The 144,179-nt window shown below is 42.9% G+C and overlaps 3 protein-coding genes across 5 annotated transcripts; 1 reads left to right on the top strand and 2 right to left on the bottom strand.

The window, feature by feature from the left end:
• The first annotated feature begins 25,704 nt into the window (after nucleotides 1-25,704).
• Nucleotides 25,705-39,304, top strand: ZBTB8OS (zinc finger and BTB domain containing 8 opposite strand). Of its 2 annotated transcripts, none has more exons than XM_075195234.1 (7): nucleotides 25,705-25,849; nucleotides 26,062-26,086; nucleotides 26,743-26,864; nucleotides 27,520-27,602; nucleotides 27,682-27,734; nucleotides 28,637-28,673; nucleotides 32,219-32,493. In XM_075195234.1, the coding sequence occupies exons 1-7, from the start codon at nucleotides 25,768-25,770 to the stop codon at nucleotides 32,285-32,287; spliced, it is 471 nt and encodes a 156-aa protein (XP_075051335.1). In that variant the 5' UTR covers nucleotides 25,705-25,767; the 3' UTR covers nucleotides 32,288-32,493. The 2 variants fall into 2 exon arrangements, with proteins under 2 accessions (XP_075051335.1, XP_075051334.1); XM_075195233.1 differs by lacking the exon at nucleotides 32,219-32,493 and adding an exon at nucleotides 38,942-39,304 and having other exon boundaries at nucleotides 25,706-25,849.
• A 128-nt stretch (nucleotides 39,305-39,432) lies between these two features.
• Nucleotides 39,433-54,534, bottom strand: LOC142138502 (zinc finger and BTB domain-containing protein 8A-like). The gene is made up of 4 exons (XM_075195232.1): nucleotides 54,357-54,534; nucleotides 49,071-50,031; nucleotides 41,707-41,876; nucleotides 39,433-40,219 (listed from the first exon to the last, which is right to left on the bottom strand). Exons 2-4 carry the CDS (start codon nucleotides 49,987-49,989, stop codon nucleotides 39,902-39,904), a joined length of 1,407 nt encoding a protein of 468 aa, XP_075051333.1. The 5' UTR covers nucleotides 49,990-50,031; nucleotides 54,357-54,534; the 3' UTR covers nucleotides 39,433-39,901.
• Nucleotides 54,535-54,754: 220 nt separating this feature from the next.
• LOC142138501 (zinc finger and BTB domain-containing protein 8A.2-like) lies at nucleotides 54,755-126,815 on the bottom strand. Of its 2 annotated transcripts, none has more exons than XM_075195231.1 (4): nucleotides 126,433-126,807; nucleotides 109,700-110,573; nucleotides 102,776-102,945; nucleotides 54,755-60,112 (listed from the first exon to the last, which is right to left on the bottom strand). In XM_075195231.1, exons 2-4 carry the CDS (start codon nucleotides 110,559-110,561, stop codon nucleotides 59,804-59,806), a joined length of 1,341 nt encoding a protein of 446 aa, XP_075051332.1. In that variant the 5' UTR covers nucleotides 110,562-110,573; nucleotides 126,433-126,807; the 3' UTR covers nucleotides 54,755-59,803. The 2 variants fall into 2 exon arrangements, with proteins under 2 accessions (XP_075051332.1, XP_075051331.1); XM_075195230.1 differs by lacking the exon at nucleotides 54,755-60,112 and adding an exon at nucleotides 85,175-85,944 and having other exon boundaries at nucleotides 126,433-126,815.
• Nucleotides 126,816-144,179: the final 17,364 nt, after the last annotated feature.

Below are 144,179 nucleotides of genomic sequence, written 5' to 3'. Positions count from 1 at the left end.
AGTCAATAAGTGCTTGGGACTTAAAGGATTTGGTAGCAAAAGAAACTGTAACATCAAAAGCACAAACTTTTAATTTCGTAGAACATGGAGAGGACTCCAGGGACCCTAACTTCACCTCTCCAGAACTGGTTAGGGCCTGGCATTTCCCGATTTTTTAGAGCATGAATTGAGCATATGAGTGGAATCAGCACAATAGATACAAAGTCTATTTTTTACTCTTCGGTCCCTCTCCTCTGAAGTTAATTTGGAGCGACCTATCTCCATGGGCATGGGTATCACCGGAGATGAAGCTGGGCGAAGTTGAGGACTTGAGCGAAGAGGTGCTTTAAATAAAGTTCTTTTTTCAGACTCTCTATCACGAAATCTCATGTCTACACGGTGGCAAGGAGAAATCAAATCTTCTAGAGAAGTAGGTAATTCTTGAGTAGTCAGTGCATCTTTAATTTTATCAGAAAGCCCCTGCCAGAAGGCGGCAATTAACGCTTCAGTGTTCCACTGAAGTTCAGAGGCTAATATCCGAAATTGAATGACGTACTGGCCTACTGTACGAGAACCCTGACGTAGACGGAGGATGCTGGATGCAGCGGAAATAACACGACCAGGTTCATCAAATACACTTCGAAACGTGGAAATAAATTTGGCACTATCTTGTAATAATGGATCATTTCTTTCCCACAGAGGGGAAGCCCATGCGAGAGCTTGTCCGGAAAACAAGGAAATGAGATAGGCCACTCTGGAACGATGAGTAGAGAAATTGTGAGGTTGGAGCTCAAAATGAACTGAGCATTGATTTAGAAAACCCCTGCATGTTTTGGGGTCTCCATCATATTTTGACGGAGTAGGCAGGTGAAGCGTGGAAGCAGTAGACACCTGGGATGGCACTGGGGAAACGGAGGAAGGCACAGGAGCATCAACAGTAGCTGTGATATTTTGCACAGATGTTCTTTGGTAGGCTAACGCCTGGTAATATTGCAGCAAAAGTTGTTGGCGAACATCCTGTTGTTCCACACGGGTAACCAGATGCTGCAGCATCTCTTTAGCTGTAGGTTCCGTACCTGGGTCTGTCATGGCCTGATCTTACTGTCACGGGCACTAGGAGTCTTTGCCCAGGATATCACCAGATGATGGACTTACCAGAGTAATATAGTTGGTACTATGGTTCTCTGGTAGCAGGGTGACAACGGAACAGGAGAAACAGCAGATGGTCAGAGAATGCTCGAGGAAAGTCTATGACTAGCAGCAACTGGTAATGAGTAGATGAATGTACACGAGGAACCAGATGGACAAGGGAATGTGAGGAAAGTCAGTGGTCTGCGTATAGCAAGTTGTACCACTGCTATAGTGAGGAGGAATGTCCAGGAGTAGCGAGGAGGTAGTGAGAGTCAGCGGTCTGCGTATAGCAAGTTGTACCGCTGTCTAGGTGAAGGAATGGAATCCAGATGAAGGTAGGTAACAGGGAAGTCAGTGGTCTGCGTATAGCAAGTTGTACCACTGCTTATGTGAGAGGATACTTGAAACTGGTGTCACAGGGAACAGGAGTCAGTGGTCTGCGTCAGCAAGTTGTACCACTGCTATATATATGTGAGGAGGGGCAAGTAGTAAGTGGAACTGGAAACATGAAGAACACGGGAGAGTTGAGGCTGTCTGGTATCCAGTAGTAGAGGTGGAGGCAGCGGAGCGCTGACACGATAAACCCAGGAGAGTTGAGACGATCAGGAACTCTGTAGTAGTAACGGAGGCAGCGGATAGGAATCAGCTGAGTGCAGGCACGATGAACACAGGAGAGTTGAAGTGAGCAGGAACTCTGTAGTAGTAACGGAGGCAGCGGATAGGAATCAGCTGAGTGCAGACACGATGAACACAGGAGAGTTGAAGTGAGCAGGAACCCTGTAGTAGTAACGGAGGCAGCGGATAGGAATCAGCTGAGTGCAGACATGATGAACACAGGAGAGTTGAAGTGGACTTGAAACCACAATCGTAGTAAACAGGAATCAGCAGGAGCTGAATACACGAGGAACACAGGAACACCTTCAGAGGCTCATGGGGAATGAGACTCCAAGATCAGGCAACCAGGTAATGATCACAGGTGGTTTAAATAGGGAGGGTTGCCTGATCATCCAATCAATTAAAAGCAACAGGTACTGAAGGTTTGATAAGGGCTGCACATGCGCAGACCCTCAGGATGGCGGACGGCCACGGTTCCTGAATACACGGGAAGTGGCACTCACAGTCCGGTGAGTGACACTGCCAACCCTAAGATCTGGTCTCCAGAAGCTATTTCTGCCTTCGCTACTCTAAATAAAGCCTTTTCTTTGGCTTCTGTTCTCTCCCAGTCGGATCAGCAGCGACCTTTCTTTGTTGAAGTAGACGCCTCGTCAGTAGGCATCGGAGCTGTATTATTCCAAAAGACACCATCTGGTACCCACTCTCCATGCGGATTCGTTTGCAGACGATTCCTCCCTAATGAGATCAACTATGGGATTGGAGATAAAGAACTCCTCGCTGTTAAGGCAGCTCTTGAAGAGTGGTGACACTTACTGGAGGGTGCCTTATACCCTGTTACCATATTCACGGACCATCGGAATTTGACATTCATTCGTGAAGCTCGTTGTCTGAATCCTAGACAGGCCCGCTGGGCGTCTTTCTTCGCTCGCTTCAATATGACCCTTACATTCTGTTCAGGTGCAAAAAATGAGCGGGCGGACGCCTTGTCTCGTTCCTTTGACGACATGGATCGTCAGAATCCATTGGTTCCCCAATGCATCATCGATCCCTCTAATATTGTAGCGTTTACCAATACTGAAACGTCTATTCCTCCTACGGGGCGATCATTTGTGGAACCACACTTACGATTTAAGACATTGCAATGGGCTCATTCCTCCTGTATCGCAGGCCACGCTGGGATAAAGAGGACCACATTCCCTCTCTGTCATCGGTTCTGGTGGCCCACTATACGTACTGATATACGTGATTTTATCGCAGCCTGTACCATCTGTGCCCAACACAAGACTTCCAGGAAAGTTCCTGCTGGTTTGCTTTGCCCCTTGCCCACGCCTAATGCTCCTTTGGAAAGTATAGCCATGGACTTTATTACCGATCTTCCCTGCAGTTCTGGATTCAATACCATCTGGGTTGTCATTGATCGGTTTTCCAAAATGGTGCACTTCATTCCTCTTTCAGGTCTACCTTTAGCCAGTCGCTTAGCCGACACGTTTATCAAAGAGATCTTCAGACTACATGGTTGCCCAAGAGAAATCATCTCTGACAGAGGAGTCCAATTCATCTCCCGGTTCTGAAGGGTCTTCTGTAAGAAGTTGGGTACGGAATTAAAATTCTCGTCGGGGTATCACCCCCAGACCAATCGTCAGACCGAGCGGATCAACCACGATTTGGAGGCTTTTCTTTGTTGCTTTACTGCAGATGGTCACAATTTCTTCCCTGGGCAGAGTTCTCGCATAATCATCATGTCCATGAATCCACCGTTTTTCTCCATTCTTTATTGTGACCGGGATGCATCCTATTATCCCAGACCCATTTCCAAATTCTTCCTCCTCAGTTCCAGCGGTGGACTCTATCGAGAATTCTCCCTCATTTGGGCCAAAACTAAAGCAGCCCTGCAAAAGGCCACACAGCACCACAAGACCTTTGCAGACCGCCACCGAAGAGCTACTTCTCTATTGAAGGTAAGGGATCAAGTATGGCTCTCCACTAAAGATTTAAAACTAAAGGTAGCATCTATGAAAATGGCTCCACGTTTCAACGGTCCCTACACTATTTCACATGTTATCAATCCTGTGTGTGTCAAGTTAAAGTTACCTTCTTCGTTACAATGTCATAATACTTTTCATGTGTCTTTACTTCGACCATTGGTGCTTAACAAATTCTTTATACCTCCAACTCGACCTCCTCCATTCCAAACCTCCTCAGGAACAGAGTTCGAGATCAGCCGAATCCTGGATGTCCGTATCCGCTATGGTCGACAACAGTTCCTGTTGCACTGGTAGGGGATTTGGTCCAGAAGAGAGATCTTGGGTGGATAAACCTGACCTTCATGCTCCTCTGTTACTCAAGAGATTCCTCCAATCGAGGGGAGGAGGAGGATGGCATACTGTCAGGCGCTGCTCGGTGGCCGCCTGTACTTCCGCATAGGCAACCAGATGCGTCACTTCCACCCCCGCTCGTCCGACAGCTACAAGTATCTAGCGTTCCCGTTGCTAGGCAATGGGACGCTATTCCTGGTAAGCGCTACGGCGCTAACATATGACAGGGCAGGTGGTGCTGAATCATCATTGGCCAGCAGTAGTATTTAAACCCCTCCTGGTACCATCAACAGTGCCAGAGTTACAGGTCCATTTCCTGTCTCCAGCATCTTCCCTCAGTGTCCCTGTTGCTGCCTGTCTCCTGAATTATTGCCTGTCCCTTGATCATTGCCTGTCTGCCTGTGACCCTTGTGACCCAGATTGCCTTGACTACCCCTGTGGATCTCCCTTTTGTACCGCGCTGCAAGAACGCTACCGACCCGGCTTGACTCGCCATCCCTTCGGATTCTCCTAGTGTACCTAACTTGCCCGCACCATTACCGAACCGGCCTGTCTGACAATTCTTCTCATGCTTCGCTGTCTGACTCGTGGAAGGACCGCGACCTGCGTGTTTCCTGCAGCTGAGTCCAAACTTCCTTGCGGGGGTCCCTGGTGAATACCAGGGGCACGTTAGATTCCGCACCTTCCTTCGAGTTGTGCCAACGATAGCAGGTACGATATTCTCAGTCATGACAGTACCATTAGTGATAGGGAATGAAGATGATAAGAAGCCGTTGCTAAATACTTTTGCGGAAGGACCTTGATATAGAGCTAGTTGTCACGATCTGCCTGCCGCTTGCTGCTTTGTATTGGCAGCTCCTGCCTCCAGGACTATTAGACTTTATTATTTGTGTTTCTTTTTATGTGTTGCAGCAGTACCTCTATTCACCAGAGGTGCTGCTATTGTGCCTGCTTCTAGTCCCTTAGGAGTTAACCCTGCTGCACTAATTATCCCTGGCACCTGGTTGTTCCCTATGTATATGTAACAGATACTGGATTACTATTCCTAATCTTGATTAGCGCTGGCTTACCTGAGGTGCGGAGTCTAATGATCTCCCCGGTGTTCACCAAGCCCGGGGTGGGCTTCGCTGCCAGGAGTCGCAGGTCGCAATCCTCAGGTTCGCCCCAAGATGTAGTGCAGCGGAGTGGAGCGGAAGATGTAGAGTCAATCAAGCCGGGTCGGTACACAGGAATGGAGGCAGGCAGAATCAGGAGGCAACTCGGAGTCAAACAAGCCGGGGTCGGTACACGGGTCACAAGAGTAGAGGGATAGTCAGCAAGCCGGGTCGGTACACAGGGGTTGGAGAGCCAGGATAGTCTAACAAGCAGAGATCAGAACACATGAAGACACAGAAGACTGGAAGACTCAGCAATCCACAAAGCACAGGAGCCAGGAACAGGTATGAGGTAACTTGTTGCGCTGACAAGTCTGCAGTGTCCAGGTGAGCTTAATATAGTCTGTGATAGCAAAAGCCGCCTCCCAGCCACGATCATGTGACCACCCAAACCAGGAAGTGCTGCTGTACACAGAGACAGGAAAATCAGCATCATGAAAGCAAGTAAGTTTGTGACAGTACCCCCTCCCTTAAGGGTGGACTCCGGACACCTAACAGGGTTTTAGGGGAAATTTTTTATGGAACAGTTTGAGTAGACGGGGAGCGTGCAGATCAGTGGCTTTTACCCAGGAGCGCTCCTCAAGGCAGACTCAATCTGAAAGCTACCGGATTAATGACCTCAGAAATGGCGAACGGGCCAATGAACTTGGGAGCAAATTTCTTACTGAGAACCTTTAAACGAATGTTTTGAATGGATAGCCATACCCTGTCACCGATAGAAAAGCTTGGGCTTACTCTCCTCCTCTTATCATAAGATTTCTTGGAACGAATGGTTGCGCTCTTTAAATTCCTCTTGGTTTGTTCCCAAATAGAAGAGCAGTTACAAAACAATGAGTCCACTGCCGGAACTTCGGAAGGTGTAATTTGAGAGAAGGTGGGTAGTCTAGGATGGCAGCCATAAAGAACAAAAAAGGGGGAGTTAGAGATGGCCTCATGAAAATGATTGTTATGGGCGAACTCAGCCCAAGGGAGAAGATCCACCCAGTTATCTTGATTACTTGAGATAAATATTCTTAAGAATTTTTCTAATTCTTGGTTGGTTCTCTCCGTAGACCCATTGGACTAGGGATGATATGCGGAGGAAAAATCAAGCTTAATTCCGGACTTACTGCAGAAGGACCTCCAAAATTTTGATATGAACTGTGATCCACGATCGGAAACAATATGTTGAGGACAGCCATGGAGGCGAAATATTTCTTTAATAAAAATATCGGCTAAGGAGGAGGAGGATGGAAGACCTTTAAGAGCAATAAAGTGGGCTGTTTTAGAGAAGCGATCCGTGACCACTAGCACTACAGTAAAAGATTTGGAAGGTGGAAGGTCTGTGATAAAGTCCATCGAGATCTCTGACCACGGGTATTCAGGAATGGGTAATGGGAGCAAACATCCATAAGGTCTTTTCCTAGAGGTCTTGTGTTGAGCACATTTGGAACAAGCAGAAACAAATCTCTTCACATCTTCCAGTAAAGAAGGCCACCAGTAACTTCGGGACAACAAGTCCCAGGTTTTGCGGATGCCGGCGTGCCCAGCGAAGAGAGAGTGATGAGCCCAGCTGAGGAGTTGAGTGCGTAGACGTGGCAAGATGAATGTTTTCCCAGGAGGGCAACCCTTGTTAAGTTGTGTAGTTGCCAAAACTCGACAGGGGTCTACAATGAATTTATTGTCCTCCAAAGGTTCCATATCAGCTGGATCAAAAGAGCGAGATAGGGCGTCCGCCTTCATGTTCTTGGATCCGGAGTGAAAGGTGATGTTAAAATCAAAACGTGAGAAGAATAAGTACCACCTTGCTTGTCGAGGGTTTAGACAACGGGCAGTACGTAAGTATAGTAAATTCTTGTGATCGGTATATATGGTGATTGGAAATCGTGCCCCTTCTAGTAGATGTCTCCATTCGGAGAGAGCCAACTGTGTCTGTGATAGCAAAAGCCGCCTCCCAGCCACGATCATGTGACCACCCAAACCAGGAAGTGCTGCTGTACACAGAGACAGGAAAATCAGCAGCATGAAAGCAAGAAAGTTTGTGACAGTATACCTGTCTCTCCCAGCATTCATTGCTGGTTATTGATGTTACACTCTGTGGTCACATCCTGTTATTCATTGTTATTATCTCCTCCTGCTGTGCTCCTGAGTTTACGCTGCTTGGATCTCTACATACATTCTGCTTACCTGTATCATCTGTGAACCTGGTATTTACCTCTGCATTTCCCTGCACTGCTGCCTGGAATCTTTCCATACCTCCTGTTTACCTGCAACTGCCGTATACCTGGTGATTACTGCAAAGTTCATTATTACATCTTCTGTTCATACTCTTCAGCAAATAAACATTGAATGTTTTTCACCATATTCTTGGCTCCTTTGCTGTATTCCTGCATTGATTCGTGACACTAGTATGGAATGTAAAACCCTTCCCTGTAGAGCAAACTTGAGCAATATCTCCTTCATGTACTTCCAATGGAGTCTATCAAAAGTCTTCTCTGCATCTAGGGAAAGCAGGATAACTTCCTCTTGGAGCCCAGACAGGAGATCAACAACATTTAATATGTGCAGCGTATTACCAGAAGTCTGACGGCCTACTACAAAGCCTACCTGGTCCGAATGGATCAACTGTGGTAGAAGGGGATTCAAACGATCAGCAAGCAATCTGGCATAAATATTCAAGTCAGTGTTAAGCAACGCTATAGGTCTGTAATTTTTACAGACAGAGTGATCCTTATCAGGTTTTGGTATAGTTATAATCTGTGCTTCCAACATTTCTGATGGAAAATCCCCGCCCCCGAAACGTTATTATACAAGTTAGTGAGAAGAGGGGAAACCTCCGACTCTAACACAGTGTAGAATAAGTTAATAAAACCATCCAGGCCAGGAGCCTTATCCTTTGGGAGGCGTTTAATAACATCTTCAACCTCCCTCTGATTCCAAGGAAGATTAGGTGACTCTAAGCTATCAGCATCTAGCAAGGGAAGATTTAAATGGTGTAGGAATGCAGAGATAGAAACATCAGATGGTTTAAAGGTATCACTATCATTCTGAAGGTTATAGAGTTTAGTGTAGAAGTTGGTAAAATGATTAGCTATGGCCGCCGGGTTGTATATCTTATTACCTCTGGAATCATGAAGCACTTTAATATGATTCCTGGCTTGCTTACTCCTTAATTTTTGAGCTAGGAGACGACTGGCCCTATTTCCCATTGTATAGAATTTCTGCCGCAGCTTAAATAAGGAGGATTTCATGCGAGATATGAAAATAGTGTTTAGCTGTTTTCTCACATCATTAATTTCCCTCTGGAGGGTTTTAAATGGGCGTGTTTGATTTTGAAGCTCTAACCTAGCTAAATCAGACTCAAGTGTTCGTTGGCGTAAAAGATATTAGTTCTATAAGCGAGCTCCAATTTGAATAGCTGCACCTCTAACAACCGCCTTCATGGAGCACCAATGAGTCGAAAGGGAAGTGTCAACTGGGTTATTTGTCTGTAGATATTGTGACAATGCTTCCGAGAGAGCAGCCCTAGCCTCCGGTGAAGTAAGTAGATAGGCTGGCATATGCCAGGGTCTTCGAGGAACTCTGGTGAATTGTAGATTCCAGGACCACTGTTGATAGAATCAGTATGCTGAAGTGTCCACTTGTCTAACAAAAACCATCTTCGTAGCGCACCAACAGCTTAACCGGGAAACCCCATCTGTAGGTGATGTTGTTTGCCCGCAACAATGTCTTTGGTTAATAGTGGTAAGTGAAAGATCCTGGAAGAGCTGTACATCAATGAGGGCCGTCCCGCTACTAGGATCTCGGAACGCTCTAAGGATCGTCTCTTTGACATGGTAAAAGTGGACCTTAAGCAAAGTATCTCTTGGAACATTCCCTGGAGCAGAGCGTTGACGTGGAAGACGGTGTATACGGTCGATAAGAAAGTCTTTAACATCCATAGATGGTAGCACTCTACTGAATAAGGAAACAGCATAGTCCTGCAGGTTTGCATTTAGTACAGATTTTGGTATGCCCCTGATCTTGATGTTATTTCTACTGATCGGTCCTCCAAATCCGCAATCTTCTCTCTCAAAGACACAACTTCGCTTTGAAGAGAGTTATGTGAGGAATAAAGGTAATTGTGCGAGGAAACCAGTTCTCCCACCTTCGTCTCCAGATGGTCCATACGATCACCCAGTTCAGTCATGTCAGTTTTCAAGCCTCCAATTGCTGCCTTCACCTCCAATGTCAGATCAGCCCGTAATGCAGTCAGCATCTGATGCAAAGTGCCAGCTGTTAGGGGGGCGTCCAGAACTGTGTCTGCGCCCTGCTCAGACAACGGGGCACTTAGAGTGGAGACTGCCGGCTCCGGTGTCTGTGGCAGCAGGGACGAGCCTTTTGACGTAGAAGGCAAACTCGTTTCTGATTTCGGTTTTGGTTTAAATTTGATCGGAGAGGCCAAGGTAGTAGGTTTAAGCTTTTTGGGAGGCATGATTCCCCAAGCAGGACTCCAGGTCCCCAAGATCTGTAAATGAACTCCAAGTGGTTAGAGGTTCCGATGAGTGTCCTGCGGGTGGGAAGGCAAGTATAACACTTCAAAAGGCCTCCATTGAGCTGATCAGCCCCATCAGGGGCTCAGAAGGACTTGGCTCGTGGCAGGAACACGTTGAGTAATATGTTGTTGTACCATCTGGCCAGGGATGATCACTGCCTGCAAGTGATGGGAGTAAGCAAGCAGGGGCAACGGACTGAGGACAATCCACTCTTGCTCTGTGGCCTCTCCCCCCTGAATCTTCCCTGTTCAATGACACTCTCTGTGTATGCTCTCCTTTGGTGCTGCTGAAAAAGATTATGCACAACTTATGCAACAGAGGCAGAGACCTGTATGCTGGGGCGGTGGCCGAATCCTCCAAAGTTGCTGATGGAGTTTTCCAGCCAGAAATCAGCCCCTGCCGACTGGAAGTCAGATGAACCAGGCAGATGAGTCACTGGAGAGGGTGAAAGGAAGCCCCACACTGCAGAAACCAGACCGAAGAGTCCAGAAACTTCAGGGCCAATCTTCCGACCGCAGTCCGTCCCTGCTCCCTCCAAGGTTCCTCTAGCTGGGTGAGAGAGGTGCCCTCCAACAGCAAGTCGACTGCTGATACCGGAAGTACCAGTGTGACCAAACAGCGGGGACTTCCGCTTTAGAAGCTCCAGCAGGTAAGTGAGGCTGCAGATCAGGGAGGGTGAGGCCCGCAGGAGATACACATAGTCCCGGATAGGGTCAAACAGACAGACGGGGTTTCCTCCAAATATCCACTCTGCGCCGTAGGTGTCTATTGCAGAGTCCCTGGAAACACTAATGGCGGCAGTCAGGCAGGTGGGAGCCCCCTAAAGCTGCGGTGCAATAGGCATCCGTGGGAGTGCTAGAACACAGAGCGCGCCCGCTTGAGGCTCCACATGGGAATAGGCCCCGACAGTAGGAGAAAACCACAGCAACCAACACAGTTCAGGCAGCTAAATGCTTGGGGAGAGTCACCCCTATAACAGGCAAAACAGGGGTTGTCTAAAGGGGCAAAAGACAGTGAAAAACCTCTGAATTTGCACAGAAAAGGAAGAGCCCTGGAAGTCGCCGTCTATCCAGGATGGCAACAAACCATGTCCCCCAGTGCAGAGCTTTTTAAAAAATGACAGGGATGTGCAGGAGATGCTGTCTGTGGACCGTAAAATATCTGGACATTTCAGGCATTCGGCAACAGCGTGTAGGAGATTGCAGCAGCTACAAGAGCAAATTAATTTGCCCTGCCACCAACCAAAGCAAGAGGTGGTGACAAAGTGGAATTCCACCCTGTATATGCTTCTGCGGATGGAGGAACAGCGAAAAGCAATCCACAAGTTATGACATTAGGAAAGGAGGGGGGTTGTATTTTAGTCAAGCACAGTGGAGAATACTTTCCGTGTTGTGCAAGGTGCTGAAACCATTCGAAGTAGTCATCTGTGAAGTGAGTTCAGACACTGCTAGCTTAAGTCAAGTCATTCCCTTAATTAGACTTTTGAAAAAGCAGCTTGAGAAACTGAAGGAGGAGACTAAACAAAGCAATTACGCTAAGTATGTCGGATTTGTAGATCAAGTACTTTATTTGCTTCGCCGGGATCCAAGAGTTATCAAAATCTTGAAATCGGATCACTACATTTTGGCGACTGTGCTTAATCCTCAGTTTAAGGGCTATGTCTTCTCTTTGTTTCCAACTGAACCAGATCTGAAGAGATGCAAGGAGCTCCTGGTGAGCAAGATGACAGCTCAAGTGTTACATGCCAGGACGGCATCTCCTCCTTCAGTTTCTCACTCAACTGCTGCTAGGAAAAAACTGACCCAGGGATGATGCAGATGACTCAGCAGCAAATTTTGACATCTGGTCTGGTCTAGAAGAATTGACCAAAAAACGTGACACCTCTGACGTAACTCCACCTGATCCTACTATCAGCATCCAAAGAATGGTGGAGGATTATTTTCACGACAGCATAGAAATAGACACATCAGATAGTCCCTTTGCATACTGGGAGGAAAAAAAAGGAATTTCTAAAACCATATACCAACTGTCACGGGCACTAGGAGTCTTGCCAGGATTTCACCAGATGACTGGGTTTACCAGAGTAGTGAAGCTCACACAACGGTCCTCTGGTAGCGGGGTGACTAGCGGAACAAATATCACAGCAGATGGAGAGAGAATGCCAATGAATAATAGGAAAGTCAGTGACTTGCAGCAATCTTTGGTCAAAGAATCAGCGACTAGCTGTTATAATGGAAAGGCAGATTTGAACACGGAGATCAGGATGGACGTGAGTAGATGCAGGGAGGTAGCAGGGAAGTCAGTGGTCTGCGTACAGCAAGTTGTACCTCTTTTATGGTGAAGAGACTTGTCCAGGTGCAGGTAGGTAGCGGGGAAGTCAGTGGTCTGCGTATAGCAAGTTGTACCACTGCTTATGGTGAGAAGACTTGTCCAGGTGCAGGTAGGTAGCGGGGAAGTCAGTGGTCTGCGTATAGCAAGTTGTACCACTGCTTATGGTGAGAAGACTTGTCCAGGTGCAGGTAGGTAGCGGGGAAGTCAGTGGTCTGCGTATAGCAAGTTGTACCACTGCTTAATAGGTGAGGATGTGTACAAGTGTTGATGAGTGGAAGCATACAAAGATAATAGGATGCAGACACTGAGAGCACAGAGGAACTTGATCCCAATAAGTATGCAGCGTATCCAACAAAGTCTATATAACGGTATATGTGGCGCTGCTTGGTAGAGACTTGCTCAGCACAGATATGCAGGCCAATAATGGATAGTCAATCACAGTTATGCATATAACGACTGAGGAGAACGGTTAATTCCAAACATTTATGCAGCATAACAATAACAGTCTATAGCGGGTATGGATACCGCTGCTGAGCGTGGAAACTTGTCCTAGCGGATATGCAGAGTAAACGTAGAAAGTCAATAACAGATAGGCATACCGCTATTCAGTAGAACAGTCTGTCCACAGGGAGATGCAGGAACTGCAGAGACGCTGGACGGCAGAGACAAGAGTAGGAACCACAGGTGAGTAGATCCGGTAATCAGAGTCCAGCTGAGGACACAAGCAGGAAACAGGAGACTGTAGCAGGTATGGAAACCAGCGATGAGTAGCACAGGGAATCCGCAGGAACTGAAGACACTAGTAGTACACAGGAGAGAGTAGCTGGTATGGAAACCAGCGATGAGTAGATCAGGAATCAGCAGGAAACTGAAGACACTAGTAGAACACAGGGAACACCTTCAGAGACTCACAGGGAATGAGACTCCAAGATCAGGCAATGAGGTAATGCACACAGGTGCCTTAAATAGGGAGTTGCCTGATCAACCAATTTGGATTAAAAGCAACAGTCACAAGAGTTCTTGGGAGCTGCGCATGCACAGACCATCAGGATGGCGGACGGCCGCGGTTCAGGATAGGTGCCGGCAGGAAGGCTAGTGAGCCACGCACCAGCGCAGAGGCACTCACGGTCCGGTGAGTGACACCAACTCACTTTGCACTGCCTAAGCTGCCCACCCTCCAGTGTGTACTCGGAAATAGTTTTCAGCACAGCCGGGAACCTTGTCAGCGATCGGCATAGGAGGCTACTTCCTCAAAATGTAGAAAAGATGATGTTCATAAAAATGAACTTCAAGTTCCACGAGGATTACATCAAAATACTGAGACTTCTGTAATGGTGGATTTCAGCGGTGATGAATTAATAATGTGTGAGGATGATCCTGAGGATGATGACAACATCTTGCCACAGTTGAGTTCATTAACAGCACTGTTACCTTAGGTGCCTTAAGCCCAGTGTTACCTTGTTTTGTGGGGGCCCAAACAAACCAAACACTTCAGCCACAAGGAGTCCACATTTAAACCATTTGGTGATAGGGTTTTCAAGCTAAAGATCCACTTTGTTTTCTCCTGGGATATCAACCGTATATAGTACCCTCCCCGCCATAGTTTATGTATGCTGAATGAATTTTAACTTAGAGGGGTCATGGTCGTGGAAATGAAGGAAGTGGTCAGGAATGCTGTGTGTTGTCATTTTATTCCTTATGTTCCTTTGGTGTTCATGAATCTTAATACTTAGTTTTCTGATTGTTCTAGCGACATATTGCTTTCCGCAGGGACACTCCAGTAAATCGATTATCCCTGTTGTGTAACAATCTGTCCTTTTATAGTGTGTTTTCTTAGTGACATTGGATCAGAATGTTTTAGTGGGTTTGGTGTCCCTATAGCTGTTTGTTTTACACGCTGCGCAGTGATTACAGTGGAAAAAGCTATTTGCTTTTTCCACTGTGCAACGGCAGTCTCAAATCATACTACAAGGAAATATCTAGTCCCAGCAATGATTTTAAAGCATATCAACCAAAAGGAACCTCTGCACCTGTACAAGATTCCTGACTTGTCTGGTCTGTCACTGCTGTAGACATCTTTGAATGGAGAGGAACATCTAGTTTTTGTGGACTCTTATTCAGGGTGGTGTGAAATCGACTACCTACCCAATCTTACAAGTGCCACTGTTATTGCCAATCTCAAGAGACTTTGTGCTACACATGGCATCCTACAACAACTCATCAGTAACAATGCCATGCAATTCATGAGTAGAGTGGTCAAAGAGTTACACTACCAGCAGCTGCCACTATCCTTAATCTAATGGGTTAGTAGAAAGAGCATCTGCTCAGCTAAACATCTGTTGGAAAGATGTACAGGTAATAACATCGATATCTTTGCAGCATTGCTTAACTTAAGAAACAAACCACAGGAAGGTTTACAATCATCTGCCCAGTAGTAATTGGCAAGCCGCACAAGGAATTTCATCCCTGTTACTAAGCAACAATTGTAACAGCAAATACAAACAATACTTACCCACAAGCGGCTGTCCAATAAAATCAGTTATAAACAGCACATTGTTTTTCACATCTTGTTATTGGTCAAACTGTCCGAATGGAAACTCCTTGTGCTTATGATAAACCTGCCAAAGTTTTCCGAGAATCTGCTCTTCCTAACTTTTACATGATACAAGCTAGGGTTCTACCTATGAGCATAACCGTTACCACTTGCTGAGTGTGCCTTATGAAGTTCCTCCAGCAACTAATCCAGCTTTGGTTGATCCTGAGCTCATTCAAATTTCACAGGAGTCAAGGTCTGATGGGCCTATGAGCTGATAAAGCAAAAAGTATTTTCAAAGTCTTCTGAAGTAAGTATGAAATCTTTATTGCATTCACATCAGATGTGGACACCTCTCAAGCAGAGAGAAGTGTCCTTGTGCATATAAGTACAAGCTTTGTCCTGGTGGTAGCAGCAGCGAAGTCCGAAAGCAGGCCAAGGTCAAAAGGGATACAGCAGGCAGCGGAAGTGAGGTCCAGGCAGAGGTCTGGGCTGGCAGCAAAACAGCGTATCCAGGTAACGGGCAGAAATCAGGGTCACAAGCAATCCAACAGAGTCCAGTAAGCAAGCCAGGAGTCATACACAGAAGAATCAATCCAAATAGCTAAGAGCAGAGGAGCAGAGAAAGGGAGCAGGTAAGTACACTGAAGCAGGGAACTATAACTGGCAGGGAGGCTAAACCCTTCCTGCCTAATATAATAGGAAGGACCAATAGAATAGAGGGGCATAGATGATAATCATTCCCCACCTGGGAATGAATTAGCTTCTGATATTTGCACACGCGCCTGGCAGGCCAACTAGCTGGGTCGCGACGGTGATAAGAGGGGCGTCCTGACTGTCGCCATGATGACGGCCGGGACACGTCTGTGGGGCCAGAGTGAGTAGCGGCAGTGCCGAGCCGGGGCGACCCGTAGCAGTTCTCAAGAACAGCACTCATCTGAGCCTGTGTGACTGGTGTGTGACAAAGGGTTAATCAAAAATAACCACCTGGTCTGTCTAAAATGATTAAATTCTTCTCTATCTATGCCCCACACTAGCTTTGCCGTACCAACCGTGCCACCATCAAGGGTTTTTTATAAAGAGCTGACACTCTTATTTAGGAAGCCTTTCCGTTCTCCCTTAGAACTAATCTATCACAATTTACTTTAATGAGAGTTAACATTGACCACAGTGTTCTCCCTGGTTTTCAATTATGTAGCGTTTTGACTAAACTGTTGCGTGAATTCGTAAGAACACAGAGACTTGAACATATTAAGTGTAATTTATTATGGAAAATACATCCACAATGCTTAAGATAAAACAGTTAGTAAAATGACATACAAATATAATGCAAATGTTTCTTATAAAATAAAAAAGGATAAAACACAGAATTGATAACTCATATAATCAAATTTCTGGTGCTGGGAGAAGCAGAAAATGGGACACTCTTCAATATCAGATTGACTCCCAAAAGTGAATAAAAACTTTGAGTCACAGTGCAGTTTTAAAACCAAGCAGCAGGGCCCACAACCCCCCTTCCTGTGATTTCCGAACTGAAAGGTCTGTGTTAATGCAAATTAAGGTTTTATTACTCTGTTGGAGTCATAACACCTTCTAAGTCAGGTTTTTGATACCCTGTCTTAACTCTTCACCAGTATGGTGTACAAACATGATTTTACCTTCACACAATATGTCATAAGTTAATCATCATCATCACCATCGCTATTTATATAGCGCCACTAATTCCAGAGCGCTGTACAGAGAACTCATTGAAATCATAAGTCCTCATCAGCATCATTTATTTATATAGCGCCACTAATTCAGCAGCGCTGTACAGAGAACTCATTCACCTCATCTGCATACCACACAAGTAAGTATGGTATGATATTGGAGAAAATGATATGATAATTTCCTGTTACCCTATTCAGCTTGAATTTATCATTTACATATAACCCTGTCTTTGAAGTCGGCTTGTCTGAGGCTTCCCAGAGGTGTGTTAGATATCACTGTCCTGAAAAAGATACTTTCAAAGGCTTTCACTTTTGCCACCTGCCATAAACGATACAAGGTGTTACAATGGATTTGGGCTCTTATCTACCAGCACCCTCTGGGGAGTTTAACATAATCAAACACGTTGATTTAAACAGCTCTTCTGAGCCATGTCCCACTATTTCTAGGAATTACTTCACAAACACATATTTGCAGATTTATATATATATATATATATATATATATATATATATATATATATGACAAATGTGATGATCTATGCTCTTATTTACAGTTTCCTAATATGGTAAAAAAAAGTTTCTAATAAACATTGGCTACCTTGAGATAAAGAAACCACATACACCAACATTGTTATAACTGTTGGCATCATAAATCTCACTTCACTTTATTTAGTTTAACCTTTCTCATTGTCTTTTAAATCTAAAGGTAAATAAGTTTGTCCTTCTGCACTAAGAATACATCTGTTCAGACCATGTCCACCTTTGCCCCTTTCCTGCTACATTTTGAAGAGAACAGAATTGGACACATAAAATATAACAATATTGTATTGCTTAATTGATACAATATAAACCATAAACTGTCAATATTGTGGCAATCAGGTTGGCTTCCACAACAGAGCATACCTTCATACTCAACACTATCACTTGCCCTGTCTAAATGCTCAGGTATGCTTTTGGGCAGTCATCAACCAGTGACATTCCCATCATTATGAGGTCTAGTCAGACATCCAAGCCTAACCTGAAACTCTAGGACAAGTCGCGCACCCAGGGGGGGTTTCATAGTCCCCAAAAACCCTTGTCCTCCCTGGGGTGCCGGATGCTTGTAGTGACTGGACCCTGGATCGCTTCCCTTGCTGTGTGTATACAGCACTCTCTCACCTGCTGTCTGGCCCCAAAATAGAGGTGTGTTTATGAGAGATATGTCACTTTTTTTGACATTTCTCCATTGACATGGCGTATAAAACAGTTCTCATTCCATAGTAAGCTGTGATCCCACATTATGACACTTGTGTAGTGAGATACAGGTATAGGGCAGGGGCGCACGCAGGGGGGGTTTATGAGTCTCCAGAAACCCCCCCTCCCCGGATCGTTCGGTCAAAGGCATGTTTTTAAACATGCCAAATATTTTTTCTTTTACAGTACCGCCGCGACGCTTCTGTCACAGCGCCGCGGCTGCTGTATATTATTATCGTTTATTTGTTAGGCGCCACAAGGTATCCGCAGCGCCGTACATGGTACAAACAGTAGACTATACAGGGTAAAACAATACAGAACAATAAACACAAAGTACCAGAACTTCAGAAACTCCAGGGAGGCAAATACTGTAAAGACGGAGCAGAAGAACAGGTCTGGAGACAGGAGGGGAGAGGGGCCCTGCTCATACGAGCTTACATCCTAAGGGAGGGTAGACAAAATCAGGCACAAGAGGGAGCCAGTGAAGCAAAGAGGAGAGAAAAAGGAGCCAGTGAGAAACAGAAGAGGTGAGAGGTTAAGTGGATGGTTGGTAGGCCTTAAGGAACAGGTGAGTTTTAAGTGCCCGCTTGAAGGAGCACAGATTGGGTGATAGACAGATGGAGCGAGGGAGGTCATTCCAGTGAAGATGGGCAGCTCGGGAGAAGTCTTGTATTCTAGAGTGGGAAGAAGTAATCAGAGTGGAGGAGAGGCGGCGATCATTGGCTGAGCGCAGGGAGCGGGCGGGAGTGTGGATGGAGAGGAGGTTAGAGATATAAGGGGCAGTAGACTGGGAGAGAGCCTTGTAGGTGGTGGTGAGGAGTTTGAAAAGGATTCTGTAGGGGAAGGGGAGCCAGTGTAAGGCAAGACAGAGAGGGGAGGCAGAGGAGGAGCGGCGTGTGAGGAAGATGAGTCTCGCAGCCCCATTAAGTATAGAGCGGAGGGGGGCGAGGTGGGAGCAGGGGAGGCCAGTAAGGAGGAGATTGCAGTAGTCGAGGCGGGAGATGATGAGTGCATGGATGACAGTTTTGGTGGCATCTTGAGAGAGGAAAGGACGGATGCGGGCAATGTTACGGAGTTGGAAGCGACAGGCTTGGGCAAGGGATTGAATGTGGGGGGCAAAAGAGAGAGAGGAGTCAAGAGTGACTCCTAGGCAGCGGAGTTGGGTGACAGAGGAGATAGTGGAGTTGTTAACAGTTATAGAGAGGTCATAGTGGGAAGGGCGTCTGGGTGGGGGAAAGACAATGAGTTCAGTTTTGGAGATGTTAATTTTAAGAAAGCGTGAAGACATCCAGGAGGAGATGGCTGAGAGGCAGTCAGTTACACGAGAGAGGAGGGAGGAGGAAAGATCAGGAGAAGAGAAGTAGAGTTGAATATCGTCAGCATATAGGTGATACTGAAGACCGAACGAAGAGATGAGAGCTCCAAGGGAGGAAGTATAGAGCGAAAAGAGTAAAGGGCCAAGAACAGAGCCCTGAGGGACTCCAACAGGGAGAGGGGAGGGGGTGGAGGAAGAACCAGACGTGGATACAGAGAAGGAGCGGTTAGCAAGGTATGAGGTGAACCAGGCATGAACAGAGCCAGAGAGGCCGAGAGAGAGAAGAGTATGCAGCAGGAGGGGGTGGTCCACGGTGTCGAAGGCCGCGGAGAGGTCGAGGAGGATGAGTATGGAGTAGTGACCCTTTGATTTGGCTGATAGGAGATCATTAGTAACTTTAGCCAGGGCTGTTTCGGTGGAGTGGAGGGGGCGGTAGCCGGATTGGAGAGGGTCAAGGAGGGAGTTGTCAGAGAGGTGTCTGGTGAGGCGGCTGCAGACAATCCGCTCAAGTAATTTGGAGGCATAAGGGAGAAGAGAGATAGGGCGGTAGTTAGGAAGAGAGGTGGGGTCAAGATTGGGTTTCTTGAGGATAGGGGAGATAAGAGCGTGTTTGAATGAGGATGGGACAACGCCAGAGGAGAGTGAGAGGCTGAAGAGGTGAGCGAGGTAAGAGCAGACAGTCGGAGAGAGAGAGCGAAGGAGGTGGGAGGGGATGGGATCCAGAGGACAGGTAGAGGGTGGAGAGGAAAGAATAAGGGAGCGAACTTCTTCACCTGAAGTGGGGATGAAGGATGACCACAGCTGGTTAATGGCGGGAGGTGACGTGGTGAGGGGGGCGGGAGGGCAGTGGGAGGAGGAGATGTTCCGTCTGATGGCTTCAATTTTGGAAGAGAAAAAGGAGGCAAAGTCAGAGGCAGAGAGGGAGGGTGGGACAGTGGGAGGGGGGGGGAGAGGAGTGAGTTGAATGTGGCAAAGAGGACTGAGAAGAGATAAGGGACTTAAAGAAGGATTGTTTAGCGAGGGACAGGGCAGAGCAGAAAGAGGAGAGGATGAATTTGAAGTGAAGGAAGTCAGCCAGGGAGCGAGATTTTGTCCAGAGGCGTTCAGCTGTGCGGGAGCACTTTTGGAGGGAGCGGGTGAGTTTGGAGTGCCATGGTTGGGGAATAAGGCGACGACGGCGGATAGAAGAGGCCGGGGCAACGGTGTCCAGGGCAGTAGCGAGAGATAGGTTGTAGAGAGAGGACGCCTGATCAGGGCAGGCCAGAGAAAGAAGGGGTGATAGGAGAGTATCCAGAGAGGAGGAGAAGGAGATGGGGTCGATGGCGTCAAGGTTGCGCCTGGTGAGGGTGGCTATAGGCGGGGTGGGAGCAGGGGCGGAGGATAGAGTGAAGGAGAGGAGATGGTGGTCAGAGAGTGGGAAGGGAGAGTTGGAGAAGTCAGAGAGATCACAGAGGTGAGAGAAGACGAGGTCGAGGGAGTGACCAAGACAGTGGGTGGGGGAGGAGGTCCACTGAGTGAGGCCAAGGGAGGAGGAAAGAGTGAGAAGTTTGATGGTGGCGGGGTCAGAACGGTTGTCAATAGGGATGTTAAAGTCACCCAGTATGATGGAGGGCAGGTCAGAGGAAAGATAGTGGAGGAGCCAGGCAGCGAAGTTGTCAAGAAAAAGAGAGGTAGGGCCAGGGGGACGGTAGATGACGGAGATGCGGAGGTGGATGGGGGAGAAGAGCCGAATGGAGTGGACTTCAAAGGAGGAGAAGGAGAGGGAAGGTAAAGTGGGTATGACCCGAAAGGTGCAGTTAGGAGATAGGAGGAGGCCCACTCCCCCACCTGGCCGTTCGTCTGGCCTGGTGGAGTGGGTGAAAGAGAGGCCGCCATAGGAGAGAGCGGCAGGGGAGGCAGTGTCAGAAGAAGTGAGCCAGGTTTCGGTTAAGGTAAGAAGATTAAGAGAGTTAGAGATGAAGAGGTCATGAATGGAGGACAGTTTGTTACGGACAGACCTGGAGTTCCAGAGGGCATACGAAAAAGGGAGAGATGGAGAAGGGGAGATATGGAACAGATTGTCAGGGTTGGCGGAGCGAGGGGGGGTGAGAGATGGTACTGAGAGATTTGGGCCCTTGGTGGAGGCAGGGGGAGAGGATGGGTATAGGAAAGGAGCGAGGCGGCATGATGAGAGGTAGGAGAGTAAGAGAACGGCAGGGGAGGTGGGAAGGAGGAGCACAGCCGGGAGGGCGGTGGGAGGGAGCCGAGGTGGAACAGAGCAAATTAGAGGCAGGGACAAAGCAGTGTAACCAATGTAGACAATGTAAATGGAGAGCAGTGGCAAAGCAATAAAACAATGTAAAGTGGAGGAGAATGAAATCACGATCACGAGCAATGTAGACAATGTACAGTGGGGAACAATACAATAAAGGTGGAGTAAATAAAATAAATAGATTAAATTAAACAGTATGGTGGTATGGTGAAATGAATGAAGTCACGATCTAAGCAATGAAGACCGTGTGCAGTGGGGAACAATAAAATAAAATAAGAGGTGGAATAAATAAGATAAATAGATTATAAATAAAATAAATAAATAAATAAAATAAATAGATAAATTAAATAAATGGATAGATGGTATGGTGGAATGGAATACAAGAAAAGGCAGTGAGGGCTGCAGATACCGGGAGAGTTCAGGAGAGTTCCAGGTATTCACAGGAGCAGTTCAAGGGGACCAGCGTTCAGGAGCAGGAGGGTCCAGGAGTAGTTCGTGAAAGACCAGCGTTCAGGAGCAGGAGGGTCCAGGAGTAGTTCGTGAAAGACCAGCGTTCAGGAGCCGGAGGGTCCAGGCAAAACGGATCGGAGATCAGTCCACAGGAGCAGCGGTGGGTGAATGGACGGGTCAGGGGTGCACCAAGCAGAAAGGAGAGATCCAAGTCAGGGAGGAGCGCGTGGAGGACGGTCAGCGACAGGCAGGCCAAGCGGGGTCTGGACAAGGAGAGCAGGCCAGGCGGTAACAGGAGGCTGAGGTGGTAGCAGCGGGGAAGCGTCAAGCAGGAGACTGCGGGCACCAGGGATGCATCAGGAGCCAGGGGCAGGCGGCAGGAAGCTTGATCGGAGCTTGGTCGGAGATAGCAGGAAACAGGAAGCAGCTGAGAGGTAGGCCCAAGCCGCGGCCTAGAGTGGGTGGAAGTGGTGGTGGCGGCCGGGAGTCAGGACGAGAGGCAAGGCAGCAAAACTCAAGATCCAGGAAAGAGCGGTGGAAGCAGCTGGGCTGGAGCCGGACGGTGAGCCAGGTAGGAGCAGCGGGCCGGAGCCGGGGGCTCGATTTGGAGGCACCGCGGGAGGCAGCCGTTCTGAGGATCGCCAACCGGGCTGGAGCAGGCTGGAGGCAGGAGTGAGTGGAGGTAAGTGAGGCGGGTGAAGGAGGGAATGACAACGGAGAGGCTCCGGGCGGTCGCGGGATTAAGGAGCCAGGTGTAAGACCCCAGGGAGAGCTCGCGCGGCACGTCCGTCCTCCTCCACGTCCATCCTCCTCCACAGCCGGATGTTATTGTATATAAATATTGTATTATAGGATTAAAAAAGTAGAGGATTCCTCTACTTTTTTAATCCTATAATACAATATTTATATATAATCACACAGCTCTGCATACCCTGCAGGCTGCCCAGAAATGGAGTCTTTGGTTTATTAATAAAAAAACTACATTAGATTGATTGTGGCCAGTATTTTATCTCACCCTGTAACCCAACAACAAATCTATATATATATATATATATATATATATATATATATATATATATATATAAAAATAAATATTTATTCATATATATATATATATATATATATATATATATATATATATAGTCCAAACTTGTGTCATGTTATAAATGTTTTTTGTTTGTTTTTGTTGCTCGTTTTTTTCATGTACATTAGCAATGTTAGTTTTAATGTGTGTTATCAATGCTATTTTGATATGCAGTATCCGTGTTAGTTTTAGTGTAGAGTATCATTGCTAGTTTTAATGTGTGTTATCAATGCTATTTTGATGTGCAGTATCAGTTTTAATGTGTGTTATCAATGCTATTTTGATGTGCGGTATCAGTGTTAGTTTTAATGTAGAGTATCATTGCTAGTTTTAATGTGTGTTATCAATGCTCTTTTGATGTGCGGTATCAGTGTTAGTTTTAATGTGGAGTATCATTGCTAGTTTTAATGTGTGTTATCAATGCTATTTTGATGTGCGGTATCATTGCTAGTTTTAATATGGAGTTTCAATACTCATTTTAATGAAGGGTTTAGATTGTTTTAATCTACAGTATTTTAGTGTGTGGTAGGAATGATTTTTTTATGCTTTATTTTGCTTTGTTCCGAATTCAACTATTTGGAAACGCCCCCTTAAAAATCCTGCGTTTGCCCCTGTAGGGAGCACATATGCAAAGGATTTAGTGTATGAGGTTATGGGATCTGGGAGAAATAGGATTGAATTTATGAGAGAACTGCAACTTTTTTTAAACATTTCTGCATTCATGCCATGTGGTGCATAAAACAGCTGTAATTCTATAGTAATCAGCCATCATTCCACATTATGCTACTTTTGTAGTGGCGTACAGGTATGGGGGAATGAATATGCAAAGGATTTAAAGCATGGGAATAGGAGATCTGGGAGTAATAGGAGTGGTTTTATCAGAGAAATTCAACTTTTTTTTACATTTCTGCATTGACATGGCATGTAAAACTTCATTTTTACCTTTACCCTTATAGGTGGAACCTAAGCTACAGGACGTACTAAAAGGAATGACAGCTGCAGTCTGCTAAAAGGAATGCCAATAGACTTCTATGATAGAAAAATGTAATTTTATGTATATTTTAAAAAAACTCTTATACTTTTCAAATATATCTTTCACCCACTTATTGCTAAGGTACTTGGTCATGTTTTACATGTGGAATGACGTGGAATGACGGACGATTACTGTGGAATGACAGCTGTTTTATACGCCATGTCAATGAAGAAATATCAGTAAAAACTTGCATTTCTCCCAATAAAACACCCCTATTTCTCCCATATCCCCAAGTTCCACACACTAATCCCTTTGCATATGCGCTCCCCCACACCTGTACCCCACCAAACAAGTCTCATAACGTGGAATGACGGACGATTACTGTGGAATGACAGCTGTTTTATACGCCATGTCAATGAAGAAATATCAGTAAAAACTTGAATTTTACTTTATGAGACGTGTGGTGGGGTACAGGTGTGGGGGAATGCATATGCAAAGGGATTACTGTGTGGAATTAGGGGATGTGGGAGAAATAGGGGTGCTTTTGTTCTGAGAAATGCAAGTTTTTACTGATATTTCTGCATTGACATGGCGTATAAAACAGCTTTCATTCCACATTTATCATTCGTCATTCCACTTTATGAGACTTGTGTGGTGGGGCAAAGCTGTCGGGGAGCGCCTATACAAAGGGATTATTGTGTGGGATTAGGGGATGTGGGAGAAATAGGGGTGTATTTTTGTGAAAATTGCAAGCTTTTACTGATATTTCTGCATTGACATGGCGTATAAAACAGCTTTCATTCCACATTTATCATTCGTCATTCCACGTTATGAGACATGTGTGGTGGGGTACAGGTGGGGGGAAACGCATATACAAAGGGATTAGTGTGTGGGATTAGGGGATGTGGGAGAAATAGGGGTGTTTTTCATGACCTCAATGCAAATGTAATTACATTTCTGCATTGACATGGCGTATAAAACAACTGTCATTCCACAGTAATCGTCCGTCATTCCACGTTATGAGACTTGTTTGGTGGGGTACAGGTGTGGGGGAGCGCATGTACAAAGGGATTAGTGTGTGGGATTAGGGGATATGGGAGAAATATGGGTGTTTTTTGAGAAGAAATGCAAGTTTTTACTCATATTTCTGCATTGACATGGCGTATAAAACAACTGTCATTCCACAGTAATCGTCCGTCATTCTACGTTATGAGACTTGTTTGGTGGGGTACAGGTGTGGGGGGGGGGGGGGGCGCATGGGCAAAGGGATTAGTGTGTGGGATTAGGGGATATGGGAGAAATAGAGGTGTTTTTTTGGGAGAAATGCAAGTTTTTACTCATATTTCTGGATTGACATAACGTATAAAAACAGCTGTCATTCCACAGTAATCGTCCGTCATTCCACGTCATTCCACTTGTAAAACATGACCAAGCACCTTAGCAATAAGTGTTTAAAAGATATATTTAAAAAGTATAAGAGTTTTTAAAATATACATAAAAATACATTTTTCTATCATAGAGGTCTATTGGCATTCCTTTTAGCAGACTGAAGCTGTCATTCCTTTTAGTACGTCCCCTAAGCTACATATATAAGGTGTGCCTCCATCAGTTAGTATTTCTTTCTCCCCTTTTTTGTGCAAAACAGCTGTGATTCCATAGTACTCAGCCATCTTTTCACATTATGTCACTTGTGTAGTGGGGAACGGGTATGGGGGAGGTCATATGCAAAGGATTTAGTGTGTGGGAATAGGGGATTTGGGAGAAATAGGTGTTTTGCAGGAAGCACCAGCAGTTTTATTGACATTTCTTCATTCAGGTGGTGTATAAAACATTCTATAGTAATCAGCTGTTATTCCATGTCATTCTATGTGTAATACATGACAAAGTGTCTTAGCAACAACTGTGTGGAAGACAGTGAAAGATTTTTTAAAAAAAATTAACATAAAAATTCACTTTGTTATCATTATAGTCAGTTGGCATTCATTTTAGCAGACTGGAGAAGTCATTATTTTAACCAAATCATCAAGTGGGTGGAGAATGACAAAACAGACACACCTTTTAGAGGGACTATAGAGCAGTATGGCGCAGGAGAGAGGAGGGGGCAGAGGGCCACCCGGAAGTCCGGTCACATGCCATGACAGCGGCATCCCGGAAGACAGTGTGGTCAGGGTTTCTAAGCAATGGATGAGCGTTATTATACGATCACTGAAGAACAGGCCGCTGTTAAAGCCAAGTACCCGGCTGTTATTAAGAAGTATGAGTGTACGTACCGGGCCAGGGACGCCCATGTTTGGTCTGAGTGGTGACGCCTTAGAATCTTGTATATGGTGTTAGTGTATAGTTAGTAGTCTGTGTGCGAGCTGGTCTTCCCTCATTACACTGGGGATCAGAGAGCCTCTGTGTCCGCAGTGTACATAGTGTGTGATGTCTGCTTCTGTCTGTCTTGTTCCATAATGAAACTTTTTCTCTTTCAGATCTGGATCACACTGCGGATGTTCAGTATGTACTTTTCAATGTTCAACTTTACTGTTGTTTGTGATTAAGGTCTCCACTACACAAGTATCTGCATGCTAAATGTGAACTAAACCCTAAAAATATCAGTATTTAGTTCAGATTGAACTGTAGTCTGTTGCTTTTTCTTGAATGATAAAGCAGTTAACTCAAAGCAGACTGTCATTTAGGACTGCTGCCATTTATTTCGGTGAAAGCCCATACTACACCCCTAATCTGCAATGTTTGCTACAGCAGTCCATTGGACTAAATACAAGTTGGCTTATATGAACATGTATTATTAATGGTTTTGCAAATTTTCAGAAACATGATAAAAGCATGCAGTAAACTATTTTCTGTTTGCATATTCTATATACTTTCTCTAAATTTATGGCTAGTTTTGCAGAGGTTTGTATACCTGCACTTTTTAGCCCAATGTATTTAGTGTTTGTGCACATGACTCAGAATTCCTGTCACTTGAGTGGCAGCTGTAACCCAATTCTTATCATGCAGTTGGATATTTTGAATACAATTGTATTTAAGGCACTACTAGTTTAGCTAAAGGAAGTCTGGTAATTATAGGTGTCCTTTTATAGCATAATAATGTGTGGCCAGGGAAGTTTTTAAAAGATTAGTAGAAGGCTTCTTATTTATTTCTTATGCAGGCTACATGCTTGGGGTGACACTTTGGAAGAAGCTTTTGAGCAATGTGTCATGGCAATGTTTGGTTACATGACTGATATAGAGACTGTTGAACCAATAGATACAGTGGAGGTGACATCTGAAGGTGAGCATAACTGAACACTATAACATCATAAAAAAATATAACTACTGGTTTGTAGAACATGTCTGAGTTGGTGTATTAAAAATGCAGTATGAGAAATCAAAATAATTTAGTTTGAATCCTGCTTAGAAAAGGGAAATGTTAGTTTTTGTTTTTAAAATAAGGAATGACCCAAAATAAATTGCTTGGGGCAAACAATACATATAATTTGTTAGAACATTTTAAAGCTCTTGGTAGAAAGTGAAAGGCCAAAATAGTTTGTAAATTTGTACCACAGTTGAACAAATACCAGGGATCAGGAACCCAGTTATTGAAGGCAATGAATACACCTATTTCTGAGCTTCCTAACCCCTTCACTGTAGTAATGTAATTTCTATGTCATGGCTTATGTCACCGAACATCTACTCTCATATTGTTTTCAACTGTTGCTGTTAGTCACAGCTTTGAATGTTTGTGAGCTTGAAAGATTGCTAATTAGACTCCTAGAGAAAGCAATCTCAGATAGTGCTATCCCCATATGTCATAAATTTGCCACTGAAGACATCTAAGGGGTTAGAAGTTTTATTTGGCTCCTTGATTTGACTGACTGGATACATTTTTCATCAGTTTAACAATACCAATGCCTGATTTTCAGTGCCTGATGACTCTTGTTTCTTAGGTCATGATATGCTTTCCCTCCTCTATAATTTCCTGGATGACTGGCTATATAAGTTTAGTGCTGACCAGTACTTCGTACCCCGGGTGAGTGTTTTTTAATACTCTAATTGTCCTTCTACTGTGTGGATCATCCTGGAGTGTAACCACCTTTGCCTTTACACAGGAGGTGAAAGTTCTGCAAATAGATCGAATGAGGTTCAACATCCGTTCTATAGGGTAAGAGCTGCCAACTTAAGTTGCTAACTGAGAACCATAACCTGCATTCTGTTGCATAGCAAATTTAAAACCGTTAAATTTTTTGTAAACTTTACAAAATGTATGTTTAGTAAACTTGTAGTTTAGATTAATACCGCTTTCATAGTGCCGCCCCGGCAATGTCCCGGGTTCCATATCCCGGATATATGAACCTGTGATATTGCCGGGGGACATGGCTCCCAGAGAGGCAAATTCCTGGGTCTGACAATAAAAAAAAGGATAAACTTAAAAAAAAAAAAAAAAAAAAAAAAAAGTCCTCTTAATTCCTTAGTATTTCTTCGACGCTGACTGTCCGGCAGGTTACATAAAGAAATTACATAATTCCTATTGGCCAGGGAGACAATTATGCATTTAAAGCGGCAATAGCGGTCCCTAAGCCTGTATAATGTAATCGAGGTGTAGGGTCCGCTATTGCTGCTAGAAATTGGAATTATTTTTTGTTTTTAAAATAAGGAATGATCCAAAATAAATTGCTTGGGGCAAACAACACATATAATTTGTTAGAACATTTTAAAGCTCTTGGTATACTTAATTTTCTCCCTGGCCAATAGGAATGACGTAATTTCTTCATGTAACCTGCCGGACAGTCAGCGTGGAGGAAATACTAATGAATTAAGAGGACTTTTATATTCATAATATATATATATATATATATATACCCATATCCTGGATTCAGAAACCCGGGTCTCACCATTCATAGTGCGGGCGACCCAGGTCGGACCTGAGAATTACCCCACCAAAAGACTTGGGTCTAATTTGACCCAGTAATTAATTGTGTTGGCTCTTTACTACAATTTATCTCTTTTATTATAGAATGACTATTAAATATTGAAGTGAGTTTAAATTTTTAATTGTGTTTGCAGATGGGGAGAAGAATTTAATTTACCCAAACACCCCCAGGTAAGTTCTCAATAAACCCATTCTCCAGTGATCTGAATTAGAGGTTGGTTAAACATACTGATTTATTACTACTTTGGTGCTCTGTACAGATAACATTACATAATTGTTCTATGTACATTAGCAACCCAGCCTCTTTGTATAGGAGATATTGGTGCAACTTTAAGCAAGTACGAGTAGACCCTGTTAGGGAACGCATACCAGGCATTGGCACTTAAAAAGTAAAATTGATCTTCATATAAAATCACATTATGGTAATTAACAGCCTATGTTGTGGAAACACCTGACTGTATCTTTCTTTATGGTTGGTTATAGGACTAAGTGTTGTACTCCCATTGACATTAGGGATAAGGTAGCAGCCATCTGGAATGGGGACATGGCTAGACTAATAAGTATTTAGAAGGGGGGGCTTCAACACAGAATAATAGCTTACAGAAAATGTTTTAAGTAAAATGACATACACATTCCTATCACTTAATCTTTTGAAGCAATGGATGTATTCCTTAAAGTGGACCAATATTAAAAACTTCTTTGCAAAATTATGTTGGGGAAAAGGTACCTCCTCTTATAATGTTATGAACTAATTGTTTGGGTAAGTAAAATACTAAAGCATTTCTTGTAAGATATTATACACAAAGTATCTTGTTTAATTTCCAGTTCTGCATTTAATGGTTTAGACATTACTTCTCTCCCATTTCTTTAAATACAAACAAGCCAATAAAGCAATGTTTTAGGTCAGAAAAGCAGGTATTTGAATTAAAAGACCAGTAAGCAATGTGTAATACATTATTTATTTTTATTAAAAAGCTACAAAAATTCATTCACAATGTGTAAATATTTTAGCAGCTGATCAAAACTACAGATGGCCCAAATAAGGACTTGATCACATTGAAGGCTTTTATATAGCTATACTTTGTGTACCATCTGAGATATGTTGCCACAACAAATATATTCCATTTCATAGATGCTGGGTAATTCAAACTGGTGGGTTCTCTGTGTGCAAGGCTGCAAAGACTTCTTTTGCAAGAAGTTCAAGATATTTTTGTGCAGTGTATTTTTCTGTACATTTGATACAAGATCCCAAAGCTGGGCCCTATTAGTGTGTTAACACATCTTAAAACATAGGCAATATTTTGATTGACATTGATTGGGTTATTATTGGACAAAGCAGCCTTTTTTTTTTTTTTTTTTTTTGTGATCTTGCAGCATGTCTTGAGCTTTAGAAACTGGGTATTCCTAGGAATAGAATTCTTCATCATGAACAACTGCTTTAAATAGAAATGATCAGTTTTTATCCTGATTCAGAAAGGTGGGTGGACGTTCTACGTTTGGGACAGTTGTTGGTAATACAACTTTCCTTACCCAAAGGAATGCTGTAGCAGAAATAGTATGTTGACAGCACAGAGTGACCATGGTGAGGCAAAACATGGTCAGGAGCGGGCACAGGATTGAAGTCACAAAACTAAGCCAATTAGGAGCACTGATTCAAATCCAATATAATCCCTACAAGACCCCTTATTCCAAGTAGCTTAGATTCTACTTAGTGGGATATTATGGGTTTATTTATCAAAATGAATAAAGCTCCATCTCCCATCATAATGTGTGTTTTCACTGGAGATGTGACTTCCCCCTATCCATTAAGAGGTTAATAACGGTGATAGCACTGCTGCTATTGCTGGAGCTAACAACCTCCGGCGCTAAGATTTGTCAGCCTTTTCCGTTCCACTGCTCGTGCGTGGGCCAGCTAGCTGGTTCACTTCTAGGCATGTGACTGGCCTAGTGAAGCAGTAAGTTAAATCTTACTCCCAGCGATACTGGATATTGGTGGTATCTATTAGCTGTGCAGTGATATTTTATTAGTAAATTATGGTAGGAGGTAATCTATCGGCCTTTTTTTTTTTAATACTCTGCCCCGTTAATGTTACAAGTGAAAATTGCAACAAATTCTACAGGTCAACTTTTACTTTTTCCTCTATTATTCTGCACTCTGGAATGTAAGTTATGCCCCTGCAGTTCAAAATGTTAACAGTATTTCAGCTGCCTGGAAGTTGTAGCCTGGGTGGAAACCCGGCATGAAGGCGATATCAACTGGCAAACAGCAAAATTGCTTAAACAATAGGGATTATCTTTCATTAGTTGTAAAAATATTTTCTCAGTTGGAGCTGCTTATTATGCAGGCAGATAATGGGGTGGAAAAAAAGTTACAGGATAAACAGACCGAGTGCAGAGTTGTGGTATAAAGGGGCTTAAGAAAAAGATTGCCCCTTAGTTTGTGTAGCCAATAACAAACTTGCTATCTGAAGCAGAGGTGCAATTGTCAGGTCGAAGCAGTTCTAGATAAGCAGTGGAGATGAAAAAGTTTAAAAAGGTAGACTGGTGGCGTTAATAGGCTGAATAAGGTAAAATATCTCCTTGGTGCTAGGGTTTACCATGTGGAGTCCAGACTATCGAGAGGAACTGGACATGACTCGGCTGTCTTGGTTCACATTTGTACAAAATAACAATAAATGGAAGATTAAGGATCTTAAAGACTCTGAATGATCTCTCCTTCAGTTTACAGCCTAGTTTCTTAAACAATGTTGTAGTGCTACGCTTAATGCAGGAAATACAGTATGAGCTTAGTGAGCGAAATGCTTAGCTAATGTCTTGGTGCAAATAAAAAAATAATAATAATAAAAAAAAAAGATTAGTAACCGGAGATCTTTTGTCCAGATTTACTTAAAATTGATGGGTCCACAAAAGTTGTTTTTTGGGTCGTGTTTTTTTTTTTTTTTTGTCCTAAATTTTTGTTATCATTGACCTTCAATATCTAACAGTACAAAAGAGAAAACAATGTGAGGATGTTTGCACTATCCAGAGCGATAACTTTTATCCTTGGAGGAGCAGCTGACATCGGTTTCTGAACATTTTAACAAGTATTGCTATGTATAGTGTAAAATACTGGCCACACATGTCAAAATGATTGACATGCCTGAGACTGGTCAGCAGCTGACCACTATGACTTGTGTTTGTTTATGTGGTAATTTGTCATTTGAAATGACAGGATCTGATGTTAACCATTTGTTCTTCCTGAGCCTGAATGGCCTGATCTGTTCAGCTTGCTCACCTAGACAAAGTGGTGGCATCTACCTGTGTGGCCAGTTCAAGTTGTTACTGATTGCACTGTCACAATGTGACTAGAGCAAGTTATAACCTCCACTAGTATAAAACTGCATTACAGATCATTGTTGTGCAGCATGCTTATATACTGTCATCATGGTGAGCTCAGCCTAGATGACTGATATATTCAACAAGATGGCCAAGTGCATAGTGAAGGGTAATTTGGAAACACAGTTGCGATGTGTTTTTGTGTTAAGCAATCAGGAGGTAAATTTGACTTTGAGCAGTGTGAATAATTGTTATTAGGCAAGACCATAGTATAGTGTATGCTCAAAGTTGCACCAAATAAAAACTGAAAGGTATCGCAATAAAGATGTAATTGTGCTAAACTGTATTCTCTTTCTTTAAATCACACACATTAATATATCTTGCCTATAATTTCCCCTTAGAGTCTGAGCACCCATGGTGTAGCTATGTTGGTGTGTCAGTGCCAACCAAGCGGCTCAGGAAGTGGATAGGAACCGATTGATTAAGTTCCTGCCCTATTGTTTGCCTGAACAGGGAGATAAATGTGAGTGCTGTGTTCGCTTCCACATTCAGTGAAGGTCTCGGGCAGTTTACATTTAGCGCAGGGAGGTTGACTCAGTGGCATTATTTCCTTTTATTTCTTTTCATGTCATTTGTTTGCATCATGTAATGTGTTCACACTTTAAAAATAAAATAATTCCTTCAGATGTAGGAGAGGTTCAGATTCTCAGATTCTCTCCCCTGACAAAAGTACTATCATCTAGAGTTAATTTACATCCTTAATGATAGTTGGTATTAGTCATACATATTAGTAGCAGCAAGCCTTTGAAGGAAAAAATACGGAAGAAATGTGGGCTGTCTTTAAAATGTTGTTGGAAACATACACGTATAAGTTCATTCCTATGGGAAATAAATGTAAAAGAATTAAGTCGAAACCAATGTGGCTAAATAAAAAGATAAGGGAAGAAATGCAAAGGAAGAAGCGGGCATTTAAATTGTTTAAGTCTGAAGGGTCAGAGGAGTCCTTCCGTAGGTACAAGGAATGTAATAAAACATGCAAAAAGGAAATTAGATTGGCTAAATTAGAAAATGAAAGGCACGTTGCAAAAGAAAGTAAGACAAACCCCAAAAAGTTTTTTAAGTATATAAATGGCAAAAGGATTAAAAAAGATAATATAGAACCCCTAAGAAGTGAGATGGGTGAATTGATAAATGATACTAAGGAAAAAGCAGAGGTATTAAACACGTTCGTTTCTTCAGTATTTACCAGAGAGGAACAAATGTCAGGAGTAATACATAAAAATGGAAATGAAACCATGCCATTAATACTTGGTTGTCAGAGGAAGAAGTCCAAAGGCGACTGAAGAATATTAAGATAAATAAAGCTCCAGGTCCAGATGGCATACACCCAAGGGTTCTTTTGGAGTTAAACTCGGAAATAGCTAGACCGCTATTCTTAATTTTCAGAGATTCAATCTCATCAGGCTCCGTACCAAGGGATTGGCGAATAGCAGATGTGGTGCCGTTGTTTAAAAAGGGGACGAGATCACAACCAGAGAATTATAGACCTGTAAGACTGACATCAATAGTTGGGAAACTACTGGAAGGTATTTTAAGGGACAGTATTCAGGATTACTTTGTACGCAATAAAATTATTAGTGGGAATCAACATGGATTTGTGAGGGATAGGTCATGTCAAACTAATCTAATTAGTTTCTACGAGGAAGTTAGTGGGAACTTAGACCAGGGCAGGACAGTAGATGTGGTCTACTTAGATTTTGCAAAGGCCTTTGATACAGTGCCACACAAGAGGTTGGCTTACAAAATAAGGGAACTGGGTCTAGGAATCAAAATTTGTACTTGGATCGAAAACTGGTTAGAGAATAGGGAACAGAGTTGTGATAAATGGAACATTTTCTAATTGGTCAAAAGTACCTCAAGGTTTCGTGCTGGGACCACTCCTTTTTAATATATTTATTAATGACCTTGGTGATGGTTTAGAGAGTAAAGTTTCTATTTTTGCAGATGACACTAAACTCTGTAAGGTAATAAAATCAGAGCAAGATGTAGCTTCTCTACAGAGGGACTTAAATAAACTGGAGGAATGGGCGGCCAAATGGAATATGAGGTTTAACACAGATAAATGTAAGGTTATGCATTCGGGGATCAAAAACAAGAACGCAATATATAAATTAAATGGAATTAATTTCTGAGAATCTATAATGGAAAAGGATTTGGGAGTGCTCGTAGACAGTAGACTTAGCAATAGTGCTCAATGTCAAGCAGCAGCTGCAAGGGCAAACAAAGTATTGGCATGCATAAAAAGGGGCATAGATGCAAGGGAAGACAGTGTAATTTTGCCACTGTATAAATCATTGGTAAGACCTCATCTTGAATATGCAGTACAGTTCTGGGCACCACTCTATAAAAAAGATAATTTGGAACTAGAAAGGGTTCAGAGAAGGGCGACAAAATTGATAAAGGATATGGAGTCATTAAGTTATGAGGAAAGGTTAGCCAGTTTAGGCATGTTTACTTTAGAAAAGAGGCGTCTAAGGGGAGATATGATTACTATGTACAAATACATTAGGGGTCAATACAGAGAGCTTTCATGGGAACTTTTTACCCCAAGGACCATACACAGGACACGTGGTCATCCCCTAAGGTTAGAGGAGAGGAAATTTCACAACCAGCAAAGGAAGGGGTTCTTTACAATAAGGGCAGTCAAGATATGGAATTCATTGCCAGGGAAGGTTGTGATGGCAGATTCAATAGATATGTTTAAGAAAGGGTTAGACAAATTTTTAGCGGAAAGGTGTATCCAGGGATACGACCGTTAATTTAAAATGAAGGATAGTAGTGGATATAGGGTAAAAATAGGACTGCAATATTGAGTCTGGGGGGATTTTCAAAATTGAAACAGATTGGCGGTTGCTTACTCTGGATTAATTTCAAATATAAGTGCAGGATCGCAGGAGATCCAAAATAGGTTGAACTTGATGGACTGGTGTCTTTTTCTTTTCAACCTCATCAACTATGTTACTATGTAATGTGTAGGGGAGAAAAACAAAATTAGTAACCTCTCCAAAATGTTGTTTACAAACTGCTTATAATCCAATATTGGTATTTTGGAACAATCTGGCTACTTGGCCTGAGCTTCAAGCAGCAGTGTCAATTACTGATTTGGTCCAGAAGAACCAGCACCATTCATGGTCAGATGCATCTGTCTTTGTTAGGATTAAGATTGGAATCTGTTTGTGCTTGTACACAGTTTAATCAAGGACTGGGTCTAATATTTGTAAATATAAAGGGATGCCACTATTACAAAACTAGTTGTTATAATTGTGCTAGTAAATCTGCTTACAGAGCTCTTGATTTAGTACAGTTCCATTATTTACTCTCTCTTTGCACTGATTCCTTTGCCTCCTTCCAGAGATTTCCTGTCAATCTAATTGAGGTGTGATAATTCTGTCCTGGTTACATTAGGTCATGGGCCAAAATTGTTCAATTGATGTCTGTGCCATTCTTAAAGGTGAACCCTGAGATGTTTGAGTATGTAAGTAGGTCCATAAAGGTCTGAAAATGACAGCTTCTACCCTGCACAGAACATTTGAATGTACTGTTTATTTAATAGTGGTTGTGACTGATTGCCAAATACTATGTGAATAGATAAGGTCGGAGGTCTTAGAAAAACCGCAGTAAGGCTGGGTACACACTACAACACTAAAAGAAAATTAGAAAAAAAGATACAATAGTTTTGGTCTAGCATGCCTAATATATTTGGTGATGTCAGCAATTGCAGGCACACAATGACAGCCATAACCTCTGAGTGCTCACTTTCAAGCACAGTACCAGTGTCAGTGGTCGATTTCTAAAGTATAATCGATATATTCTCAACTGTGTTGTTGCTAGCTTCCCAACAGAGTAGAAATTATATATGCAGTGGTCACGCATGACTAGGAGGATGATCAAAGTGCATTGCAAAATGGCGTCCTCACAATCTTTGACTCTTCGCCCAATCCCTCTCGTATTATCTGCATTCCCTGCCCCTTTCCGCTAGCTCATTGGTGCATTTGTTTTTACCACGGGTCTGGATGCGTCTGAACAGAGTTATAGCTGAGGCGCTGCAAGAACAGGACAAAGACAGTCGTGATGTGATTGAATACACACTGCAGAATTGGAACGACCTTGTTCCATTGTTGAACAAGATTTTTAGTTCAGTTTAATAATGACGTTCAATGATGCAATGGGCTTTGGAACAGTAATTGTTCATCATTCCAAGGTACACACTACTGTGATATCGGGATATCTGGTTGTTTATCAGCTGATTGGTCCGATAGGCTGGATACACACAACTGTGTTTTCAGCTGAATACATGGCTGAAGATCACAAGTAAGTGATTGAAAGCAAGTTTAAATTAGACCCGTCACCTACACAGAATGAAGGCATCCCTTCTGTGGGAAGAAATCAAATTCATGACAGTGTAGCCTATCAATTTGCTAAGAATTAGTACCGCTTGAATGTTAGCAGCCAGAACCTCAGTGCTCATCGGTAACCTGGTATAAATTGAATACTGGTTCAGAATGAATGTCTTTGCTGTTTGTAGGTAAAAGATCCTCCTTTAAAGGGTTTTGTTTTTATATCTTCTGGTAACTTCATGGTTTTTTTTTTTTTGCCTTGCACATGTCCTCCTGCAACTTTTATTAAATTTGTTGTTTTCTCTTTTTGGCTTCCTTTTGTGATGTTTCTTGATAAGGCAGAGTTGAATTTTTTTGCCCTGGGTGAAGATACAAATCTGCTTTCTGGATAGTGTTGAATACAACACAGTTCTACTGAAGTCTCTCCACTTAATACAGGGACAACATATAAAACACTGCTTTATTTTATAAATACATAACTAAAAAGTACATAAGCAGCAGCTACAAAGACGATTTAACGCATTAAGTAAAGGGCTAGCCTATAAATTTAAAGTTTTTTGATGGTATAAAATCATGTGGGCTGGCCTTGGGGGAAATCAGGCGTGGGCTGGCAAGTGTAAGCCTGGGGGGCGCACAAGCGGCCGTGTCATGTGATGCAGCCGCCTGTGCGCTGACGCGGCCGCATGTCATGTGATGCGGCCGAAGGTAATAGGTAATTTTGCATCCGGGGGGTGGCGGCCTGCCCTAACAGCGGTTGACTGAGCGGTCCGGCCCAGCCCCCCCCTGGTAGAAATGATACATCCTCTGTGTTGGGGGCACGGCTATTACAGTTACTATAATCCTGTGGTGATCGGAAGAATTCAAACACACTGCTGGCATTAAGTCATGCTGCTTATGACGTCCCATGTGTCACTGCCATGTTATGTCTCAAGTTAGAAGATGACTTGCACCTTATATACAGTTCTGCTCCTTTGTTTAAATTTGTTCATATATAGTACTATCTACACCAGAAATTTTAACCAGCAGTAATTGGAAATATCCAGTGCAAGGTTTACCACCTACTTGTAGAAAACCACCACAGTAGAACGTTTCTAATGATTTACTAGAAAAATGTCTCTCTGCTCACAGTAAATTTTAAAGTGAAAACAGGGAAAATACCCTAGGGCAGTGGTTTCGAAACTGTGCGCCTGGGGTGCCTTTGCCAGGGTCAGTTCTAAGCAAGGTAGGGGACAGCTTGGTAATTTTGGCTTAGGGGTGCCTTGAAAAAAATATGGATACCCTAAGGCAGGCCTGTCCAACCTGTGGCCCTCCAGATGTTGTGAAACTACAAGTCCCAGCATGCCCTTCCAGCTATCAACTGGTTGTCTACTGGCAAAGCATGCTGGGGCTTGTATTTTCACAACACCTGGAGGGCCGCAGGTTGGACAGGCCTGCCCTAAGGGTTCCTTCAACTGAAAAAGTTTGGGATCCACTGCCCATCTACAGTCACAGTCTGGTGGACAGAGACATGGGAAGTCTGAGGGTTATATTTACTGAACTGTGGGTTTGAAGTGGAGATGTTGCCTATAGCAACCAGATTTTGGCTGTCATCTTGTATAATTCACTAAATGAAAGCTAGAATCTGGTTGCTATAAGCAACATCTCCATATTTTTAAACCTGCAGTTTACTGAATATACACTTGAATCTTTAATATTAGCATAGCAGATTCTGCCTGCTGCTCATACAGAATATATCATTTGAACTGTTGCTTGAAGTTTTGGAAGTAAACAAACTTGCCTCTCAAGCAGATGTGGGCCCTAAAAAAAAATCCTATATATCTTTTAATTGTATAGTTTTGCATTTATATATGTATTATAACTAATAGTAGTGACTTTATTTTAAGGATCACCAATTCTATGACCAAAGGAAAGCAAAAGTGTGCCGAGAAGGAGTTTTGAGGTCTCTAGGTGACTTGCATTCTTAGACTGCACTGTAGGAATATTGTTTTTTGTTTACACTGTATTATAAGGAATACAGAGACTAAGATAGTGAGTGACATTCCATACTTGGGCAGCTATCCCTGCCCTCCATTTACCGCCACCTGTTTGTCGCCAGTCACAGCTGTACAGGAGCCCAGGGCAATAAACCTTCACTTATACCATAAATAGGATGTTATACTATTGAGAAGGCCAGCTCCCTGGACCTCTGTGGAGGTGTAATCTGCATCACAGCAGTGAGTAATGTTAAGAGGAGAAGGAGGTAGTACTGTCTATATGTACAGCCTGCAGCATAACATAGTAATCTTTGGCACATATTGTGGTCGGGTAACTCTCATAACTATTACTACACTTGTTCTACTCTCTCATATTACTTATTGTCAGCACTAACATAAGAAAGCTTATAATAGATTGTAAGCTTGCGAGCAGGGCCTTCTCACCTCTTTCTGCTTTACCCAGTTTGTTTATTCGTTAACTGTGTTTGTTCCCAATTGTAAAGCGCTACGGAATATGTTGGCGCTATATAAATAAATGCTGATGATAATGTATTACTCTAGCTTATCATTTGTGGGATTGTTTTTGTTTCAGTATAACTGTTTTAAACTAGAGATTGATTTCTACTGCATTGCTATGCCTTTGATACCTTTTGGGCTGTGCCTGTTACAAACTAACAATGAATTGCTTACCAGACTTCTCTTTGTATCCAGCAAAGCATGTGCCCTAATTGTATGTGTGGTGCTCTTTTGGCAGGGTACAGAGGTGAAAGCCATTACTTACTCCGCTATGCAGATCTGTGAGGACGAGAAGCCTGAAGTTTTCGTCATCATTGATATTTAAATTGTTAATACCTGAATAAACACGAGTGACTTTCCCATAATCTGAGAAACATCTGATTTCAGAAGGACGATCATTCAGCAAAAGACTGTGCCTTATTTTGTAGCACTTATTTAAACTAGTGAAACATACACTAGAAAATGGAGTATGGTGGATTATGCAATTCTACAAACTTGTTTTAACAACAACTTTCCTTGTGGCAATTATTGACTCATTGGTTGCTAGCACTGAAATAGTTAAAATATGTAAATTTGTAATTAAAAATATTTTTGGACACTGTTTTGGTGTGTTTTTGTTTCCAAAAGTGAGTATAGTTTTCACATTCACAATAATGATGACAGGGCCCACACTTTCAAAATGATGGATGGAAGATGTTTTGTTGCAATCAGAAATTACAACACAGGGAATATATGTAGAAGTTATTACTCTTCTTTACAGTGAACTGTTCAGGAATATTTAACATCTCCCATAACACACAGTGGCAGATGCATTTTCCATTACATTGGGTACTGTCACCTGGAAGTTTATTTGTTTTGGGTGGGTTTTTTTTTTTTGGTCTTTTTTTCTGCATGACAAAGTGGCTGTGTCTTTACAGATGAGGTGCTAGAATAGGCATTGTACCAGCAAGCTGTAGCAGCCAAAAAGGGTAAGAACAAGGATCCAGCCATAATAATGAAGTGTCATTCCTTACACTTGGCCATGAATGCATTTAAAAGGGAGCAATGGTACACAATGAATCAGTCTAATAATAAAAACAAGCATGTACATAAATAAAATTATTGTGCTAAACATGAGACATCACATTAGGTCCCAATGTGGTTGAAAAAAAAAATTCTACTGGCTGTATGGTTGGGAGGGGAGTGTTTGCCCAATAATTCATTTTATTTGTGATTTAGAGTCTTCCTCTTCACTATCTTCTACTTCTTGAATAACAAGGTCTGATTCTGGGCGCTCTCTGCCATATTCTTCTCTTGCATCATCCTTGAAGTGCCAGCCCTGCTCCCGCTCATTTTCGGGTGGTAGCACTAGGGGCTGATCATCACCAAAATCAAAGCTGACATTATCCAAACCAGCTTCTGATAGACACGGATGACAGAGACGGTATCGTCTTGTTCCATCTTGAATAACGCGACCTGTCACCTCTGTGACTGGTAACTTGCACCGTCTGCAGATGAGTTTGCCAGCTTCATGTATCTAGTGTTTAAAGATAAAAGGTAAACATACAAACAGCTTAGTTAATAATCACAGCTTCACAAAGGCTAAGAAGAAGCTAATACAGTGTTTACTAACCTGTCACACTCCAGGTGTTGTGAAACTATAAGTCCCAGCATACCATTCCAGAAATAAGTTTGCTATACATTGACAAAGCATGCTGGGACTTGTAGTTTCACAACACATGGAGTATCACCAACACTGATCTAATATACATATATACATACATACATACATACATACATACGAGCACTCAGTAAGACGTGAATGACAGAAGTATATGTCCCAGGCTTCCTTTCTTGTATGCTCTAAAACCCCAGGGAGATTATCTTGTATGAGAAGGAGTTTCCCAAAGAGTATTTAGCTTTTTTTTAAAAAAAAATATTGCTTGTAAGGGTATCTGGGGTTATGTATGGAGAGAGAAGGGTGGGGTTTGTACATAAGGCCCAGTCCAGGTCTTCTGATCTCCCAGCAGACTAATCAGAAGTTGCACCTGCAAGCTGTTGCCAAAAAGCTGTCTCTTATAGGCTGCGAAGGAGGTTGGATGCCTCCTGAGAGACACACTGCAAACAGTGACTAGTAAGTCTTGTATTTTGTATGTGTGTGGGATACAAGGTCCCTCACTTAAGAGACGGTGATCCTATATGTTTAGTTAGTGCTGGATAGGCAAGGATTTTGGCTCTGTTTATTTTTAGGACTGAAAAATAAAACTAGCTGTTTTTGTCAAACAAAAACACATGACTAGTGTGAAATCCTTGGCTGGTCTGTCTGAAGTGCAGCCACCTCCTATCCCAGAATATTTTAACCCTGGTCTGCTTAGCTCATATATAATGCACACACATATTCTTTATTTTGTCTGGTTTATAAAAAAAAAAACAATGGTAAAAATTAGCATATAACAGACTGTAGCTAGGAAAAACAGGCTTAACATAGTACAACTAAGACTTTTTTTTTTTTAATATATAAAACGATTATGGTTAGAGGGAGGGGTGGATGGGGAGGGTAACTACAGGGTTTCTTTATGTTTTATGAAGAAATTAGTGTATGTATAAAAGAGTTAGTACAGCAGTCTAATTGGCTGGGTGAAAAGGAAGGTTCTGAAGTCTGGGGTAGAGATATATACTTAAATGGTAACCCATCTTACTTACAGAGCTTCAGGGACATTCGGTCACTATTACAGGGAGAGGGTTTGGTTCCAGCTCTCTGTAAAGATAAACGGGGTCCAAACCTATTCATATACATGCCCCCATCATGGAAGTAAAATGCAGTGATATGCCATATGCACTTTATAAGTTTGAATGTTGTAAGGGGAGAGAGTTCTTCTAGATCATCACAAAGAGACACTTTACAGCTGCAAGTATATTCTACTTAAAATATTTAAACTATGCAAGTTCCTCCTCTGTTAAGTAATCAATTAGAGCAGTGGTGCTCAATTAAATTGAATAACGGAGTCATTGCCAAGTACATACGGTTTGGAAATGGTTGCGGAGATGTTCCAACCGTGTGAATCTCTTTCCACATGCTTCGCAGGGGTATGGTCGCTCTCCTGTGTGGCAGCGCAGATGACGTTTAAGATCTGCTTTGCGTTTGACAGTATGTGTGCAAAAGGGACATTTAAACCGCACAGCACTTAGGTCATCTAGAAACAGAAATTATAATATTTGATTATTGAGTATGCATAGAAACAAAGACAAGGTACAATTCTAGCTTCAGAACAACAATATAAAAACACATTTAATGTAATGTGCCAAATATAATATATATATATATATATATATATCATGGGGCAACAGTACAAGGTAACAACAACAAAGTGCCAAGTACAAAAAGTACCAGTAAGGTGTTGAAGTATAAAAAAAAGTATAAGAGAGGAGGTACACAGGTAAAGAGGTAAAGAGGTAAAAGTGGCTACTTATGTATAGATAGAGTGAAGAAAGGAGATTGAACCTGTGTGTGGGCACCACTTACAGGATCATGGCAATGAGGGATATAAAAGGCAAAGAAAAAGAAGAGAGACAGCGGCAGGAGCAAAGTGACGAAAAAGGTAGGGGGGGGGGGGGGGCAGGGGCCAAAGGTAAACTAGGAAGAGGGCACAAGGATAGAGGACCCTGCTCAAGGGAGCTTACAATCTAAGGGAGAAGGGGAGACCGACCAGAGACACAGGGAGGGGGAGAGAGAATGAATATGAGTAAGCAGAGGAAAAAGGAAGGGGGAGTTAGAGTATGGGGAGTGTAGCGGGATGGTGAAGAGGGTTACAGGAGGGCAGGGTTAAATAGAGGAAGGATAGTCTAATCTGAACAGATCCGTTTTTAGGGAGCGTTTGCAGTTAGGCAGGGTGGGGGAAAGCCTGATGGAAAGGGGGAGATAGTTCCAGAGAAGGGGAGCAGCACAGGAGAAATCTTGAATGCGGAAGTGAGAGATGGTGACCAGTTGGGAGGTGAGCCTGAGGTTGTTGGAAGACCGTAGAAGGCAAGAAGGAGTATGAGTGGAGATGAGGTTGGAGAGATAAGGAGCAGTGGAGTTAGAGAGGACTTTGTAGGTGAGTGAGGAGTTTAAAAAAGATTCTGAAGTGGAGGGGGGGGGGGGGCCAGTGAAGAGCTTGACAGAGGGGAGGCAAGACAGGAGAGGAAGCTAAATCGGGCTGCAGCATTCAGTACAGATTGAAGAGGAGCGAGAAGGGTGGGAGGGAGTCCACTAAGAAGGGTGTTGCCGTAATCCAGGAGGGAGGTGATGAGAGTTTTGGTGGCATCAGTGGAGATGAAGGGTCTGATCCAGGCTATATTGCAAAGATGCAAGTTGCAGGATTGGGCAAGGGATTGTATGTGAGGGATAAGGGAGAGGAAGGAGTCAAGAGTGACCCATAGGCAACGAACTTGGGAAGAGGAGGATATGATGGTAGAACAATCGGTGATGAAGAGGTGCAGGAGGGGAGGAGTCTCCTGTGGGGGTAGGTGGGATGATGAGTTCAGATTTGGCAATATTGAGTTTGAGGAAATGTTGGGACATCCAAGAAGAAATGACAGAGAGGCAGCAGAACACCTTATTGAGGATGGAAGAAGAGGGGTAGATTTGGGTGGCATCAGTGTAGAAGTGTTCCTGGAGGCCGAAGGAGCTGATAAGCTCACCCAGTGAAGAAGTGTACAGAGAAAAGAGCAGAGGACCAAAGATGGAGCTCTGAGGGACTCCTAGGGGAAGGGGCGGAAGAGACAGAGAATGAGCGGTTAAAGAAATAGGAAGTGAACCAGGAGAGGGCAGTGTCAGAAAGGCTAAAAGGAGCAAAGGGTGTCAGGCAGCAGAGGATGATCGACAGTGTCAAAGGCTGCAGAAAGATCCAAGAGGCTGAGAAGGGAGTAGTGGCATTTAGATTTGGTAGATAAAAGGTCATTAGTGACTTTAGCTAGGGCAGTTTCTGTGAAGTGGAGGGGCCGGAATCCATATTGGAAAGGATCGAGGAGGGAGTTGTCGGAGAGGTGGTTAATGAGACGTGTCTAGACTAGCCGTTCAAGTAGTTTAGAGGCGAAGGAGGAGAGAGATAGGGCGGTAATTAGACAGGGTGGTGGGATCAAGATTAGGGGTTTTTTTTAGAATAAAAGGAGACTATAGTGTCTTTGAAGGATGAGGGGAAAATTCCAGATGAGAGAGTAAATTGAATAGGTGGGACCATGCAGTGGGCGAGAGAAATCTGAGGAGGAAGGAGGGGATGGGAACAGGTGGAAGGGGGAAATGATAGAAGTAAGGAGTGGACTTCCTCACTTGAAGTAGGGTAGAAGGCGAACAAAGGATGAAGGTGGAAAGGCAACTGAGGTGGTGAGGCGGGGGGAGATGAGAATTGTGGGAGGATGAAATTTCTATTCTGATGCAATCGATTTTGGCAGAGAAGAATGTAGCGAAATCGGAGGCAGAAATGGAGGATATGAGTAGGAGAGGAAAGTAAAGAATTGAAAGTAACGGAGTGGCGGCTGGGGTTGGATGACTGGGAAATAACAAGAGATTTATAGTAGGCTTGTTTTGCTAAGGAGATGGCAGAGTTGTAGGAGGAGAGGATGAACTTAAAGTGGAGAAAAATCAGCAAGGGAGCGGGAATTTCTACAGTTGCGTTCAGCCGATCGTAAACATAGTTTGAGGAAACGTGTGACTGTAGAGTGCCATGGTTGGGGTTTGGATCGAAGGAGAAAGATAGCAGAGGCGGGGCAGGCAGAAGAGAGGTTGTGGCTGTAGAGGGAGGTCGCCAGGTTGGGACAGGTCTGAATGTCTAAGGGTGTGTGCGTGTGTGTTTGTGTGTCATCAGAAGTGCAATTTTGACCACGTACATTCCTCACTATATTTCTTATTGCAATTGTTAGGACACCAGTTATAAAGAAACCATAGCAATTCCATATTTTCTAAAGAACAGGCAGTGTGGAAACCGAGAGTTATGTTGTATTACATAAAGCAATCATGTATTTTTGTTGGATTTTGTACAGCTTTTAATCACCAATGTTAATTACAGTGCCAGAGCAATTCATTTATTTGTCTACAAAATGGGATATATCAGTTATGAATAATTGAGAACATCTATTTTCAAACTGTGTAGTATGGTGCAATGATGATTGAATTTTTTATTATTTCTTTTACACATTTCTTGCATTTTTGTGTACTTGTTTGCAGAAATAGCTTATAGGTTAGACTAATAAAGCTCTAAAATTGGAACTTGGGCTGTGCCATATGTCAAAACCTGTAAGAGGAGTGACGCTATAGATACAATTACTGGTGCTTGAGCTACATAGTGTATTGAATCTCTCTATCCCAACAGCCTCTCTAGCATTATGCATTTAGCATTATATAATATTTATTTAGTTATTTTGAAATATAGTTTATTCAGATTTTTGTCAAAAATAAACGGTACAGCATTTGTTATGGCAAACAATTCATAACAATATTAACAACAAGAGTTTGCAACACAGGTGAGGCATAGAACTCAGAGCCACCACAAACGTAGTGGTCCGCAGGATTAGTAATATGCAGGTAAACGAGAGTCAAAAGAGATATGGTTATGAAATATCCGGGGTACCATGAGGGGAAACTAGAGAGGGGGAAAGGGAGAGGAAATAGTGGAAGTGGAAAATAGAGGGGAGGCAGTTTGGAGAGGGGGGGGGGGGGGAAGGGAATGTTAGTAAGGGGAAGAGCAAAGAAGAAGGGGGAAGGGGAAGCAGAACCAACAATTACTAAGGTACGTTGTTTTCATTCTTTAAGAAGGGGAATGTGTAGCAGAGAAGTAATCTTGCCACCTGTGCCATGTGGAGAGAAATTTGTAAGGGCGATCATTAACTACACTAGTCATGTGCTCTAGGTTGTGTATTTGCCAAACACTTTGAATTAGTTCCGAAACAGAAGGGCACTCTGATTGTTTCCATTTCTTGGCTATTAAGCATCTGGCTGCGGTTAGGATATGGCCCGGGAGTAACCACATAATTTTATGGGTGTCAGGGGGTAGTCGAGGGAGGAGAAAGTATGAAAGATGGAATGGAGCTCTTAGATTAGACACTTTATAAATAAGGTCGGCTACCTCCTTCCAGAAGGGGATGATGTTCGGGCAGCTCCACCAGATGTGGGACAGGGAGCCACGCTGGCCACAGTTGCGCCAGCAGAGGTCCGAAGATGCCGGATAGATTGTTTTCAGTCTGGATGGGACTAAATACCACCGGAACAATTAGTTTGTAGGAGTTTTCTTTTATATTTGTACAGATGGAGGATTTGGCGACTGCCTCGCGTATCTCAGTCCATTCCTCAGGATCCAGAGACTCGGCCATCTCCTCCTCCCAGCGGAGCTCATGAGTCTCCTTGTCAAGCAAATTATGATTCAATAGTAGAAAATAAAAAGTAGATATCAAGCCTTTAGAAGACGTTTTGTTTTTACAGAAGGTTTCTAGGGGGGAGCGATTGTGAGGAGCACGAGGGTCTATTAAGGAGGAGAAAATTTGACGAATTTGAAGATATTGGTAAAACACGGAGGACGAGAGATGGAAACGCTTACGAAGATCAGCAAAGGTCGGAAAAAAACCCATTGGTACAATATCGGAAAGAAACAAAATATTCCGTTTTGTCCATTGGGAGAAAGATTTCGGGTTGACCCCTGGAGGGAAAGAGGGGTTATGCCATAGAGAAACATCCGCTTGGGGTTAGACAAGAGTTTAAAAGTGCGGGTGCTATATCTCCATATTTCAATAGAGAAACGAACTGTAGGGGGGAGGGAGAACAGGGGAGAAAGGTCCTTAGGGTCTAGCCAGAACAAAATACTGGGAGATAGCATCTGGAGGAGGTCAGCCTCTGTGTCGACCCAAAGCCTAGTTTGGGAGGGAGAATGAGAAAGAACGGCTTGGATGAGGTGTGACGCCAGGTAGTATTTATGGAGGCACGGTAGCCCCAAACCACCATTCCGGGCGTGACGAAAGAGAACTTTGAGACAAACTCTAGGACGACGGCCGGACCATATAAATTGTCAGATGCTTGCCTGGAGATCTTTCAGAAAGAGTGATGGGACGCATACAGGGAGAGTCTGGAAAAGGTAAAGAATCCTTGGTAGAATATTCATCTTAACGGAAGCCACTCTACCAATCCAAGAAATATACCTTGGGGACCAGGACTTAAGATCACGCTTCAGGGCGGCTACTAGTGGGGGAAAGTTGGCCAAAAATAGACGATCATATGTTTTGGTGAGATTGACACCTAGGTATTTAATGTGATGGGGTTGCCAGTGAAATTTGAAGGTGTCTTGCAAGTGAGATTGGGTGTTCGGATGGAGATTAAGGGCTAGGGCTTCAGTCTTATCGGAGCTGATTTTAAAGTTTGAAAGGAGACCGTACTCGTTCGTTTCAGCAAAAACAGACGGGACAGAGACATGAGAGTTTGTAAGGGTTAGAAGGACGTCGTCTGCGTACAGGGCTAGTTTCGCCGATCTTAAACCTGTGGAAATACCAGATATATTAGGGTTGAGGCGAATCCTGGAGCATTATATAATATTTTATGCTAGGAAAATTGACATTTAAAAAGAAGCAGAAGGAGGACAGAGAAAAAGATGAAAGAATGTAGTGAATTGTAACGTATAAGATCAATGATTAATTGGTCAATTGGCATGTAGGTACTACACTATGTAACATCCTCCCTTCAAAGCCTCCTCAAATGCCGTTTGCTGTGCAGTAAAATCTATCACTCCTGATTTGTACTCCATGGCCCAGGCAAGGTATAGACTGTGTTATATAAGGGTTTATTTTTGTTTTCCCAAAACCTGTTAGATTTTAAGATCCTTGGGGAAGAAACCTATTTATATTTATTTTATGCCTACCAATACACTTCTATTTCCCTATTTTTATTCCTGTAACACTATATAAACAAACATATGTACAGACGCAAGGTATACATAGTTACATTTTCTAAATTAAACCCATCTTTTCCCAGCACAATCATGTACAGAGGAATTAATCTTCTACTTCCCTATAAGGCCAGAGACAAATGGGGCCACTTCTGTAACAAGTAAATGGACAAAACATTTTCTTCTTCTAATGGCTGCTGTTAAACTTTAAGTTTTTCTTTACAATATTACTTTACATATATCTCTGTTTCTCTAAATAACGGTTATCCCAAAGCTAGTTTTTTCAGTAAGAAGCAACCACAATCAATCATAAGTGTTGCTTGTACTTCCTGCATTCCCCTGGATAATTAACTGGCAGTAGCAAGCCTGAATATACTGGATGGGAATGTTTTAAATATACAAATTGGACCCGTTTGTAAGAGCCTTGGAAGCAATCTTTAATCTTGAAGTCAAGATTTCTCCTGTGCTTGGCTATTAAGCATCTGGAATGATCCCCCTAGAATGACCCCCCTAATTCTACCAGACTACCACCTAGCTTCAAATGTTCCCTAAAGCCTTACATTCCACCACTCCCCTGTATGTGCCTTTTCACAAAGAAGTATACCTCACTTCATTCACCCTTCCCTCTTCGTGCCATCTAATCGATTCAGCCCAACCCATCTAATTTCTAGTTTCTGTTTCACAGACTCCCCCCGGTGGGCCCTCCTGTCCTCCTCCTTTCGTTACCTATGCCTTCTGTACACCAGCTTTATTTTGCACCTCCTCCCTGGGCTCTCTGCCCTTGATCTCTACACCTCAAGCAGTGTCTCTGATCCTGTCAGATACTCCAATAATCCTGGGTGCAGGTTCATCTTATGCTGCTCCATTCCCCCACCTCTCCTCCATCCTTCTAGTTATAGTGTATATCCCTTTGTACCTCATTGTGCTGTAAGGCTAATTGCAGCTATGTTCTCAATTGTACGGTCCTGTAATGCTATGTACAGTTTTGTTGGATGCTGTGTACGGTGATGCAGATCCTTTGTGACACCCTATAAAGGATAATAATAATGCCTAGTTATAGCTTGAGGAATATTCTATACATTAGGAGTTAACTGGTATAATTTTAGTTTGTAGCAACATGTTTTATTAGATTTCATTTGTGGCCAATGGATTTCAGAAGTTTGGAAAATGTGTACGGGTAATAAAAGTCATTATAGTTGTTCTTTTCCAAACAATTTTCTGCTTAATTGTGGCTGCTGGAGCCAGCAGTTGATAATAAATATAATTTTTAATTTAAGTGGAGTTATGGGTTACACTTTAGTTTTAAATATTCCTTGCTCTTAGGCCCTTCTACATATCATCCATAATGAAAAAGAATATAAAATTCTGAGAGTGAGTACTCTGCATATTACAATTATTTTGTAAATCCACTACATTCTAAATGATTGTTATATCATTAATACCATTTCCATTAGATTATTACCATTAGATTTATTTTTCTCTCACCTTCACTCCAACTGGACATAACGCCTAAGATGGTTGGCATTGCTTTGTACAGCTCTTCTGCCTTCGAAATACGTGGAGTGATGTCCTGCTCCCCAGAGTCTGCATGCTGCGGTGACTCTGGCCAGCTTTGAGCAGTATCCCCTTCTTCCTCTTCTTCAGCCTTTGGACACACCAAGTCTTCGTGTGGTTGTGGTTCTTCCTGTAGTGCACTGTCTTCCTCATGGACCATGCATTCAACAGAACCACCCACAAGATCACCTAGTGGTACAGGTGTGATACATGCAGGGGTTAGAGGCTCAGGCATTAAGCGCCTCCGGTGCTTCCGGACGTGCTCTGGTTTGCGAGGATGTTTAGAAAAGGGTCGCTGCAAACGTGAAGTGATAGGAGGGGGGTAATTGTATCCAGCAATAAAGCCACCATGCTCTGCTGTTTCACGGGTGTGTGTTGGGCTACTCTCTGTCCTCCACCCTGCTGCGTAAAGTCCAGTGCCGTTACTGCCATTGTCTTTGTCGGACAAGCTAAAGAAGCCGTCCCTGTCCTTTTCATTGATGTCCAGTGACGATTTGATAAACATCTTACATACGCTGATCACATCAGTCATCTGCAGATAACTAGCTGCTGACATGACTTCAATGACATTCTGCCCAGACAGGGGTAATTTGCCAGAGTACACAAAATCTAGGATGGCAGTGAATGTGTCAGCAGAAAAAACATCAAATGTCGCTGTTGTAGGCTGGCTTGCATCCTTGCAACTTTGGGACAGTAGCATTTTGAAATACCCACTGCTGGCAAATAAGATATTTCTGTGTGCCTTGAACATCTGCCCTTCCACCATTATGTGACAGTCACAAAACAGATCCTTCCTTCTCTGTTCATCCAACTGCTGCAGAAGACGAATATGATGAGAGGAGAAATCCATCCTTTAAATGACACCGTATGGCAGAAGTAGGAGGTTCGTGAGCTAGAATTAAATCATGGAGGAAATAATAATTTAACTTTCAATATTTATAATATTTGGGAAATGCGTGAAGATCACTGACTGTTTATAGTAGTCCAAGGAGATGTAAATGGAATTCCACAAGCTAAGAAAATATAATAACATACAATAACCATCACTAAGTGCTGGCCACACACTGCAACATACATGTGCGATGATAACCCAATCACAGACAGATTATCTGGCAAGTTGGTAAAGGTGGTCTGTTGTGGCAGGATCGGTCAATGTGTGGCCACCTTAAAACTTCAGTTATTGCTCTTTTGGGGAAATTTGTTCTCTTGTCCTCCCAAAAACACAAGAGCAGTAGGATTGTAAGAATGTAAAGCAGACCACAAACATGGACATACTACTACAGAATTTGTTTGTTTTACCAAATTGGTCCGAAATGTTGCCTACTGGTTCTTCATTTTTCAATTGTAAAAAAATGTTAGTATGCATGGCTACCACATGCTCTTAATGTGTCATTTATGGGTATAATTAAGTGAGACACTTTATAAAATTTAAATAAAACACTGGACTTAAGTGAAGTTGTTGCAAATATGCAATATACATGTATGGCTAAATGTGATTAATCATATTTCCCTTTAAAAGTAAAATACTGTATTTTTGGATATGTATGGAATCAGTAAATACAAGAACACAGAAATAATGGAAAATGTGTATCTGCCTAGTTTGTAACTGAACCCATTAATAAGCATAACAATACAGATAGGGATCTATTATTTGGAATTCTTCAGATTCTTAATGAAAAAAAAAGTTTTTTTGTCTGCTATTGAACCATGCAAGTGAACCATGCATAATATATTAATATATAGTAAAAGAAAAAGAAAATAGAAAGAAAAATATCCAGGTCTTTCCTAGCACTGCTGCTGACTTTACCATCCTCACCAAATGATCCTCATAGTAACTAAGACTTGATTAAGTTTGTGTGCATGATATCACCAAGCGATGGCAATTATTATTTTTTCTCCCATTGCATGAATGTGCATGCACGGATTTTGTAGACTTGGTTATCCTGGACTAAGTACTTTGGTCCTTGAGATCCCACTCTCTTAGCCCCTTCATCCTTGTACTAACATTCCATAATACCCCCGTTTTCCCTTTCCTCTTCGGACCACTACCTGTTTTAGAACTTCATTGCGCTAACTCATCAACAGTTTTGTATTAACTCTTGCAACAAACTACACTTTTGATGTTTTCTGCAAGTATGATCAATTGTAGCTTGACTCTGATTATCTCCCACTGTCCCTATAGTACTAGACAGATAAGGGGAGACTGGATGCATTATAACAGAGGTAAGGGGGAATGTGTTACGACAGAGGTACTTTTTAACAATGTTGAGAGGTTTGGCATAGCAGTCTCTTTTCATGTAGTACATTCTACATATTTTGCATATTTAACCAAGTTAAATTTTATTGCAGCTAAGCTAGGGAAACAAATTAGCTCTGACAAATATTATACTAATCACGTATACATATTTTTTTTATATGGAAGATGATTGTCAATGGGTGATCCATTCATGCAGAATGGTCCTGTAATTTATAGTAGGTTGGAATACCCAGGAGACATTTAAGGGACGAGTGTAACTGGCACTCCTATAAGTTGAACAATAACATCTTACACCAGGCGTGGTCTAGTGTGTTCTTTTCCATTCAAAAATGTTGATTGTTCACTGCCCCTGCCCCCCCCCCCTCCCTCCCTCCCTCCCCTCGGTGTAGCAATTTGGAAGATTATTTTATAATCCATGCTCGGAGGACTGCCACCACCCATTGTGTATGGTCAAGTGGTGTGTGAATGTAGCATCTGGTTCGAGGAGTAGGAGGTTCTATTGTAAATATTAGTGGAGAGTAGGAGTTTTTTTTATTGTAAATATTAGTGGAAGGTTTTTTAGTGTAAATATTAGTGGAGAGTAGGAAGTTCATTTTTAAATTGTAGTAGAGAGCAGGAAATTTTGTTGTTTGTAATGGTTACTTGAATTTAATGCATTGTTATTTGTGAGTTTTTTATTGTATGTTATGAAAGTTATTAAATAAACATTTTTTATACCTTAAAAAAAATAATCTGGTTCATTGTCTAATCACGATAGCACAAAAATTATAGAAACTTTTCAATGCTGTAGATTTGACCAGAACATTTTCTTTGGATCAGTGCTGGATGCTCTCTTCTCTGACTGCTGGCAAATAGTGGGGAAAGAAGTATTACTGAAGGAATCAACACCAAATAGGTTATGGGGAACCTACTAATAATCGGGTCTGATGTGCCAAAGTGGATAAAACCCTTAAGGAAGGAGCAGTAACAAAAAAAAAAAAAAAAAACCTCTTTATACTAGCTTTATGACATGACTAACAAGTCATTCTGTCCCAAGTGCTAACAATCCAGACAATAATATGTTGCTCAAGCAGTACTGCAAATTAAATAATTTTCATTTTACCTTTATGAATGTGGCCTGTTGTAGTTGGGAGGCATTAAGGGTATGTCAAAATGGACAATGTTTTCTCTATTTAAAAAAAAAAAAATCCATATGTCATTTTCAGTTTTCTTTTAGTCCTGTGCCACATCTAAGGGAATAGAAAACTGAGGGAATCCTTGTATTAATCACTTGTACCTGCCTCATATGCATTTATAGGCTTTTTTCCCCTTTCAAGTAAATTAAGGAGCATTTTATAATCATATATGAAACATCAAAGCACTTCAAATATACTTTAAAACACATCCTTCTAGATGTATCCCAAGACTATCTTGGACAAGAGATGTGATACTTTTGCTTCATCAGCAAACTGCCAGTCCTTAACACCCATCTATATCTGCCTTACACCAAAGTGATAATTGGCATTTCCTACAGTTTAAGGACAGACAATACTCCTAGAGTAACCACCCTCTTAACCTCAGTACACTACCCTATTACTACCTCTTATACAACTACCCCTTGATCACCATTGTTGTGTGACAGGATCATTTAGCTTATGAGTCACTTTTACCTTTGCAGTCTGGCTGGGCCGACTGCAAATGTAGACTTAACCTCATGTGTCAAACTCCCGTTGTCCAATAGATTGTAAGCTTGCCAGCAGGGGCTTCCCACCGTTTTACCCAGTTTGTTTATTAGTTTACTATGTTTGTCCCCAATTGTAAAGCGCTACGGAATATGTTGGTGCTATATAAATAAATAATGATGATGATGATTGAGCAGGGATAACCAGCAGTTGGCCCTTCAAGGCTTATTGGGTCTTGTTTTCCATAAACTATTTAAAAAATATGTAATATAATAATGTTAAGCCTGTGGACATGCAACAACAAATAATTGACGTTTATGTAATTTAACAGCACTGGATCTAGAGCATAAAGGAAATTGAGACTTTCAGAGACTACAAGGGCATTCTAGTCAGGCTACAAAAATGGGGAAGGGAGGGGGGGAGGTTATAACTTGGTCTAACTGACACATAACTGAATACTCTCAATTATAAATAGTGAAAAGTAGCCATATATATATATATATATATATATATATATATATATATATATATATATATATATATATATATAAAATAATTTGGAAGTAAAGATGTTTGTAAGATTTACCCTTTAATAGTTACTTCAACATAAGCTATAAAAAGTTACCATGGCTTTAAAGGGCTAAACAGTGCACTCTGTCTGACAATCAAGTATTATTATATACACATTTCTGGAAAAGTACTAAATTAACTACATATAATTTTCCTCCACCGTTGATAGTACATAATTGCTGTCAATCCAAGCATATGCGCTCTTCAGGGATAGCCGTTTGATTGGTTAGGAGGAATAGCAATCTAAGCATCACCAAGCTAACAACGCCCTTTCCTATTGGATCTTGTCCTCGCCGGTAAAGGTTGGACCATGTCGGAGCACGGCGATTCGTTCCGCTGCCTGTCACTCATGAGAGGCGGGATATTCGCCACCGTAGACCTGTAATTGGTAGCCACCGATGCCCATCATACTCCACACCCGTACCGGGAGATTCGGCACCGCTCCACCTGACCTTTATTACACATAGAGCCGGCGCCGGAGGCCCGCGCACCCTGCCCATCAACTCCCTTACATAAGTCCGTCCGTAACCCGAATAGTCGGTGACCCGGGAACTAACGGCATCCGTCTATACGGTCTGTAGCTCTCTTTAACTGCAAGGCAGCCATCGTGACCCCTGCAAAAGCTCAACTTCGGGTTTTCCACACACCCCGCCCGATCCCGGGTCACCTTTCCGTTGGTGCACTGCTCTGTCGGTTGCATTATTTGCTAAAGCACAGAGATATACTCACCAAATAGGCCACCCTCTTTCGGGTGTTCATCCGTTTCTGCTTTACTTCTCACCCGCTTTTGATTTCTCCGGTGTTGCTTCCGCCACCCGAATGTCCGGACAAAGGCCCGTCACGTGACGACGCCCGAGGGCTGAGACTCTCTTAAAGGGGCCGCGCCTTGGGGGGTGTAAAACACCCGGAGGAGTGGCAGGAATTTGCTGAATGTATATGGATTGACCCGAATTACCGAATAGGATACTACTGGAATACCTATATAAATAAATATACCACCGGAATATTCATCCGATTAAGATTTAATATACTAATTTAATAATAGTGTGGAAATGGATGCGTGTATATAATTCGAACAAAGTTGCATCTAAAATAACATGTCAACGCAATAAAACATAACAGACAGATTGTATATACAGAAACATAATAAATTTATTAAACATCCAATGTAGAATCACATTTACACAAAGTTATAAAAATATCTTCAAAGTCCATTCGTTTACAATAGTACATTCAGTCTTATACATTGGAGCCTACACTTAATATGTTCCATGTTTGTGGAATGCTAGTCATACATGCATGCACAAATTAAAATCCTTGAGATATTGCTAGTGTGGTTCATCATGCATATATTTAAATTTCATTTCTATACAGATAAGCAATTCATTACAGACATCTTGCAATCAGTTGACATTCTTAAAATTTAATCCATTAGACACTACCTCTATTATAGTTAGTCGCGTAGGCTTAATTTATATAGAACAGATATTTTAATATTCTTTGTGAACAATCAGATCTACACATTCTTGCCATCTAAAGATGTGTAGATAAATCGGCCACACTAGAACAACCAATACTGGTTTACAGTCATTAGTAAATAAGAGATACTGATACACTTCATATTCTTTAACTTGCAATTTATCATATGCCTATGATCTAGTGCTTATCTTAGTGTTTATTGTGCGTTGAACAAGGCTTGATCTAGTGTAAAAATAGGGAACATTATGTCCTATGCTGAAGCATTGTCAATGCCCACTGTCATTTATCATAAAAGAGGATTGGTCACACAGCGTTCATTGTTTGTCATCCATTTGAAAAAAATACCATGGGTATTGATAATATGCTTATAGAGCATGCCCATCTTTGTGAATCTATTTTATCAATACACTTCCCTATACAACTTGTTTACACAACAGCATGCATCTAATGGTACCTGAAAATGCAGGAATTGCCTTATCTCTTAAGAAGGCAGACACAGTATGCCATCCTAGTTACATGTCCTTCCTCATTCCCACTCCACCTACCTGATAGCAGTTTTGAAAACTCCAGTCATAAAAACATGTGTTAGCGTTATCCAATTTCAGAAACGCTCATGCCTAATTTGTAGAGCAATTTTTATCACAATTGGAAAAATGCAGCACTATTACACCTCACAACTTGTACTCATCATCAGCTATTTATATAGCGGCACTAATTCCGCAGTGCTGTACGGAGAACGTACTCACATCGGTTCCTGTGCCAATGGAGCTTACAGTCTAGTTCCCTAACATACACACACAAACCGAGAGAGACTAAGGTAAATTTTAATAGCAGCCAATTAACCTACTAGTATGTTTTTGGAGTGTGGGAGGAAACCGGAGCACCTGGAGGAAATCCACGCAAACATGGGGAGAACACACAAACTTCACACATATAAGGCCATGGTCGGGAATCAACTTCATGATCCCAGTGCTTGAGTTGTCTGTACAACGCTGTGGAATTGTCGCTATATAAATAGATGATGATGAACTAAAATATACATAAATGCTAGAAAGCCCAACAAGACAAATGTTGCCTAACAGTGGTGTCACACACGGTGGACACCCATCCCATGGCTGCTGGTGAGGAATCGAGGGAACTTCTTAAGGAGGTCACCCATCTAAAACCACACAGCCCTCACCTGCATCACCCTTTTAAGAGGGGACCTACAGCTCCAGGGCCTGGCGGGCCTCTCCCATGGGGGTCTCTCCTTCTCCCACACTCCCCGTCCTGGGGACCGCCAAGGAGGTGGTGTAGGTATCCTGTCGCCTGGCTACACCTTTCGTGTTATTCCCCCTGAACCCTGCCTTTCCTTCTCCTTCGAAGTCCACTCCAACTGCCTCTTCTCCCCTTTCCACCCATCCTCCGGCCCTTCCTCCTAATTTCTTGATAACTTTGCCGCCTGGCTTTCCCATTTTCTTTCTACTTATCTTCCCACTATTATCATTGGGAATTTTAATATACCTAGCGACTCTCCTATTAATACTGCCGCCTCTCAACTCCTAACTCTCACTTCCTCCCATGGCCTCTCCCAATGGACAACTTCCACCACCCACCGTAATGGTCACTCCCTGGACCTAATGTTCTCCCATCTCTGTGACATCTCCAATTTTTCCAATTCTGTCTTCCCCCTGTCTGACCACAATCCCTTTCCTTTTCCCCTTACACCCCATCCCACCCAAAGTCGCTTGCACACTGCATCCCATCATCAGCACTGACCCCATCATCGTATCCTCCCTTGAACCTTTGCTTGCTCCCATTTCTTCCCTATCATGCACCAACACCGCTTTCTCTTTACAACACCAGACTCTCTGTTGCCCTTGATACTGCAGTTGCAGCCACCCCCCTTTGTCCCTGCCAATCTAAACCCCAACTGTGGCACTCGTCTATTACTTGTCTCCAAAAGTGCTCCTGCTACTCAGAATGCAAATGGAGGAAATCCCGCTAAATTGTTGACTTCATCCACTTTAAATTCATCATTTTTTTCTACTACTCTGCTCTTTCTCTTGCCAAACAAACCTATTTCACATCACTCATCTCCTCCCTGTCCAATAAACCCCATACTCCCCTTTGCTACCATTAATTCTCTACTGTGTCCTCAACCACCTCCTCCCCCTCGTCTATCACCACTCTTGACTTTGCCAACTACTTCAAAAATAAAATTGACTCTATCCACAATGACATCTATTCTCGTCAGACTTGCCTCCCCCCACCTGTCCTCTCTACCACTCACTCTGCCACCCTTGGCTTCTATCATCCTGTAACTGTGCCTGAGATTCTTTTCCTCTCTCCTCCTCTTCTACTTCAACCAGTCACCTCGATCCAGTCCCCTCCAAATTCCTCTGATCCCTCTCTTCCAATGCCTGTTGTGACCTTGCTCACTTCTTTAACCTCTATATCTCCACCAATATCTTCCCCTCAGCCTTCAAGCATGGTCTCATCTCCCCTATTCTCAAGAAACTCCCTTGACCCATCCTCTCTCTGCAACTATTGCCCCGTATCTCTGCTTCCCTTTGCTTCTAAAACTCTCAAGTAACTTGTCTTAAAACGTCTGTCCCACATTCTCTCTTCCCACTCTTTTTGACCCTCTCCAATCTTGCTTCCGTCCCCTTCACTCAACTGAATCTGCCCTCACTAAAGTAACAAATTACTTACTCTCAGCTAAGTCAAAAGGTCACTTCTCCCTTCTCGTACTCCTCGACCTCTCTGCTGCTTTTGACACCTTTGATCATTCTCTTCTCCTTACCACCCTTGACTGCCTAAGTCTTTCGTGAAACAGCTTTCTCCTGATTTGCCTCATACCTCTTTGGCTGCTCTTTTAGCGTGTCTGCTTCCTACTCCTCCTCCTCCCCTTTCTATTGGAGTCTCACAAGGCTCTGTCCTGGGTCCTCTGCTCTCTATACCACCTCTCTGAGTAAACTCAATCATTTGGCCTCCAATACCACTTCTATGCTGATGACATGCAAATATATCTTTCCGCCTCTGACCTCTCTCCCGCCTTCCTTATCCAGATATCTAACTGTCTCTCTGCTGTAGCTACCTTAATGTCAAAGCGCTTCCTGAAATTCAACATCTCCAAATCCGAGCTCATCATCTTTTCTTCTGCCAATGCTGCTATCCCTACAAATATCTTCTCTTGGTTGACAGCATCACTCTTTCTCCTGTTGTCCAAGCCTACTGCCTTTGATTCACCCTTGACTCAGCACTCAGCTATACTGCTCATATCCAGTCCCTCACCAAATCCTGTCACTTCCTCCTCTGTAACATCATGAAAGTCCATTCCTTCCTCTCTCAGGAAGCAACCAAAATCCTGGTCCATTCACTCATCATTTCTCATCCTGACTATTGCAATCTCCTTCTCACTGGCCTTCCTGACTCTCACATTTCTGACCTTCAAACCATACAGAATGTTGCAGCTAGGCTCATCTTCCCCTCCCACCACACCTCTTCTGCTTCCCTTCTGTGTAAATCCTTTCATTGGCACACTATCGGTTTCAGAATTCAGTTCAAGCTCCTTATCCTCATCTACAAAGCCCTTACCAACACTCTCCTAACATTTCTGACCTTGTCTTACGGTATATACGTACACAGCCATTCCGCTCTGCCTCTTACCTTTGCCTCTATTCACCTCTCATTACCTACTCCCATGCTCACCTCCAAGATTTCTGTCATGCTGCCCCTAATCTTTGGAACTCCCTACCCCATCTTACTTGACTTTCCACCAACCTTCAGTCCTTCAAGTGCTCACTCAAAACTCACCTTTTCAAGCTCACCTATCCCACCACCTCCTAACCATTCTATCCATCACCACCTCTTCCTCAGCTGCCATCTCCTCCCAGTTGGCCCAACTGTTTCTCACCACCCCTCCCTCTAGAATCTAAGCTCTCATGGGCAGGGTCCCTACCTATTGTCCCATGTCTGTCTACTGTCTGACTCACTCGTTCATCCTGTCACGTCTTTTGCTGCACTCTGTGTGAGTCCCCATAGCATTACTCACACTCATCTGGCTACTTATATGTATTACCTCACCTACTTGCTTCTGTATCCGGTACTACGGAATCTGCGGTGCCTTATAAATAAATAATAATAATAAATAGTTGTTCATGGGAATGTCAAAACCTCTGACTTCTGCAGGTGAGATGGCTGTGAATGAAGACGTAATCGAAAGTGCATAATCTGCCCATCTGACAGAAGGCTTAATTTCTGCATATTCGTGTACTGTTAGATATGCTTTGCTTGAACCAATGATGCAAGTGACTTCTATGGAAAAAGAAATAGCCAAACAGTAGACATATCCTTTAATATATGAACAAAGGTCCCTTTTTTGAAATTAGTTTTAAATTACAAAGCATGACACTACAGGTACACGGCTTAAGTCCAGGTATCCTAACTAATAAAATGTACGTGAGAAAAAAAAAGATACAGACTATAGAAATAACCAATATTTTACACTACCAACATATTTTCCAAATGTTAAAAAATATACAGAGCAGACAATTCAAAACCAAAATTATTTATACAGGTCAAAATGTTTTATAAATATATTTGCTAATAAAAATACAAATAAAAAAAAGGTTGTTGTTATCTGTCCACGCCAATGATGGGGATACTTAAATGTGTTTGGCCTGAGGAAGTCTTAATTTCTACAAAATAATCAATTATATATCCTCATCACTATCTACCACTTCATGTATGACCATGTCAGAAGAGGTGTCTTCTATAATCTGTGGTTCAGATGTCTGCATTCCACCATTGAAGTTCCAAGGTGGCTCTTTGCCCTCATCGCCAGACAAGATTATAGGGGTGTCATCATCATCTAACTCAATGGAAAAATTGCTGACTCCAACCTCAACCACACATTCATTACAAAGCCGAAATCGCTTAGTCCCCTCCTGGACAACCTGGCCTGAATCATCTGTCACATGTCGTTTGCACCTCCTGCAGATAGGCTTCCCAGCTTCATGGATCTGGAAAAAATTAATATATTTAAAAAAAACCTTTAAAACATTAAACTTTTCTAATTACGTCAGTGTCCTTTTGTTTCTATTACTAAGTGGGTAAGCACCAAATCCAGGAAAACAGTAAGGATTTTTAGCAAAATACAGGGTTGGCTACAAAGGGTACAGTTATCTTCCACCTTCTGGAAGACGAGTTATAAGCCTGAAACTGGGCACAGCAAACAGAGGAAACACCATGCACAATGCTAATACGGAGTCTGCTCCTTACAATTGGAGCCTTGGTGAAGACCTGAAGAGAGGCGCAAAACTGCAGCCGCAAAATACTCACTGTTCATCTGGTCCAGAATAGGGTTATAAAAAGACACACCAGGTGACAGCTCACATTAGGAAAAGCAACCAGCTATCAATCAAATTGGTGAGCAGGGACCCACTCCCCAAAGTAACACAAATCTGCAATAAATCAAACAATGAGTCTGATTCATTATGGAATGCAATTTACGTTTTTTTAAAATGAGAAATTGCACACAAGTACACCAATATTCAAATACAAGCGGATCTCATGTAATGTTTCTAGTTGAATACAGGTATAAGTAAGCTCTGCCTATACGACAGTTGCCATATGCAGACAGACACAACACACTGCAGAATGTGCACAATGCATATGTATATATAAAGTCCCATCAGAACACACAGATAAAAAAAGATTATTAAATACATTAACACCTGTTAATAATATAATCATGAATAAAAATACATTTTATAAACTATTTTTTTCAGGATGTTGTTAATGCCTACTGTACATAAAAAGCATGTTTACAGTTGCTCTTCATTGTACCTTCATCTGGCTTGCAAATGCGATCATCATCACTATTATTCGGCACTTACACCTGCCCTGTAGCTGGTACAAGTGATATGGCTAAAAATCACGCACCTGAGAGATGCTCAAAGCTTGAATCGGACAGATGTGCATGCATTCAACTTTGACAAGACCTTACTGAACATTGCCTTCATGCATACACCCCTTTACTCCCCCTTTCTGCCCTTTAAATCGTAGGCAGTCGTAAGTGTCATTTGCGTTCAAAGATGAATTGGATGCACTCGCTCGCGTTCACTGGTATATAGTTCATTTCTGAGCATGCACAGACCAATTTTAGGAAAACTACAACAAGTATTGGGATTTACATTCTTTAATAAACCCTTAGAGTCCAATACCAAGCATATAACGGTGCTCGAGCAAAGAATGAGCGACAATGAGGACACCATAATAACACTGCATAGCACTATTGACATGCACCCAAAGGATTTAGTGTGTGCCAAGCATGTTCATTTTAAAAGAAACTTCTTTGCATTTTGTAATTGAAAATGTATTTTGATTTGGCTTGAATAATGGACCTTTAGGATAGGACTGTAGATAGGGACAGAATGAGTGATGGGAGAGTTTAGAGGGCGAGGGGGTGTGACACCACCGCCAAATAAAACCAGTAATTAAGCTGTATCTGCGACTGTGTCCGAGACTGAATCCGTGTGCAATTTCTCGAACATGCCCTTACTGTATTTTGCCTATGTTAAAACACCCCTTCCCTCCAGTGTAACACCTCTTCAGGTGCAAGGAGTCATAAGTCGCAGGTCTGAACAGCCATACGTTTATTTTCTGAGCATGGCAGCATGTAAAAATGATAAGATACGCTACGCTACGCCAACGGGCGTACTAATAACCAAAATCAAACATTCACCTACAGGCAACCCAACGTGAAACACACTATGCCAGACTCTACAGCCCCCACAGAGAATGTGTCTCTAGCGCATTCTTTGCTGTCAGTGGCAAACCTCACAAAACTCACCCCTCAATAGAGGGAACAACTAAACAAAGAGATAACGGAACAAAAAGTGAAGCAAGCTATAAAATAATTACAACTTTATAAATTCCCAGGCCTAGACGGGTTTAACGGAAATTATTAAAACTGCTAAAAACAGATCTGGTACAGGCACTAACTAACCTGTTTAGAAAAATATGTAAAGAACATTTCCTATAGCTGATATTTAATGAAGCACTTACAATACTTGTCCCCAAGCCCAATAAAAAATGTAATTAATAAGACCCATCTCACTTCTGAACTAAGACTAAGCTACCAGTTGAATTACTAGACACCAGGCTGCAAACTTTGATACTAATCCTCCTCACCCCACATCAAAAAGGTTTCATGTGTGGGAGATACTCAGTAAGGGGAATTAGGGCAACACTGGTGGTGATAATAATATTTTTAAATGACAAAAATATGCTGCTCAGCTTAGTTGCTGAGAAAACATTCAACAAAGTGTCCTAGACACATCAACAGTAAACTGGTGAAAAATGGGAGTTTGGGTCATCATCATCATCATCATCATTTATTTATATAGCGCCACTGATTCTGCAGCGCTGAGAACTCAGGTGTCAATTTTGATAGCAGCCAATTAACCTACTAACCAATTAACCTACTATTATGTTTTTGGAGTGTGGGAGGAAACCGGGGCACCCGGAGGAAACCCACGCATACACGGGGATAATATACAAACTCCACACAGATAAGGCCATGGTTGGGAATTGAACTCATGACCCCAGTGCTGAGAGGCAGAAGTGCTAACCACTTCGCCACCGTGCTGCCATTTACTCCTATCTCATAAAATCATAAATGAGATAAGGGGGAGTCTATGTGGATGACCAGTGTTTCCGGTGAGAGCTGCCAAATTTCCCCACTTTTATTCAACTTAGTGCTAGACTCATTAATCAGAATCCTCAGGCATGGGACTTATTTCAGGGGATACAGATAGGAGAAGCTGAGATAAAACTAATTACATATGCAGACAACCTGTTTTTTATATTGAAAACCCACAATACAGCTTAAAACTCATAATCAAAAAAATAAAACATTAAACGGAAATTTTGTGTTTCACAATAAACAAAGTGACATCTACAGCCTTGAACATAGGTAAAATCAGAAAACGCAGATGTTGTGAACCCTTTGACCTGCAGTGGGCTAAACACAACATGCAATAACTAGGGGTAAAACATCCCCAAAATATACACAACCTATATCACATAAACTTGTCTGCAATGCTAGAAAAATGCATGACAGAATTAAAAAAAAATTGCACCACCTTCATCTGTCATACATAGGTAGATTTCCTAAAATTCTTTACCCAATACAAGCACTTCCAATCACGCTATTAAACCGTCCCTTGATCCCGCCTTTCTCTCTAATTACCTGCCTGTTTTGCCTACAAACTCCTTGAACGGGTTGTCTGCAACGTCTCACCTCCTTTCTCTCTTCTCACTCACTCCTTGACCCGCTCCAATCCGGTTTTCGCCCCCACTACTCCACTGAAACTGCCCTCACTAAGGTCACTAATGACCTCCCCCTCGCTAAATCCAAAAGACACTATTCCCTTCTTATCCTACTTGACCTCTCTGCTGCCTTCGATACCGTTGACCATGCACTCCTTTTGCAAACTCTCAATTCTATAGGCCTCTGTAACACTGTTGTCGAAGTCAGCAAATTGGATAAAGTCATTTCAATTAAAGTCTAGCAAACTTGGTTGTCTTTGTCTGAAAAGATGCGTACAGTATGCATCGACGTACAAGGGCACGCTACGGCGTGAAAGGGCGTACGCATCCACTACACGTGGCAGCAACAGTAATTGGTCTTTTACCATACATTCGCACAAACACGCATACTTATAAAATAGTACACATTAATGGTAGTTGCAACACATAGTCAGTTATGTCGAAATATAGTAGTATTTATATGTTATATCAGAGTTACATGCATATTAGTGAAATACACGGAACGGGTTGAAGGAATAACATCATGAGTGGTATCATAATGAATCTTGTTACATATCCTACTGTTTGGTTCACTCTGCGAGGGAATCGCAGAGTGCATACACAAGTTATGAATGATAGGGAATTATGAACTACTTAAGACTAAGGAATATTGGCGGGAAGAGCAGAGCATACCCCCTGCAGAGATGACCCCCTCCTTTGGATTCCTTAGGATGAACCAGCCAATGATTGACAGCCCCTTGGACATTCCTGAGACCTGGACCAATAGATGCAAGCTATACCATCTTCATTGTATTACTGTATTTGATTGTGTATATAAGCAGCAGCTTGTGATCCAGAGTGCAGACATCTTGTCCCCAGACTTCAGGATTGAATGACTGCACTGGATCCAGAGCGCCTGCGATAAGTAACGGCTGTATTTACTATTACTTCGCTTGAGCATTTTTATTCTACTTATTGCAAATAAATCTTTGTGCTTTGGAAACACAAATCGAGGTTCGACAATCGTTATTGGTTAGCGACAATACGCACATAACAATTTGGGAGCTCGTGAGCTTTGGAGGTTTCGTTGCCGATGATACGCAAGACCAACGGATTTCGGTTCCGCAACAAAGGGTGGAGACACGTCATAAACGGGTAAGAACGCATGGTGTTCAAAACCTGAATTTTACTCTGTGTTGTGAAACCGGATGTCCGTTTTGCATTATCTAGGGCACGCTAACTAGAACCTAGGGACAAAAGAGAAAACTGTTTCTTTTTTCTGTCATTGTGCGTTTTAACTGTATTGCATTGCTTAGCGTATGTGTATTTCCTGCTGTGCGTACGCGAACTTCCGGTAGATTTTCCACGTGGTTAAACAATCGTTTTGATAGTTATTATACATGCATAGTATAATTACTTGTGAAAGCCTCTGAGATATTATTACTGTTGTTGGGAACTTTTGATTTTCTGCGCAGAAAAGGTGTATAGTGTGTGATGTTGTAACGTAGATACACTGTTCATTATTCATTGTGCTCAGTTGCTGTCTGACGAGGCGGATTGCCCAACTGAAGGACGGTATACAGGGCAGGTATACCGAATGCGAAAACCGGGTTTTCGCAAAGTGCTACCAATAGATCGCAAGGTTTGCTAATAATTAGTATTGGTAGGCAGTGCGATCTAACCGCACCGTTAGTGCGAATTGGTGAAGCAGCTAGGAGGAATTATATTGGAAAGGCTGGTTGATTGTATCGACTTTGTTCTCCCAGTTATAATAAACTCAACAGATTTTTGTGGTTGAGCCAGGGTATCGAGGAGCTGATAGCCCTTGGGGCCCACAGTGATATATCTGTATTAGGGATCCTCGCCGGGTGCGAGAAAAGCGAGTGAATGCGGCTAAAGGAAATACGTTCACCGAGCATTAAAGATCTCTAGCTGTGATTGTAGCAACAGAGTTGGAATTGTTAGCCGGAAGGAACAGAGCACTGCGGTGTGTCTGTGTTCCGGGTAGAAGGTATATTGATCAACATGGGTGCTAAGCATACGCTAGAGATGGTCAGTGTACTGCCTAAGGAAGGCCCTATTGGTTTAGCGAGGTTTCTCATGTGTAAGAAATATGGTGCATACGCAACTGTGTATTGTGACACGTGGGTCAAGATGACCAAAGCTTGTGATAGGCCTTTCCCAACAATAGGAAGTTTTAATGCAGAGGTACTAAATACTGTAAAAGATAAAGTATGGTTGATTACCTCAACGAAAGTGAGGTATAAACATAATGATTGTTTAAAATTGTGGCAAATGGAAGGTAACACGTGGCAGAGCAGCGAATGCAAACTGGAAGTAGGCGTGGCGAAAAGCGCGCGCAAGGCGGATGTAACCGTTGAGAAGGGTGGCGAACTCAGCGCAAGCGCGCCCCCGCCACCTTAGCTGTAGGAGTACTGATGGATGGCCTTAGAGAAATCTTAAAGACGAGAGTACAAACCACATTACCTAATTGGAGAGGTGTCACGGTAGACTCTCTTAGGGAGTCTGCTGTGGAGCATGACAAAAACCTTTTTAAAAAAAGGGAAGAGAAAAGTGATAGGTTAATGACGGTAAGTATACAGGCTCTAGAAGGGGTGCATACACGACCACCAGCATACAACCCATATAACAAGAAACCTAAAGTGATCAGGTGTTTCAACTGTAACGAGGAAGGATATTACATAAGAGATTGTAAAAAGGAAACACTCAATACACAGAGGGGTGGGTCACATAGATATCCTCCAAGGAGGGATTCACATAGACTAGAAGACTCACATCTAACTGCGCATATTACAGCAGCAAATGCTGCGCGGGAAATCAATAGTCAGCGCTAGGGGTCAGGTCATACCTGTAGTCTACAGCCAGTGAGGTTAACTGAGAGTCAGAGTGAAGAACCAAAAATGATAGTTGACATAGCTGGTAGGAAACAAACTTTTCTTGTAGATACAGGGGCGGCCCGATCTGTGATAACCTCTCATTTCAATCTACAGGTGACCAGTAAAACCATTCCAGCTATGGGGGTAACGGGAAAAGTGTTACATTATCCTCTAACTAAACCCGCTGAAGTTACTATCGGGCCTCTGCATACTAAGCATTCGTTTCTCTTGGCTGCAGCGGCTCCTACTAACTTGCTAGGGAGAGACTTGTTATGTAAAATGGGATGTGTCATATACTGTACTTCTGATGGTGTGTTCTTAGATATACCGGAGAAGGTCGCACATGAGGTACAGGACATATTGGACACCCCTCAAAGGTTAATGTTACACTCTCCTGTTGTAGAACAAAGTCCATCTCAAGTAAAGGGGATGTTGCTGGAAATACCAGGTTCCCTATGGACCAGAGATGGACAGGACACTGGACTGATGGCAAACGTAGCCCCTGTCATGGTCAATCTAAAAAGTGGTAGGATAGCTCCAAAAATCCCACAGTATCCATTAAAACAGGAGGTGGAACTAGGGGTATAACCTGTTATTGAGAGGCTGTTACAACAAGGGATTTTAATTCGTACAGCCAGTACAGCAAATAGTCCCATTTTCCCTGTGAAGAAGAGTGGGGGGAGGGGCTATAGATTAGTCCAGGACTTAAGGGGAATTAATAAAGTTGTTGAGAGCCAATTCCCCGTAGTGCCAAATCCAGCTGTCATCCTCATGCAGATTCCACTGTCTGCTAGTCATTTTACTGTAATTGATCTATGTTCTGCCTTCTTCTCAGTCCCTCTTCACTCTGACTGCCAATACCTTTTTGCATTCTCCTACCGGGGAGTGCAATACACATGGACCAGACTACCCCAGGGGTTCATTGCCAGTCCCAGTATTTTCTCCCAAGCCTGACATGACTGTTTGCAATCCTTTCAACTCCACAATTGGTCTGTTCTAATTCAATATGTGGACGATTTGTTGCTGTGCTCTGACTCTTTTATGTCATGTTTACATGATACTAAATTGTTGTTGCTCCATCTCTCACAAACAGGGCACAAGGTGGCAAAGGACAAATTACAGCCATGTCAGACTAAGGTGAAATACTTAGGACACTGCCTCACTAAGGGGCTAAGACACCTGACAACCGACAGAATTGAGGCCATACAACACATGACTCTGCCGCAGAGCCAGAAGCAGATTCGTACTTTCTTAGGGATGTGTGGATACTGTAGATCCTGGATCCCAGGTTTTTCTATTCTGGCATTACCATTGCAGGAGCTAGTCTCTTCCTCAAAACCAGAACGTGTTGTACACACAGAAGAGTGAGAGCAAGCGTTCTTTAATCTTAAAGATAGTCTGACTAGAACACCTGCATTGGGAATACCTGATTATGAAAAGCCTTTTGAGCTATTTTGTACAGAAGCTGATGGCTGTGCAGCAGGTGTCCTCGCACAGAAACATGGTGACGCTAGCAGACCGGTAGCATACTACAGTGCACAATTAGACAATGTGGCAAGATCACTCCCATTATGTCTCAGAAGTGTAGTAGCAACGGCTCTTCTGGTGAGTAAGAGAGAGGACGTAGTATTAGGACATAATTCAACTATCTACACACTATGCTGTATCAGCTCTGTAAAATTCAGCCCAAACCAGACATGTTTCTTCAGCTAGATTCACAAAGTGGGAACTAGCCCTGATGGCACCTTAAAACATCACCATCAAACGATGTAGCACCTTAAATCCAGCTACATACCTTCCATATGTGTCTCTAGAGACACAAAGGGTGGGAGGTGAGGAGACCCTGGTTGATGATGAGTTAGGCAAGAAAACTGACACGCATGACTGTATGGAACACCTGAATCAGACCTTTACTGCAAGGCCCGACATACGTGACACCCCCTTAGAAAATGTAGATTTTACGTTTTATACAGACGGAAGTTGCCATAGACAGACAGAGACAGGAGAGCTATGTACTGGTTACGCTGTTGTAGACGATCAGGATGTGGTAGAAGCTGAACCCCTTGGTCCACCTCACTCAGCCCAGGTGGCGGAACTAGTAGCACTAAGGAGAGCGTGTGAATTGGCAGAGGGTAAATCAGCCAATATATATACTGACTCTAGGTACGCCTTCGGGGTAGTGCACAATTTTGGGGCCCTTTGGCGTCTTAGAAATTTTACGACAGCAGCAGGTACACCAGTGGCACACTCACAACACATAAAAGGACTTCTGACAGCGATACAGTTACCCAGAACAGTAGCCGTCATAAAGTGCAAAGCCCATACCTTTGAAGAAGACCCAGTGTCATTGGGCAACAACAGGGCAGACGAAGCTGCTAAATGGGCAGCAGGACAACCTATGACTGTATCGACCGAGACTATGATGGTTTTTCAGACATTAGACATGCAGAAATTAATTGAAATGCAAGATTTGTGTTCCCTGCAGTAAAGGGCGGTCTGGAAGGCGAAGGGATGTGGTCAAGAGTCCTCAGGACTCTGGAGGGATGGACAAGGTAAGCCTGTAGCTCCCCGAACATAATATCCAAGCCTGGCTGAAGCAGCACACGGCCTGACTCACCTGGGTAAAGAAGGTATGTGCAAACTGGTGAGAGCATACTAGTGTGCTCCAGGATTTTCCTCTCAGGCTGGTAAGAAAGCAATGTCATGTCTTACTTGTTTGAGGAAAAATGTTGGGAAAACTATTCCAACTGAGCCATCCCACATCCCTCCTACAGACGGACCTTTTCAGGTAATACAAATTGACTATATCCAATTACCACCGTGCAGGAATTTAAAGTATGTGTTAGTGTGTATTGATGTGTTTTCCGGTTGGGTAGAAGCATATCCGGCAGCCACTAATACTGCTGTGTTCACTGCAAAGAAAATTGTACAATACTTTGTGTGTAGGTTCGGTATCCCTAGAATCGAAAGTGATAGGGGTACCCATTTTACTGGTGATATCTTCCAAAATATGTGTAAACTCATGGGAATCAGTAGCAGACTTCACACCCCTTACCGACCACAAGCCAGTGGTAAGGTGGAGAGAGTAAACGGTACTATAAAGAACAAGCTGGGTAAGATAATGGCTGAAACTGGGTTGGCATGGCCTGAGGCTTTGCCGTTGGTCCTCCATAGCATTCGAACCACTCCTAGACCTCCTCTTAATCTGTCCCCCTTTGAGATACTGTTCGGACGACAACCTCATTTGATCGTGAGTCCACAAGACGACTTGAAGTGTAATAATGAAGTGACTGTACAATATCTTATAAGAATGAGTGGACAGCTAAAACAACAACAAAAACTCAAAATGCTGTCACCTGGTATGCCAGAAACGAACTGTCATGATGTTGAACCTGGAGACTATGTTATGATCCGCAATTTCTTACGTTCAGGTTGTTTAACACACCGTTGGGAAGGCCCGTTCCAAGTGCTGCTGACCAGTACTACATCACTGAAGGTTGCAGAGAGAGACACTTGGGTCCATTCCACCCACTGCAGGAGAGTCCATAATCCAGAAAAAGTGCAAGATAAAACTAAGACCGACGACACAGAGCTGTCACTTGTGAGCCTGTTCCGGGAGACCTAAAGCCTGCAGTCGAGACACCTGAAAAGGAGACGTTGCCTCAGAATTATCTTTCCAGCGATGGAGTGGCGGTTTTTGTTTTTCTTTTGTTCCAGGATTTTCCTTGTTTTTACTCTTTTTAGGACATTCTATTTTTGTGAAGGAGGATGGAGGACGGAGGAGAGTTCTGGGAGTGATACGGATGAAATGGAGGCCGAAGAAAAGTTAATAGGATACTCAGAGAAGCCCATTATCAAACTTGGTCCAGGGGTTATGAAAAAGTCTGCTAGCTCAGGAACTCGGAGGCAGTGTGAGGGGCTATTGTCTGATGAGTATTGTATCTGCAAGTTCTGCGACTCCCTAGTTGAAGAGAGATGCATCCAACGATGCCAGTCCCCCAGTACTCTGAATATAGGCGGGCATCCTTTGGAGGATTATCACTCCCTGGTGGGTAAGGTGCTAAACCAAACCGAGTGTTGGGTGTGCTCTCACGTGCCTCAAGGGCAGCATAATATAGGACTAGTGCCATTACCTCTAAACATATCTGAAGTACTCAAATTGAGGGGTGGGAGGCCCATAGACGGGAGGTACAATAACACTAGGTCCCCTAGTCTGACGCTTCGACAATACTCCATAGGCAGATCTTTGCTGTGCCTAAACATATCTCATGCAAAGCGCCTGGAGAATTGGGAGGCTGACCTATCAGATCAGACAATGGCTCACCACACTCATTTTAGAGGGAGACTCACAAGGTCACTGCTAGGCAGGAATGTTGATGGAGGTCACAAATTAGGGCGTATAACCAAACATAAGAAGATATCCATTGGAAAAGTCATTAATGCCGACACGTGTCTAGAACAAATAGAGACACTGGGCATGGGTAGTTTTATCAAAATTCTGTGTGATATAATTCATGGGCATACTGCTCCTTATGTTCTCCCTGATGATGTGTATTTTGTTTGTGGGAGGAAAGCTTATTCCTGGGTGACTCCGAGTTCCAAGGGCTTGTGTTTCTTAGCTAAACTGGTTCCTGAAATCATGACTATTACTCATAAAGAAATGGTTGGTATTCACAAGACTACATCACCACCATAGATACACACACAGTATGAACACCGTGGCAAGAGAAATATGATTCCTGGTGAGGAACCCATAGCTACAAAATTGATTAGTGAAACTGCTGGTTTCCAAATTATGGTTGCTCTAGATCTCACCAGGACCACTCGGGGAACATTAAACTTTAAATATATCCAAGACCTAGTCAAATTAATAGATAATATCACGTAGATGTATGATGACACTTTCAGGTATACTGGAAGGGAGCTACAAGCGTACAAGAAGGAGTTGGTGCAACATAGACTGGTACTAAATTATCTCACCTCTATTACTGGTGGATACTGTGTGACACAGGCCACCCAGTTCGGTGTCAAATGTTGCACGTACATTACTAATAATACGGATGACCCTAAAGAGGTTATAGACCGGAAGATGGATGAAATTTTACAGCTGAAATGGGAATTTCGAAAGAGCCATAATTCTTTGTTATATGAGGTCGGGGAAAAGGTGGCGGGTTGGTTCTCGTGGTTGAACCCTGTGAAATGGTTCTTCGGTCTGGGGGAGTGGGTACAGGAAATGGTTGCTAGTGTAGGTAAGCTCCTTCTCCTTATACTGGGTGTCATCTTAGCAATAGGTTTAGTTGTCAAATGTGTTCCTACTGTGTTAGAAGTGTGGAAAACGGTCTCATAGGAGTAACACTGAGAAAGAGACTGAAAGGGTGGTACCAGATACCGAGATCATGGTCTGTGAAGAAGTATTGTATAATCCTGAACTTGAAACGGTGATTGGGTGATAGTTTATTACACTATCAAAGGGTGGAGCTGTCGAAGTCAGCAAATTGGATAAAGTCATTTCAATTAAAGTCTAGCAAACTTGGTTGTCTTTGTCTGAAAAGATGCGTACGGTACGCATCGACGTACAAGGGCACGCTACGGCGTGAAAGGGCGTACGCCCACTACACGTGGCAGCAACAGTAATTGGTCTTTTACCATACATTCGCACAAACACGCATACTTATAAAATAGTACACATTAATGGTAGTTGCAACACATAGTCAGTTATGTCGAAATATAGTAGTATTTATATGTTATATCAGAGTTACATGCATATTAGTGAAATACACGGAACGGGTTGAAGGAATAACATCATGAGTGGTATCATAATGAATCTTGTTACATATCCTACTGTTTGGTTCACTCTGCGAGGGAATCGCAGAGTGCATACACAAGTTATGAATGATAGGGAATTATGAACTACTTAAGACTAAGGAATATTGGCGGGAAGAGCAGAGCATACCCCCTGCAGAGATGACCCCCTCCTTTGGATTCCTTAGGATGAACCAGCCAATGATTGACAGCCCCTTGGACATTCCTGAGACCTGGACCAATAGATGCAAGCTATACCATCTTCATTGTATTACTGTATTTGATTGTGTATATAAGCAGCAGCTTGTGATCCAGAGTGCAGACATCTTGTCCCCAGACTTCAGGATTGAATGACTGCACTGGATCCAGAGAGCCTGCGATAAGTAACGGCTGTATTTACTATTACTTCGCTTGAGCATTTTTATTCTACTTATTGCGAATAAATCTTTGTGCTTTGGAAACACAAATCGAGGTTCGACAATCGTTATTGGTTAGCGACAATACGCACATAACACTGTCCTCTCCTGGTTTTCCTCTTACCTCACCAACCGCTCCTTCTCAGTCTCTACACATGACTCCACATCCCCCCCCCTCTTTCCTTACCTGTTGGCGTTCCTCAAGGTTCCATTCTTGGCCCCCTGCTTTATTCCCTCTACACCTCCTCCCTAGGTGTCCTCATCCGCTCCTTTGGCCTCCAGTACCACCTCTATGCTGATGATACCCAAATCTATCTTTCATCCCCTGACCTCTCCCCTTCCCTTCTGTCTCGTGCCTCCTGCTGTCTCTCAGCCATCTCATCTTGGATGTCCCAACGCTTCCTTAAACTCAATATTTCCAAGACTGAACTTATCGTCTTCCCCCCTTCCAGGACTCTCCCACCTCCCCCCCTTTCTATTTCTGTTAATAACACTACCCTTGTTTCTGTCCCTCAAGTCCAATGCCTTGGGATCATCCTTGATTCCTCCCTCTCCTTCTAGCCTCACATTATGTCCCTCTCAAAATCCTGCTACTTCCACCTTCAGAATATATCCAAAATTCACCCCTTTCTCAGCTACGAAAACCCTTGTTCACTCGCCTTGACTACTGTAATCTCCTTCTCTGTGGCCTACCTGATTCTCGCCTTGATCCTCTTAAGTCTATCCTCAATGCTGCTGCCCACCTCATTTTTCTCTCCCGCCGCTCTATCTCTGCTGTCTCCCTCCAACAGTCACTACATTGGCTACCCATGGCCTACAGAATTAAATTTAAACTTCTCACCCTCACCTTTAAAGCTCTTAATCAATCCTCCCCTCCCTACATCTCCAATCTCATCTCTACCTACTCTCCTAGCCGCCCCCTCCGCTCTGCCTCTGACCGCCGCCTCACTGCTTCACTGTTCACCTCTTCTCACTCCCGTCTCCAGGAATTTATCCGGTCTGCTTCCCAGCTGTGGAACGATCTTCCACGTTCCATCAGGTTAGCATCTTCTCTCAAAGGCTTCAAGCGTGCCATTAAGACACATTTCTTTATTCAAGTCTATCAGTCCTCCTCCTAACTCTCTCCCCTAGTTAGTACCTATTTGTACCCCACTATTTGTGTCTGCCATTTCCTTTAGGATGTAAGCTCTCAGGAGCAGGGCCCTCTTTCCTTGTGTGCTCTTTTTACTATTCCAACACCCTCTGTACCTCTTGGCCTGCTTCCCTAGCCCTATTTTCTTAAGCTTCGGCCTACTTCTCGATGATTTCTACCATCACTTTCACTCATTGTCCCAGTAATAATTTGATTTGCATTACCATGTTACCTGTGTCTGTGTATATATTTTTGTTCATTTTTGTTCTTTCTGTATCATGTTGTGTCATGGCTCACTGTTTTTGGTATGTTATGTATGGCGCTGCGGACCCTTTGTGGCGCCTTATAAATTAAAGATAATAATAATATAATATAATAATAATATAATATCCCCATCTTCCCTCCCTGGTCTGCCCTGACCAAGCAACCTCTCTCTATAACCACTCTCTCAGCACTGCTTTGGATGCCGTCGCCCCTGCCACCTCTTTCTGCCGCCGCCCCTTAACTCCGCAACCCTGGCACTCCAATTTCACCCGCTTCCTTCAGAAGTGCACTCGTGTGGCTGAACGCCTCTGGAGGAAATCTCGCTCCCTGCCTGACTTCCTTCAGTTCAAGTTTATTCTCTCCTCCTACTGCTCCGCCCACTCCCTTGCCAAACAATCCTTCTTTAAGTCCCTCATTTCTTCTCAGTCCTCTAATCCCCGCCGTCTCTTTGCCACATTAACCTCTCTCCTCACCCCTCCGCCTCCTCCTATCCCACTCTCCCTCTCTGCTTCTGATTTTGCATCCTTTTTCTCCTCCAAAATTGAGGCCATCAGACTTGATATCTCCTCCTCCCCTCCCTCTCCTGCTTCTCTTTTTGCTCCGCCCTCTTCCCACATTCCACCTTGGTGCTGCTTTCGCCCCACTACGGGCGATGAAGTCAACTCCCTCATTCATTCCTCTCCCCCGTCCACCTGCCACCTTGATCCCATCCCCTCTCACCTTCTCCGCTCCCTCTCCCCCACTGTCTGTGCTTATTTAGCTTCAACCTGTCTCTCTCCTCTGGCACTGTCCCCTCCTCCTTCAAACATGCCCTTATCACGCCTATTCTAAAAAAAACAATCTTGATCCCACCTCACTTGCCAACTACTGCCCCATTTCACTTCTCCCCTATGCCTCTAAACTTCTCGAGCGAATTGTCTGCAACCGCCTCACCTGTCACCTCTCAGAAAATTCCCTCCTTGACCCTCTCCAGTCTGGTTTCCGCTCCCTCCACTCCACTGAAACCGCCTTCACCAATGTAACTAATGATCTCCTCTCTGCTAAATCCAGGGGTCACTTCTCCATCCTCATCCTCCTTGACCTATCCGCAGCCTTTGACACCGTAGACCACCCCCTCCTCCTGCAGACCCTTCGCTCTCTCGGTCTCTCTGGCTCTGTCCTCACCTGGTTCACCTCTTACCTCGCCAACCGCTCTTTCTCTGTTTCCATATCCGGCTCATCCTCCCCACCCTCCGCCCTTCCTGTAGGAGTCCCTCAGGGCTCTGTTCTTGGCCCTCTACTCTTCTCACTCTACACGATCTCCCTCGGTGCTCTCATCACTTCATTCGGTCTTCAGTATCACCTATACGCCGATGATATTCAACTTTACATCTCTTCTCCCGATCTCTCCCCCCCCCCTCCTCTCTCGTGTTTCTGACTGCCTCTCAGCCATCTCCTCTTGGATGTCCTCACGTTTTCTCAAAATTAACATTGCTAAAACCGAACTCATTGTTTTCCCTCCGTCTCATTCCCCTTCTCACCTGGATCTCTCCATCACTGTCAACAACTCCACTATCTCTTCTGTCCCCCAACTCCGCTGCCTGGGAGTCACCCTCGACTCCTCTCTCTCTTTTGTCCCACACATTCAATCCCTTGCCCAATCCTGTCGCTTCCAACTTCGCAACATCGCCCGCATCCGGCCCTTCCTATCACGGGAAGCATCCAAAACTATTATCCACGCGCTTATCATTTCCCAGCTGGACTACTGCAACCTTCTCCTCACCGGCCTCCCCCGCTCTCGCCTCGCCCCCCTTCGTTCTATACTCAACGCAGCTGCGAGGCTTATCTTCCTTTCTCATCGCTCCTCTTCTGCCTCCCCTCTCTGCCTTGCCCTACACTGGCTCCCCTTCCCTTACAGAATCCTTTTTAAACTTCTCACCCTCATCTACAAGGCTCTCTCCCACTCCACTGCCCCTTATATCTCCAATCTCCTCTCCATCCACACTCCCGCCCGGTCCCTGCGTTCAGCCAATGACCGTCGCCTCTCCTCCACTCTGATCACCTCATCCCACTCCAGAATTCAAGACTTCTCCCGAGCTGCCCCCTGCATTGGAATGACCTCCCACGCTCCATCCGTTTGTCCCCCAACCTGTGCTCCTTCAAACGGGCACTCAAAACTCATCTCTTTCGCATAGCCTACCAGCTTTCCACCTAACCCTCTTTCCATGGTCTCTCTCCTCTTTTCGCTTCTCCTCAGTAGCGGGGAGCGCTTGCTACCCTCCTCCGACACCCTCTGTGCCTGTCGTCTGTCTCCCCTCCCCTTAGGATGTAAGCTCGTATGAGCAGGGCCCTTCTCCCTCCTGTCTCACTACCTTCTCTTCTGCTCCAACCTCCATATATTTGCCTTGCCTGGAGCCTTTGAAGTCTTGGTACTACTCGTTTATTGTTCCGTACTGTTATTCCCTGTACTGTCCATTGTTTGTATTGTGTACGGCGCTGCGGAAACCTTGTAGCGCCTTATAAATAAATGATAATAATAATAATATTAATAATAATAATAATAATAAAATAGAGCTGAAAAAACTTTAATGTTGCATTCAGACAATATATTTGGAGTGGCAAAAAAACAAATACAAATTAGTTTTAGAATTCTACAAAAAAGACAAGGGAAAGGGTTTAAACTTCTATAATCAACTGTATGCTGCTACATTAAGCATTGGATTAATAGACAAGACTTATATGTTAATTTGGAAAGTCGAACCTTATCTCTGTGTTGCAATGAATGCACTGTATGTCACCTCTTTTCTGTAAAACACTTATAACGGGAAGAAGATTTTTGAAGATTTTTTTGACAGAGGATAAAATATGGGATAATGAAGAAATAAAGATTCTATCGCTGGAACTTCAGAGGATGGAAGTTTGAAGTCGGGTAGAATGAGGTGACATCCATACATGATGGAAAATGGAGAAAAAGAGGCTTTGTGATAGTGATTGTCATTGTGGGAGTACTCAGCCCAAGGTAAGAGTTCTCTTAAACTCTTTTGGATTGCCAATTAGTTTGTGCATGACAGGAGAGGACCCAGACACTTAAGCAGCTCCAAAATTTTGAGACAAATTATATGTCTTTCCTATGAACAGCTATGCATTTAGAACACCTCATTAACAAAAATTTCAACTAGAGTAGGAGCGTTAGGAAGTCCAGGTAATGAAATAAAGTGGCAGCCTTAGAAAACCGATCCACCTCCACCCAGATGGTTTCTTCCACAAATTAGAAGGCACAAGATTTTATCAGAGGTGGCAATTTGCAGAGATTGAAGACTTAAAATGGGCTGATTGTTAAAAGAATGCTCAGAATCCAAAATCTCAAAAGAACAGGAGAGAGCATCAGCTTTCTTATTCTTGTCTCCTGGCCAAAAAAGTGATTTGGAGATAGAATTAGGTAAACAATAAAAAAAAACATGTATTCTAACACGGCTTTAAACATTGAGCATTCAGCAGATATGACACATTTTTGTTGTCAGTGTAAACAGTTTCTGGGAACTGAGAACCCTCCAGTAGATGTCTCCATTCCTCTAATGACAATTTCATTGCCAGCAATTCCTTGTCAACAATGATATAATTTTCTTCTCACAGGAAGAAATCTCAGAGAATGAAAAACCACAAGGATGGAGCTTACCAGAGGGTAAACAATAGGGGCCTGATTCATCAAGGTAAGCATTCTGAGCGCAATGTGCATTTGTTCAAATACATACATGCACTGATGAATTCGGGTGTAGGTCTGCTCTGCTCTACTATGCAAGACACTGCAGGATACATCCAAAACCTATGTAAATAATATAACAAATTTATTGCAAATAATATATAAAAAAAATTTGGTGCACAAATAGTAGGTATAAAGCATCAAATCTCAACATATAAAACCAAAATGATAAGCATATCTGCTGGGATTGCAACCTGCAGTATAGCACGTTGTAAAAATTCCATATGTATACTAAAACCACATTAAATAATGCAATGATATCATAGAGAACAGTGTGTCCATAAATCTCAAAATCATCAATTAAACACTCATCAGATTTTCACACAGTAACGAGATGTTACTCCAGAATAACGTGTAAAAACGGGATGTTGATCCAGATTAGAAAGCCAAAGATCTCAGATAGGAACTTTAGGGTTTTTACCCAGTATAATAATGTCCATAGACCGCTTGTGATATCAAAATAGGAACAAATATCAACAGTAATAAACCGCTGGAGAGATAACTCACGGACTTCCCCGCTGGATGAGACATTGATGGAACTCCCAGTAACATGCGGTGACGTGATTTAGTGGGTGCGCACCCTCTTCATGTTCATCCGGATACAAACAGCGGTATGATAGTTCCTAGGTAAAGAGCGGTACACAGTCCCGATAGACAATCGCTGTAAGATCCTTTTAGGTCTTAAGTAAATGGATGATCGGACACACTGCAATATCAGCTGCGGTTTATTACTGTTGATATTTGTTCCTATTTTGATATCACAAGTGGTCTATGGACATTATTATATTGGGTAAAGACCCTAAAGTTCCTATGCTTTATACCTACTATTGGCGCACCAATTTTTTTTTATATATTATTTATATTATTTGCAATAAATTTGTTTGTTATATTATTTACATGCCGGTTTGATATTTGAGACATTACACTATTTGAAACGTATCTCTGGGGGTTATATTGCGCTGGTTGCTTTTCTTGTTCTATATTTATTTTGGGCTTGACCTTGCCCATTTTCCAGCTGCATCTGACCCTGCCAGATATTGATAGAAATCATTTTTTAAGCGCCTGAGAATATAGATTATCAATACCTATGTGGAATATAAATTTGCAAGAGAACACACAGAAAAAAAAAATATTAAATGAATGTTACCTGTTAATAATATAGGCATTAGTGATGAAACAGTAAAAGAAAAGAAAAAAAAAGTTTTTTTTTTAATATTGTATCCCCCCATGAAATACATTTATTAGGATGTTCTTAATGTCTAATGAACATAAAATACCTTTTTACAGTTGCTCCTGATTGCAAACACATATTATAGCACACATACACGACTGTCATGACTAGAGCTGTAGCTGGAGACTACTTAGACTAGAGCTGTAGCTGGAGATACAGAAAGCAGAACAGAAAATCAAATAACTTTGAGATGCCCAGAGTTTGATTCGGATGTGGCTGCGTGCGCTTGTGGTTGTCATGCCCTCACTGTACATTGACTACAGCAAAACGCCCCTTCCCCGCCCTTTCACTCACTCAAATTGTAAGCTGTAGTAAGTATCCTTTGCATTCGAAGACGGAGCCGTCAGGGCTTTGTTTGCTGGTGTATGTCCCGGTTTGAGTGATTTAGCGTATAATGCACTCAAAATTGATGAATCAGGCCCTAGGAAAGAATAGCACCTACTCCTATTGAAGAAGTGTCAACCTTGATGAAAAAAGGTTGTGAAAGATTAGGTTGCCTCAGAAAAAGAGCAGAAATGAAAGCTAGTTTTAAAAGCTCAGATAGCCTCAGACAACCACTTCAAGATATTGGCATTTTCGTGCTAAGAGCCATGATAGGGGCCACAAGAGTAGAATACCCTCAGATAAACTGGTGATAGTAATTGGCGAACCCTAATAATCGCTGGATAGCTTTTAGACCAGATAACTACAGCCTATTGATAACAGCCTGAATTTTCTCTGGGTCCATCTGTAAACCTTAACCTGAAGCAATGTACCTTAAAAAGACACACTCCCTTGTTTGGAAATGTATTTCTCGAGTTTGCAAAACAACTGATGTTTCTGAATACGGGTGAGTCTTGGAGACTACTATGAGAATGTATGTCTCTAGAGAATATTAGAATATCATTGAGATACACAGATGCAGATTAAATTGCAAGCCTAGGAATGGTCTAGTATAGAAAAATGCTGGCTCCTTTAATGCGGTGAAACAATTCTATGATGAGGGGAAGAGGAGCTCTGAGGTCCATGGATGGGTGTCAGAGGATTTCCTAGAAGGGAATACTTTTTTTTTAGACAAGTAACTTTGTAATCAGAACCCCACAAAAGAATTTGTGCAGACCGCCAGTCTAAGATGGGTGAATGAAGCCGGAGCCAGAGCAAATCTTCATACATAGGTAGAGCCAATTTGTTACAGTTATCGGCTATTGTCATAAGCTTGCAGAACTAGTGATAGAGGTCTTCGCCTATAGCAGCCGCCTTTCCCATATAGCTTGTCGCGCTCACAGGTACTTAGATGTAGCTTATTTGCAATACTGCAGCAGGGGAATTGGAGGCGGTAGACTGGAAGGTAGCGGACAGTCAGAAGCAGACCGAGGTCAGAGGCCTGGAGCAGATAGAGAAATTAAAAACAGACAGGGTCAGGGCTGGCAGCGAGCAGGAAAATCCAAAAGACAAGTCAGAGGTCAGGGCAATCAGCATATAATCTAAGTCCAGATCAAGCCAAAGGTCAGTAACAGGAAATCAATCAGGAGTCAGCAGACAAAACAGAAGCAGGACAGCAATCCACAGAAATGAACACTATAATCGACAGGGAGACTAAGCCCTCCCTGCCTTAATTACCTAAGTAAACCAATAAGAAAAGAAGGGACCCAAGATGAGTAATCAGCCTCAGTAGGCTGTTGACTGACAGGTGAAATGTATGCACGCCCGGCTACCTCTCAATGCTGGGACACAGCACTAACTAGCAGAGCGTCCCGACCTTTGCCTAGGTGACAGCTGGGACAAAGCAGAAGTGTCATTGATGAATCACCATAGTGATGGCCGGAACGTGGCCACAGAGTAAACAATGAGCTACAGCAGTTTTCCAGGGAATTGAAGAACTCCTTGAGGTATCCAAGAACATTCTTCCAGGCCATAACCCTTCCAGTGTACCAGGAAGTGGACATGTCCTTGAACTTTTTTGGAGTCAAAAATTTTCTTCACAACAAATTCCTGGCGACCAATAACTTTGACAGCACGGGGTCTGTGAGCCTGATGAGGCCTGAACTTACGAGACAGAGTAATTGGTTTGAGAAGTGAACAATGAAAGATGTTCGGAATTCTGAGAGAATGAGGGATATTCAGTCTGAAGGTTACAGGATTGATTTGCTTGACAATAACGAATGGTCCAATGAACTTGGGACTGGGTTTCTTGCAAAGTTGTCGAAGATTAATATTTTGTGTAGAGAGCCAAACTCTATCGCCAACTTTAAAAGAGCATTGTCTCCGATGCAAATCGGCAAAGAGTTTAGATCTGAAAGAGGCTTGCTTGAGGGCCGCATGCACCAGCTGAATGGCAGTACTGCGAACATCTGATGAACCTGAGGGAACTATAGAGGCCAAGAAGTTAACCCGAGGATGGAAGCCGAAGTTGCAGATAAAAGGAGACACCTGTGTAGAGGAGTGGCAAGTATTAATGTAGTGTGTGTGTGTATAACTATGTTATGTTATTAACTAGAAAGTAACTAAGTGAACTCCAATCAGTTATTGAAAGAAATCTCATGTAATATGTTAAGTGAACTCTATTAAAAATTTATGAAATGTGTTCATGAAAACCAGACCTTGTTTTAATAAGTTATTGATAGCAGTATCGCGGCTAGACAATTAACATTGTCTATTTTATCAGTTTATTTTTAATTCATGTGTAATCCATTATGCACTTTTTATATTTCGCTACTAGTAAGTTTTAATGATAAATCAATAAAGATATATTTAACAGAATTTGGTTATCAAATTTAGCAATACACTGGTCCAATTGAGTGCCCCAAAGATCATTCTTTCCCCTCTTTCTTAATGTGAAGCTGGTGTTTACCTGAGACTACCGCAAGGAGGTATGGGCTTCACGATATACGCCACTCAGGGAGCGGCCACCGCCGTGGAGGAGTAACCCAATGGCGCCTTGAGAATGGTACCGAGAGCCACCTCGATGGAGGTGAAGCTTCATATCCATTCACAAAATGGAAAAAAGAAGGGGTTACTTCAGTCAGAATGCTGACTGACCCTAGCTTAAAAAAACAACATTATTTTACACCCATGCAGTCTCTAAGTGAAACTGGGTATACACTACAAGTTTTTCACCTGATTATTATGCCAAATCACACGATAAACGACTGTTGGGTCCGATATTGCATTAATGTATACGTTCCCACAATCGTGTTTTATTGTAGAGTTTACAGAGTCACAATTTTTTCAGCAGATGGTGATGACAGATGAACTATTGTACATTACCTTATGAATTCTTATATTTGCAAGAGAATACAGAACCAGGATTGGCAAGTACAATTCCCTCAACTCCAACATAGCACAATTCTAGCTAACTTGTCACAATTAATTAATCTACACAACATATAGGGAGATTTTGTATATAATATTTTATAGATGATACCTCTCCCCATCTAGGTGTAAAATCATTTATACAGCAGTTACTGCAAAAGGTACAAAAAGCACCAACATGCCAGCCTCTCTATATCACTGTCTATGGTGCTGTCCTGCGATTAAAAAATCCTGGCTTCAAGAGGTTATATCAATTTAAAATTGTCACCTGTGGGCAATCTTAGGTATTCCTTGTTACGAGTGGCGGAGGTGCGTCAAGCCGCCACGACTCGCTTACAGACTGGCTGCATCTGAGCCATCTCCATGGTGACCGGGACGTCACTTCCGGTCTCAGCCGGGACGGTTTGCTACCAAGACGCCGCGCGCAGACATGAGGGGCAGTTGGGCGCATGCGCAAACGTCTCAAAATTAATTACAGCCTTCTGAGGCTAATTAATCCTGCTATGCCCCATGGTTTTTATTGGCCCTTCTATGTATTAAAGACAGGGAGGGCTTAGCCTCCCTGGCGGTTATAGCGTTCAGTTCCTGTTAGCTGACCTGCTCCTGTCTGTTGTGCTGATTCTTGGATTGATTACTGTGTATGATCCTTAGCTCGTTTCCTGGACTTTGATTACTTGCTGGTGGCCCGACCTTTTGCTTGTTACTCGGATACCCTTGCTTGCTGCCGGCCCTGACCTTTGCCACGCTGCCTGCTTCTGTCTTAGAACCCGGCTTATTCCTGACCATCGTTATCTCCTGTCACCGCCTCCTACTCTGTGCTACGGTGTTATTGATAAGCTTACACTTTGCTGCGTTTAAGACCTGGGAGAATCTGAGTACCTGTGAGCGTAACAAGCTCTAAGGGAAAGGTGGCTTCTATAGGTGAAGACCTCTACTCCTAGTTCTGCAAGCTTATGATAACAGCCATTAGCCGTAACATTCCTATAACAATAGCAAAATTAACAAGGGGAAGCAAAAAAGCTAAACACTATTATATCTGCAGTGGGCAAAAAAATGTCATCTTCAACAATTCAAACACATGTATTGAGACAACGCCACCTTCTATGACAGTGTTTAAGGAGAAGTTATTCTACATCTTTAAAATATACTGTCTAGAAGCAGCCTTACACAAGAAACAAAGAATTTAAAATTTTTTTTTCGGTTTGGGAAAGTTTTATTGAAACACGCTCTGAAACAATCAAGTCAGAAATTAAAACTCGTTTTCACATGACAAGTTAGTATGAAACAAGATTACTGTTTGGAGACCATCCAATTCTAATGTAAACTATATCTGGGTTAACACGAGGGGCCTTCACCCCTCTGTCACACCTTACCCCTCCTCCCCCCATATCCTTCCCTTTCCCAACATGTTTTATTGTTCATTTACCTGAAAACTAAAACTCACTAATTTCAGGTTATGTAAGTTGGATGCTGAAAACTCATTTAATAATCATACAAATTAAACTACCTACAATTAATATTTACTGTATTTCCTTGAAAGGAACTTTGTTAATATATCCTCAACTGTAACAATTATACAAGAAATACTATTTGATGTGTTATTGTGATTCAATTAAAAAAGAAAACATTTTTTTAAAAAAGACCACTGGATAATATAATTTTGATCTCACGTAATTTGAATATGCTAATTATTTTTAAGATTTAAGCTCAATATTCATCAGAATCTTTTTTTAAATGATTTGGTAGAGCTATTTGTCTGATTTGGATTTTGTGTACTGTTACTGTTAAAGGCTAATTCCACCCAAAATAAAAAAAAAATAGCTTGGGGTGGAAATAAATAAGCTAAAACACAATTTGAAATGTTACTTACCAGCACAGCCTTAATATGTAAGCTCTATAAGGTCTCAAGAAGACCTTCTTGTTAAGCCACTAAGACCAGGGCTTGACAACACTGTGTGAATAATGCATTAGGAATCCCACCATTTCAACAGAGAACAGGTAAGTAGCATTAAAAATTTTATTTGAATAAACCTTTAAAAGCCCCACTAAACCTTATATAAAAGAGCTACCAATAACATTCAAAGCTATGGGCTGATTTTGAGCGAGGAGCAAATTCTGCTACTGGGTGCAAATTCTGCACCTGATAAAAACATTTTGTGTTGCAGGGTGTGGGAGGTGTAAAATGTACAATGTTACTTAAAGTCGTGATGGGGCATGGATTAGCACAACCTCTAAAATGCAGTGTAAAAATAGAGCAGTCCAGTATATATGTGCAACATGCGAGAGTAAAGCTGGGTACACACTACAGAAATTTTGACTAACTTTTTATGCCGAGCGATTTTACATGCAATCGATAGTCCGATCGCTCGGTCCATGGACTGCATACACACTAGCCTTGTTTAGGACGAGAAAGGGAAGAGCGGACGTCCCTTTAGCGACTTTTTACAGCCATGTTGTCGTGAGCAATGATTTTAATTTCGTACACACTGCAGCGACATTTGCGGGGAAATGTGCGAGATGCCGGAGACATTAGCATAAAGGGGCGGACTCTGCACTATAGTTAACTCCCAAAACAGCTTAAAAACAGAAGGCTACACTGTCCCTTCATTCATTCCCATTTGGAAACGTACAATGGCTACAAAACAAGAACAAGCAGCTGCACTTCTCATGCTTACTGTGGCAAGAAGACTGCTGGTACGGAACCGAAGGAAAGAAGGAGAAAGAATAGATCTTGTTGGAGCAAAGAGTGGTTCAAGAGGAGAGACACGTTCTGCCATATGCCCCTGCTGCAGGAGATACGGGACAACAACCCCGATGATTTCAAGAATTTTCTTCGTAAGAATGATTCTACTTTTCAGGAACTGCTCCAACTTGTAACCCCTCTCATCCAGCGGGAGAACACCCATTTAAGGAGACCCATACCGCCAGAGCAATGACTGGTGGCAACCCTACATTTTTTGGCAACAAGGAAAACACTGGCAGATCTGAAATACAGTACGGCTATTTCACCTCAAGCTCTTGGCATGATAATACCTGACACCTGTGATGCTATAATTGAAGTTCTCAGTGACCAGTATATGAAGGTTTGTGAAAAGCAACAGTATTTATTGTAAAAATATTGTTTTACATATTAACATATTTAACGTTGTAAAAATACATTTAACTTGGAATGTGCAAATCATAAATTGTTAGGACCAGCGCAATAGTTTATAAATGTTGGTAGTGCAAAATTTCGCTTGTGTCCATACCAGGTGTGTCCCCAGCGTAATGTGGCATCCTTACTGATGGTAATAACGTGGATGTCATACAAGGTTGAGACATGCCGCTTTGTCCACCCATGGTCTGAAATGTGTATGCTTGTTGGTGTCTATGGTTAGTTGAGGAAAGACATGTGTCCAGCCACAAATCTTCAGTGGAAGCCCTACACATGACGTCGCACAGCAGCCGCTCCATTTCAGTTTGTATGCGCTTGCTACTACTTCTCATTTTGCTAGCTAATGTTGATGGGAGTAACTCAAATGTGTCCTGTTCCTTTCTTGGTGTTAGCAGAGTGTTAGCGCAATCAAGCATCCTTTCTGCCAGTGCATCACTTTCTGCTATTTCATGTATTCTGCGTCTCTTTCGCTTCTGATTTATTCTTGCTGGTGTATCATCTTGGGTCTCATCTTGCCTGTCAGCAGTTAGCTGGCTTTCACGTGGAGTGGGATAAATTGTTGTAGCATCCGGGTCTTCAACTTCCAGCAGGAGCCCATCAGACAGTAGTGCAGGCTGAAAAAGAGCAAACGAATGAGGGGATGTAATTGCATGCATGTTCAAATGTAAACTATGTACACATCATTATGTTTCAGTTCCCATCGAGCGAAGCAGACTGGAAAGTGATAGCGGAAGACTGTGAGAGACTGTGGAATTTCCCAAATTGCGGTGGTGCTATTGATGGCAAACATGTCTGAATCATGCCACCATCAAACAGTGGATCTTTCTACTACAACTACAAAGGGTTTTTCAGCATTATTTTAATGGCCATCGTTGATGCGAACTATGAATTCTTATTTGTGGACATTGGGAAAAATGGAAGAGTCTCAGATGGGGGTGCATTGGAGCACACTGCCTTCCATAAGAAACTAAAAAACAATGCCCTAAACCTTCCATTGCGGAGCAGCACAAAATATGGATTAAACTTTGTGTTTGTGGCAGATGACGCCTTTGCATTGCATGGGAATGTATTAAAACCGTACCCGCAAAGAAATATGACCCATGAAAGGCGTATATTTAATTACAGACTGTCACGTGCTCGGCGTGTTGTTGAAAATGCCTTTGGGATTCTAAGCAACAGGTTCAGAGTTTTTCAGTCGCCAATCAACCTGCGTTTGGACAAATTTGACAAAGATGTGATGGCCTGTTGTGTTCTGCGTAACTTTCTGCGGCGTAAAAGCAACAGTGGCCTTACCACCCAGGTCAATGTGGAAAGTAATGACGAGGACATGGAGGTAGAGGGCTTAACACCATTAGAGTGTGGCCACTCTAAAAACAGTTGTTTAGTGGCAAAATTAAATCGTGAGGACTACCTTTCATATTTCAACGGTGATGGTGCCGTGCCATGGCAAAATGATTGTATATGACTATTTATAAACATGTTATGCATTGTTATTGTGTTGTTGATTGTTTGAACATAAATAAATCTGTTACTGTCACTCACCGGACCGTGAGTGCCTCTTCCCGGACATTTAGGAACCGTGGCCGTCCACCATCCTGAGGGTCTGCGCATGCGCAGCCCTTTTCTATATTTCAGTGTATACTCCTTTAACTTAATTGGCAGATCAGGCAACCTCCCTATATTAAGCACCTGTGGTCAACACCACGTTGCCTGATCTTGGAGTCTCATTCCTCATGAGTCTCTGAAGGTGTTCCTGTATTACTCGTGTATTCAGCCCTGCTGATTCCTGTGGTTTCCAAACCACTTCTATCTCTGTGGTTCCATACCACTTCTACCATCAACTGTATCATCATTACTGTTTGCTCATTGCTATCCGCTGCCTCCGTGCACTCCAGCTTTTACCTCATTCACCTGCTTCTCATCAAGTCTGTTTACTGACTACTATCCGTTGCCTCTGTGCACTACAGTCTCCTGCTTGCAACTTGCCTGTGTTTAACATCGTGACTGCCAGCTGACTACTATCCGTTGCCTCTGTGCACTACAGTCTCCTGCTTGCAACTTGCCTGTGTTTAACATCGTGACTGCCAGCTGACTACTATCCGTTGCCTCTGTGCACTACAGTCTCCTGCTTGCAACTTGCCTGTGTTTAACATCGTGACTGCCAGCTGACTACTATCCGCTGCCTCTGTGCTCTACAGTCTCCTGCTTGCAACTCGCCTGTGTTCAACATCGTGACTGCCAGCTGACTACTATCCGCTGCCGCTGTGCACTACAGTCTCCTGCTTGCAACTCGCCTGTGTTCAACATCGTGACTGCCAGCTGATTGCTACCCGCTGCCTCCGTGCACTACACTCTCATCTCATCTTTGCTGTGGCTTCCTCGAGACTGCCGCTTTTCATTATCATCTGCTACACTTCGTGATCATCTGCTCCTGCCCTGCGCTGCACTCCTGTTTCCCATCGCTGTTGGTTCCTGTGGTTGCTACTGGTTACTTCCGTGTGCCGCTGAGTCCTGCCGCTGTGGTCAGCGCTATCGTCCATCTCCTGCTGATCCACTCTCCACGCCTTCACGTGTTCCACTGGTCTCTACCCTCCTGTCAGCATTGGATTTGTATCTCTTCTACTACCCTCTGCTGGATCATCTCCATTCTCCTGGGTTTCCTATAAGTCCAGTTCCACCTGTTGCTGACTCCTGTGGATTCGTGTCCCTGTCGGTCTACTCACCTGTGCGCTGCACCTGCTGACCGCTGCTTCATCTATCCAGGGACTTCCTATCCAGTCGGCCTCCAGCCGCTCAGGTACCGCTGCAATCCCATCTGACTGCTACTGCTGAACCACGGTATGCATACTTCTCATTGACTGTGCTGTGTATTGCATACCTTGCTGGACTGTGTTTGGTTCTCTCTGGAGTCTGCTATCCGCTGAGTCTATTGCCATCATTGACTGTGTTATCATTGTGCTGGACTACTTCAAGAGACTTTCTAGATTGCAGACCTGCTCAGTCATTTATATATATATATATCTATATTGTGCATATTACTGTGGATCGTGTATAAGGTGCCTGTGTATATCCTGTGTTGCAGTCTTCCCCTGTGCACCTCCTCACATATATATTCAGTGGTACAACTTGCTGATGTCAGACCACTGATCCCTGTTTCCGGTATCACCTGTTCCATCATTCTCTCACATAGCAGTGGTACAACTTGCTACCGCAGACCACTGACTACCTGGATACCTCCACTTGGATTCCATTCCTTCACTCAGACAGCGGTGCAACTTGCTACCCGCAGACCGCTGACTCTCATCACCTCCTTGTTTCTGTTGGACATTCCTCCTCACTATAGCAGTGGTACAACTTGCTATCGCAGACCACTGACTACCTTCACGTGTCCTTGTCCATACAGTTCCTTGTTTATCATTACCTCATTTCCAGTGTTGCTAGTCATAGACTTTCCTGAGCATCTCATCGGCCATCATTTCATGTTCCGTGATCACCCAGCTACCAGAGTACCCTAATACCATCTACATTGCTCTGGTAAGCCTACCATCTGGTGATCCCTGGGTAAAGACTCCTAGTGCCCGTGACAGTAAGATCAGGCCATGACAGACCCAGATGTGGAACCTACCGCCAAAGAGATGCTGCAACATCTGGTTAGCCGTGTGGAGCAACAGGATGCCCGCCAACAGCTGTTACTTCAGTGTTATCAGTCATTAACCTCCCAAGGAACATCTGGACAGACTGTGACAGCTACTACTGAAGCTCCTGTGCTTTCCTCCGTTTCCCCATTGCCATCCCAGGTGTCTATAGCTTCCACGCTTCACCTGCCTACTCCGTCAAAGTACGATGGAGACCCCAAAACTTGTAGGGGTTTCCTTAACCAATGTTCAGTCCATTTTGAGCTCCAACCTCAAAATTTTTCTACCCATCGTTCCAGAGTGGCCTATCTTATCTCTTTGTTTTCAGGACAAGCCCTGGCTTGGGCCTCCCCTCTGTGGGAGAGGAACGATCCAATATTACAAGATAGTGCCAAATTCATTTCTACATTCCGAAGTGTGTTCGATGAACCAGGTCGTGTGACCTCCGCTGCTTCCAGTATCCTCCGTCTGCGACAAGGATCTCATACTGTAGGCCAGTACGTCATTCAATTTAGGATCCTAGCCTCTGAACTTCAGTGGAACACTGAAGCCCTGGTTGCCGCCTTCTGGCAGGGGCTTTCCGATAAAATTAAAGATGCACTGACTACCCAAGAGCTTCCTTCGTCACTTGAAGATTTGATCTCTCTATGCCATCGTGTTGATATGAGATTTCGTGAAAGAGAGGCTGAGAAAACGACTTCTGCTAAAACACCTTTTCGCTCTAACCCTCAGTTTCGTCCAGTGTCACCTGCTGTGATTCCCATGGAGATAGGACGTTCCAAGTTATCTTCTGAGGAGAGGAAACGAAGAGTCAAGAATAGACTCTGTATCTATTGTGCTGATTCCACTCATGTCCTCAGCTCCTGCCCTAAGAGATCGGGAAATGCCAGGCCCTAACTAGTTCTGGAGAGGTGAAGTTAGGGTCCCTGGAGTCCTCTCCATCGTCTATGAAATCTAAAGTCTGCGCTTTTGATGTGACTATTTCCTTTGCTACCAAGACCTTTGAGTCACAGGCATTGATTGATTCCGGAGCAGCAGGAAATTTTATTTCCAAATCGTTAGTTAACCAATGGTCTCTACCAATGATTACCTTAAAAACTCCCATTACTGTGACGGCTATTGATGGATCACGTCTCATCAACGGTCTCATCACCCAGAGTACGTCTCCAGTAACCCTTCAGATTGGTGCTCTGCATCATGAAGAGATATCGTTTTTAATTCTTCCTGTTACGACAAGTCCGATTGTCTTAGGCCTTCCATGGCTTCAGTGTCACTCTCCCCAGATTGACTGGCGCACCCCTCAAGTCACGTCTTGGGGGCTTGAATGTCACCATCATTGCCTTTCCCAAGTCATTCCTCTCAAGGTACAGCAAGCTTCCATCTCAGCTATTTCACCGGGACTCCCTCCTCAATATGCTTCATTTACCGATGTTTTTGATAAAGCTCAGTCTGAACGTCTTCCTCCTCATCGTTCTTGGGATTGTCCGATTGATCTTCTTCCTGGCAAGACTCCTCCCAGGGGCCGGGTCTATCCACTCTCGTTACCTGAAACTCAAGCTACATCTGAATATATACGGGAGAACCTCCAGCGTGGGTTCATTCGACCTTCCACCTCGCCCGCTGGAGCTGGGTTCTTCTTTGTCAAAAAGAAGGATGGATCATTACGCCCTTGTATAGATTTTCGTGGACTCAATGCCATTACTATCAAGAATCGGTATCCCATTCCGTTGATCACTGAGCTATTTGACCGCATCAAGGGAGCCCGTATTTTTACTAAGTTGGATCTTCGTGGTGCCTACAATTTAATCAGAATTCGTTCCGGTGACGAATGGAAGACGGCGTTTAACACCAGAGACGGGCATTACGAATATCTGGTAATGCCTTTCGGGCTATGTAATGCCCCCGCTGTTTTTCAGGGCTTCATCAATGAGATTTTCCGGGACTTATTATATGTATGTGTCGTCGTCTATCTGGACGACATATTGATTTTTTCACAGGACCTGCCTTCTCACCACCAACATGTGGCAGAAGTCCTCTCCAGGCTACGGAAAAATTCATTGTTCTGTAAATTAGAAAAATGTTCATTCGAATTACCCCAGATTCCATTCTTGGGGTATATTGTTTCCGGAATTGGTCTGAAGATGGATCCTGACAAAGTAAATGCTGTACTACATTGGCCCCAGCCAACTACTCTTCGTGCCATCCAGCGTTTTTTAGGTTTTGCCAATTACTATAGACGCTTCATTCAAGACTTTTCTTCCATTGCATCTCCTATTGTGGCCCTGACTCGAAAAGGGGCTAATCCTAAGCAATGGTCTACTGAGGCTATTCAAGCCTTTCAAACATTAAAAGAGTCCTTCTCTTCGGCTCCAATCCTTCGTCAGCCTGATGTGACACTCCCTTTTTTTCTAGAAGTAGATGCCTCTAATGTGGGCTTAGGAGCTATTCTCTCCCAACGCTCGGAACAGCAAAAATTCCACCCTTGTGCCTTCTATTCTCGGGGTCTCCTACCCGCAGAGAAGAATTATACCATCGGAGACAAGGAATTACTGGCTATCAAAGCCGCATTAGAGGAATGGAGATACTTGTTGGAGGGAGCTCGCCATCCGGTGACGATCTTCACGGATCATAAGAACTTGTCATATCTCCAGTCTGCCCAATGCTTGAACCCTCGTCAAGCAAGATGGTCTCTTTTCTTTTCCCGTTTTGAATTAATAATTACCTTCAAACCAGCTGCCAAAAACAAAAAAGCTGATGCCTTATCTAGAGCCTTTGTTACGTCCTCTGATATAGAAGAGGTTTCCAACCATACCATTCTAGATCCCAAATGTATCTCACTGGCTGCTTCATCCACCAAAACGCTACCATTTGGGAAAACCCTCGTGCCTCCTACTCTAAGGAAGAAAATCCTTTCGTGGTTCCATGCCTCTCGTTTTTCTGGACACGCCGGTGAACATAAGACTTTTGAGATCCTCTCTCGAAGTTACTGGTGGCCTTCAATGAGGAGAGACGTCAAAGAGTTCATTGCTTCCTGTGAATTATGTTCGCAATTCAAATCCTCCCGCAGAACCCCAGCAGGGTTGCTGCGACCACTACCCATTCCGTCCAAACCATGGACCCATATTAGTATGGATTTCGTTACTGACTTACCACCTAGTAAGAACCATAACACTATTTGGGTGGTAGTGGACAGATTTTCGAAGATGGCTCATTTCATCCCTCTGTCTGGTTTGCCTTCCTCGTCTATCCTGGCTGAACATTTCATTAAAGAAATCTTCCGTATCCATGGATGTCCATCTGAGATTGTCTCTGATAGAGGAGTACAATTCGTGTCCAGATTCTGGCGAGCCCTTTGTAAAACCTTGGGCATACGATTAGCACTCTCATCTTCTTACCATCCACAATCCAATGGACAAACCGAACGTGTCAATCAAGATCTTGAGACTTTTATAAGGATATTTTCTTCAGCCAATCAAGACAACTGGGTAGAGTTACTCCCTTGGGCTGAGTTCGCCCATAACAACATGTACCATGAGTCATCATCCAAAACTCCATTCTTTGTGGTCTACGGTCACCATCCGTCTTTTCCGGAATTTCCTGCCCTCCCGCCCACCCAAGTTCCTGCGGTGGAAACGGTTTGTCAGACCTTTAAAAATATCTGGTCTCAGGTCAGAACCTGTTTAAAGAAGACATCTGTCAAATATAAATCTTTCGCTGATAAGAAGAGGCGGGCTATTCCACCACTGAAAATTGGAGATCGTGTTTGGTTATCCACAAAAAATATTCGTTTGAAGGTTCCATCCATGAAATTCGCCCCTCGTTTTATTGGTCCTTATAGGATCATTCAAGTTATCAATCCAGTATGTGTGAAACTCCTTCTTCCTAAGAGTCTTCGGATTTCTAATGCCTTCCATGTATCTTTGCTCAAACCTCTTATTATCAACCGTTTTTCAACTCCTCCCTCAGCTCCGCAGCCAGTTCAAGTTCATCAGGAGGAGGATTTTGAGATTACCGAGGTACTAGATGCAAAAATTTCGCGAGGAGTCCTCCATTTCCTCGTTCATTGGAAGGGCTTTGGTCCTGAGGAGCGCTCTTGGATCAAAGCTGAAGATCTTAATGCTCCTGCCCTTTTGAAGAAGTTTTACTCCAAAAATCCGGACAAGCCCGGTTCCAGGCGTTCTGTGCCCACCTTTAAAAGGGGGGGTACTGTCACTCACCGGACCGTGAGTGCCTCTTCCCGGACATTTAGGAACCGTGGCCGTCCACCATCCTGAGGGTCTGCGCATGCGCAGCCCTTTTCTATATTTCAGTGTATACTCCTTTAACTTAATTGGCAGATCAGGCAACCTCCCTATATTAAGCACCTGTGGTCAACACCACGTTGCCTGATCTTGGAGTCTCATTCCTCATGAGTCTCTGAAGGTGTTCCTGTATTACTCGTGTATTCAGCCCTGCTGATTCCTGTGGTTTCCAAACCACTTCTATCTCTGTGGTTCCATACCACTTCTACCATCAACTGTATCATCATTACTGTTTGCTCATTGCTATCCGCTGCCTCCGTGCACTCCAGCTTTTACCTCATTCACCTGCTTCTCATCAAGTCTGTTTACTGACTACTATCCGTTGCCTCTGTGCACTACAGTCTCCTGCTTGCAACTTGCCTGTGTTTAACATCGTGACTGCCAGCTGACTACTATCCGTTGCCTCTGTGCACTACAGTCTCCTGCTTGCAACTTGCCTGTGTTTAACATCGTGACTGCCAGCTGACTACTATCCGTTGCCTCTGTGCACTACAGTCTCCTGCTTGCAACTTGCCTGTGTTTAACATCGTGACTGCCAGCTGACTACTATCCGCTGCCTCTGTGCTCTACAGTCTCCTGCTTGCAACTCGCCTGTGTTCAACATCGTGACTGCCAGCTGACTACTATCCGCTGCCGCTGTGCACTACAGTCTCCTGCTTGCAACTCGCCTGTGTTCAACATCGTGACTGCCAGCTGATTGCTACCCGCTGCCTCCGTGCACTACACTCTCATCTCATCTTTGCTGTGGCTTCCTCGAGACTGCCGCTTTTCATTATCATCTGCTACACTTCGTGATCATCTGCTCCTGCCCTGCGCTGCACTCCTGTTTCCCATCGCTGTTGGTTCCTGTGGTTGCTACTGGTTACTTCCGTGTGCCGCTGAGTCCTGCCGCTGTGGTCAGCGCTATCGTCCATCTCCTGCTGATCCACTCTCCACGCCTTCACGTGTTCCACTGGTCTCTACCCTCCTGTCAGCATTGGATTTGTATCTCTTCTACTACCCTCTGCTGGATCATCTCCATTCTCCTGGGTTTCCTATAAGTCCAGTTCCACCTGTTGCTGACTCCTGTGGATTCGTGTCCCTGTCGGTCTACTCACCTGTGCGCTGCACCTGCTGACCGCTGCTTCATCTATCCAGGGACTTCCTATCCAGTCGGCCTCCAGCCGCTCAGGTACCGCTGCAATCCCATCTGACTGCTACTGCTGAACCACGGTATGCATACTTCTCATTGACTGTGCTGTGTATTGCATACCTTGCTGGACTGTGTTTGGTTCTCTCTGGAGTCTGCTATCCGCTGAGTCTATTGCCATCATTGACTGTGTTATCATTGTGCTGGACTACTTCAAGAGACTTTCTAGATTGCAGACCTGCTCAGTCATTTATATATATATATATCTATATTGTGCATATTACTGTGGATCGTGTATAAGGTGCCTGTGTATATCCTGTGTTGCAGTCTTCCCCTGTGCACCTCCTCACATATATATTCAGTGGTACAACTTGCTGATGTCAGACCACTGATCCCTGTTTCCGGTATCACCTGTTCCATCATTCTCTCACATAGCAGTGGTACAACTTGCTACCGCAGACCACTGACTACCTGGATACCTCCACTTGGATTCCATTCCTTCACTCAGACAGCGGTGCAACTTGCTACCCGCAGACCGCTGACTCTCATCACCTCCTTGTTTCTGTTGGACATTCCTCCTCACTATAGCAGTGGTACAACTTGCTATCGCAGACCACTGACTACCTTCACGTGTCCTTGTCCATACAGTTCCTTGTTTATCATTACCTCATTTCCAGTGTTGCTAGTCATAGACTTTCCTGAGCATCTCATCGGCCATCATTTCATGTTCCGTGATCACCCAGCTACCAGAGTACCCTAATACCATCTACATTGCTCTGGTAAGCCTACCATCTGGTGATCCCTGGGTAAAGACTCCTAGTGCCCGTGACAGTTACATTACAACATCATAATGTACTGTACTTACTGTGCCGCTTGCAGGTATATCATATGCTTGCTCTACCTCTGGGGATTGACTGCTGTCTGTGGGCATGCTGCTAATGGACGTACGTGGTGTTTCTTGGTCCTTCACAAAGTGTAACATATCAAAGTACCATAGCTTTGGCACATACACGTCTTCAGCTGCAGCTCCTGATTTTTTGGATGCTTCAACTTTATTTCATTATTTTTTATACACAGTCCTAAGGTTCTGGATCTTGCTTTTTGCTCATTCAGCAGTTGCTCCAGGGTGATATGGCAGACATGCTTTTACAAGCTCTTGCATCGCCATGTTTCGCATCATTCTGTTAGAATACTCCTTGGATTTGGCTTTCCACAAACATGGGTGAGCCCTGTAGGTCTTAATAAAATCCTTCATTAGGTCAGCATTTCTTTCATATGTCATTATGATTATCTGTTTGGGTATAATAAAAAGAAACATAAGTCCCATCCGTGCTGTAAATTTCAACAATGCAAGTACACATGTATGTATCAATCAGAAATAACTTACCGTATATGTGAACAAATGTACAGCTCCGAAGAATCGTAAAATCCCTTCGTATGTAATGGTCATTAACGGGTTACAGTTATAGAAAAAAAACACTGATACACGAGGTTATTATACACGAATAGTCTTCACCCACAATGCTCCATTCTCTAAACAAACGCCCATGTCAGAGTGTATAAAATTATAGAGGAGCCTGTCTGGCACCGAGGAACGTGAGAAGATGGAGAATAAAGAGAAGGTGTTAGTGGGGGTGGAAGCAATGGAGATGGAGACGCAGGCACAAATTGTGCCGGAAGGGCCAACAAATGTAGGAAAACTTACAGAGGGGGATGGAGATGCTCAAGAAGAATGTACCGCAGGTAAAAGAGCAAAGCCAATGAGCCCTAGAGAGATGGAGATGATGGTCAAAATACTGGACCAGTACGATTACAACTGTCAAAAGCGAAAGTACAGAAAAGTGAATAATAGAAAGGAATTGATAATGCAAAAACTACTGCGATTACTGAAGCAAAAACTTGGAAAAAAAAGAAATAAATTCCAAGTCCAGAAGAGGTGATCGGACCTTAAAAATAAAGAAGCTAGGAGACTGAAGCGAATCCGTAAAAACATAAAAAAAAGTGAGTAGCATGTGTAGTCGTGTAATGTACCTGTATGAAGGACTTTTTGTATTTCATTTTACTGTCACATGAACCAATGCAAACGTATGATTATTGTTTTGTCAGAAGCAAGAATTAACGGTGACAAGGCCACTGTAGATACCACTGATGTAATTACACCTGTGATAAAACGCGAAAAAATAAATGTGCCCGAGGGACCACAACACAAAGTGATCTCGAGCAGTGTGCAAGGTGAGCACATTTCTGGTGTTGGAATAAAACTTGTATTAACTTTAGTACAGAGATAGAAGCGAAATGGTAAAACCTTTGTATTTTCTTGCTTCATAGATACCATCGTCATATCAGACGAAAGTTCGGAAGAGGGAAAAATGTCGCCGAGCTCTACGATCATTTGAAAAAAATGAAAGCCAATATTGCGAACATTAAGAGAAAAATCAAAATCCTTGATAATACTATCGATGATATGTATATTCTGTTTGCAAGTGTTGTGCCACAAACCAGTACCACCATTTCAATATAATACTACTTTTTGTTCACTTTTCATATTGTACTAGAGGAGTTTGAAATTGCTATTTTTTTTACCAGCAATAAAAGTGTTGCGTTAACACTGTGTGGTTTATTCCGAGTATTTCAGACATATTGGGGCATATTCATTATGTAATAAAGGTTAATATGGCGGTATAACTTTAATAGTTTGGAAACTTTATAAAGGTTACATGAGAAATGAATGCCAACATACATCCAAAGGGTAATAACCCATGTGCTTTATACACGTGTAACGGTCTACAGCCAGACAGGTGCAATACGCATCTATACAAAACACAAGTCTGTGATGTGCGGATTCCGCACCCAGTGGTACTGGGATTGACATAAAAAATTTACATACACACACCCCCCAGGTCGAGGAAGTATCGGAGGATTGTCGTGGATCTGTCGGAAGTCTATACACACTACACAGCGGAAACGAGATTGGAACTAAAATATTATACGGTACGACCAACCGAATGAGGCGAGAATCGTCCATTTGGGCAGACTTTTGACCATCGTGTAACTTTACACACTGACCAGACTTTTGAACGAGTGGTCGTATGTCGGCTGTTTGAGCCAATTATTGGACGAAAACAGTGTAGTGCAGTGCTTCCCAAACTTTCTCAGCTTGAGGCACCCTTAGGGTCACCATAATTTTTCCAAGGCACCCCTAAGCAAAAATAATTACCGGGTAGTCCCGTTTTTTAAGTAGTTGGGTCAAAATGACGTAAGATGTATTTAGACCCCTTCACCATCACATTGTGCCCCTTTATGATATCAATCTGTGTCCCCCTCTTCGCCATCTCACACCCTGTGTCCCCCTCTTCGCCATCTCACTCTGACCCCTTCAGCGCCTCTCTGCCCCCTTCAGCGTCTCTCTGTCCCCTTCAGCGTCTATCTGTCCCCTTCAACGTCTCTCTGCCCCCTTCAGCGTCTCTCTGCCCCCTTTAGCGTCTATCTGCCCCCTTCAGCGTCTATCTGCCCCCTTCAGCGTCTCTCTGCCCCCTTCAGCGTCTATCTGTCCCCTTCAGCGTCTATCTGCCCCCTTCAGCGTCTCTCTGTCCCCTTCAGCGTCTATCTGTCCCCTTCAGCGTCTCTCTGTCCCCTTCAGCGTCTATCTGTCCCCTTCAGCGTCTCTCTGTCCCCTTCAGCGTCTATCTGTCCCCTTCAGCGTGTCTCTGTCCCCTTCAGCGTGTCTCTGTCCCCTTCAGCGTCTCTCTGTCCCCTTCAGCGTCTCTGTCCCCTTCAGCGTCTATCTGTCCCCTTCAGCGTGTCTCTGTCTCCTTCAGCGTCTATCTGTCCCCTTCAGCGTGTCTCTGTCCCCTTCAGCGTCTCTCTGTCCCCTTCAGCGTCTATCTGTCCCCTTCAGCGTGTCTCTGTCTCCTTCAGCGTCTATCTGTCCCCTTCAGCGTGTCTCTGTCCCCTTCAGCGTCTCTCTGTCCCCTTCAGCGTCTCTGTCCCCTTCAGCGTCTATCTGTCCCCTTCAGCGTGTCTGTCTCCTTCAGCGTCTATCTGTCCCCTTCAGCGTGTCTCTGTCCCCTTCAGCGTCTATCTGTCCCATTCAGCGTCTCTGTCCCCTTCAGCGTCTATCTGTCCCCTTCAGCGTGTCTCTGTCCCCTTCAGCGTCTATCTGTCCCCTTCAGCGTGTCTCTGTCCCCTTCAGCGTCTATCTGTCCCCTTCAGAGTCTCTCTGTCCCCTTCAGCGTCTATCTGTCCCCTTCAGCGTCTATCTGTCCCCTTCAGCGTGTCTCTGTCCCCTTCAGCGTGTCTCTGTCCCCTTCAGCGTCTCTCTGTCCCCTTCAGCGTCTATCTGTCCCCTTCAGCGTGTCTCTGTCTCCTTCAGCGTCTATCTGTCCCCTTCAGCGTGTCTCTGTCCCCTTCAGCGTCTCTCTGTCCCCTTCAGCGTCTCTGTCCCCTTCAGCGTCTATCTGTCCCCTTCAGCGTGTCTGTCTCCTTCAGCGTCTATCTGTCCCCTTCAGCGTCTATCTGTCCCATTCAGCGTCTCTGTCCCCTTCAGCGTCTATCTGTCCCCTTCAGCGTCTCTGTCCCCTTCAGCGTCTCTCTGTCCCCTTCAGCGTCTATCTGCCCCCTTCAGCGTCTATTTGTCCCCTTCAGCGTCTATCTGTCCCCTTCAGCGTCTCTATGTCCCCTTCAGCGTCTATCTGTCCCCTTTAGCGTCTCTCTGTCCCCTGGCAGTCAGTGAGGAGGAGGATCCGGCGCTGGATGATGGGTAAGTTGTTTTTTTTTTTTCTATTTTCTTTTTTTTTTCTAGGCGATCGCGGCACCCCTGTGACAGCCCCAGGGAGCCGCGGCGCACAGTTTGGGAACCGCCGGTGTAGTGTGTACCCAGCTTAAGCAGTGTTTGGCCAACATACGAAACAGTGTTTACAATTGCATCATTTGCAGTGCAATGTGATTTGCTCAGCTGCAAATTGTGCACCCAGGCAAACTTTTATGTACAAGTTCCCATACCTTCATAGAACTTGAGATATTTGTATTTACATTTCATATGCAGCAGATTGCAAGCTATTGTCCTCGGTTACATTGTTGGCTAAATGTGGCTAATAGAGGCTTACTGTGGTGAGATTCAATGGGCTTACGGACAAGAAGGCTCTTGTGTGTGTAGAATCTATTTTGAAAATCTAATTATGAGCACATGATACTTTTGAACATCAATTTATTTGTCAATGTAATTTAATTTAATATTAGCCAGCTAGTATTTTAGGTTTTGTGGCTCTTTTCATTTAGATTTAGGAAAAAAAAAATGTCCTCTTTTCTGTTAGCTTTTATATTTGGGTCTCTTTTGCAATAATAACCCTTCGCTTATCTGTGAGCTTTTGCAATGTACACTCTCTAGTAGAATGTCCTGCAGCTCCTATTATCTTTGCAGAGCTTTCTATAGGATTCCTCTGTGCATGGCTGGCCTCCTCTGTCATGTGATCGTGACCATAATATCTGATTTAAAAAAAGTAGCACGAAAAGCAATTCATGCTACTAAGTTTAGACCAATATGATAGGAGAGGATGTGGCAGCTACAGACAGAGGTCTCACTGTGGCTGGTTTACAAAGAAGGCAGGAGCTGCAAAGCAAACACTTACAGTTAGGATAGGTGTTACATTTGCAAAATAGGCCCTTAAGATCCATTTTACACATAAATGACTTTGTTATTTTGCATTTAGTTGTCCTTAAATGATATGCGCTTTAAATTTGATTTCAGTTCTCATAACTACTTCCAGACAGACAACTGTATATATGGTCAGTGCAGAGTGGATTCTCCCTCCTCAGGCCACACAAACATTTCTTGTAGATGGCCTGGGCTGCAACCCCATATCCATTCAAACCACCTGGGATAGAATATTCACTATTATACCAGCAGAACCTCCTGTGTTGCAGCAAAGCGGCAATGTCAGGACCCCGCAGGTTAAGTGTTTAAAGACTTAACTCGACATTGTCGCTTTAAATTAACAGTCATAGAAGCCGCGATGACGTCAAACTGTAGCGCCGAAGAGCTGTCCATTCGGAATAACTTGCTGTCACCATGGTGGTCCCATCGGAGATCTGCAGCGTCGGTTTTCAGGAAAGTCTATTTATATTGAAATCGTTTTTTGCTAAATTCGGTTTTTATTTGTAGGTGTCCTCGGTGTCGGAATTGTGGTAATCATTAAAACAATTACCACCGGTTTCCTCAGCATATATGAATTGTGTTCTTGCTTACCATAGAAAACCCAAGGATATAAAGCTTTAGTTGTTTAACATGTTAAATTATAATTCACTAATTAGTAGTAAGAGCTTACTTCATCATTCGCTGATTAAAAAGAGAATCTGAGATATTGGAAGCAGACAGGCTGAAAAGTGGAAATTTAGTTATATAAGTAAATATTTGATAGAATAAGATATTAGATGTGTGTGTGAGTTTGTGTGTGAATAAAATGCAAATTACATGCAAACTATGGTAGTCATGCCAATCTGAAATGACACAGAGGGAAGAATTGGGTGAGTAAAACAAATTGATGTGCACATTAAGAAACAGGAAAACAAGAAAAAAAGAAACTGGATTGGAATGTGGTGAACAACAGTTGTAACGCTCCGGTCCTGCAAATAGTACCTGTCTCGTTACCTGAATTCCATTCATCTGGAAACTGCCATGTCTCAGCCATCGCTGCTCCATTACCTCTCTTACCATCTCCAGTGTACTCCATCGTGACAGCTCCGGTTATCTCATCGCTACCACTCAGAGCCGCTACTACATCAGTGACTCATCAGCTGTTGTCCTGAGTTACCTCTGCTTTTTTAGTGTGCTCAGCTTATGTCTAGTGTTGAACTTCTGCTGTTCCAGTATCTCTACTATCTACTCCTGAGTACACCATTGTGACAGCTCCTGTTCTCTCATTGTTATACCGCAGAGCACCTATTCTCCTAGTGACTCATTGGCTGCTGACCATCAGCATATATCATAGTTGTTCCTGTATCTATACCACCTTACCTGTGGGTTCCATTGTCTCTACCCGCTTCACCTGACTCCCCCACATCGTTCTGCTGTTCACTCACTCGCGGGACCTCGACCTGCAGGTTTGGTGCCGCTAAGACCATACCTCCTTGCGGGGGTTCCTGGTGAAAACCACCGCGCCCGTGGGTGGGCCTAGCATGTTCAGCAGAGCCTAGGGATCTATTTCCAGTACGCCAACCATAACAACAGTCTTTCGATGAAATTTTTATGAAATTAATTTCCAGGCAAGGAAAAAGCAATTACAGAAACATGCGTCTGCATCTCACTGGGTGTTTCCCCTCTTATAATTGTATATACATATCGAGTCATTTTGGATGATTATTCGGTATTCATCGTGGACGTTAATTCCTGTATGATGGTTTAGTATGCTGCGAAGTTCCGAGTACTAGATGAGCTGCAGGTAGCTAGCAATTCACCCTTTCATCTAGCTAACACAGGGGACTGTATATCAGAACTTGGTTATAATCGCTGTAAATGATTTAGGGAGACTCTACTAACTAGCATCTACTACCAAGAACCCAGACTAGGGTAAGTTATATAGCTTCAAAGAACGGGCTTATGACAACAAGACTATAATTTACCTTATAATAATTACTAAAGGTTACAAATAATTACTCTATATATGAATTATACATTAATGACCTTTGTATCCAAAATGAAGAGGAGCTTTTAATAACAGGAGATTAGGGATTACACACAGCAGTTTTAATCCACTATTCACTTTGTTACGCATTTCGCTGTTTTTATTAAAAAGACAGTTTTATTATTAGCGTTATTGTAAGTTTTATTTGGATAATTAGGTTACATATGAAATATTTAATTTCATCAAAAGACTATTGTGCACCACGTTTCAACCCACTTTCTTTTTTTCTTCTTTCCCTGTTTTTTTGATATAATTATTCACTGGTAGGTAGCACCTCAATGCCTTCTAGAAACAAAATTCATCAATGATACCTACAAAAGTAAAACAATGAAGTATGAATATAATTATGATTTAAGGCTAAGAGTTAGTGTCTTCGTGGATAGATACTAGTGCGATAACAATATTTAATGATGTACACATTAGTAAGGTGGTGCACACACAGTTAATAGAAATGCTGATGTAGGTTATCGTTAAGGGTAACAGATCAGACCTCCAAAACATCAGTTGTACAAAAGTGCAAAGCTCCTATATGTAGATGCAAATGTATGAACAATGTTATAGACATCCATGCATCCAATGTTTCGTGCTTCGAAAATGTATGAAATCAGTGTGTGAAAGGTGTGAAAAAGCCTTAACACTGTTGTTGTATCACTAGATGATTAAATATTTTGCACATATTCCCTGATTTCTGGTAGACTTACTGTTCGGAAATGGGTGCGCACATGCTCCAGTCTGGTAAACCTCTTCCCACAGACCTTGCAAGGGTATGGACGCTCCCCTGTATGGCATCGCAGGTGACGTTTCAAATCTGTCTTCCTCTTAACCATATGTGTACAGAATGGACACTTGAAACGCATGCTAGGCAGAACATCTGTAAGAGAAAGACATGTAAATGGTGTGAGTAACATAATTTTCATTCCTATTGCTGACATTACAGAATTTATTTTGCATGTATGGGGCATATTTAGTGGAAGTGAAAGCTCTGCTGTATTCCAGAGCTTTGGTCCTACCAAAAAGGCAATGGTGCATTATTATTTTTTTTCTTTTAGGTAAGGTATATTTCTTTTCAGAAATTTCTAGGCCTGGGGCAACAGTGATCGTGGTACTGTGATAGGATGCCACCTTTGCAATAAGACGGTTCGTGAAATTTCATCCCTGTTGGATATTCCACAGTCAACTGTAAGTAGTATTAGTAGAAAGTGGAAGCATTGAGGAACAACAGCAGCTCAGCCACAAAGCGGAAGACCACGTAAAATCACAGAGCGGGGTCAACAACTGCTAGGTGCAAGGTGCGTAAAAGTCTGCTGATTCCATAGCTGAAGAGTTCTGAACATCCACTGGTATTTATGTAAGCACAAAAACTGTGCAGCAGGAGCTTAATGGAATGGGTTTCCATAGCTGAGCAGCTGGATGCAAGCCTCGCATCACCAAGACCAATGCCAATAGGACATTTTATTCAGTGGCTGCTACCCGAGGGAAGGGGAGACAGCCACCAGGTAAGACCTCAATACCAGGACCTATTCCCTATAGGCCAGGGTTAACACTGATAAGCCCAGGCTTGCCAGGCCAGGCCCCTGCCCCCTTCCCCAAAGCCAGTAAAAAAAAAGAAAAAGAAAATGATACATGTGTGCCTCAGCATGGCTGCACAATTCCGAGTGCATATGTGTGAGTGCATAAGTGACATATAGTAAATCATTTTTAGAAAAACCAATGAGGGTCCACCATCTGGACAGTTAACAGAGTATTGCAAGGATAGGATAAATACTGTTCCCAGCAAAGTGTTTTGAATATCATTACTACTGGAGGAACCTCATTGTTAAGTCCTTAATACTAAAATTGGTTTACAATAATGATCTTGTAATAGATCTTTGTACACTAGCAGGTCTATGTTTTGAAATCAGTGACTTCTGGATGATACACTTAGTATGAATAGAAGTAGTGTAATAAACAGATGTGCTACAAGAACATTACAATGGTAGTTTAGAGTAGTGTGGAAGTAGCCAGCTCCGATGAACTTAAAGAGGAAGCCAGCGAACAGACAAGAGGTGCAGCAAGTACGTTAATTCAATGTAGTGGTTTACCAGCAGTACTAGTACAAAAAAACATGTTATACACATTGGTAAACAGGAGACTCATTGTTATTTATAAAAGTGATTTATGTTGCATCTTCTGTAAATGCATTTCAACCATTTTTTCTTTTTTTGGGATTGTCATGTATGCACTACCAATGTCAGAGTTTTAGATGTTACAGCAAGGGGTTAAATAGGATATCAGCACTCAATCTAGCACTCACCTATTACACAGTTTACAGATTTAGCAGATCTCTCACATCTATGCACACCTAATCACTGCCACCACCTTTTGCATTAGGGCAATAGGATCACAAAATACTGTCACACAAATGTGCACATTATGCTCCTTGTTGTTTCGAAGGGCTAACGCATCACACTCTAGCACTTAAAAGGGTTAACACAGCATGCCATGGCATGCAAAGGGTTAACAGCCAAGCAATCAAAGGGTTAAAATAGCCAAGCAATAATTTTCTTCATAAAAAGGCTTATGGATTTGTTAGGGCATCAAGTACAAACTTAACAAATTTTAGATTTAATATAAAAAAGTACAGGGCATTGGATGCAATTAACAAAACAACATAATAAAATTACATAAACATAAATGCAATACAGTTACAAAATTGGGATACAAAATACAGAATTATAACACTTACATAGTTCATATTGTTTGTATGACTCTGACAAGGCAGAATAAGATGAGAAGTCCACAATTAGAGTTCCCAGAGCTGACAATTTTCCATAACATGCAGGGGGCTTATAGACGTGTTCTCCTGGGAGGTCCATCATGGAGAGCAGTGTTTAAGCTAATGTAGGAGGAGATACCCCTGGTATAAATCATAACTTCAGAAAATAATCCAAATCTTTATCCTTCCATATCTTACAGAGACATAATTCCCCATTGACTGGACAGGCCATAACCTTCTGCACAATTGCATATTCAATATGATAGTATTATGACATTAGTAAGACAGGGCTAGCGAAGCAGGCCAAGAGGTACAGAGGGTGAAGGAACAGTAGAAGGAGCACACAAGGAGAGAGGGCCCTGCTCATGAGAGCTAACAACCTAAAGGGAAGGGAGAGACATAAATAGGGTGGTACTTACTGGGGGAGAGAGCCAGGACAAGGAAGTTAGGAGGAGGACTGATAGACTTGAATAAAGAAATGAGTTTTAAAACTAACATTAAATTAATTTACTACTATTTCTCCAAAGTTTTTGCTGCATCATGTCTGTTTTTTTAACTCTTTATTTAGAAAGGCAATAGAGAAAAACAAAAACAGTAAACAATATCAGAGAAACATTCAAGCCGTTCCTTTCCAGGTTTTCTTATATATATTTAGATGGGAAGAGGGGATAAGAGGAGGGGATACATAGGGATAGGGTCATGTGGGAGGGGTTGTGAACAGGTACAAAGTAAATTAAAATGGCAAATACAATTCCAGACACAAGCTACATGGGAGGGAGGCAGGGATACAGCATTAGGGACTAAACATATACATTACATAGTTTGCTCTTTGGTTTCAAGAGGTACAGCATCTAGCTCGGAGGAACCCGAGGCAGCTCAGAGCCCGAATGTGGACAGGAGCAGTAGGTTACAGAACGAGATCAAACTTAAGCCACTTGTCATGAGGGTAGAAAGTAATAGATTCCATGCCTGCGATATGCCAAACAAAGTTCTTGAGGGCTGACATAGTAGGGAGGATGGAGTTATTCCAGTGGCTAAAAATCAGGGATTTGGCAGCCGCGAGGATGTGAGAAATCAATTTATTAGAGGGAGCTCTCTCTTCAGGCAAAAGGCGGGAGAGGAGAAAGGTCAAGGGGGTCCTTAGATAATGGCCGTTCTGAAACGGAATTAAGAACAGACACGACCAAGTTCCAGAATGGGACTATACGCGGGCAGGTCCACCAGATGTGGAGGAGCATACCCCTCGGGCCACAATTCCGCGAGCAGCTAGGAGTAGAAGTAGGAAACGTTTTGAATAGTTTATCAGGGGTATAGTACCATCTGTAATACAGTTTGTAAGCCGTGTCCTTGGCTTGCGTGGATATAAAGCTAGCGGCTATCCCCTCTCTCACCTCCTCCCAACAAGACTCATCTGGGGGTGGGTCCAGGTCCCTCTCCCAGTCCCACTTATGCTAGCTCTGAGAATCAAAGGTAACGTCAATCAACCAATTATAAATGGAAGAGATCATACCCTTAGAGCGGGGATTGGAGGCATAATCATTAAAAAAAAATGAGTGCCTGTAGGGTATCCGCTGAGGGAAGGTACATAAGAAAGTGACGTACCTGGAAAAACTCAAAGAAGAGGGGGCAGAAGGGGGTATAATTTTTTGATATATCAGAAAAAGAGGCCCAGGCATTGCCAATGGACAGGTCATGAGCCACCCTGATCCCGGCTCGTATCCACTTTGTGAAGTGAGGGGAAGAGTGGCAAGGGGAGAAATTCAGGTATGGCATCAAAGGGAAAATGGGGGATGACAATTTGAATCAGGGCTTGCACACGTCCCAGATAGATAGACAGAACTTAAGGGAGGAGAGGGAGTTAGCCATGGGAGGTCGGTCAGCACTGGGGAGGACCCAAAGCAAAGGCAAGGAATGGACTTCGACAGGTCCACCCATGCAATGGTGTGGTAGGGGGTGTAGTTGGCTGCCACTTGGCTCAAATGAGATGCTAAATTATAGAGCTTGATATCTGGGAATACCCGCCCCCCACGAATTCTAGCTTTTTATTTTAAGGACTGCAAGGGAGATTCTGGGAGTCTGACCGTTCCAAATAAATTACAGGAAGAGGGATTGTAAATCTTTAAACACCGGGTCGGGGACCATAACGTGGAGAGTCTGGAACAGATATAGGAGTTTGAGAATCAGGTTCATCTTGATAACGATAATCCTCCCCAGCCATGAAATGATGTATCCCTTTCAAGTGATGAGATCCTGTTTGCTTCTGGTAAGGAGAGGTCATCATCATCATTACCATTTATTTATAAAGCGCCACTAATTCCACAGCGCTGTACAGAGAACTCAATCACATCAGTCCCTGCCCCATTGGGGCTTACAGTCTAAATTGCCTAACACACACACAGAATAGGGTCAATTTGTTAGCAGCCAATTAATCTACCAGTATGTTTTTTGGAGTGTGGGAGGAAAGCGGAGCACCCGGAGGAAACCCACGCAAACACGGGGAGAACATACAAACTCCACACAGATAAGGCAATGGTCGGAAATTGAACTCATGACCCAAGTGCTGTAAGGCAGAATTGCTAACCACTTAGCTACCATGCTATGTATCTTGTGCTTTCATTATGCATGTTTTTTATACTCCTGAAATTCTTTGGAAAAATTATGAAACATTCCGTGTTACCATTTTAAAACAAGAGAAAATGCACAGAAAGCCTGGAAAACGTTCCACTTTACAGGGACACTAACCTTGTAGTCTTGCTATATGCAGGAAAGTAAATGTGAAAGAATTGTGCGTTTCCTATTCCCTTGACTCTTCTCCTATCTAATCAATTATTTGATAAGAGGTGGGGGGGGGGGTTTGCATTCTTAGCACACATATATGATAACTGTTGAGACAAGAACAACAACGATGGTGCTGAAAATTTACTGTCACAGAATGTTTTGAAGGGTTTTCTATACACGTTTATATTAAATATGCATGTTTATAACTAAATTAGATCATGAAATCATAAATCATATAGGCAAGCTTTAGAAATGGGATTAGTCTACCGTTAACTCCTTTCTATGGTGAGTGGACATAGATGCATGGGAGTGGGGGCACCCAAGACCAAGTACTCCCATCAGGGATGGAATGACCATAGGACTCACAAGAAGTTGCCCCAGTAGGCCGGTGGCCCCTATGACTTCATGTGGCCGCTTAATACGTTTTTTGAAAAATTTATGTTTTTATCGGTTTGGGACCAGCCATTGGCTAATAGTCATTTGCCCTGGCATTATTCTGTTTCCTGGTGGCTGGTATCTTTCCATGTATTAGAGTATTGTGCAGCGTCTGAGGTGGTATTTGTATAACGTGGAGGGTCCAAGGTGGTATCAGTGTAATATGGAGGGGTTGAGGGTGGTATCTGTGTAATATGGGGGGGGGGGCTCAGGTGCAATGCTGCAATGGGGAGCATTACTGATTGCTGTGGTGTGCATGTGTGTGGTTATTTATTTAGTAATGAGGGCGCTAATGCTGCAATATCAGGGGTTATATGGGGCGAATGTATCTATCTGTTAAATGTGAATGCTATTCGCTTAATTTTGGAGCTGGTTGTTGGGCCTCGAGTGTTTATTAGTTGCTCGGCTTTCCAGGAAGTGAACAGTATCTATCGCTTTACCATACAGGGCCCAATATTCCAGGATCCAACCAAGCAACAGCAATTGAGCTTAAGAAACCAGTAGGTAATGAAAGCAGCAAGAAAAGGTGGGAGAGAGACTGTATGGCAACTTTCCTAATTGTGGTAGGACTACAGGGAGGTATGGCCCTCTGCATACTGGTCTGCGCTAAGGGGAACTACATGCACATAACAGAGGTGCACAGAGTGCTGCCAGTGTATTAAATGGGAAGTGGTCGGAGGATGGCCTAACACTGTCTCTCTCTCGTGAAGGAAATTATGCTCTGAATTTTCAACCATAGGGCCCCCAAAGACTTAATCTAGCTCTTGCTGGATTACCTTATGAATAATTTTTTGATGCCGAATAATTTTTCTGTAGTGTTAATAGTATAATAGTTAATAGTTTTCAGTGTAAAAAATAAATTAAAAAAGCATAGCAGTTTATTATAGCTCTAATTGGAGCTGGTATGTCAGCTCCGGTTGGAGGACATAACAGTAGCTGTAAAAATGAAAGCATATTTGTAGTGTCTTCCAAGGTCTATTCTGACATACTTCCGACTTTGGCAGAAATTGTGAATATTCTGGAATAAGAATACACAGAAAACTTGATGCTGATATGTTATGAGTGGCATGGAAAAACATTTTCAATTTGCTGAAAGTCGTAGTAACATATTAGATCCTCTAATATGTCACAATTAGTAATCTAGCTAAGTGGGACATAGCAAGAAGTTGGGTGAAACATTATATCATAACTACCATGTAAAAGATAAAGTAGATGAGATTATGATAAATGAAGGACCAGCCACTGTATTAAATGTCCTTCTGCTTACAGCAGTTCACTGCCCTGACTAGTTCAGCTTCGGGTCTTTTAGCCTAGGATGGGCCGATTATTACTCAATACCACCTGCACTTAGATATTGAATATGTAGCTACGCGGGTATTTCGCTTTCCTTGCTTGCTTGGCTGAGCAGTCTCTGAATTGTACTTGAAAATGGAAGTATTATTCATACTTAGTACTTTGATTTAATTTACGTTTATACCGTTTTACTATGTTAATAATAAGAATCTGTCTTTTCCACATCCCTATAACATGTTTAGATTTTCCATTTTTGTACCCCTGACCCCCTTATCACTTTAGGTGATCACTGTTGTTGACAATTTCTGTAACTATTATAAAATTGTCGAATAATGATATGTAAAAAATGATTACCCAATCTTACCTTCTCCCCAGCCACCTACAACACCCATAATAGTTGGCATGCTGGCATACAGTTGGTCTGTTTTGGATGCTCTGTGTTGTGTCACTGTCCAGCAGTTCAAATTCGCTTCAGTCGCCTCAGTAGCATATCTGTCATTGAGCAAGTCTGTGCCACAGGTAGTACTAATAGTCTCTGAATTGTTGCATTCACTCTCCAGGTTTTCAGGCGAGCAAGTTGAACTGGGCAGCTGCTGGACATCATGCCGTCTGACTAAAGTTTTAGTAGCTGTAGTTTTGTTAGTTTGATTAGAGGATAATTCACTAGTTCTAGGATAGATACCATATGCATTCCAAGAATGGTCATTTTCTATGCATCCCGAAATATTACTATGTTTTTGATTTGAATGGCAGCAATCCATTCCCCAGCCTTCACTGTAAACACCATAGCGATCTGAGTGGCGCCGTAAATCTCTGTCTGACATGCTGTAGTGACCATCCCTGTCCTTCTCATTGATGTCCAGTGACGATTTGATAAACATCTTGCATACGCTGATCACATCCGTCATCTGCAGGTAACTAGCTGCTGACATGACTTCAATGACATTCTGCCCAGACAGGGGTAATTTGCCAGAGTAGACAAAATCTAGGATGGCAGCGAGTGTGTCAGCAGAAAAAGCATCAAATGTCGCTGTTGTGGGCTGGCTTGCATCCTTGCAACTTTGGGACAGTAGCATTTTGAAATACCCACTGCTGGCAAATAAGATATTTCTGTGTGCCTTGAACATCTGCCCTTCCACCATTATGTGACAGTCACAAAACAGATCCTTCCTTCTCTGTTCATCCAACTGCTGCAGAAGACGAATATGATGAGAGGAGAAATCCATCCTTTACAGATACTGAAAAAGAGAGGATTTCGCTATAACTACAGTATACTGAATATAAAGAATAACACTTATAGCTTAATTAAACTATTATATAATCAAATCATTGTATACCTATCAGCATTTCAAAAATGGACAAATTGTAAGGAAAGGTGGATTCTCTGTCCTTGGTCTGTGACTTGTACAGTACATTAAAAAAGGATTATGCCCATATAAATAATTTCTCATACTATCCATCTGTATTTACTTTTCATTTGCATTGGAACTGCACACATGCTGAGACACATTAGTATTTTTTTTTTTTGAAAGGCTAAGAAGTAGGGCAAATCTTAGGAAAAAAATGTCAGTGCCTAGACTGCACTAATAAAAGATTAGGGATATAATACAGAATATGTTGTACAAGTCAAACGACCTGCATAGTACACAGTATATACAGTCCCTCACATAGTTTAGCATCATCATCTATTTCTACAGCACCACGGATTCCACAGCGCTGAATAAAGAACTCATTGACATCAGTCCCTGCCCCATTGGAGCTTACAGTCTAAATTCTCTAACACACACACACAGAGGGAGAGTAGGGTCAATTTTGTTAGCAGCCAATTAACCTACCAGTATGTTTTTGGAGTGTGGGAGGAAACTGGAGCACCCAGAGGAAACCCACGCAAACACGGGGAGAACATACAAACTCCACACAGATAAGGCCATGGTCGGGAATTGAACTCATGACCCCAGCGCTGTGAGGCAGAAGAACCACTTAGCCACCGTGCTGCCCACTGGTAACAAATAAATGCAAGTGCCCCTATTATTAAAGCAGTGCCAATGTATACTAGCCTGTGACCCACTGTAGATGTGTATTCATAAAATGATTACTAAATGTACATCACTATAGTAAAAAGGTATAAAAGGAATGTACACTTTTTAACAGCAATAACCCCTAGCTATGTAGCTACTGTCCCATATAGCTTTTTTCATGTCTGACCCATCAACCCCCCTGCCAACCTTGAGACCTGTACGGAGAGAGCTTTCAGTATGAAATTTCAAGTAGTTTCAATTTACTGGTGCTGTTGGTGGGCAGCAAGCATATCTGGTATCTGAGTAATCAGAACAGTGGCAAATATAATGCACTGTACGCCACCATCCTAGCTAACAGCAAAAATGAGTTCACCCTAACAGCAGTGTGTCTGGACTGGCAGCTCAGTACAGCAGGGTGATTTAATAATTAAGGACAAATGGTCATTTGCTAAGTGCAAATTTTGACAGAAGATCTACCGTTAGATTTCTTACTAATGGACACTGAACAGAAATACCCTAAAAATCTCACATCTCAAGTCCATGATGTCTTAGAATGACAAGCGGGACAAGGGATATATGTTAGATAATATATGTTTGGAAGTCTGTCTTGAAGATAATAAAGAGAGACTTCTGCAAGTGTTACATGCTCTTGAGGAAGCCAAGGTCTCTTGGTGAGAATGCCTGCTTGGGTACAGCCCCAAGGCCACAATGTTCTTTAACATTTTGATTCATCCCATGGTTGTATTGATTGTGATGACTTTTTCACCTTTAAGGTAATCAAATGTATAAGAGAAATAATGTACTGTATACCTGAGAAATGTTAGACAATTGCAGTTTTGGAGAGATAAGAATGAGATTAAAACAGGATGTTACATATTTCATAGATTTACGTAGTCTAAGGGATAGTAAGAGTTAAGAATAAGAAAGATTATAGAATATATTGTAAAATAAGAGATGTGCAGGACACCTAGAGCTCCTGCGGAAGTAGAAATCTCATCGGCCTATCATGTCAAGGTAATATTTGGTGCAAGACAGAGTGACTTGCCAGTCTTGGGTCAAAAGTAGAGATGCTCGAGCTCGGTTCTCAGAACCGAGCCCACCTGAACTTCGCGGATCCTGGTACCGAGCCGATCTTTCGCGCACCCTCATAAGTGAAAACGAGGCAAAACGTCATTGTTACGTAGTCGGATCTCGCGAGTTTTGGATTCTATAAGTACCACTCTCCACGGAGATCCAGCGCCATTTCACAGAGAGACACAGAAGGGGTAGCAGCATTGTTGGCAGTCTCCAGTGCAGTTGGGCAGCGTCATTAATGAAAGAGAAAGAGGAGGGATGGCAGTCTCCAGAGACATTGTACTGTGACATAGATCACAGAAATAGAAGAGGTGGCAGTTTTCATTGCTGACAGACAAATTATAGGGCTGACAGTGTTCTTCAAAGGCAACAGTGACATTGTACTGTGTCATAGCTCACCCAGAAACAGGAGAGGTGGCAGTTTTCAGTGCTGAAACCAAAATTGTAATAATAGGGCTGGCAGTGATTTTAAAAGTCTCCATTGACATTCTACTGTGCTAATGCTCATACAGAAACAGGATGGGTGGCAGTGTCCTTGTCACTCTCCAGTCACATTGCTCTGTGCTAATGCTCATACAGAAACAGAGGGGTGTGTCAGGATTCCAAATAAAAATCAGAGAGAGAGTGTAGTGAAATGAAGTGATTTTTATTAACACAGATTAAACAGGTTTCAGATTCCAGTAGGGTAGGGTATGGCAGAAATAGCTAAAGAACACAGTGGATAACAGATGCAGAATGCGGTGGTCTGCAGGACTTTACCACAAAGTAGTGGAGATGGCACACAAGGTGCGACGGTCTGTGGAGCAAGGCACTGAAGATTTAGAGAACAGGTATCAATAATCTGCAGAGTGTTACCACAGGATACTGGAGTAGACACAGTGTCTGAGATGATCTGCGTATAGATGTGCTGGAGACTCAGAGAACAGGTAGCGATAATACGCAGAGCGTTACCACAGGATAGTGGAGTAGACACAGTGGCTGAGATAATCTGCGGATAGATGTGCTGGAAACCCAGGGAACAGGCACAGCAACACAGGTAATTGTAACAGATGATCTGGCAAAGGTTGCTTGGGACAGGCAGACTTATATAGACCAGAAGCAGGTGTTTAAGCTTCCAGCAATAACGAGGCAGGTAAGAGCAGTCTAAGTACCACAGTGGCCCCTTTGGTGGAAAGTGGTACTACAGGCAAGATACAAATATATGCAAAGGTTCAACAAAGTACCTGCAGACAGGAGCTTCAGGATGCAGATCGTGACAGTGTGGCAGTGTTCTTGTCACTCTCACTCTCCAGTCTCAGTGCCGTTGGTCACACAGAAACAGGGGTAGCAGTGTTCTTGTCACTCTCCAGTGTCAGTGTTACGGCCTGATGCTTTTCTGCACCAAGTCCCTACAGGTGCAGTTCTGCGTTTTCCCCACTAGTGGCCGCTATGTGGATTGTGTCCTCACTCAGCTGTTAAATGTTATGCTGATCACCAGACCATAAAGACTGACCCGTGGCAATCATTCCTTGCTGGATCATTGTCTGTGTTACAGCTCTGGATTTTGGACTTCACTCTGTATCTCTGGAACCTGGCAAGTTTAAAAGACTTTGTTTTGAATATTATTCCTGGACATTTTGTTTCATGCCTTGCCCTTCAGCCACTGAGATCCACCCCCCTGCCTGTACAATAAATATTTAAGTTTACTATCATCGCTGTTTCTGTGCAATAATATTGTGAAATATACCAGAGAGCCGTGACAGTCAGTCATGATGATACTAATCCCTCTACGTCACGTGCTAAAGCCTATGTAAAAGTGCATAGTGGTTTTAAGTCAGGGAAACAAAATGTAAAAAAACACCTGTAATTCAGGCAAAGTTAAGTGCTGAAAAAAATAACATTGCCAACATGCCATTCTACATACACAGTGGCAAGGAAATAATCAGGCCTTCACCTTTCTCTATGAGTGCTAGTACTGCAACTATCAGTGAGCCATCTTTTTGTATCGTCATGACTGACCTTACAAGACCTTGTCATTATGACTCAAAAAGTGGTGCCCAAATACTTTTACGTGTAAAAGCCGAGCTGGAAGAAAACAGTAAGGCAGTTGACAATTCAGGTTTCAACAGTGTTATTAGGTCACCAATTCACATGGTGCACAGTATGATTAGGTAGACTATTCAAATGTGGACAGTATTATAGGGCTAGGGATATGGTTAAGGACAGGTCTAGGGACAGGGATTTGGACAGGTCTAGGTATAGGGACAGGGATAAGGATAGGGACAGGGTTAGAGTTAGTGATAATACTGTCTACATTTGAATTGTCAACCTAATAAATACTGTCTACATTGCAATTGATGCCCTAATATTACTGTTGATGTCATTATATTGTCGACTTTATAACCTCGTCTACTCTGCTGCCCATCAATCATATAATGTCAATCCAACATAAAGGTGGGTGGGAGTTCCGAAGGACAATTCCATCTTGCACCACTTTTCTTTTCTGCCACTGCTGTGTGGCAATGTTTCCTAAATGTGCTATGAACTGCCATGTGTTTGTCCCGCTCCTACTCGACAGAGCAACCAGGCAGCTCGCTACTGTCTTCGAGTTCATTGACAGCACTGTTAGATTAGCTGTCTTAAGCCCATTGTTAGCTTGTTTTGTAGAGGCCCAAAACACATGTCCTTTTTAATATCTTACATAAGGGTGGGTCGGAGGGCCCAAGCACAATTCCATCTTGCTTCACTTTTCTTTTTTTTCTGCCATGGCTGTGTGGCAACGTTTCTTAGATATGCTATGAACTGCCGTGTGTCTGTGTTGCTGCTCTATCGCTTAGCATCCAGCCAGCTTGCTGCAGACTTTGTCCGAAAGTGTATGAAAATAATATTGTGACCTGTGAGGTGGTCAAAATTTACTGGAAATTAGTGTTATTGAGGTTAATAATAATAATAATGTAGGAACAAAAAAAGAGCAAAATTATGTGAGTTTAGCATATTTTAGCAATTTAAAAATAAATACAGATCCAAAACCAAAACATGGGGGTCAGTGAGCATCTCTAGTCAAAAGTACATGAACAATCCCCCTTCCCGCACCCCTAAGATATTGGAGTTTCTTAGGTCGAGCAAGATGAAAGTCCTGCTTAACTAGAGGGATGCTCTAAGAATTTCAACTATAAGAATAACAAAGAGGAAATGGCCGATCTTATATCAGATGATCACAACTGGTAAAGGTGATAAGGAGTGCCCTGGGAGTGAACTGGACTGGAGTTTGCAGGGTTTTGAATTTCATGTAATGATCGATAGGAGTTAATCCATGGAGGAGAATGGATCAAAGGGTGAATAAAATAAGGGACAGCAACCATATTTAAAGCAAAAGATTCCATTCAAGTTTGGCTCTTGGATTACTTAAGCAAATATCATCCCAGCATTTTTAGTATCATGTATAATAGTATTGGACTGCCCTTGTTGCCTATAATCATGGCTAGCATGTTTGCAAAAGAGCTCAATGACTTTGAAAAACGTAGTCCATCTGGCAGGAACTTCAATGACCAAGACAGCTCATGTTTCATGAGCATCAGTAACTAAAGTGGTGTCAGAATTCACAGGGCGGATATCCTTGCATATCTTTGCATTATTTTCAAGTGCAAGGTAAAACAAGCAAGCAACTGCAGATCAAATTTCAACTTGTGGTGCGAGCTGCCGGTTTAATAAAAAATGGTTCAACAAAAACTCCACATAGTAGGATTTCATAGTTGGGCTGCAGTGCATAAACTGCTTATCACACTTGGAAATGCACATTTGTGAGTTTATGGTTGCAAATGGAATAGGCAATCCACTACCAAGCAGTGAAGGAAGATGATTTGATCAAATAAATCATCCTTCACAAACAAATGACTAAACTGAGTAAGTAAAATTACCAGCACTTCATAAGTGTCAAAGGATTTTATTGACAATTACATTAAGTTTATGCAAAGGGTCAATACTTGCACTGCTGATCCTCCTTTTTGAAGACCTCTGCAATTCGCCCTGGCATGCTGTCAATCAACTTCTGGGCCACATACTGATGGCCGCCCATTCTTGCCTAATCAATGCTTGGAGTTTGTCAGAATTTGTGGGTTTTTGTTGGTCCACCCGCCACTTGAGGATTGACAATAAGTTCTCAATGGGATTAAGGTCTGGGGAGTTTCCTGGCCATGGACACAAAATTTCAATGTTTTGATCCCTGAGCCACTTAGTTATCACTTTTGCTTTATGGCAAGGTGCTCCATTGTGCTGGAAAAGGCATTGTTCGTCACCAAACTGTTCTTGGATGGTTGGGAGAAGTTGGTCTTGGAGGATGTTTTGGTACCATTCTTTATTCATGGCTGTGTTCCTAGGCAAAATTGTGAGTAAGCCCCCTCCCTTGGCTGAGAAGCAACCCCATACATGAATGGTCTCGGGATGCTTTACTGTTGGCATGACACAGGACTGATGGTAACACTCACCTTTACTTCTCCGGTCAAGCGTTTTTTCAGATGCCCCAAACAATTTGAAAGTGGCATCTGGAAAATGGATGGAAGGCTTTTTAAAGGTCAGGTGTGTACGGTACTGCCATTTTTGTACTGTACCGTAAATCACTAAATAATCTTTTATGAAATTATAAATCTCTCTATTGTATTTTATATTCTACTTTTAAAAATATGAGGCTCTTAAGCAACTGTTTGGAAAGTATAGCAAACCCAGAAAGGATGTTTAACAACACTATACATGGACTATGCACTCAACAACTGGACTGTTGCACATTATCTAAACCTGTTAACATACTCACAGTAATGCCAACAGCCACAATAAAAATGTTTTTTTTAAGTTAAAAAGAAAAGATGCCAATATTCCTACGGTTTTACTATCCACAGATGCCGAAAAGGCGTTTGATAGAGTGGATTGGGAATTTGAGGGGGGTCCTCAGTCATCTGGGTTTAGGCCCATTGAGTTTGGCCAGAATTGATGCCTTGTATACGAAGCCAACGGCAAGAGTCAGGGTTAACGGGGAACTATCAGAACCCATTGTAATATCCAACGGCACCAGACAGGGATGCCCCCTGTCTCCGTTGATCTTTATCTTATGCATGGAAGCATTGGCTTGATCCATCCGGGCAAACGCTGATATCTCTGGTCTACGGTTGGAAGACAAAAGCTTTAAATTGGCACTTTTCGCGGATGACCTCCTGGCAATCCTCACTAACCCTGTGGTTTAGATTCCTAATTTAGTGTCAGAATTCCAGCAATTTGGCGAGCTGTCTGGCTCTAAAATTAACTATTCAAAATCGGTAGCACTCAACATCTCTGCACCCGAGGCAGTGGTTGAAGGCCTGAAGCCAGCATTCTCATTCACGTGGCATCCCTCACGACTTAAATATCTGGGGGTGTTTATCAACAAGGACAACACAAAGATTTTTGAGGACAATTTTATTCCCATCACCAATACAATTTGTAGGGATCTGAGAAACTGGTGCCCAAAGGACTTTTCCCTGATAGGCAGAGTCAATGTGGTCAAGATGAATGTATTACCACGGATCCTCTACTTGTTCCAAACACTCCCCATACACCTTCCCACTTCTTGGTTCAAGACGCTACATCAAGCAGTTAGGGACTTTGTATGGAAGGGGAGGCGCCCCCGTTTTAAACATGACATTCTATATATGCGGAAACACGCTGGGGGATTACAACTCCCCAACTTTGCATTATACTACGATGCGGCCATACTAAATAGGGTGGTGGACTGGACAAGGCAGAGACTGGACAAGCAGTGGGTCTGGATAGAGAGTTACGTTGTAGGCAAGGCACTTAAGTACTCACCATGGCTACACTCACTCCCTAAAATCATTCACCCGACCGTTTCACCAACCCTGGCTAGATGGGCCAAATTACGCGCGACTCCTCACATTTCCTCACAACATTCGCCTTTGACCCCGATATTTGACAAACCAGAGTTTCCCCCAGGACTTACTAGACAGACGTTCAGATGTTGGATTGGGGCAGGGCTCCGCAGGGCTGGCCAGCTGGTGGACGCGTCTGGGGTCTTACCATTCACCATCCTCCAAGCTAAATGGGAACTACCAAATGCGGAGATTTGGCGATATATACAGCTCCGCCATTTTCTGGGATCTTTGGAGGTTCGGGAGTCGGTGGGGCGGCCACTTACTCAGTTTGAATCTTTATGTACGACTGCATTATACCCTAGCCATACTTTGTCTCTCATTTACAGTATCCTCATTGAACATGCTTATAATTAGAGATAGGCGGGTCCGGTTCTCCGAGAACCGAACCCACCCGAACTTTGGGTATCCGAGTACCGAGCGGAGAAGCTCGGTACTCTCCCGCCCATTCCGAATCCAAATCGAGGCCGAACGTCATTGTGACGTCGTCGGATCTCGGGGCTCGGTTCTCGCGATACTTCAACTTTATAAATACACGCCTCCACAGCAATCCATCGCCATTTGACAGAGGGAGAGAGCAGGGTGTAGTCATAGGCTAATTAGAGCAGGGACAGAGAATACAATATTGTTCTTGCAATTGCTCTAACCAAAATCGCTAGTGCAGAGAGGAGGATAGAGGTTTATTATTTTTTCTTCATATTTGGCACTCCCCAGCGCTTTTGGGGTGTCCCCCATAATTGTGCATAAATATTTCTGGCTGTCAAAAGTCATATCTGTCAGCAGTATCTACTAAATAATTTTTAGCACTCCTCAGTGCTTTTGGGGTGTCCTCCCTAATTGTGCATTAATATTTCTGGCTGTCAAAAGTCATATCTGTCAGCAGTATCTACTAAATAATTTTTAGCACTCCTCAGTGCTTTTGGGGTGTCCTCCCTAATTGTGCATTAATATTTCTGGCTGTCAAAAGTCATATCTGTCAGCAGTATCTACTAAATAATTTTTAGCACTCCTCAGTGCTTTTGGGGTGTCCTCCCTAATTGTGCATTAATATTTCTGGCTGTCAAAAGTCATATCTGTCAGCAGTATCTACTAAATAATTTTTAGCACTCCCCAGTGGTTTGCACTCAGAATGGATTCAAAGCAGTCCACATATGATCTGAATGAGCAACCAGGTTCTGTCACCAGTCCTGATGTTAGTGTTCCCAGTATGTCATCTGGCCAAGGCGATGTCAAACAACAGAGTGTTTTCAAATTAGTGCAAAAAACAAAAACCAAAAAAAAATTTACTGTATTGAAGCGAAAAAGAAGTGTAACTGAGCAAAAGTTAAGTGACGATAAAAAAAAAATTGCAAGCATGCCATTCTACACACGCAGTGGCAAAGAGAGAATGAGGCCTTCACCTTTGGCTATTAGTGGCAGATCCCAAAAAGTTACCCAGCCTACAATTGGTGCACAACTACTGTTACGCGTCAAAGCCGAGCTGCAAGATAACAGTGAGGCATTACAGGAGAATATTTGCTCTGATTCACAAATGACAACAATCCCTGTGGAGAGTCCATCCAACAGTGGGATGTCTAATCGTGAGCATTCTGCTGATGTGTGCCTTAATATCCCGAGTGTAGCCGGTGATACCCAAATTGAGGATGCCACTTTGGAATTAGAAGAGGATGAGGGGGAGATTTGTGTAGGCGACGAGGGCGCTAATGAGGATGTTAATGAGGATGAGGTTGTTTGTGTAAGTCCTGCACCAGTGGCAGCAGTTCTGGCACGTGACAAGAAAAAGGCCATTGTCATGCCTGGGCATAAAACAAAAAAAATCCACTTCTTATGTGTGGAATTATTTCTACCCAAATCCAGACAACAATTGTATAGCCATTTGTAGTGTATGTGAAGCCACAGTCAGTCGAGGGAGGGACCTTAACCATCTTGGAACCTCGTCTATGTTACGCCATTTAACGAGAGTTCATGGCAAAGTGTTGGGAAAAGCTAAAAGTTCTTCCCAAAAGAATACAAGCACTCCCTCATCAGCTAAGACCCTCCGCTCACCGACATACCGACGGCTACAAAATACACCCACCACACCATCCTCATCAATATCCTCAGTAGCGCTCGGAGTTAGCCCGGCATCCCACTTAAGGCTGGATGACTCCGGCACTATTATTGATTCCTCTGAAGAAAGCGTTAGTCCTGCTGCTGCTGTTGCTGGGGGTGAATCGTCATCCCAGAGGCAGGTTAATAAAATGAGCAGTCCTACATTTCAGCAATTAACTGTGAAACAATCATTTGCGAGGGGAAGCAAATATGACAGCAGTCACCCAGTCGCCAAGCGAATCACAGATGCCATGGCTGCAATGTTAGTGTTAGATCTGCGTCCAATCTCCACAATAAACGCAGCTGGTTTTTCACAGTTAATTGAGGTTTTGTGTCCGCGTTACAGAATTCCATCGCGACACCATTTCTCCCGTAAAGCTATTCCACAACTATACCAAAAAGTGTGTAAAAATGTAGAGATTGCGCTGAAAAATGCCATTCTGCCCACTGTTCACTTAACCACAGATATGTGGACAAGTGGAAGTGGCCAAACCAAAGACTATATGACTGTGACAGCCCACTGGGTTGGTCATTCACCTTCACCAGCAGGAACAGCAGCAGCATGTACACCACTACGTAACATTTGTCACAGGCAGGCCACTCTTTGTATCACCGGCTTCACTAACAGGCATACGGCTGACAATTTGTTACGCAAACTGAGAGATGTGATTGATGCATGGCTTATACCACTCGGACTCTCCCCAGGGTATGTCATTTCAGATAACGCCAACAATATAGTGCGAGCATTACAGCTGGGTGATTTCCAACATATTCCCTGTTTTGCTCACACCATCAACTTGGTGGTGCAAAGCTTCCTACGAAATAACCGTGAGGTGCAGGAGATGCTTTCGGTGGCCCGTAAAATTTCAGGCCATTTCAGGCATTCAGCCACAGCATGTAGGAGATTACAGCAGCTCCAAGAGCAGTTTAACTTGCCCTGCCACCAACTTAAGCAAGAGGTGGTAACTCGGTGGAATTCCACCCTGTACATGCTTCAGAGGATGGAGGAACAGCGCAAAGCCATCCAAGCATATTGCACAAGTCATGACATTGGGAAAGGAGGGGGGATGTATTTCACTCTTGCACAGTGGGGAATCCTTTCAGTGCTGTGCAAGGTGCTGAAACCATTTGAAGTTGTGACATGTGAGGTCAGTGCAGACTCTGCTAGTTTGAGCCAAGTCATTCCTTTAATTAGACTATTGGAAAAGCAGCTTGAGAAAATGAAGGAGGAGCTGAAAGCAAGCAATTCAGCAAAGTATGTTGGCCTTGTCGATCAAGTACTTAATTCGCTTCACAATGATCCTCGAGTTATTAAGATCTTGAACTCGGATCAGTACGTTTTGGCCACTGTGCTTGATCCAAGGTTTAAAACCTACATTGAGTCTTTACTTGTAAATGAGCGAGATGTGAACTTTTGCAAGGAGCTATTGCTCAGCAAGTTGGCCGCTGAACTGGGCCTCGGCTTGACGACGTGTCCTCCTTCACTTTCTCAAGCTGTTGCTCGTAAAAAATTAAATTTCCAAAAAAGAAGCAGGGAAGACACAGGGGGCAGACCAGAACAATTTAACATCTGGGCTGGTTTGAAGGATTTTTCAAAAAAATGTGTCACTTTGCCCATAACTCCATCCAATATGAGTATAAACATGCAAAGGATGGTGGAGGATTACTTTCAAGAGGTAGTTGATATGGAAATGTCAGACAGTCCCTTTCCTTACTGGGAAGAAAAGCAAGCCATTTGGAAACCCATGTACAAACTTGCTTTGCAATACCTAAGCTGCCCACCCTCCAGTGTGTACTCTGAACGAGTGTTCAGCACAGCAGGGAACTTAGTCAGTGATCGCCGTAGAAGGTTACTTCCCAAAAATGTGGAGAAAATGATGTTTATAAAAATGAACTACATCTTCCACAAGGAAGGCCTTCACCATCCAAGACATCCAAGCACTGACTGTTCTCTAATGGCGGATTCAAGCGGCGATGAATTGATAGTCTGTGATGATGACGTACACACTGATGAGGGTGAGGATTAAGCTGAAGATGATGCCGATAACATCTTTTTAAAACTTTCTATGTAAGTGTAGGGTGCAATCTACCCCCAAAGAGGAAAGGGACTTGTGGCATTTCCATATCACATACCATCTTGAAAGGCTGCTGTTAGGGCAATTTATCCTTAAGGGTAGGGTGTCATAGATAGAGTGACCCTAAACTGGCTTTGTCCATTTTTCATAATATTGTACAGTCTATAATGGCTGAATTTTTGGGTATTTTATACAAGTGGAGGGGGTCCTAGAGAGACAGAAACCAAACTGGCTTTTTCCATGTCAATTAATATTGTACAGTCTATAATGGCTGAATTTTTTGGTATTTTATACAAGTGGAGGGGGGCCTAGAGAGACAGAGTGACCCCAAACTGTCTTTCTCCATGTCAATTAATATTGTACAGTCTATAATGGCTGAATTTTTTAGTATTTTATACAAGTGGAGGGGGGCCTAGAGAGACAGAAACCAAACTGGCTTTCTCCATGTCAATTAATATTGTACAGTCTATAATGGCTGAATTTTTTGGTATTTTATACAAGTGGAGGGGGGCCTTGAGAGACAGAAACCAAACTGGCTTTTTCCATTTCTTTACATATTTAACTATAAGTGTAGGGTGTAATATACATTCAAAGACGATGGCTGCATTGCCAATATGCATAGATGGAGAGGAAGACAATCTGTTTTGTGTGTAGAATAGGCCTACCAACGAAGAATTAAACTGTTTTTTTGGATGATTTATTACCTCAACAATTAGATTACTTGTCTCTAAAACAGTTGGAGCACTAAATTGGGTTAATTTAGGCCCAAAAACATGGATTTTCCAAAAAAATAGCAAAACAAAACCAAACAAAACCAAAACCAAAACACGCAATGGCGGTTTTGCAAAACCAAAACCAAAACACGATGGTAATCCAGATCCAAAACCAAATCCAAAACCAAAACACGGGGGTCAGTGACCATCTCTACTTATAATAAACAACCCACCTTCATTAGAGAATGGGAGAGGGAGCTGGCTTGCTCGATACCTGAGCAAGATTGGAAAAATATCCATACGTACTCAGTCAAGCTCGGTCAGTGTACGGGTGGTGGAAACACAATATAAGATTTTGACTAGGTGGTATAGATGCCCCAACCTGCTGGCTAAGATGGTTCCTGGGATGTCAAACATGTGTTGGCGATGTATGTCGGCGCCAGGTACTCCGTTGCATATATGGTGGGAGTGCATAGCTCTTAGAACTTTTTGGGATGCAGTCCTTAAAATTTCTAAAGAAATAATGGGCGTTGAACCACTTAATTGCCCCAAATACTGGTTATTGGATCATAATAAATTGACCATCTCTAAATATAAAAAATCAACAATTAAAAACCTTAGCAACGCGGCAAAGGCCGTGATCCCGATGCATTGGAGATCACAGAATATTCCTACCATCAAAGAGTGGTTTGCCCGTTTAGAATCCTATAGAATGATGGACGACATACTCTATTCATCAAGGGGCAAATATAGGGAGTATTACTATATATGGTTCAAAAGGCTCGAATTTAAGGATTCACCACTATATTCTCAATGGAATAGGTGAACCCCCCCATCTCCCCCCACTCCCCTCTGATCTATCCCTCCTTACCTGTCTTTATCACTCTTGGTCTTTCCCCCATCCCTACATGATGTATTACGGTATACTAAATGGTACTTTGTTTTCTATACTGGTGCACTGTCACATCTTATTCGTGTAATTGTATCTTTATATGCAATATTTATAAATGTCTTTAATGCATCGTTCAATGCAAAACAGATATGTTTGTAAAAGCTGTTTAATTTTTTCAGTAAAAAAAAGAATTTATAAAAAAAAAAAAAAAAAAAGAAAAGATAATAAGATAATACAGTATATGTAGTGACATATAGTATGTGGAAACTGCCAAAAAAAGAATAATTAATTGCATGAGGCTAATAACTTCCTGTGCAAGTTGTAGATGCAGTGGGCTTCCTGAGCGAGTGAGGCCTGGGGCACATGCTCCATGTCCCTCAAGATCTACAACTGAGATTGTGTTTTCCAGGTGTAACTTGAGTGATTTTCTTGGGTTAGAATTGTGCTGCATCCTTCCTGCACAATTCCAGATATTAGTAGAGTAAGTGCCATGACGCATACAAGCCATGCTATCTGAATGTGGTGGTGCAACATCCTAATAGAAGGCTTTAGATAAACGTTCCCTGTTATTTGGCCGCTACTTGTATACATGGCACTTATTGCAGGGAAAGAGAGACTAAGGTAGGTGCACTTGTGCGACAGGTATAGGTTTCTCTCCCCTTATCCCTATCCCTTTAGTTAATTAACATACATGCCACTTAACAGGGCCACTGCAGTATAAGGTATTATCTTTACTGACCAGTGATGTCAAAGGTTTCACCCCCCACCTCCCACCATCACCAAATACCCACTTCCTAGACCCTCACACACTTGACTTTTGTAAATATAGAAATGGTAAGCATCCCCTTTCCTTTATTGGTTCAAATTGAAAAGACAATTAACCCGAAAAGACGGCATTATTATGTCCCTTCATCAAACAGTTTTTTATATTAAATAAGTCAGGCACTGTGGGACCTATTTATTAATCCCCATTTTCATTGAAATGCACGGAAAACAGTAGTTTTCGGGGATGTCAAAGATATTTTATTTTGGATGAAGACTATTTATATGAAAATATTTATATTGTTTTATCATATTTTAGTATATCATTAATATTTGATGTGGTATTATTATGTCAATTTAATCCTTGCGTGTGAGCTGATGAGAGGGATATGAACAGGAATGAAGGAGTTATTTAAAGAACAGATGTTTCCAATCAAAAGATGTTGAACAAAGACTTACACAGACTTCTTCAATTTCTCCATTGCACCCAGGAGACCCATAAGGATCAGGATACGTCTATATACCTTCTCAGCCAATTGTAATATGATATTTGTAAATTGTAGTACAACCTACTTTTGCTGGAACAAAAAGTATGTGTCTGGTCTGTTGGACACCAGAGTTTTCAGCATTGAAAATGAGCGCAAGCTTTTTCTTTTGTAAATAAACAATGATATAATTTTATTCTTACAGTTTCTTTTGCTGAAGGAATTATTTTATTACTTTAATAGGGAACAGACACAAATCATGGTATCATGCAAATGTGTCAACAGCGCATTCTGCTGCTTTGCATTTTTTTTGGGGGAAATACAGAGCACGCCCCAGAGATGTCTATGGGGACTGGTATTTACTGCAATTTCACAAGAAAGTTTTTCGTGATTGCTGTTCCTGTTGAATATTTTTGATAAATACATACAATCTTTAGTGTTAAAATGTTGTTAAAAATGCAGACATTAATAAATAGGGGCCTGTGTATTTTTGGTGCTGATTATTGATGATTAATTTGATCTTAGCAGGGAAAGCAATATTTTATGCAATAGAATATAAAAATGATTCTTGCAGAAATAAGGTTCTTTCAGCAGGATAATTTATGGACAAATATGTACTGAGCAATATATTAATCTATGGCAACATCACTAATTCTCTATCTGCTGAAATCGTAAGGGTCTGAAAAGGTTGGATCTAGTGATAATTCCATGAGAGAGCCTGTGTGATCAGAGCTCAATTTACACCTTGTAGTCAAGAGAGAAAATTTGCATCTGAAAATGGTCCAATAGTCTATTATACATATATTATTATTACTCTCAGGTGAATACAAAAACAGTGGTGTATTTCCATTTACATCACACTCTCCCCTTCATCACAATGCCCCCTGCATCACACTGTGCCCCCTGCATCACACTGTGCCCCCTTCATCACATTGCCGCCCCCCCCCCCCCCCCCAATCACACAGTCTCTCCTGAATCACAATGACACCCTCCCCCATCACGCTGTCCCCCCTGTATCACAATGCTCTCCCCTTCCCCCAATGCTTCTCCTGCATCACACTGCTACCCCTTCTGCACAACATTCTTTAGTTACCTGGTCTTTTCTTCAGGCAGCTGCTCCTCTCTGCCGGGCTCCTCACTGACACCGTCAGGACCTGTGATGACGTTACATCCGACAGGCAGAGTGGGGGGTGAATGGAGGAGGGACAGTGCGTCCCATCGGCAGTGTGCGGGGAGGCGCGATAGCCGTTGTTGCAAAGGGGATGTAATCAAGAATGTGGTCTCTGGACAGCTGGGGAGTACGGTGGTTGTAACGTTACCTTCCCCTCAAACCCAATCTCATCATTCACCCGTCTGACGCCACGCCCCCTTATCGGGTACCTATTATCGCTTTGTGCGTCCACGTTCAGAGTTCGTTGTACCCTGTGCTTTCGCCGCCGCCCGAAAGTGCGGACAAAGAGCCAGTCACGTGATAACGCCCGAGAGCTGAGATAGGCTTAAAGGGACCGCGCCCGGGGCGGAGTGTAACAAAAGGTGTTTTGTGTGAAGGGTGCGCGGAGGGCCACAAATAGATGGAGCTGTATGTCGCATCATTCATTAGGAGAGCCAGCATTGTAGTTACGATTTATGATACATTTGTATGTCGTGGAGTGTAGGTATCACCCACATTACGCCTTACACACCTCGGGATCAGTAACGCTGTATTCATCACCCTGGGGGTTTTCTTTAGCGCAGTACAAGCCAGCTGGGGCGCTGTTGTAAACTAACGAGTGATTGTTTTATCTTTAATTGTGGGACACATTAATGTAAAATTATGCATTTTTATGATAATAAGTTTTAAGTGAACATTTTCAACATTGAGAGTGTGTTGCCACACGTGTAGCATCATTGTGTTGCTGACATTTTTAAACATAATACAGGACACTTTTCCTTTCCCATCATCATCATCAATTTGGAAACGTGTGTTGTTTTTTTGTTTTTTTTAAATTACTATTAACTTTCATTTACAAAGCACAAAGATTTATTTTCTCACTGTACAATTATTGATGGGTGAATAAACATTAAATACAAAGAAAAATCAAGGTTAAAGAGATATGTGCTCTTTTGAATGTATAATCTAAAGCAGGCCTGTCCAACCTGCGGCCCTCCAGGTGTTGTGAAACTACAAGCCCCAGCATGCTTTGCCATTAGACAACCTGTTGATAGCTGGAAGGGCATGCTGGGACTTGTAGTTTCACAACATCTGGAAGGCCGCAGGTTGGACAGGCCTGATCTAAAGGGTGACGGGAAGCAAGAAACACTGTGTATGACTGGAGGATCTACCCTTTGCACTGCTAGCAGAGTACAGAAAAGTAAAAGAGAGTAAGTATACACTTGTGGGCCCTTTAGTAAAATTTTGTAAGGGCTCCCATGTAACGTCCAATGGTGAAAAACTCGCATAAGTACATGGGGCTTTGATAGGGAAGGCTGCCTCCTTCAGCTGAGGGAATCCTAGCCGCTGCACCCCCTGCGAGTATGGTAGTTACACTGTTGGATGTACCTAATCATCCAGCTGTATAACAACATACAATATATATATATATATATATATATGTTGTTGTTGTATGTTGCTTTGTTTACCACCTCCAAGATATTAGCCTGGGGTCCTCTCTGCCATTCTCACTGTCTTGCTCTTGTGAAGCCTCTGCAACTATCCTCTTCTTCTGGGCCAACCAAGACGTTACTGCCTCCTTCACGGATATTTTCAATAAAGAACGCTCCGTGACCTTACCACCTCACCAGGTGTGGGACTGTCCTATTGTTCTTCAGCCTGGCAAAACTCCTAGAGGTCGGGTGTACCCCTTATCTATCCCCAAGCCCCACTCCATGACGGAATAAGTGTCAGAAAACCTCCAACATGGGTTCATTCAGCCTTCCTCCTCTCTAGCTGGTGCTGGTTTTTTCTTTGTACAAAAAAAAGGATGACTCCTTACGCCCATGCAATGATTACAGAGGTTTAAACGTTTTTACAATCAAAAACCGTTATCCTATTCCACTCGTGACGGAACTCTTCGACCAGATTAAGGGGGCCCAAATATTCACCAAATTAGATCTGCAGGGATCTTATAATTTGATCATGATCCGCAAGAGAGACAAATGTAAGACCGCCTTCAACACCAGGGACGGTAACTATGAGTACATTGTCATGCCTTTAGGGCTTTGTAATGCTCTGGCCAGAGTTTCGTCACTGACATCTTCAGAGATTTATTATACTCCTGTGTTGTGTATCTGGTTGATATTTTGGTGTTTTCTCGAGATCCACCTTCTCACAGTAGGCAAGTGGCTGAAGTACTTACCCGGTTACGGCGGAATCAACTATTCTGCAAGCTCGAAAAGTGTTCATACGAAACCCACCAAACAACATTCCTGGGTTATATTGTATCCGGTTTCGGCCTGAAGATGGATCCAGAGAAGGACCGTGCCATCCTCGAGTGGCCTCTCCCATCTGGTATCAAAGCGATTTAACATATTCTTGGCTTCGACAATTATTTCCAGGGACTATTGGTGGCCAACCCTTTGCACGGACACCAAACAGTTTGTGGCAGCCTGCAATATTTGTGCACAACATAAGACTCCTCGGCTGAACCCTGCAGGACCCTTGATTCCATTACCTCCATGGATTTTATCACAGACCTCCCTCCAAGCAAGAAATTCAACACGGTTTGGGTTATTGTGGACTGTGTCTCTAAAATGGCCCATTTTGTGCCCCTCGTAGGTTTACCATCGGCCGCTCAGTTGGCCCAATTGTGAAAGAAATTTTCCACCTTCACAGCTGTCCGTTGGAAATCGTGTCAGATCGGGGCATCCAATTCACCTTCCAATTTTGGAGATCATTGTGCAAAATACTTAACATCCAACTCAATTTCTTTTCGGCCTATCATCTGCAATCAAACGGTCAGACAGAAAGAGTAAACCAGGACCTGGAGACTTTCATCCGGATTTACTCCTCAGTAAGCTTCCCGTGATTTCCGTAATATACTCTCAAACCTTTTGCCAGAATGGAACTATGACAGGGAAGCAAATGTGTAGAGAGGACCCTGTTTCCAAACCAAACCGCCAGCAGGAATCTGAGACTCCCGGATGCATTTTACATAGTTGAGAAAGACACCTAAATCAGCAAGAGAGAACCTTAAACTGTGTAGGAGATATAAAGGATAAGGAGATATAAAGGTTGACAATGAGCATATTATATATGTATGAAATTGTATGTTTGGGTTCTTGGGAGATGCAGCGTGGGTCCTCAAAGCTAGTCGGGCTCCTACCTGACCCCACCAAAATGGCTTTATTTTGTAAATAACGTCTAGTTTGCGTTTACCACCAGAATTCAGAGGGAGGAAGGCCTGTTTTTTTTCTGCAAAACAGAAAAGGCAAAAACACTACCATTTACCACCAGCTGGCCGCTCCTGACCACTGCTCCGTCATACCATGGCCTAAAAGCCCCTGGTGACAATCCAGGACGGAAGGCTGGGTTGAAGGTTTAATGCAGTGAGGGGGGATAATGGGGAGAACATATATTTTAGAGTCTGTTGTCTAGCCCAGCATTGAAGTGTAGGACCATGATGGGATGAATGTGGTAATTTGGGTAGCCACGGGAGGATATTGGATGGAACCCCAATTGCATGACCCATAATCATGACCCATTGTTTAGAGTCAACAGCTCTAGTCCTTTCAATATTCTATTAAGTAGCACGACTTGGTAGTATTTAGAAAATAGGGATAACTGCAAACCACCCAGTGACTTCTGCCTATAGAGAATAGCGTGACGAAATCTAAGGGGTTTCCCCGCCCAAACAACGGACTAGCCTTTGGATATCAGTAAAATATCTGGGAGGAATGTGAATAGGGAGTGTTGGAAGGAGGTATAGGAGTTTTGGTAGAGTATTCATTTTAATGCTGTCTATTCTCGCTAGCCAGGAGAAGTCCCGAGACCGCCAGTGCCTAAACTCCGTGCGGAGCTTAGGTGTCAAGGGGTCAAAATTAGCCTTATACAGGTTAGAGAGATCCTTTGTTAACAATGCCCCATGATAATTGATGTGACTGGGTTGCCAGGTAAAAGTTAAGGAATGTTGGCGCCCCTCTAGAGCAGGTGGTGCAATCGAGAGGTACAGAGCCAAGGATTTGGCATAATTTATTTTGAAGTTGGATAGTTAACCAATCTTTTTAAACTCTTAACATTAAGTTGTGAAATTAAATCATAGGACTGGTGACGATTTCCAACAGATTGTCTGCAAATAGAGTCAATTTGTGTTCTGTCCACCCACCTGCAAACCTGACATATCAGGATTGTTTGTAATAGATCTGGCCAAGGACTACATTCTAAGGACAAATATGAAGGGGGAGAGCGGGCAGGCTTGCTGTGTACCATTGTGTATAGAAAACATGTCAGGTCTTTATAAAGGGAAAGGAATCTATGCAAACAGGCAGGACCCAGTTCCACATGCTCCAACACCCCTGTGAGGTAATGCCAATCTACTCTGTCAAAAGCCTTTTCCGCATCGGTCGCCAACAATAAAGTAATGCTCTTTACCAAGTTCATGAAATTGATATTTACCAAGTGATCATCATGCTGCAAGCACCCTGCTTTTCCAAACTGCTCATCCTTTATTCATTAAGAGTGCTTACCTCAGCAAGAATTTTGCATTATCTAGTGCTTACTCTAGTGGAGTTTTGTCAGTATCACCTGTTCTGTAGCTGAGGCTGGTTCTGAGTCTCTAGGGCTCCTTTCCAGTTCTGTTTATCTGTGTGTGGGTTCCAGGTCTGTGGCTGTCTCATAGTCCTGAGTTCTCCATTCCTAGTCACAGTTCTGAGTTCCTGTCTCCAGTTCCAGCTCATTCTGTTCGGAGTTTCCGTGTGTTACACATTCTGAGTTCCTAATAGTGGGTTCCAACACAGTGTGCCTGGTTACAGGTGCCAGGGTTCAGTTCCCACTAACAGCTCCAGAGTGTTGCTACAGTATATTCCAGTTCCGTACTCTGGCGCAAACTCCGGTCCTAGACTCTTATCCTGCTAGTGCTACTCAGTATACTTCATTGATATACTTATCAATGTCTCCGGTTTCTGTTACACGCCAGCTTCAGCAAGACTCAAAGGTCTTTAATCAGATCAAGAAAAACAGACAGCCGTGACATAGATGAGCCAAGCCCTGTTTGAAGTGGGACTCCTGAATGAAAACCAAGTCTGCCTTATCAGTGTAGAAAGTATGAAGTGCCTGGGACCTCTATTTGGCCCTTTGTGTTAATAGAACAATCTTTTAAGGAGTGACTAGAGGTATGTGAAACATCTATAGAATTATTTGTGAGTATTGACATTCAGGAAGATGGTAGAGAAGTTGTGTGGTCTCTAAGGATCTGGGGAAGGGGCAAGAAAGATGAGAAAGTGGGGGAGGAGGTGAAAAACTTGATGGAATAAAGGGGTGAGAGACATACAGTAAAAAAAATAGGACAGGAAAGAATTACAGCACATGGAAACCATGGGCTATAGACCTTAAACATGATGCCCGGTATGAGAAAATCTGGCGGTGGTTAGAACAAGGGTAAGGTGACAGCAACCTCCACTAACTGGAGATATATATGTACAATATTCAGACAGTAAATACAATGTAACTAGCGAGATAAACAAGTTAAACTAGACAATCTAGAGGTAACCTTAACAGAAAAGAAACCAGAAACCATAATAGTGATAAGAGGAGATATATGAAGGAGCTTCATAAATCAAGTGATTTTTAGTGAGGCAGAGTTAAAACAACATAGTAAATACAATGTCATATAGATCAATTATGCCTATGCAATTATAGGAGACCCGGGGTCTCGGAAGACAAAACTTCAAAATGGTTGGAATATAATCCAGATGACGATTTGTGGAGAGCACTATTGACTCAAGGGGCCTGAGTCATTAAGGAGAGAAGGGCAAAAAAAAAGAAAAGAGTAACTGCACCTTGGCAAAACCATGTTGCATTGAAGAGGGAGGTAAATTTAAAATGTGGGGGCAGATTTGTAGTTGTGGTAGGCATGTCCTAGATCAGTGATGGCTAACCTGTGACCCTCCAGGTGTTGTGAAACTACAAGCCCCAGAATGCTTTGCCAGCTATCAGCTAGTTATCTACTGGCAAAGCATGCTGGGACTTGTAATTTCACAACACCTGAAGGGTCACAGGTTAGCCATCACTGTCCTAGATCAACTTTAAATTTCAGTGTAAAATAAAGCTATAAAGTATGTGTGCTACATGAAAAAAACCCAGTATTTTCATTACATGCAAAATAATAAACTATTTTACACCCCTTGAATTGTAACATGATTTGTCCAAGAGAAAATGTACTCTTTTTTTTTTGCCTTAATGACTCAGGCCCAAGGAGTTTCCATTGGATTACAAGATGAGGTGGCTTTGGGGCTTCTGCTTGGCCGGCAAACCTGTTGTCATCTTTCTCGTTGCGGAAGAGACAGTGGCATTATTCTGGTAAAGATTTCTCTACACTCCTTTAGAGAGACATGGGTAGAGCCAAAGCTAAGCAGAAATGGTTGAGATCTGAGGGATCTTTAAGCAGTGCTTGCTTGCCATTATGTGCAACTTGTAGGCTAAAGGGGAACAGTTGCATTTGAATGTTGTCGCAGTATAAATGACCACCAGGTGGCAGAGTGGTCCCATTGAAGCCAAGTCAGAGATAGAAATCACTGGAGCAATATAGAAGAGTTGGTGGATATGTCTTGTAGTGGCTACCTGGTGGCAGCAAATGGCAGAAATTTCACAAAGCACTTTGTGATTTGTACCACTGGCATTTTACATGTCCCTATCCCACTGACAGCATGAAATTACAGTTCACATGCTCTGGAGAGGTCACCAGGCCCAGCGCAGGAGCACAATCATATGGGTCACATCATACATGGTGTGCAACTAAAGGAGGCAGCAGTATAGGTGAAATATAGCGTTTGTCAGCAGGTCTATAGGTGATTGAGGAGCACTTGAGAGCCCAGCAGGAATAATATAATAAGGGAAGATGGAATGGCGCTTCATGAGTTCAAATCACTGGGAGTCAAACCAGGGTTTGGCAGGTCACTCAATAGTGATGGCTGCAGGTAGCGGAGGAGATCACTCAGCAGATCCTGACAGTGGTCGTGCAAGTATGGTGAGTTCTCCAGCCAGATGCCAAGAATGGACAGACTGTCCCAAACGATCCAGGGGGCAGAACCAGATCCCAGGTAAGTGTGCAGGAAATCCAAGAGTACCACCAGGCACCACAGGAAAGGCCACAGTATAATAGACTAAAAGCGTGGAGCAGGCCTGAGATGGGGGGTGATGTTTGTACTCACTTTTTCTGACTGGGTTCACATCAGTTGGGTCCCAACAGCAGAGTGACAGGTGTTCCAGTAGTGGATAACAGATTAGGAGAAGTGAAGTGCCCGAATTCAGTGGACTTAGCCCAGTAATGTAATTAGTTACTGAAAAACGCGTCCACACATTATGGCTTCAAAGCCATGTCCCCACTAAAAACAATTTTGATTATTGTTTCTTATTGCACAATTTACTTTTACTGCTATATTGGAGCCTGCCATTCCTTTATGATATTGCAATAGCCTACCATATATGCATAGACAGAATTTGGACAGTGGGCGTTGGTAATCATCAGAACGGGTTTCTATTAACCAGGAAAGGCAGTATTGTGTATGCCAAGGGAATGGAGCCTTTGCAGTAGTAAAAGCTGGTTAACTGTTTCAGATGCAGAAGGGGTCCCGGAGTATGAGGGACAAGTGACCTTTTGATTTGGCTGTGAGGTGGTTGTTAACTACTCTAGTAGGGAGTTAAAGTCAGGTTAGAAATTTTTGTCTATTGTAAACAAAGAACTTGAATAGATGATGGGAGAAGAGAAAGAGAATCATTTGGTCAGGGTAAGGGCCAGTGTGATGCAGTTTTGATGGGAGAAGAAAAAGAGAATCATTTGGTCAGGGTAAGTACCAGTGTGATGCAGTGATTTGACAGTAGGTCAGAAGGGATAGGATCAAAGGAACCGGCTGTAAAAGATATGATGAAAAGAGTGAGGCAACTTAATAGTAAGTTACTGGGCTGGAATAGCCACGGATGGTTAGGGGTGGTGATGTGTGTGGTATATCAGGTGCAACGCATGTCATACCTCATTGAGTCAATTGTTTCTTTGAAGTAGTCCACAATGTCTTGTTCCCTTATTGCTGTTGTTGGGACAGATGGAGATGGATTAAGCAGTGACTGAAATATACTTATGACTGGGATTTAGTCTTGTGAGGATATAAGTGAGGAGAACTTTGTTTAGACAAATTGATTGCACTGTTAAAGTCATGAGGCTGGGGTTTGTAGTTGAGGAGATAAGAATTTAAACCATATATCCTCAACTTGTATTCAGCAGTACATGTGGCTTTTTGCTAGGGTTTAGTACAGTGGGTGCCAAGTTTGTTGTGTGGGGCGTGAGCAATGTAACTTGGCCGGATCAACCTTAATCTCGAGTAGATGACACTTTGCTGTTGTATTGAAGATTAGGACAAAAGAGATTAGAGATTAGGGAGCAATGGAATAGAAATAACAAGAAATCATGATTCGCTCATTGGCATAAGCCCTGCGACAAATATTTAGAAACATGTCCGCATATGTTGATGCTGGGAGATTCCTAATTGATTCAAATAATGAACAAAGTAAAAGATCTATGGACAGCGTCAGGAAATGTTCCCTCCATATACTGTTCCCGATTTAAACTTGTCATTGTCAAATTGATTGCGCAAAAAGTTACACTGGAGCAAAATAGCTTTATATTTTGATGAGTGTCCAGGAGATTGTCCTATACTGTGAATGTGGCCTCATCACAACACTGCCATAATGTTGGGCCTGCAAAAATGCTAGACCAAATGGCCTCATAATTTTGCTTGTGCAAATGTCAAGGGTTTCTTAGTCCAATATATTTAATTCCTGCATTTCTCCAAAGAGTATGCGGGTAGGCTACAAAATCTTTCTTGCAAGAGTCAGTAAGAGAGTCTTGTTGAAGACCTATATAGATACTTTATGCACGTAAAGAAAGATAATTAAAATGATTTAATTCTTCCAAAGATGTATATGCTAATACATCTTTGGAAGGATCTTCCCATGTGAAGACAATCTGTAAGGTATCTCAGTTGTACTGCTTGGTTATACAATGGAATACAATACAATGACCTCAGCGTTGCGGACATGAGAAAACCCCATGTTCTATACAGAACTAGCTGGCCGTAATGAGCGCATTAAACACTGGTAGTCTTTCAGCGAAGGACTAGTTTTTCGTCATCTTTCAGTGGATGTGGTTTGTTTTTTTTGCCAGTCCTGAATCTGTGGATTTTGTTGTTGTTTTTATTGCAAGCTGGATAACCTCGGATGTGTTTTGTGTTGTTTTTTTTTTGTTGTTGTTTTTTTTTGTGGACATGGTTTGATTTTTTTATTGCAAGCTGGAAAACCTTGGATGTTTATTTTGGTGGACAAGCAGGAATACTTGGATTACAGATGAAAACCCTGGATATTGATGAGTACTACATAGGTTTTTTTATTTATTTATTTAGTTAAAATAAAGTAATAAAGTAATATTTACTAGGGGTGTGTGTTTAATTTTTTTCTTAGTGCACTACAGACCCCAGCGGGCCAGGGCATAAGTGCCAGCATGCCTTGGCAGCCATGAGTATGCCCAAACGGTTAATGGCAGCCTGGGCTTGCTGGGAACTGTAGTGCTGCAGGGCCAAAGTGGTGTTTCTAAAAATATTTCTTATTACCCCACACCCACCACCCAGGGAAGAGTCTAGTAAAACTGTAGGGCTGGCAGCACACTGGTTGGTTAAGCTTTTAGCGGGAGAGAGGCACTTTTTTTTTCTTTTAAATTGTGTTACGTTGTATTAGTTTTTATGGTGTTGATAGTCTGACTTTTGACATGTTCATTGTCAACAGAATGACTACATCCCCCTACTGCAGCCTGCCATTGTACTTCTTATTTCACTGTCCTGGACATTGTAACTTGATAATTATATATTTGTTTTCTCTCATTATTTCCCTGCTTCACTCTCACCATCCAGCTGCTCAACTCCTGCTCTTTGACCTCTACCGTTTTACTTGTTATTTTTGCTTTCCTCGAACTCTCTTACATTTACATTCTCACTACTTCACTCCTGCTCCTGTCACTAATTCCACCCTCACACTATTTTCCCATTACATTTGTATTTACTGATCTTAACTCTGTTATTATTGTACTGCTCTAGTACAACACTGCTTTTCCATAGTGTTTTCTATGGCAAAGCAGTGCCACTGTCATACCTGTTATCGCCATCTGGGCTTCTACATTATCTAGGCCCTGATACTATCATGACCCCTGCACCATTCTGGATGTTGCCCAAATAGACCTCTGTATCAGGATGGTCCCATTTGCTCCTGTTGTCTCTCATTATCCTCCCCCATTAGAACGTAAGCTCTCACGGGCAGGGTCCTCTACTCTAGGTTTCATGTCTGTTGAGTCTCATGTTTGCCCACTCTCCATTGTCCTCTCTGTCCGTTTTGTTTTCTGCTAAATTGTTTTTGCATGCCATGCGATTTGTTCCGTTAACTGTATCCATCCATTTATTATTCTGCTCATCTGTAAATATTATTCTCATTGGTATGTCCTTGCAGAATTCTGTATTTTCGTAGTACGTTTTTACCCCATATGTATGGCTCTACTGAAGCATTGTGGCACCTTATAAATAAAATAAGATAGGGCTTTTATATTGCCACTTGTATAATATGGGATTAACAGAGCGCAGGCTTATTTCTCAACAGGTTAATAGCATGTCCAGTACTCAGGCCAAGGTCTGGGCAGGCAAGAGATCTATAGCAAATCCAAAAAACAAGCTGAGGTCAAGGCCAAGAGAAAGAATGAGTGTCCATTACCCGGTGTGGGTCCCAACAGAATATCTATACAAGATACACAGACACAGCAAACTAGTATAGACTAAGCTATCACCAGCACAGATAGTAGAAAGGGATGGGATTATAAATGCTGGGAAACCAATGAGAGTGAGAGAGCCTAGCATTATGAACAATGCTTGAAAAAAGAACACTAATGAATAGAACTGCTTGTCAGACAGTGACACTCACCTCTACTATTAACAATAAGATAAAGTAGTGTTTGTGTTACATAAATGCTATCTTCTATGATTTCTTGAGGAGTGTATGTGTTTTCATGTTTGATTGCTGCAATATGATTTTTGACACCTTTTGCCTTATTAGGCAGGAGTATTCTGGTGCGTTTTTTTTATTGTATAATCTATATTAATCTGTGCTTGGGATAGCAAGTAGCTCTCCAAATACTGACCTGCCTGTGCATATTTTTCCAAAGAATGATCACTTTAAGGCATAGGTATAACAGCTCAACATAGCCTGCTGGTGAGTTCTCTATTTCTCCCTAATTTTTGTTTTTTTATGATTAGATACATAAGTTATGGCCCTGCATGACTATCCATTTGTTCTTCATGTGCTGGTGTAAGTGTTCGGATTGATGTAATAGGGAAATATCCAGTGGTGGCCATGTTTCCCACCTGGGCATGACTAGGGGTTAAATTTACTAATAATCGCGTTTGGTGGCAGTTTTAAACCACCACACATCGCTGACAGTTTAGTACTCCAAACAGCCGCATTTAATATTGGGTGGTTTTAGTCTGCGATGTTAAATGCCTGGCAATGTGTCGCACATTGAAAACGGGTAAAGCACCGGTGGTTTGGTCAAAACCGCCAGGAAAAAGACAGGTTTTTCTATACCTGCTTCTGATCACCTTGATAGGTCAAACATGCTGTTTGAGCCATCTTGTCATTCAGAACATAAAATGAGGTACTATTCACATTTAAATTATTGGAGCAATCAGTATTTATTGATTATGGGGCAAATTTTATTTTAATTATATTAAGGGGACAATATTATTGTATTATTACATCAAGGGGACAATATGTAGTGCCAAATATATGCATGATAAATAATTATTGACCCCAATAGTATTCAAATAGTATTGACCAGTTAATATAATTATATATTCATATTTCCCACATTAATATAATACAATAATTTTGTCCCCTTAATATAATGAAAAATAAAATTTGCCACATAAGTTAATTATATTTTAACTTCAATAGTATTTTTTATTTTCTTCCAAATTTAAGGGATACAGAAAAAAAAGAAGGGGAGGGAAGACCAGAAAAAAGAGAAGGGAAGGGGGGGTACATAGTAGGGTAACACATTACATCGCATCGAAATTTACGGTACTCAATACAACAGAAACTATCAGTACAGCAGGTCGGTAATACAGCAAAGGAAACCAACAACATCATGAAGGGCAAACTCCCAATGGTAAATTCCCATCAGAAAATTATGTGGATTCTGACAAGGATTCATTCAAAGTGAACTGCAAAAGGGGGAGCACCGAATCAGAGCGAGCTCTGGTTGCCCCCTCTTCCTCTGTAGTATACACGTGCCAAGAAAACCACTTTATTAGGGGTGATGAGGGGGATGAAAAATATGGCATCCCTCACGTCTCCATCTCGAAGCTAAACTGTACTTTAGCAATCACTTTGTTTAACGCGGGCAGGTCGGGGGTTTTCCAGTTTTGAGCCAATGCTGCTCTAGCAGCTATTAAAATGTGACAAAACACATATCTAGCATGAAGAGGGAATTCTGATGGAAAGTGCTGGAGTAAAGCCACTTCCGGAGTGGGATCTACTTTTTGAGAGGTGATCTTATTGTCAAACTCAAACACCTGCTCCCAATATCAACGGAGAAGGGGGCAGCCCCGAAATATATGCATAATGTCCCCTAATGAGCCCCATTGTCTCCAACAAAATTTGGACTGAGCGGGCCACATTTTGTGTAGACAAGAAGGTGTAATGTAGTCTATTAATTAACTTCACCATCATTTCCGAATGATTCACACATTTGGACATTTGAAAAGAGTTAATAAATATTTTCTTCCATTGACCAGTGGTAAGCGTAATATCAAGGTCTACCTCCCATTGTAGTTGGGATCTGTACTTAGTATCCGAAGTGGGAGGTAAGAGAGATTTATACCAAAAGGTGATAACTGCCCTATTAGAACCCTTCGTCAATCTCGTGTATATTAGGGCAGGGGCACGAGACATTCCCAAACCCTGTCCAGGGAGGGTAGAGAACCAATGTCTAATCTGCAAATATTTATAGAATTACTGGGTAGGGAGACGAAATTTATCTCTTATTTGCATAAATGACAAAAGCTTCTGCTCCTCAAGTAGATCAGACCAAAATTTAGCCCCATTCTCAATCCAACGATTTAGGTTTAACTCTGGAATAAGTTTTGTTACAGTTACCAGTGAGATATTCGTAGTAGGGACCGTGAGGATTTGGCTATTAGCAGTAAACCTATCCCACACCGCTAGGGAGTCTTTAATCATCTGGTGGAGGAGAGCAGTTGCCGGATGCCAGAATTTAGGGACCCAAATTAAGTCTTCTAGTGGAAACCTCAAACACAATGCCCTTTCTAAATCAACCCACAGTTTCTGATTTGGAGGTAGGGACCAATCTCTTATTTGAGATAATAGACAAGCGTGATAATATTTATGTAAATCTGGCAACGCTAACCCACCATGTTGCTTAGGCAGACACATTCGAGAACCAGCTATACGAGGGGGTTTACCTTTCCATACATAGGTTAGCATGATTGACTGCAATTTGTCAGACAATGGTTTCGGGATGCTAGTAGGAATGGTCCGAAATAAATACATCATTTTCGGTAACACCGACATCTTGAAGGTTGCCAACCTCCCCAGCCAAGAGATCTCGCAACAGGCCCATGATTTGGTTAATATGAGTAGCTGCTGTATCAAAGCCGTATAATTTAAATTGATTGTGCTATCTAGGGATGGGGTAATCTTTATGCCTAAATACAGGAGGGCTACCGTTTTCCAGGAGTAATGAAAAGCTTTCTTGAGATGTTCTATCTTCAAAGGGGGGACATTTACTGGGAGGGCCTCAGATTTATTTGAGTTAAGTTTGTAATATGATGCTCGGCTATAGGGATCGAGTATATTATGAAGGGCCGGCAGGAAAGTCTCTGGGCTGGTCACAAATAATAATACATCATCGGCAAACAAACATAGTTCTTTTTGCAAAAAGGCATTAGCCCTATTTAACCAAGAGCCCGTCTGGATCGCCACCCCTCTCACAACTGCTTTTAACGCACACCAAAAATTAAAGATGTTTGTGTCAGAAGGGGAGTTGGGTTGGCAGTATTGTTCAATCGCTTTTTTGATATCCAGTCTAGCTTCTAGTTGGGACAAAAGGTATGATGGTATATGCCACGGTCTGGGGGGAGCAAAAGTGATCGTAGCCTTCCACGTCCACAGCACTGGAGCATGGTCTGACCAAGTTATCGGGAGGATCTTGACTAGCTTGGTAGCCTGTAGTGACCATTTATCTGCAATAATCAAGTCTATACATGAATAAGAATTATGCACGGGAGAGAAATATGTAAAGTCTCTGCCATTGGGATCTGCAGTTCTCCAAACATCATATAAGTCAAATTCCCCCAACAACTTGGTAAAGGCTAGTGAGGGGTCCGATAGACTCACCCACAGCAGGAGATGAAGATTGGGAGGATCTATCCAGTTTTGAGTCTGCTACTATATTAAAATCTCCCATAACTATCAGTCCTCCTTCTTTATGTTTCTCTATTTCCTGAAAGACCCCCCTCAGAAAAGGAACCGGTCTAGAATTAGGCGCGTACAGCGAGACTATGGTGACAAGTTTATTGTCTAGTGTACCCATCAAGATCAGATATCTACCTGCCTTGTCTGCTATAGTAGATTTATGAATGAATTCAACTCTATTACTGAATTCAATGGCCACACCATTCCTCTTATGAGGGCCATTAGCAGTGAAGCATAGTGGGAAATGTCTATCTCTCAATACCGGGGGAGCCGCGGCCTTAAAATGTGTTCGTTTATTAGGGGAGTTTAAACCTCTTGCATTTTGTGTCAAAAACGTAACCATTTGCAATAAAAATATGGGCTATAGAAACTCTCCACTGACTATTGCTATTAACCAACTGCTTAATCTAATGAGTACCAGACCATGATCAGGCTTAGCGCTAAAACAGCACGAAAAACCAATTATTTGTGTTAATATGTACACTGGGCAGAAAGGAAAGTAAGGGGAAAGAAATTTAAAGAAAACGGTAAACATTGGGAAAAAACACCCAAAATAACCCTAAATAGAAGGTTAGAGTATTTGCTGGAAGGGAAAAGGAAAAACACCAGCAACATGTAAATATGGGGGGGTGTCCTGGGACTCAAACCTGGACCCCTCCACCCCCACCACCCACCAGACCCGATAACTACCAACATATATTAATCTTAAACATATTAACTCTTTCTCTAACTATTCAGAAAGGCAACAAGTCGACGTAAAACTAATGTAATATTAACATCACCGCTTGGCATATGAACACTTAGAGCCTCCAGCCTTTGCGCCGTCTACTGTCCCATAACCTGTTGATCTTCTCATGTTCCATCTAGGACCTGCAAGGAGAAAAAAAAACACACACACGAACAGTGGGGAGACAGCATAATGAAAAGTGTCCTCTTCTATGACTTGGAGTAAGAGTGCCACTCATGTCTCCTCCTGCTCCCAACATAATAGGACCAAGGTGATGCATGGGGTCCTGATACAGATTAACAGGATCTGGACCGGAGCCCACTGTCCAAGTATAGGAGACTGGAGATGTCAGAATCCCTAAACGTCTTCCAATTACTTTGACCATTCTTGTTTTAGGCATAGGCTTGACGTAGGAGTCGGCTCAGGCACCGGAATATCCCAGGACTTCAATAAGGCCAGTCCTTCGGCTGCTGAGGAAGAGACATGAGTAACATTATCTCGCCGTATAATTAGCTTGACGGGGAAACGCCACTTATATGAAATGTCCCGATCTCTCAGAGCCTTAGTTTTACCTTGAAACGATCTCCTCTTGGCTAAAGTAGCAAATGAAAAGTCCTGAAAGATCTTAAGGTTCTGTAGGTGCTCAGCATTAGCCTCCATTCTAGCTGCTCCTAAAATCCACTCTTTTACAGGGGACAAAATGAATCCTCATGAGTGTGTCTCTAGGTACATTCTCTGGAGCTGATCTTGGCTTAGGAGGCCTATGGATGCGATCAAACATCAGATCTTGTTCCGTTGCTTCAGGGAGAAGTTTGTGAAACAACTCCGTGGCGAATGAGAGCAACTCAGAAGAATCTACTGTTTCTGGAATGCCTCTGATCCTGATATTGTTTCTCCTTGATCTGTCTTCCATGTCTGTAAATTTATCACGGTGCGAATAGACTTCATCTCGCAATTTTTCATGTTCAGTTATAAGGTTATAAGGCCAGCTCTTCCATTTTATCCTCAATATGGCTAGTGCGTCCGCCCAAGTGAATAACTTCTTGATGTAATTCTTTCATGGACGCTTTCATTTCGGACAAGATTTCGGTTTTAAACAGGGACAACATATTCTGCATAGACTTAACCGTGAGAGGTCCCTCAGGGTCTCCCTCTTCTGACTGGTTGCCAGCAGTAGGGTCTTTTCGTTTCTCCACTGCTTGTGTCGCTACAGCACTACTGGCCAGTCTATCTTTCTTGGCATAACCCATGCTGGGAGAGATATTTTGAGGCTTGAAAAACTGAACCGGTGACGCAGAAGTAGTAGCCTTTACTTTTTTAGGAGCCATTTCACCGGAAACTGGACAAACGATGGCTTGAAGTGAAAAACAGACAAAGGAGAGAAAGAAGAGGACTTTCCAGAGAATAAAATTGCCAGGCACCAAACTGTTAGAGTATTCAAACGCTCTTAACTAGCATTTACACAGATTGTATAAGGGCTGGAGGTGATGAGGGTACAGGGACCCTGCAGGATTATTCCATGGTTTACATTCGGCAAGATTGATGACTTCTTTAATCTATGGCCTCAGCTGTGTGAAGTGATTTTTAGAGCCTCAACACTGTAACTGTTATTAAACTGGAAGCAGGCTAGCACAGACTGTTTGGTGCTAGGAGCTGGAGGATCAAGCAGTTCTGAGAGCAGAGTATGGAGCCAATAAGGAACTGTGGCTAAGTATGAGCCCTCACAGGCAGGCTTCCTCTCACCTCCTCTTCCAGCAGTTTATTCTATGGCAGTGAGAAGTTCTCTCCTGTCTCAGGAGGGACACGTGGGATCCCGCAGCTGAGCCCTCCGAAGGCCCGTTACTGGTCCCAGCCTCTATCACCTAGTGCAGAGAGGGATGGTGTCTGACCCCTGCTGTCTATATCGCCTCTGGATGGCGCCGCGTAGCCCCGTCTCCACCGGAAGTTCGTCCGCGACAGGCTAGTGACAACTCTAGGCCGGGGCTTCCGGACCGGAAGTAGGCCCCCGACCGGATCCAGGCATCACACGGAGCCTCCGCTTGGCAAAGGGCTTCTGGGCAGGTTGGACCTTTGGTGAATGGGGAGGGGGGAAGGGGAGCTGGCGAATCAGGCACGGAGATAGTACCTTGAGGGGTCCGCGCTTCAGGTCAGATCCACGCTGTATTTTATTGTTGCAGAAGTCTCTTTTTTAGTCAGATGTTGCTGCTGGTCTCAGACAGCGTTCCTGCACCCCGGGCAACTGTAGGGAGAGGAGCTTTAGACACCGCCGCTGGGTATACCTGCTTGGACTCCGCCGCAGATCCGGACGGCCACAACCGGAAGTAGTTAATTTAATTTTTTTTCCCTTAATCAATAAATGATTGCCCCCATAATTTATAGGTCAATGGTACTTCCTCTTATG

Source organism: Mixophyes fleayi, chromosome 2, assembly GCF_038048845.1.
Source record: "Mixophyes fleayi isolate aMixFle1 chromosome 2, aMixFle1.hap1, whole genome shotgun sequence".
Taxonomy (NCBI): domain Eukaryota; kingdom Metazoa; phylum Chordata; class Amphibia; order Anura; family Limnodynastidae; genus Mixophyes; species Mixophyes fleayi.
Note: the sequence above shows the minus strand (reverse complement) of the source record. Positions and strands in the feature narration are given on the sequence as shown.

Bases quoted from the DNA above. Each gene is read 5' to 3' on its own strand.
- ZBTB8OS (XM_075195233.1), top strand. From the start codon at position 25,768: ATGGATGAGCGTTATTATACGATCACTGAAGAACAGGCCGCTGTTAAA. The intron at 26,865-27,519 runs GTGAGCATAACT...CTTGTTTCTTAG, and splicing joins AGTGGAGGTGACATCTGAAG to GTCATGATATGCTTTCCCTC. The intron at 27,735-28,636 runs GTAAGAGCTGCC...TTGTGTTTGCAG, and splicing joins TTCAACATCCGTTCTATAGG to ATGGGGAGAAGAATTTAATT.
- LOC142138501 (XM_075195230.1), bottom strand. From the start codon at position 110,561: ATGGATTTCTCCTCTCATCATATTCGTCTTCTGCAGCAGTTGGATGAA. The intron at 102,946-109,699 runs GTAAGATTGGGT...TTTCTCTTACAG, and splicing joins TGTAGGTGGCTGGGGAGAAG to ATGTTCTGCCTAGCATGCGT. The intron at 85,945-102,775 runs GTAAGTCTACCA...GCTCTTTTTCAG, and splicing joins TGCGCACCCATTTCCGAACA to CCTGCACTACTGTCTGATGG.
- LOC142138502 (XM_075195232.1), bottom strand. From the start codon at position 49,989: ATGGATTTCTCCTCTCATCATATTCGTCTTCTGCAGCAGTTGGATGAA. The intron at 41,877-49,070 runs GTGAGAGAAAAA...TTCTGTTTCTAG, and splicing joins TATGTCCAGTTGGAGTGAAG to ATGACCTAAGTGCTGTGCGG. The intron at 40,220-41,706 runs GTATGTACTTGG...TTTAAACACTAG, and splicing joins TCCGCAACCATTTCCAAACC to ATACATGAAGCTGGCAAACT.